The sequence below is a fragment of the Pongo abelii genome, chromosome 2, assembly GCF_028885655.2.
Source record: "Pongo abelii isolate AG06213 chromosome 2, NHGRI_mPonAbe1-v2.0_pri, whole genome shotgun sequence".
NCBI classification, from domain to species: Eukaryota; Metazoa; Chordata; class Mammalia; order Primates; family Hominidae; genus Pongo; species Pongo abelii.
This window is the reverse complement of record NC_085928.1, coordinates 64,966,890-65,111,068: the sequence shown is the minus strand read 5'-3', so window position 1 is coordinate 65,111,068 and position 144,179 is coordinate 64,966,890. Positions and strand designations below refer to the sequence as shown.

The 144,179-nt window shown below is 36.4% G+C and overlaps 1 long non-coding RNA gene across 1 annotated transcript; it reads right to left on the bottom strand.

Moving 5' to 3' along the window:
- Positions 1–30,044: 30,044 nt before the first annotated feature.
- Positions 30,045–90,715, bottom strand: LOC129058522 (uncharacterized). The gene is made up of 3 exons (XR_008523671.2): positions 90,372–90,715; positions 61,642–61,777; positions 30,045–30,160 (listed from the first exon to the last, which is right to left on the bottom strand). It is a non-coding gene; the product is annotated as an uncharacterized LOC129058522 (long non-coding RNA).
- Positions 90,716–144,179: the final 53,464 nt, after the last annotated feature.

Genomic DNA, 144,179 nt, shown 5'->3' with positions numbered 1-144,179 from the left:
TCAAGTGCTCCCTCCACCTCAGCCTCCCCAGTAGCTGGGACTACAGGAGTGTGCCAGCATGCCCAGCTAACTTTTGTATTTTTTTGTAGAGGTGGGGTTTTGCTATTTTGTGCAAGCTGGTCTCAAACTCTTGGGCTCAAGCAATCCACTCCCCTCGGCCTCCCAAAGTGCTGGGATTCCAGGCATGAGCCATCACAACCAACCTCGATTTAGATTAAACAGAATATCCAAAAGGCAGAAGGAAACTGAATAATTATCTCAATTAACTGAATAGGAGTAAATATTGTAAAACAAGGTAAAGAGAATGAGTCAGAGAGGACAATAGAGATGAAAATTTCCAGAAGGGGACAATCAACCGAAACAGACGTCAAGTTTGATCAAAACTGAAAACAGTCTTTCCAGTGAGTGGGAAGACCACAAGATTGGGAATTCTCTCCCAGAAAATTATGTTTACAGCTGCAAAATTTTTTAGAACCTATCATTTTACAGTTAGAGAAAGAGTCAAACATTAGTGACATTATTATGTTCACAGGGTCAAAGGCAACAATAGAGAAAGTATAAAAAAAAGTTATTAAAAAAATAGAAAAAATACATATGGGAAACCCTGCAGGAAATCTTTGATGCCTAAGTATTTGAAGGTGATTAGAAGAATGGAATAATCTCAGAATCTAAGAAAGCTTCTTGAAGGACAGTGATTTTTCAGGACAATTACTAAATTTTGGCTTTGAAAATTGTCACAGCAGATTGCACAAATTAATTTACTGTATTTTAACTGATATCCACTGAATTAATATGTCTTAAACATGCAAGTTTATGCAATCAATATAAAAATTAGCATGCCCAAATTAATTGAAAAATACTAATTATAAATTAGAAAGATTTAATCCAATTATTATAAAGCTGTCCAAAAAAAGCAAAAAAAGACTTACAAATATGATTTGCTGGTTAGGATAAACCAATGCTATTTAAAACATACTCTTACATTCAATTTTATAATTACTTCTGAAACATTTTTCCATTTTTAAAACAAATTTTACTACTATCACTACTTCCTACTCTTCTGTTTCTCTTGCCAAAAGACAGTCAAAACAAGCCAAGAGTTCATCTTAACATCTAAGGAAAACATCCCAAGGCTCTGAGCAAACTCTGAGCAAGAGCATATGGGGCTTGAGATGGTGGAGGAGTGAAGGGAACATTTTGGATGAGACAGGACTTATATCGTAGTCCTTTTAAAACCCATTTTTGAGAAATAATTATGAATATACATACATATGTACATTCATCATACACATACATATGGAATATTGTATCCATCAACAAGAAATACCATACACTATCCAATCGTATTTTCTTAGAGCAGGGCGTGTTAAAATGCAGAACTTTATTTAGGCAATCTTGAGCGGGACCTGAGATTCTGCATTTCCAACAAGCTCCGAGGTGATGATGTCTGCTGCAAGTGATGACACTTTGCAGCAAAGTTCTAAAATACATAGGTTGATTTGGAAAATTAGTGTAAATATGTACAATATATTCAAATACAGACATTATAATATTAAAAAGTCAGATATGGTAAAAAAAAAAAAATGAGAATACATGGCTCAGTCTATTCAAACTCATCTCCCAGTAAACTTCAAAACTAACCTACTGCTCCAGTCAACTATTTAGATAACACTACGTTGTTCTATATCCCTTTCTTCTTGAAGGATGTCATAACAGATGCTATCTTTATGGCTTTATGTAGTCAAGACTACACCATCTTTTCCTTTATCTAAATCACTCATAAGCATTTCATCATTTGCTGATCTGCATTGTAAGTTAACTGTTTCAAGTATATGAATTTTCTTCCCAATATTTTAAGTTCTTTAACCACAAAATAAATTACCTAACATAATCCAGAAAAGTGAAAACATTATTCAGCACAAGAACATAAAATAACTTATTTCATTTTGTTTCAGATACGTTAAATGGGTGATAATATAGTGGCATGATAATTTCTTGAGATATATATTAAAAGACCAAATTTCAACTATCCAAGAAGATATATAGGGCGTAACAAATATGAGAATACCACTGTTAAACCCATGATTTAATACAAAATGAATTTGTGTTTGCAAATATTAAGAAATTTATCTAAAGATGAAAAATTAATGTCCTTTTATTTATCAATTAATTTTAAATATAAAATGACATTTTCATTCCTTAATGTGTTGTTATATGGTTCAGTAGAACAAGTAATGGCATGGCCTACTGATTGAAGGGACTTTTTAAAGGAGGTCATAAAAGATGCTATCTTTACGGCTCAGATCAAAGCAAGAGGACATCCAAAATAGTTTTCTACATAAAGTGAAAGGTGATAAAGGATTATTAAATGCTCTGTAGAAGTATATTTTGAGAACACGTGACTTCAGTTTTGTTTCTGAACTATGTCACAAGCCTGAACATAAAATAGAATTACTCAATACAGAAAAATTAACTGATTATGTACTTGTCTAACCGTAGTCATCAATTCAGCTGGGAACTGGAAAAATAATCCCTATTAAGTCATTGAGGCCTTCTAGTCAACAGTGTCAAACATTTGTGATTTTTCACGGATGCTCTGGTTTCCACAAGTGTCCAAATAACCTCACCTGCTTTTCCAATTTGTCTCCTAGACTATGCTGTGGGTCAGTGATCCCTATTATATCACATCAATACAGTGGTTAAATAATGATAAATAATTTAAAGTATGGCAGGTAGTCCACATCTTAATGTCAATCATCTTTATCCATGCAATATTTCCCAAGTTAAATGGAAGCTATTTCCGTTTCTAACTCTGGGTTTTTTACTATTCAAATATGGTTTTTTTACACACAAAATTACAGGTTTTACAGAGATGATTGAAACTCAGAATTAACTCAGTTTGAAAAATAAATCAAAGTAAGGGAGATTGCACCTAAAATACTTAAAAATAATTACAAATATAGTGATACAGTTTTCTAGAAAAATGAGTATGCCCTCATTCAATTTTTAATCATGGCAATGAGGGGATTCAAACTTTTCGTTTTATATTCTTATTTAAGGTGCATTTATTTTGCAGTTCCTACGATTTAATTAATTTAAGCATCTCAAATATTCAGTAATTGTTTTTGAAACATATGCACAAGTAAAGCCTCAACTGAAAACTTGGACGTTTTTCAATCCACCTTAGAGTAAACAAGCTGGAATACATTTACAGGTCCACATGCAGGAAATCTGTCTGTTGGGTGGTATCATCACATCTAAACAAATGAAGGAATAGAGTCACATACCAGTCCTCACTTCCGTCGATTTCATGAAAGATTTTTTTATTGTCAAGTCGCCGGCATAGGGCACTGCTATAGGCCGTGCTCTCCACTAGAGGGCTCTAAAGAGGCAGCAGCCTCTGCAGCTGAAGATTAGGGTATTTAGATCTGTTCATTGAGGCAGATTTGACATAGAGGCCTTCACAGGAATAAGCACAAATTTTATTTTTAGGTTCAGTTTAATTAATTTCCTGATTGGTAGTAATTAAGAAGGGTATGAATTCATGTGTACATCTGTGAGTTTTAACTAATCACATAACCTCGTATTTACCTTATCTGGACTGTATGATTAGTTCATTATAGCCCTGAGGAATCAAGAAAAGGTGTCACATTGTCACATTTGATTTCCTGTTCAGATAAATCTACCCATTTCCACACTAAAGAGTGTTTAGATAAGTGGCACATTTTCTTTATTTTTAAATCTTTCTTCTTTATATGCAGTGTTTCCTCATTTAATTTCCCCATGAAAATGTTTATGAGAATGGCAGGAGTGTAAGATTTACATATATTCCAGATATTTCCTAAAAAAAAAAGAAAAAGTGTTTTTGTAAAATTTGCAGTAAAAGGTAAGGAAATATGATAAAATTGACATTTAAAAAACAGGATCACTACAATGAATAGTTGTCTTAAGAAGTCCCTTTAGTGTCTGGGACAGAGGGAAGACAGTGGCTTGCCTTCACAAAGGTATTGTGGAAAGCAACAACTATAGGAAAAACTGAATTATTTTTAGCACTTTTATTTAAAGGTATAAGCTTCAAGGAAGATCAAGAGAAAAATGGATAGACCAAATGTCCTAAACCTTTTTTGGCAGCAGCATACCTGACATTCCTGTGGAATGTGTCTTGCTCACTTCAGTAAAAGTGATGTACCCTAGTGTGATTTTCAGAAGAGGCATGACTCACAGTTTGAATAGTGCATAAAAATCTTTGTAAGATGAGAACACTTGGACACAGGAAGGGGAACATCACACACCGGGACCTATTGTAGGGTGGGGGAGAGGGGAGGGATAGCATTAGGAGATATACCTAATGTAAATGACGAGTTAATGGGTGCAGCACACCAACATGGCACATGTATACATATGTAACAAACCTGCACGTTGTGCACATGTACCCTAGAACTTAAAGTATAATAAAATATACATATATATATATATATATATATATATATATATATATAAAATCTTTGTGAGGGTGATCTTCTTTGGAGAAGAACATGCCTAACGTAGAAAAAAAAAATCTATGTTCTGTATCTACTATAAAAACTTGCAATCATCTATTTTTAATATTCCTCAGAAGCATAACTTCTACAGTATCTAACAATGTTATTGTTTAACAATATTCTAAGTCAGCATTATATGTCATGGGTTGCTGGTTATCCTTCATTTATGGAGTAATATGCCAAACTTAAGAAATACAATGTTGTATTATGATGAGAGCAGTGAAGCGCAGAATACTATTTTGTTAGAAATATAAGGATAACTCATGAATGCTAAGTAGCCTTACAGACCACCTGTGACCAAAGTCTGATCCTGCCAAAGAATGTCTTCATCCAAAACACTCTGGAATTAAGTGCCAGGGGAGCAGTGATTGTGATCTGCTTTGTTCACTGTTGTATTCCCAGCATCTAGAACGGTGCCTGGCACATAGTAGGTCTATAATCAATATTGGGTGAATGAGTGAAAATGTAATTATTATTTATGATAATTAAAGTTTTATTTTTTGTAGTTATGTTTTGTCTCCTTTTGGATTAATTTTAAGCCAGATTTCAACACCCTACCTATTCACTTACTTCTTTAATTTTCCATTTCAAACAGTTTAACATAGCCCAGAAAATTAAGCAAAATAAGTTAATCACATACTAATGTGTTAATAATAATTATTCAATTATATTTCAATAAATTAATACATTTCTTGCATTTTGATGAAAGATTAAACCAGAAATCGTATACTGTCCTTTAAAACATAGACAACTGGTTGACCAAACAATGTTAAGGGACTGTTTACATAAACTATTGACCCTGGAGAGAAATAGTCAAAAATTATCCTCAGGATAATCAATAAATAAATGACAAAATATTTCTGTTTGTTGTTTTAATTTATTTAACAAACTTTATGTTAACTTATTTATCATTCATAATAAATTGATTTTATATAAAGAAATTTAAAGAGTGAGGAAAGCGAAACAAAATTGCAATTGAACAAAATAATGTAAATTATTTTCTATGTGGAAGATTATTACATCTCTTTAGTTTTAGTTTTTGAAATTTAAAATCCTTAAAAAGCAATATTTTATTTTATGGATTTCTTTTCCCAAAACAAGAAGGAGGACATTCTTATACTACTAAGCTTCCAGCAAATCAAATCACACAGACAGAGAGCCTAGGCCTCATGCTTGCATAAATAATAAAGGAGTTAACTGTTTTATATGAACATTTTAAATGGCTCCAGAAATAATTATTATATGCAGACAAATTTCAATTTTTTGACTTCCTACACAAAAGCTATTTAATGGAGAAGGGTGAATAAAGGGACTACAGAGGTTTTTGAGGGCAGAGAAAATACTGCATGATATTATAATGATAGCTGTGTATCATTATAAATGAGTCCAAACCCATAGAATATACCCTAATGTAAACTATAGACTTTGGGTGAAGTGATGGGTCGATGTAGGTTCATCAGTTATAACAAGTGTACCACTCTGTTGGGAGGTGCTGATAATGCAGGAGGCTATGCGTGTGTGAGGGCAGGAGGTATATGGGAAATCTCTGTATTTTCCTCTTAGTTTTGTTGTAAACCTCAAACTGCTCAGAAAAATAAAGTCTTTACTAAATAAACTACTTAATCTCCACAAGTTTTCATTTGTATTTTTAATTAATTGTGCCACATGTAAGTGGTATTCATTTTAGGAGCATAAATATTCAACAGAGTAGCAATAGCTTTTTAAATAAAGAAAATAACTCACTGTGCAGGGAAACACATGTAATATCTGATTTATAGAGAGAGTCTTGTTTGTAGCTGTGAGATTTAAAGTCCTTATGTGTCCTCAGGACAAGCACATAACAGGGAAAGATACTGCCACACAGCTCCCTTTATGTGGCTCTACCCATTCATGGGTCAGCTCGTATCTATTATATAGTCTTTTATGAGTTTAATTTGTTTTGCTCATCAATTTAAAATTATCTGAATACCCTTTTACAGCCAATTGCATTTCGTCAGTCTTAAAGATTATAGGAAAGAATTTAGAAAAAAAATTAATGCATTATTTGTGAGGTAAAAAAGCAAACTAGCCCCTTCATCAACAATTTTATATTCAGTTATTCAGTAATTTAAGAATTAACAGGGCTTTGGTTGAAGAAAATATTTGTAGTAGGGCTAAAAACAGAATTTAGCCTGTTTAACAGACAGCTTCTGAACATTAGAGAGGTTTCCCAACTTAGAAAAATGAGTCTTTATTCCGTTGTATGCGTCTATGATTTAGGGAGCATTGCAGTCCAAAACAAAAAACAGTCAATGATGTTTCAGTAAGACCTACAACACTAGAGGAGTTCTTCAAAGAAATCTTAGGACTTGGAAAACTGGAAACATCTTGCACCAAGTTCTATTGCAATAAAATAAATAGAAAAAAATAAAATGGGAAAAGAAAAAGCTGAGGTAAATTATGGTTGTAGAAGATTAATAATATTCCCCAAATTATCCTAATATTGAAAATAAATTCTAATAGTTATTTTTGCTCAATCATGAAGTCTCTAGAAAGCAATAAACTCTTGGATAAATAGGGTAAATATAATTTTATGTGACAGACACGATGATTCAATCTATCTGATCAAGATATCACTTTCTATCACCTTACTCCATGTATGAACATTTAATAACTATTTAGAAATTCCTACATGATCTCATTATTAGTAATTTTTCAAGAGGTCTTCTTAAGAGCAAATTTTTTATCTGAACTTGCTACCTTATGGAGAATCACAACTTTCTATATTTTGGGAAGAAGTCTAAAAATGTAGATGTCTGTATTACTGCTTGCTAATGACTTCCAGAGAAAAGCTGGGCAGGGTAATTAAGCAACAATCAGCAGCAGCTAGAACAAGAAATAACGATGAGAGTAAATGTTCAAGCTCAGAACATACAGAAGGCATGGCCTCTTTAAAGCTATTTAGATAACAGGCCACATTTAGAGATCAATAGATGCATTTTATTAGTGATTTATGTGGAGTAATGTTTTCTCATCCTTAGCAATCTTGTATTTTTCTTCTATGCAAATAATGACAGCAAAGGAAAAGTGTGTGAAAGTAAAAACCAATGGGATAATACGGAATTTAACAAATACTGACACTCCACTCCTTGATAGTTATCACCTTAGCATCATTAACTTAAGCCATATTCCTAAGAATGGTAATTTGGTTTTGAAGAACTACATTTCGTTTAAGAGGTTTTAAAATTTCAGAAATCTAATATTTTAAAATTAAAATTTAAAAAGCATGAATTAAAGGTAGAGATTAAAAGAATACACTGATTCTTAAAATATATTTATTTGCTATTTGGAATTATATTATTATTTAATATCTCTTACTAGACATTTAAAAGCAGCTAACCTGGACCAAATGTATATAATATAAAAAACATTAATTTGGAAAGTTGAAAGAGGGTGTATCTATTATTAAGGGGGTTGAACCAGCATATCAGATACACGTCTTCAAAGACACTTCTGCCAGAGAATGGAATTCCAAGATATTTCCATGGGGAAAACAGTAATTTACATATTCCACTTACTTATTTTTGTGGAAAGACCAGTGAATGGTAATTTCAAGTGAGGCCTTGCTTCAATTAGAGGGAAAAAAATTACCTTGCTAGCAAGATATTAGAACATATATCATGGAATTAAATATCCAAGACCACCTACTATGTATATATAAAGATCCTATAATCCCTTACTAAAATTATGTGTCTTATCAAAATCAACATTTAATTTTAGACTTGTGGAAACAATAAAATATTAGCTATAGTTTCATAGATTTCATCAGCTATAACTTGTCTGCAAAGTTCCATTGTTTAAAAAGATATCTAAAATACTATGAAGACATTGGCGTTTTATTTAGTAGGAGATACATACAATTGTCGTCATTGATCAGAACCTACAAGCTCACTCCAATCAGAGTAATTTTATACAATGAATGAACTCCAAAGACATTTAAGAGCAACACGTTTGGTGAAGGGAATGATGATAATCACTTGAATGCGGTGATGGGAATGTCAATATCGACATTTTAAGCAACGTGAACACACACAAAAGCTCTTTAGATTTTTGTTCTATAGTGAAGATCAAAGACAAATTATTTTATTTGTCATATTATAACATTATACCACTAGAAAGAAAAGATGAGTAATGTAGAGTTTAATGTGAAAAAGGATTTTTTCTTTCTATTATATTTTACGGATCCAATTGATTGGAGTATATGGTTGCTGTGGTGAGAGTCAGGCCATATACTTTAGATATGATTTTACAGTGATTGCAGTTATCTAATCTAAATAGGAACTTTAAAAAGAGGGTTACATTTTAAATGTAACTATAAACCCTTAGTCATCAAATGATAATTTTATAATTTGATATTTCCTGTAATCCAGAAATTAAAAGATGTGCTCTTAAGATATGGATTAAAAATTTACGCTCACCCAGGCTTTTTGAGTGAAATAAAAACACAAAAGTTCATTTAAAATTAATTCAGTATGGTCCCAAAGACTAATAAGACCTATGCTTTCATAAAAGTAACCAAGTTCTGATAAGTATCTGTCTCATTTCTGTCCAAAGTAGGTGTATGATCTTGAACAAAAGCCCCTGAGGTCCTAGTGTCTTAATCTTAAAAGTAAGTTTTTATGGCCTATGACTTATACAGTCCTCTTTAACTCTAAAACATTTTTTATATAGAAAGGAAATCGAAAAACAAATATCTTTTAGGGTACTACACCATCATACTTATTTGAAGTGGAAAATTATATAATTGGTTTTAGTATCTCAACAGTAGTGTACTTACTTGCTCCTTCAATGTATACGGCCATTATTATGTATTTTGCCTGCTTTTCCTCTTTAAAACCACTTCGAATACTATCAACTTAGTAAGAAATGCCTAAGTTAACTGGTTGTCTACTACCCATCTGACTCCCAAGAAGCAATGCAGGCAGCTCATTAGAAGAGCCTCTTTAGAAGAAATAGGACACAGTTAAGTAATACTGAAATGGGACATAGAAATTCCCTGAGTATTCTCCAGTCCTACTACCTTTCTCACTCAACATTTCATAAAAATAGGGCCCTCAGAAATAATACCACACATCTACAACTATCCGATCTTTGACAAACCTCACAAAAACAAGAAATGGGGAAAGGATTCCCTGTTTAATAAATGGTGCTGGGAAAACTGGCTAGCCATATGTAGAAAGCTGAAACTGGATCCCTTCCTTACACCTTATGCAAAAATTAATTCAAGATGGATTAAAGACTTAAATGTTAGACCTAAAACCATAAAAACTCTAGAAGAAAACCTAGGCAATACCATTCAGGACATGGGCATGAGCAAGGACTTCATGTCTAAAACACCAAAAGCAATGGCAACAAAAGCCAAAATTGACAAATGGGATCTAATTAAACTAAAGAGCTTCTGCACAGCAAAAGAAACTACCATCAGAGAGAACAGACAACCTACAGAATGGGAGAAAACTTTTGCAATCTACTCATCTGACAAAGGGCTAATATCGAGAATCTACGATGAACTCAAACAAATTTACAAGAAAAAAGCAAACGATCCCATCCAAAAGGGGGCAAACGATATGAACAGACACTTCTCAAAAGATGATATTTATGCAGCCAACAGACACATGAAAAAATGCTCATCATCACTGGCTATCAGAGAAATGCAAATCAAAACCACAATGAGATACCATCTCACACCAGTTAGAATGGCGATCATTAAAAAGTCAGGAAACAACAGGTGCTGGAGAGGATGTGGAGAAATAGGAACACTTTTACACTGTTGGTGGGACTGTAAACTAGTTCAACCATTGTAGAAGTCAGTGTGGCGATTCCTCAAGGATCTAGAACTAGAAATACCATTTGACCCAGCCATCCCATTACTGGGTATATACCCAAAGAATTATAAATCATGCTGCTATAAAGACACATGTACATGTATGTTTATTGCGGCACTATTCACAATAGCAAAGACTTGGAACCAACCCAAATGTCCATCAATGATAGACTGAATTAAGAAAATGTGACACATATACACCATGGAATACTATGCAGCCATAAAAAATGATGAGTTCATGTCCTTTGTGGGGACATGGATGAAGCTGGAAACCATCATTCTCAGCAAACTATCACAAGGACAAAAAAAACAAATACCACATGTTCTCACTCATAGGTGGGAATTGAACAATGAGAACACTTGGACACAGGAAGGGGAACATCACACACCAGGGTCTGTTGTGGGGTGCGGGGAGGGGGGAGGGATAGCATTAGGAGATATACCTAATGCTAAATGACGAGTTAATGGGTGCAGCATACCAACATGGCACATGTATACATATGTAACAAACGTGCACATGTACCCTAGAACTTAGAATATAATTAAAAAAAAAATTAGCTAGGCATGGTGGCATGTGCCTGTAGTCCCAGCTACTCAGGAGGTTGAGGCAGGAGAATCACTTGAGGCCCGGGAGGCAGAGGTTGCAGTGAGCTGAGATTGTGCCACTGCACTCCAGCCTGGGTGACAGAATAAAACCCTGTCTAAAAGAAAAGTAAAATTAAATATTGATTACATTGATGTATATATCATTTTTGGCTCCTAAAATATTGTTTCTAATGATTGTATTCTTAATGTATAGTATGGGTATTGAATAAAGTTTTTGCTACTTAAAAAATAGTTTTAGAACAAAACACACATTTCTTTTATATATGCAGTGTTTAGGATTTTCCAAAATTAGAAAAAACTTCCTGAAAGAGATGTATTTTCTTTTTGTTTGTTGTTTTGCATGTATAGATTTACAGTTTTGGTCCACCTAGACAAACTAACATCCATTAGCTATTCATTTTATTACATTTAAATATATATTACCAACATTTTAAAATCATTTTTATGGTTATATGAACATTTAGTCCTATGGACATACTATACTTTGACAATTTATTTATTTCCATTTTAAAATTAGCCTTCATTTACTTATAATTTTCACATAACTGCATCCATTTAAACTGTAAGTGACTTGAATTTTGATAGATATGTACACTCATGAAACGCCCACTACAATCAGGATGCAGAAAGTTTCCATCATGACGGGAAGTTTTCTTATGTCTGTTTACAATCCCAAGCAACCACTGTTACTATCCATTAGCTTGGTTTTTCCAGACTTTTAATTGAACAAAATCTTATAGTACATATTATTGTGTATTTTTGCATGCAGAAACATGAATTTCAGATTCGTTCATGTTGTTAGTACATATCAGGAGTTTGTTTCTTTTTATTGCTGAGAAATGTTCCACTGTAGAAATATAGCATATTTTTCAACTCTGGATGACATTTCACATTTTTTCTAGTTTTTGGCTTTTGTGAATAAAATTGCTACAGAAATTCACATACAAGCATTTTTGTAAATATGTATTTTTGTAAATATTTATTTTCATTCTTATTGGGTAAATACCAAGAAATGAAATGGCTAGATTATACAGTAATTGTATTAATGCTTTAAATATATATTTTTTAATTTTGATTTTGTAACAGCAGTGTAGTATGCAAAAGCCAGTTGTTCCAACTCTTGTCTATATTTGACCTTTTAATTTTAGCCATTCTATTTGTGAATAGTGGTGTCTCGTTTTGGTTTTCATTTGCATTTTACCTTATTATTAATAGTGTCATACAATTTTTCATGTGCTGTTCATCATTTGTATAGCTTTCTTTGTGATAGCCTCTCAAATCTTTCACTTTATTTTTGAATTGGTTGTCTGCATATTATTGCATCAGAAAGACCAATTATATTTTCTGAATATAATTTTTTGTAAGATAAATGTATTAGGAACATTTTCTTTCATCCTTTGGTTTACCTCTTTGTTGTTCTAATGTTGTGTTTTAAGACATAAGTTTTTCATTTTGATAAAGTCCAGTTTACATATTTTTGCATATATTGTGCTTTTGTGTCCTATCTAAGCAATTTTTGTTTTAAAGTGTCAAAACGTTCTTCTTTTTTTTTTTCCTGGGTTTTTGAAATTCTAGTTTTTTTCTGTTTAAATATCTGATTAAAGCTAATTTTTACTTACGGTGTGAGGTAAAATGTTCACTTTTTTCCCAATATGGATATCCAGTTGTTTTAGCACTACTTGTTGAAAAGTCTTTCTTTTGTTGTCATCTTTGGTGTAGCATACATTATTTTTTCATTTCTTTTTATTGACTAATAATATTCTATTCTAGTATATATTGCATTTTATTTATCAATTCTTCTGTTGGCATAAACACTGGGGTTGGTTCCACTTTTTGGCTATTATGAATGATGCTGCTAGAAACATTTATGTCCAAGTTTTTCTGCAGATTTATGTTTTCATTCCCTTTGGATATGTACTTAGAAGTGAAGTTGCTGGGCCGTATAATAACCCAATGATTAACTTTTTGAGGAACTGAAAAACATTTTCCAAAGATGCTACACCGTTTTACATATTTTACCACCAATTGATGAGAGTTTGAGTTTCTCCACATCCTCCCCAGGATTTGTTATTGTTTGTCTTTTTTATTGCAGCCATCGTAGCATAGCCCTCAATGTGTAATCCCACCTCCATTACTTATTTTTGAGAAATCATGGGCTTCTAAGACTTTTATAGTTTTAGCTATTACATGTGGGTCTGTTATTATTTTAGGCGGGAGTTATGGTATAAGGAGGAGACCAACTTAATTATTTTGCATATGGATAACCAGTTGTCCTAATATCATTTATTGAAAAGACTATATTTTTTCTATTTATTGTTTTGGCATCCTCTCAAAATCATCTTATTTTAATTTTAAACTTTTAAATTTTAAATTTTTGATTTTTGATGGTTATATAATAGTTGTATATATTTATGGGATGCATGTGTTCTTTCGCTAAAAAAAAACAGTGTGTAATAACAAAATCTGGGTAAGTGAGATATTCTACCTTAAAAATGTATTATTTCTTTGTGTTGGGAACATTCCAAATCTGACCCTGTAGTCATTTTGAAATATACAACAGATTATTGTAAACCACAGTCAAGCTATTATCTATCAAACACTAGGTCTTATTTCTTTTATCAAACTGTGTTTGTGCTCACTAACCAACCCTTTATATACCCCATCCTCACTGCTCTTCTGAGCTTCTGGTAATCATCATTCTACTCGCTACCTCCATGAGATCAATTTTTTAGGCTATCGTGTATGAGTGAGAACATGCAATATTTGTCTTTCTGTGCCTGGCTTATTTCACTTAACATAATAGCCTCTAGTTCTACCCATGTCATTGTACATTACAGAATTTCATTATTTTTATGACTCAGTAATATTTTATTGTATATATATCACATTTTATTTACCCATTCATCTGTTGATGGACCCTTAAGTCGCTTCCATATCTTGGCTATTGTTAATAGATTAAAAAAATCATTTGATACCAATAGTCAAGGTGTTGGCTACCATGATATACCCTCTATTAGCATCCTCTTCCTTCAACTCAAAGCCAAAAATAACATCCACTTCAAGAAAAGCTGTCATATGAGATCCCAGAAAACACAGTGTCTTTCATCTTTATATATATCTCCTGTAATTAGAAATATCTTTAGAAGAAATAAAATGAACAAATGAAAAATAAGTGACCCCTATAGCTAATTCAAGTCTCTATTTTTACAAAGCTGAGGATGCTTAGAACATTTGACATTCCGACTAATTTTTGAGTTCCATTCAGTACAAACCAATTTTTAAAAGTGTTAGATTACATTTTTCTTGAATCATTACTCAAGCTACTTTATTTTCCTCACTTTTTCAACCCCAAATCTGCAAAAATAAAATTTGTTACTTGGTGAACAGCAGCTCAGTTCTGATGTGACAGGAATAGAAATTCTATGTCCCCTTTCCAGAGATGATCTTTTTTAAAAAAATTCTATCACCATAATTTTTATATATATATATATATAAATTTGCCTATTGGAGATTTTGGCTGGATACAGAGTGTTTCCCCAGGGAAAAATATGGGCTTTAGTAAGCTTTCTACAATGGCCTTCAGCTAAAACATAAAAGATCTAAGAGAAAGTACCACATTTTTTAAAAAAGTTTTCTTTTCTTCACAGTGCAATTTTCGAAGAAGAACATTTTAAATCCCAATAGGAAACAAACAAACAAATGAAACTAAACACTGTCTGTATGTCATTCTATGATTCGGCAGCAAAAGGGGTAAGAATGGTAGTAAGTCTTCCTTTCTTTTCTTGTTATTATATCAGAGAGAAAGTCCATTTTATCTTAAAGAGAACTGACTCTTAGAAATATAGTTGCCATCTTAGTTGAAATGGCCTGATCTCTAAAAGCCTGCCATTTATCACCTAAGGAATGTTTGAAGATTTACAGTAAAATATGCTTTTAAAGTATGAAAGATGTGCAATATTGATTGTGGTGGGAACAGCAAAAAGTTTGCATTTTAAGCAACTTGGTCTGCCTTGAACATCAGCAGATGTCATCGATGAATTCCAAATAGAAACAATGAGATTTATCCTCTTCTATGCCCTTCTCTCAACTAACATTACCCATTCACTCAGGAGCACTTATGTTCCTGGAACAATAACAACAAAAAGAAAGAGCTCTTGAAATGCAACGAGGAAGGATATTTCTGCCCAGGGAGGAAGAAATCCTTCACATAACTATTTTTTATGAAGTATATTCTTAAAGACTTTATAATGTCTGCTTTAATACTACCAGCGAATATTTTGAGGCAAAAAATCCACTGAGGTTTAAATAAAACAATTTTTAAGGTAACTCCCAGTATCCAAATATTGATCTTGATGACAATGTCATTTGCTATTTTCAACAAAATTAAAATAATGTACTTTCTCATGATGATTATAAAAAGTTTGATACAAATACTAAATTTAGTGCCAATTCTAATATAGTATATCCAAGAAGGCATATGGCACAACATTTTTTAATTTAAGTAAGCTTAACAAATGCACAATACAAACAGCCTTAGAGCACAAATTCATGAAAATTCACAACTGTGAATACTTAGGTAAGATAATGTAACAACCCAAAATTGAAACCTCTCAGACATTACAATTATGAAAATATAAATTCAGAATTATGTATTAGTATTTCATGTTGTGTCTGAAATATTGGTTTAAAACTGAAAATGTAGCAGCAGCTATAATTATAATTCTTCACAGAAACAATAACATTTTAAAGGATTTTAAGATACATGACCTGAAATAAAGAATTTATGTAGAATTTTTTTGTGGTAGTGTTAATAATGGAAAATAAAAATTGAAGAAATTCCAAATAGAACAATGGTTAAATAAATACCATATGACAGAGTATTATATAGCTATTAGAAATCTATAATTTTCTAAAGAGCATTCAATTAGTTGCCAAATTGCTAATGACAGAAAATATGGGGGGAGGAGCCAAGATGGCCGAATAGGAACAGCTCCAGTCTACAGCTCCCAGCGTGAGCGACACAGAAGACAGGTGATTTCTGCATTTCCATCTGAGGTACCGTGTTCATCTCACTAGGGAGTGCCAGACAGTGGGCGCAAGTCAGTGGGTGCGCACACCATGCATGAGCCAAAGAAGGGCGAGGCATTGCCTCACTCGGGAAGTGCAAGGGGTCAGGGAGTTCCCTTTCCTAGTCAAAGAAAGGGGTGACAGACGACACCTGGAAAATCAGGTCACTCCCACCCGAATACTGCGCTTTTCCGACGGGCTTAAAAAACGGCGCACCAGGAGATTGAATCCCACACCTGGCTCAGAGGGTCCTACGCCCACGGAGTCTCGCTGATTGCTAGCACAGCAGTCTGAGATCAAACAGCAAGTCGGCAGCGAGGCTGGGGGAGGGGCGCCCGCCATTGCCCAGGCTCGCTTAGGTAAACAAAGCAGCCTGGAAGCTTGAACTGGGTGGAGCCCACCACAGCTCAAGGAGGCCTGCCTGCCTCTGTAGGCTCCATCTCTGGGGGCAGGGCACAGACAAACAAAAAGACAGCAGTAACCTCTGCAGACTTAAATGTCCCTGTCTGACAGCTTTGAAGAGAGCAGTGGTTCTCCCAGCACGCAGCTGGAGATCTGAGAACAGGCTGACTGCCTCCTCAAGTGGGTCCCTGACCTCTGACCCTCGAGCAGCCTAACTGGGAGGCACCCCCCAGCAGGGGCAGACTGACACCTCACACAGCCAGCCGGGTACTCCAACAGACCTGCAGCTGAGGGTCCTGTCTGTTAGAAGGAAAACTAACAAACAGAAAGGACATCCACACCAAAAACCCATCTGTACATCACCATTATCAAAGACCAAAAGTAGATAAAACCACAAAGATGGGGAAAAAACAGAGCAGAAAAACTGGAAACTCTAAAAAGCAGAGTACCTCTCCTCCTTCAAAGGAATGCAGTTCCTCACCAGCAACGGATCAAAGCTGGATGGAGAATGACTTTGACGAGATGAGAGAAGAAGGCATCAGACGATCAAATTACTCTGAGCTACGGGAGGATATTCAAACCAAAGGCAAAGAAGTTGAAAACTTTGAAAAAAATTTAGAAGAATGTATAACTAGAATAACCAATACAGAGAAGTGCTTAAAGGAGCTGATGGAGCTGAAAACCAAGGTTCGAGAACTACGTGAAGAATGCAGAAGCCTCAGGAGCCAATGCGATCAAATGGAAGAAAGGGTGTCAGCGTTGGAAGATGAAATGAATGAAATGAAGTGAGAAGGGAAGTTTAGAGAAAAAAGAATAAAAGAAATGAGCAAAGCCTCCAAGAAATATGGGACTATGTGAAAAGACCAAATCTACGTCTCATTGGTGTACCTGAAAGTGACGGGGAGAATGGAAACAAGTTGGAAAACACTCTGCAGGATATTATCCAGGAGAACTTCCCCAATCTAGCAAGGCAGGCCAACATTCAGATTCAGGAAATACAGAGAACACCACAAAGATACTCCTCGAGAAGAGCAACTCCAAGACACATAATTGTCAGATTCACCAAAGTTGAAATGAAGGAAAAAATGTTAAGGGCAGCCAGAAAGGTCGGGTTACCCTCAAAGGGAAGCCCATCAGACTAACAGCGGATCTTTTGGCAGAAACCCTACAAGCCAGAAGACAGTGGGGGCCAATATTCAACATTCTTAAAGAAAAGAATTTTCAACCCAGAATTTCATATCCAGCCAAACTAAGCTTCGCAAGTGAAGGAGAAATAAAATATTTTACAGACAAGCAAATGCTGAGAGATTGTGTCACCACCAGGCCTGCCCTAAAAGAGCTCCTGAAGGAAGCGCTAAACATGGGAAGGCACAACCGGTACCAGCCGCTGCAAAATCATGCCAAAATGTAAAGACCATCGAGACTAGGAAGAGACAGCATCAACTAACGAGCAAAATAACCAGCTAACATCATAATGACGGGATCAAATTCACACATAACAATATTAACTTTAAATGTAAATGGACTAAATGCTCCAATTAAAAGACACAGACTGGCAAATTGGATAAAGAGTCAAGACCCATCAGTGTGCTGTGTTCAGGAAACCCATCTCATGTGCAGAGACACACATAGGATCAAAATAAAAGGATGGAGGAAGATCTACCAAGCAAATGGAAAACAAAAAAAGGCAGGGGTTGCAATCCTAGTCTCTGATTAAACAGACTTTAAACCAACAAAGATCAAAAGAGACAAAGAAGGCCATTACATAATGGTAAAGGGATCAACTCAACAAGAAGAGCTAACTATTCTAAATATATATGCACCCAACACAGGAGCACTCAGATTCATAAAGCAAGTCTTGAGTGACCTACAAAGAGACTTAGACTCCCACACATTAATAATGGGAGAGTTTAACACCCCACTGTCAACATTAGACAGATCAACGAGACAGAAAGTCAACAAGGATACACAGGAATTGAACTCAGCTCTGCACCAAGCGGACCTAATAGACATCTACAGAACTCTCCACCCCAAATCAACAGAATATACATTTTTTTCAGCACCACACCACACCTATTCCAAAATTGACCACATACATGGAAGTAAAGCTCTCCTCAGTAAATGTAAAAGAACAGAAATTATAACAAACTGTCTCTCAGATCACAGTCCAATCAAGCTAGAACTCAGGATTAAGAATTTCACTCAAAACCACTCAACTACATGGAAACTGAACAACCTGCTCCTGAATGACTACTGGGTACATAACGAAATGAAGGCAGAAATAAAGATGTTCTTTGAAACCAACGAGAACCAGGACACAACATACCAGAATCTCTGGGATGCATTCAAAGCAGTGTGTAGAGGGAAATTTATAGCACTAAATGCCCACAAGAGAAAGCAGGAAAGATCCAGAATTGACACCCTAACATCACGATTAAAAGAACTAGAAAAGCAAGAGCAAACACATTCAAAAGCTAGCAGAAGGCAAGAAATAACTAAAATCAGAGCAGAACTGAAGGAAATAGAGACACAAAAAACCCTTCAAAAAATGAATGAATCCAGGAGCTGGTTTTTTGAAAGGATCAACAAAATTGATAGACCGCTAGCAAGACTAATAAAGAAAAAAAGAGAGAAGAATCAAATAGATGCAATAAAAAATGATAAAGGGGATATCACCACCAATCCCACAGAAATACAGAAATACAAACTACCATCAGAGAATACTACAAACACCTCTACGCAAATAAACTAGAAAATCTAGAAGAAATGGATAAATTCCTCGACACATACACTCTCCCAAGACTAAACCAGGAAGAAGTTGAATCTCTGAATAGACCAATAACAGGAGCTGAAATTGTGGCAATAATCAATAGCTTACCAACCAAAAAGAGTCCAGGACCAGATGGATTCACAGCTGAATTCTACCAGAGGTACAATGAGGAACTGGTGCCATTCCTTCTGAAACTATTCCAATCAATAGAAAAAGAGGGAATCCTCCCTAACTCATTTTACGAGGCCAGCATCATCCTGATACCAAAGCCAGGCAGAGACACAACCAAAAAAGAGAATTTTAGACCAATATCCTTGATGAACATTGATGCAAAAATCCTCAATAAAATACTGGCAAACAGAATCCAGCAGCACATCAAAAAGCTTATCCACCATGATCAAGTGGGCTTCATCCCTGGGATGCAAGGCTGGTTCAATATACGCAAATCAATAAATGTAATCCAGCATATAAACCGAACCAAAGACAAAAACCACATGATTATCTCAATAGACGCAGAAAAGGCCTTTGACAAAATTCAACAACCCTTCATGCTAAAAACTCTCAATAAATTAGGTATTGATGGGACGTATCTCAAAATAATAAGAGCTATCTATGACAAACCCACAGCCAATATCATACTGAATGGGCAAAAACTGGAAGCTTTCTCTTTGAAAACTGGCACAAGACAGGGATGCCCTCTCTCACCACTCCTATTCAACATAGTGTTGGAAGTTCTGGCCAGGGAAATTAGGCAGGAGAAGGAAATAATGGGCATTCAATTAGGAAAAGAGGAAGTCAAATTGTCCCTGTTTGCAGATGACATGATTGTATATCTAGAAAACCCCATTGTCTCAGCCCAAAATCTCCTTAAGCTGATAAGCAACTTCAGCAAAGTCTCAGGATACAAAATCAATTTACAAAAATCACATGCATTCTTATACACCAACAACAGACAAACAGGGAACCAAATCATGAGTGAACTCCCATTCACAATTGCTTCAAAGAGAATAAAATACCTAGGAATCCAACTTACAAGGGACGTGAAGGACCTCTTCAAGGAGAACTACAAACCACTGCTCAGGGAAATAAAAGAGGATACAAACAAATGGAAGAACATTCCATGCTCATGGGTAGGAAGAATCAATATCGTGAAAATGGCCATACTGCCCAAGGTAATTTACAGATTCAATGCCATCCCCATCAAGCTACCAATGACTTTCTTCACAGAATTGGAAAAAACTACTTTAAAGTTCATATGGAACCAAAAAAGAGCCCGCATCGCCAAGTCAATCCTAAGCCAAAAGAACAAAGCTGGAGGCATCACACTACCTGACTTCAAACTATACTACAAGGCTACAGTAAGCAAAACAGCATGGTACTGGTACCAAAACAGAGATATAGATCAACGGAACAGAACAGAGCCCTCAGAGATAACGCCACATATCTACAACTATCTGATCTTTGACAAACCTGAGAAAAACAAGCAATGGGGAAAGGATTCCCTATTTAATAAATGGTGCTGGGAAAACTGGCTAGCCATATGTAGAAAGCTGAAACTGGATCCCTTCCTTACACCTTATACAAAAATCAATTCAAGATGGATTAAAGACTTAAACGTTAGACCTAAAACCATAAAAACCCTAGAAGGAAACCTAGGCATTACCATTTAGGACATAGGCATGGGCAAAGACTTCATGTCTAAAACACCAAAAGCAATGGCAACAAAAGCCAAAATTGACAAATGGGATCTAATTAAACTCAAGAGCTTCTGCACAGCAAAAGAAACTACCGTCAGAGTGAACAGGCAACCTACAAAATGGGAGAAAATTTTTGCAACCTACTCATCTGACAAAGGGCTAATATCCAGAATCTACAATGAACTCAAACAAATTTACAAGAAAAAAACAAACAACCCCATCAAAAAGTGGGCGAAGGACATGAACAGACACTTCTCAAAAGAAGACATTTATGCAGCCAAAAAACACATGAAAAAATGCTCACCATCACTGGCATCAGAGAAATGCAAATCAAAACCACAATGAGATACCATCTCACACCAGTTAGAATGGCAATCATTAAAAAGTCAGGAAACAACAGGTGCTGGAGAGGATGTGGAGAAATAGGAACACTTTTACACTGTTGGTGGGACTGTAAACTAGTTCAACCCTTGTGGAAGTCAGTGTGGCGATTCCTCAGGGATCTAGAACTAGAAATTCCATTTGACCCAGCCATCCCGTTACTGGGTATATACCCAAAGGACTATAAATCATGCTGCTATAAAGACACATGCACACGTATGTTTATTGCAGCATTATTCACAATAGCAAAGACTTGGAACCACCCCAAATGTCCAACAATGATAGACTGGATTAAGAAAATGTGGCACATATACACCATGGAATACTATGCAGCCATCAAAAATGATGAGTTCATGTCCTTTGTAGGGACATGGATGAAATTGGAACTCATCATTCTCAGTAAACTATCACAAGAACAAAAAACCAAACACCACATATTCTCACTCATAGGTGGGAATTGAACAATGAGAACACATGGACACAGGAAGGGGAACATCACACTCTGGGGACTGTTGTGGGGTAGGGGGAGGGAGGAGGGATAGTAATGGGAGATATACCTAATGCTAGATGACGAGTTAGTGGGTGCAGCCCACCAGCATGGCACATGTATACATACGTAACTAACCTGCACATTGTGCACATGTACCCTAAAACGTAAAGTATAATAATAATTAATTAATTAATTAATTAATTTAAAAAAAAGAAAATGTGAAAAAAAATCAAACTGTAGAATTAAACATAGTATTAGTTGTAATACTTGAAAATATATGGAGAGAAATAGGTTAAAAAAACTTTTAAAATTACCAAGTGATTATACTGGATTGTAAAATCACAGGTAGTTTTCATGTTCTTTGCTCTATGTTCTCCCTTTTAATATGCATGGATTTCTTTATAGATAGAGAAAAAGTGTTGTTATCACTGGTTTCTGATGTTTCTGATGCCAGAACAGTAAAAAGAAATGCCAACATCTATTAAAGCAGCTGGATTATCAGAGGAGATAAATATTTTGTAGTTTTTCCCATTAAAGGTTAAATAACAGTTACCATTCTGAGCACGTGATGATGGCTGGTCAGGAATGAAGTGGAAAATACAGTGTCAAGAGAGAAAGATACTAGATACTTGAAAGTTAACTAGACAATTCTAAGAAAACATAAGAAGCAGGTAATTAATTTGCTATATTAAAGATCTCTATACATATACATATGTATATTTAAATACTTATGTACATTTACACAAATATAAACATATATGTATGTACGTATATATGCAAGAATCAAGATATGTGTGTGTATATATATATGTTTGTATGTGTGCGTGTGTGTGTTAATTTCTGTGTAGGACATCCCATATTATCCTATTTATCTCAGAAAATTAGACTAAACCTGAAGATTTTAGTAGAATAAAGTATTCATTCTAAATGGTACAGGTAGTTTTGTTCTGGAAAGAGTATTACATTAGCGACAATTTGCAAAACTAGATGAAGATGGGGAGAACCCTGCCCTGGGCTCACTTTCAGGAAATGTAGAAGCCGTCTCTTTCCACCCTAGGAAATATGTCTAAAGTCCCCATTCCTGGACCTTCTCAAGCTTCTCCCTTACTTTTTCTGCTGGCCTGTCTCAGAATTCCTGAATTCTATTTCTCAGTTTAAGAATAAATGGTTTCAAATTCATTCCTCAGATGTTATTTTTATTTCAGTGCATTTATTCCTTTCTTTAGATTCAGATGGAGGTATTCTCCTACTTTTTTCTGAGATTTATCCCTGACCTGTTGACGTGATTCAATACTCTTCTCCTTTCAGAATATTGCTTCATAGCCTATTTACAACCAATCTCCTTTGAAGGAGTCACCAATCTGCTCCTCCATATCTGTCCTTTCTCCCCAGAGATAGTCTTAAGATTCACTTCAACGAAGAAAATTCTTTATATTATGAATTCTTCTCAGTACAGCTTCATATCATTATTCATGCATTTAACAATTAATTATTGAAAAACTAGTATCTGCCAGACACTATTCTAGGTCCTAGAAATATGGCATTGGTCAAAAGAAAGGAAATTCCTGCTCTACCACAGCTTATATTCTGGGGGTGGTGGAGGATAGGGAAGGATACAAAAACATGCATTTTAATATGTCAAGTTGTAATAAGTATTAAAAAAGGAAGAGCACGGAAGGATAATTAGTGATAAAAAGGACCAGGTTATTTCTAAATCACGTGAGCACGTATAGTTCATTTGTTAAGATGATGTTTATCAGAAAGAACCAACGGAATGCATGTGAATAACTGGGGGAATTAACAGAATTCCAAATGAAAAAGCCTGAGACAAGGGGAAGGCCTGCATTTTGTTCAAGAAACAGCCAGGATTCCCATGTGGCTACAGCAGTATTAGCTGTAGGGGATCTTGAGGGGAGTGCAGGATATGAGTTCAGAAACTTCCAGATGATGTTGAGGTTTGTAGTCCATGATAAAAACTTCATATTTCATGTGGAGTAAGATTGGAAATGACTGGAGGGCTTAGAGCAGTGGGGTAATGTGATAACTCTTCTCTTTCTGCCAAATTTCTTGAATTCATAATCCACTTCATCATCTCCAATTTACTGCTCTAGTCTTTTCACTGCTTGCTGGCTTCTGCCCTCACCATTCATCTAAGGATAAACTAAAAATTTGCCAATGATTTTTTAAATTGCCACGTTGCCCAGCATTTTACACAATCTGCCATACACTTCTACACACACACACACGTGCACGCACACACACACACACCCTCTCTCCTTGGCTCTTCTGTTCTTTCTGTGTTTCTGGTCTTCATAGTTTCTGTGTGCTAGGACCTCTGTCTAATTACTAAACAGCTCCACGTGAAACTCCTACAAACTCCTCTATCTCATATTTTGCAAGTCAAACCTGTTTCTTTGCTACAACACCTTTCTTTTTGTGGTCCTCAATTATTGTTACTAGCAGTAATTTCTTCTGTAGTAAAAGAATCCTAATGCCATGTTCATCTTGTTCTTTTCTTGACCATTACACTCTAGTGCTTCCTATTTTATTGGGTGTGATGGTTCCACTGTCTTTTAAATCTGTCTTTGATACCTCTCTTTTCTATTTCCAATGTATCTTCTCGTACTTCTGGAGGAAATTATTCCTTGTACCCTATATCCAGAATTTTCTTTCCACTTTCCTCCAGGAGGCAAAAAATTACAATCACACATCCTTCTTTCTAAAATAAAAGTCTAGTCACCTATGTCTCTGATCTTAAACTCAGTTGGTTCTCCAGTTCCCAAAGAATAAAGACTGACCCCCTTAGCATGGTAAGCACAGTCCTCAGTGAGGACTAGCCCCATTTTCCGAAGTTTACACACTCCAACCTGGGCTCAATTCTGGTTGTGAAGCACTACTTGGTCTTTGCCTTTATCTTTCCTCTGGATGAGACTTCCTCATCTCCCCCATCTTTCTCTAACGCATCACTGTTATCTAGTATATTTTACTTGGGATGTCATTTGTGTGTAGATCTTTCTCTTTTTTTTTCAGTTAGAATTTATTACTGCATTTTTTGACTCGAGGTTATTTATTTATGAAATCATCCTTTCAATTTACATTGTATTCCCAACATCAAATTTATACATGACAGTCTCTGTCGTTTTATTATAAGCATCTTGAGCATCAGAACTCTCTGATTTAGGTAAGCCTAGTGTCTTGAACATGAGAATGAGTTCAGAACTGATTTCTACATTGAACTGAATTGGGTATACATCTCTAACAATTCAGTTATATAGGATCTTTTTTAAATAATAGGCATGACGAAAATAAAAAATAGTAAATGTATGTCGACTACTGTAATAAATATTACAATTTACTAATAATTCTAATTTTCTTCTTCCAAGCACATGATAGGATTGAAACTTGATGACAGACAAGGCTATGTGACATTAATAGTCAGATACATGAATAGAAATGATATATGCCATTTCCAGGGAGCAAACACTTAAAAGTTGATCTTTAATGTTTTATCTTCTCTTCTTTCTCTCTTGGTGACCTGTAATATGCCAGTTGGTAGATCCTCCATCAGCCTGAGTCCTATGATAGAGTAAGAAATAAACTTTTTGTTTTAAGCAACTGAAGCATTGGTGTTTTAACATAGAATAACTAAGCTTATAAAGAGCAATGCAGCTATTTATTATACTTATTTCAACAAATACAATCACTCTCTGTGTACCACTTTATAAAAGTTATCTCATTTAGTCCTAAAAGGAGGATGTACCATTTTTCCACATATTAGCAATAAAGATAAAGAGGTACAGAAAAGTGAGACAATTTACTGAAATTCATACAGCTATTAAGTTGGAAAGTCAAAGCCTGTCTGAATTACATTTAATTTAACCACCTTGGAGTACTGAATCCTAAAAATTTATTTTATTAATTCATTCTACACTTAGAATGCACTATAACATAGTACTTAATGGGCCTGGAGTTAGACTGTCTGTATTGAAATCTCAGCTTGCCTCATGTGAAATGTGTGACATTAGGTGAATGACATCTTCTCTCTGGGCTTTTATTTTATCATCTGTAATATGAAGGACAAATAGAAATTACTTCACAGGGTTATTGTAAAAATGAAAACATTTAGTATGACACCTGATATTAATAAGCACTCAATAAAATCTTCCATTATCTTATCACTTATTTTATTCCAGATACTGTGATAAAAATGTCATTACATTAAGCAAGTCATTGTCGTAGTTCTCTAGGAGAGGGAGACAAGTAAGCCAATAATTGCAAACTAACATAACACTGTATGAGGAATGCACAAGGTCTTGCAGAATGATCAAGAAGAGACATTCTCATCTCAACCACAAGCGGCTTACAGCCTCTCATGCTTGGTCCGTTGAGCCAGTGCTGAGCTGTTTCCTTTTATGCCTCAGAGCAGGAGTGGAATGGAGGAGGTGACATGACAAAATGCCTCCAGCATCACCTGTAAGATTGAGCCAAACTAGCCTGGCCAGGGAGTGCCACGAGGTTGTGAATCAGCTCAACACATGAAATTTCTCATAAGAGTGTGGCTAATAAAGTAGAAAATCATCACAGACAAACCAAGGAGGCACTTAGATTAGATCAAACACAATCACCAAGGCATACACCTAGGACTTCTTAATGTTGGCATATTGGTATTGCTCCTGTAGCCTAATTTATTTGACGTTGGAACAGAAGGAAATTTCAGAAGCTATCTAAAGAAAGTTCAATATTTCACAGACTCAGTTGAGTGACTTGACCTCTTTGAGGGCAGAATCCAAGCAAGATATCAGCTTTCCTGATTCTCTGCTATGTGTTCATTGTTCACCTTTGTATACCACATATTGTAAAAATATAAACCATAAATACTTACAAAATAGTTTATAAAGTATTTCTGTAATTACTGTAGCAGTGGGAGATCTGCGAGACAGCTTGTGAAGCAGGCAGGTAAGAACGGGATATAGCACCATCTCTGGATAGCACTATTTCGTCTACAGGCAGCCTGAGATTTCCTCAGCAGTGAGCAGAGAAAGGTGAGAGTGAAGGTTACAAAAAATATCTTTGGGACATACACTATTGTGAAAATCTATTATTTGCTCCATGATGATAAATGTAAAAAGATAATTAAGTGTAAAGAACTCCTCGTTGAACAAATGTTTACCAAGCATCTACTCTGTGCACTCAGTCAGGTGCTGCAAAGTGATGATCAAAAGATTAGATTTGAACTCTCATGGAGCTCAGATTCTACTGGGGAAAAAAGACATCGCAAGTAAATAAATAAAACAGACCTGACAATGTTTTATAGTGTTAGAAGTGAGATAAAGACGAGACAGGGTATTGTGTAAAAAAGTGACTCGGGCCTATTTTGACTGACTGAATCTGGCCTATGAAGTTAATATTTGAGCAGAGACCTGGAGACCTAGGAGGATGCAAACACGAGACCTAAGGGAAGAGTCTTCCAGGAATAGGTTTAGGAATAATGTGAATACCATAAGAAGAGGACAAATTTAGACTATCTGAAGCCCTGAAAAAAAAGTCAACCCAGCTAAAATATAGTGGGCTTTGGGGAGAGTTGAAGGAGGCAAATTCAGTATGGTAGATAAGGTTGTGACCCCACAGGGATTTATTCTTAGGGTTACAGGCCTAGGATAAGAGTGTGAAATTTAGTCTGGGTGAATGTAAAGGCAAGGAAGGGTTTTAAGAAGGGGTTGATATTATTTGACTACAATGTTTTCTTTTTAACCAACTTTACTGACATGTAACTTACATACCGTATAGTTCCCCCATTGAAAGTGAATGCTTCAATGGTTTTTAGCATATTCACCAATTTATGAAACTATTATTTTAATCTAATTGTAGAACATTTTCACACACACACACACAAACACACACACACAAAATTTGCCTTAGGAAGCCATTGATCTATGTTCTATCTCTGTAGATCTGCCTATTCTGGAAATTTTATGGAAATAGTTTATACGATATGTTTTTTTGGTAACTGAATTCTTTCACTTAGCATAATGTTTTCAAGTTTAGTACATGTTGAACCATATATCAGTATTTCATCCCTCTTTATTGCTGAATAATATTTCATTGTATATGTATAGATATACCAAATGTTGTTTATGTATTCTTCAGTAGTTAGCATTTGAGTCTTTTCTACTTTTTGACTACTATGAATAATGCTACCATGAACATTCATGTACAAGTTTTTATATGGATATATATTTTCACTTATCTTGGGTAGCTATTTAAAAGTGGAAATATTGAATCCTGTGGTAGCTCTATAGCTTGTACTTTCTGTGGAAATCAGTTGGAGCAGCTGGGGCTGCAGGATGCACTTCCGAGATATCTCATTCATTTATCTGGTGTTGAGTACTTCCTGAGCCCTCTCTCCTCGTGGCTGGTTTCATTCTCGAGAATCCCTCCACTTGATTATCTCACAGCATGGCAGTTACTGGAAGTATATTTCATAAACGGCTCATGGCTTTGAAAGGTGGGAAACTGATACAGTGTTACATTTACTTTATCTTATTGGTCAAGGCAGTCACATTCAAATGAATAGAGAAATTGATTTTGCCTCCTGATTGGGATATGGAAATGCCATGTTGCAAAAAAATCATGACAGATAAGTGATATTGATGCAGCCATTTTTGAAAAATACAATCTATCACAACCAGACAGTTAGGAGGTATTGCAGGAATATAGGATAAAAACTGTGGTATGTCCAGACAATAGAATATTATTCAATGTTAAAAAGAAATGAACTATTAAGGCACTGAAAGGCATGGAGAAAACTACAGTGCATATTACTAGGTGAAAAAAAATACATGAAAGGCTAACTAGGATTTCAAAAATGTGATATTTTGGAAAGGGCAAAGCTATGGAGACGTGAGAAGGCTAATGGTTGCCAGGGATAAGACGGAAGAAGGCATGAATAGAGAGGGCACAGAAGGTCTCTAGGGCAATAAAACTAATCTGTAGGATAGTATAACAGTAAATGCGTGTTATTGTACGTTTGTGAAACCCATAAAATGAACACCAAACCTGAACCCTAATGTAATCCATCAACTCTGGGTGAAAATGATGTGTCAATGTAGGTTCATCAATTATAACAAACGTACTACTGTGTTGGGGATGCTGATAACTAAGGAGGCTATGCATGTGTTGGGACAAGGAGAAATGAGAAATCTTTGTACCTTCCTTGCAATTTTGCTGTGAACATAAAATTTCCCCCAAAAATAAATTCTTAAAAAAATCCAGGGTAAATATAATGGTGACTTAGACTAGAGTGTTTTTGTGAAAATTAAAAGAAGTAGAGTGACCCAGAATGTTTTAAAGATAGGACTTACATGTGCAATGAACTGTAAGGTACAGTTAAGAGTAGGAGGTACAGGTAAGAGAAGGATAAAAGATGAACCCCTAGCCATAATGCTTGAGCAACTGTGATAATTGATACAGTTTTTAATGTATCAGGGCACTGTCAGGAGGTCACATTTTAGTTAGTTTAGATTTTTTGGTGTATATGTTTAGTTAATGTGGCAGCAATCAAATTTAATGTTTTACATATGCAGTATAATGTGCCCTTTGTATATTCAAGGAGAATCTCCCATAGTCATTTGAACACACGTGCCTGAATTTCAGGAGAAAAATAATGTTAGGAGATAGAAGTTTTGTACTTGTGCCAATCTTATCCTGTTTATCCTCAGATACACTTGTCTGCCTTGCCTGTTCTGTTCTGCCTCACAAGTGGGCTAAGTACTGTTGGCCAAGTCTCAAATTGGGTTTGGCCAATGGGAAGCACTAGTGAGAAATTGAAAGGTGAAAGAATGGAGAAGCAAGGATATTTCCCTCAGTCACCCTCTGCCTTGTGTGTCATCAGTGGCTGAATATTCTCTGTGGCTCCCACCCCATAACCTGGCTGTAATTCCAGCTTTTATCTGTTGAGGCCCTGCATCTACTATTTGATAATTCTGTCTCTATTCCTTCAGCCTCTGGTCTAAGAGTATAGCTGTTTGTAACATAATGGTTACCACATTCTCTTTTTTTTTCCCAGCTCTTTAATCTCCTATGTATCAGTTGACTCTATTAAAGTTTTTTTGAATCCTCACAACGGTTTCTTTTTTCTAGATTAGACCTTGAATAATAGTAGTTATCAACATGTAGATAATAGTACTTATATATAACATATATAGTGCATACAGATATAGTACTTAAAGCCATGATAAAGAATAAAATTCATAATACCTGCGCTGTTCACCAGAAAAAGCTCAAAATAAAGCAAAGATTTGTCTTCCTTGTTCAATGATGTATCTCAAGGGCAAATAACACTACCTGAAATATAGGAAGACTCAATAAATGTTTGTTGAGAAAACAAACCTATTAATTAGTTAATTTAATTAAAAGAAACATTAACATTTTATTTATTTTAAATTATTATTTAATTATAATTTTCACTTGTGAAAGTAAAGATTGTTTAAAATATATTAAATTTTGAAGTACATTAAATTTATTGTTTTTCTTCTGTGTTCTACTCAATATCACTGTGTTTCTTATTAATCTCAAGAAAGTAGATTTGATGAAAGATGATTAAGATTGTTACAAAAAGAATGCAAAACAAAGAAGAAATAGTGTCCAGCAATTGACATTCTTTTTTTATTGTTTCTTGTATATATATTTTTTTCAAAAAATTTTTTATTATGCTTTAAGTTCTGGGGTACATGTGCAGAACGTGCAGTTTTGTTGCATAGGTATACACATGCCACGGCAGTTTGCTGCACCCATCAACCCGTCATCTACATTAGGTATTTCTCCTAGTGCTATCCCTCCCCTAGCCCCCCATCCTCTGAGAGGCCCCAGTATGTGATGTTCCCCTCTCCGTGTCCATGTGTTCTCCTTGTTCAACTCCCACTTATGAGTGAGAACATGCGGTGTTTGGTTTTCTTTTCTTGTGATAGTTTGCTAAGAATGATGGTTTCCAGCTTCATCCATGTCCCTGAAAAGAACATGACCTCCTCCCTTTTTTATGGCTGCATAGTATTCCATGGTGTGTATGTGCTACATTTTCTTTATCCAGTCTATCATTGATGGACGTTTGGGTTGATTCCAAGTCTTTGCTATTGTGAATAGTGCCACAATGAACATACGTGTGCATGTGTTTTTATAGTAGAATGATTTATAATCCTTTGGGTATATACCCAGTAATGGGATTGCTGAGTCAAATAGTATTTCTAGTTCTAGATCCCTGTGGAATCACCACACTGTCTTCCACAATGGTTGAACTAATTTACACTCCCACCAACAGTGTAAAAGCATTCCTATTTCTCCACATCCTGTCTAGCATCTGTTGTTTCCTGACTTTATAATGATGATCATTCCAACTGGCATGAGACAGTATCTCATTGTGGTTTTGATTTGCATTTCTCTAATGACCAGTGATGATGAGCATTTTTTCATAAGTTTGTTGGCTTCATAAATATCTTCTTTTGAGAAGTGTCTGTTCATATTGTTTGCCCACTTTTTGATGGGGTTGTTTGTTTTTTTCTTGTAAATTTGTTTAAGTTCTTTGTAGACTCTGGATATTAGCCCTCTGTCAGATGGATAGATCGCAAAAAATTTCTCCCATTCTGTAGGTTGCCTGTTCACTCTGATGATAGTTTCTTTTGCTGTGCAGAAGCTCTTTAGTTAATTAGATTCCATTTGTCTATTTCAGCTTTTGTTGCCATTGCTTTTGGCATTTTAGACCTGAAGTCTTTTCCCATGTCTATGCCCTGAATCATATTGCCCAGGTTTTCTTCTAGGATTTTTATGGTTTTAGGTCTTACGTTTAAGCCTTTAATCCATCTTGAGTTGGTTTTTGTATAAGGTGTAAGGAAGGGGTCCAGTTTCAGTTTTCTGCATATGGCTAGCCAGTTTTCCAAACACCATTTATGAAATAGGGAATCCTTTCCCCATTGCTTGTTTGTGTCAGGTCTGTCAAAGATCAGATGATTGTAGATGTGTGGTGTGATTTCTGAGGCCTCTATTCTGTTCCATTGGTATATATATCTTGTTTGGTAACAGTATCATGCTGTTTTGGTTACTGTAGCCTTGTAGTGTAGTTTGAAGTCAGGTAGCATGTTGCCTCCAGCTTTGTTCTTTTGGCTTAGGATTGACTTGGCAATGCGGGCTCTTTTTTGGTTCCATATGAACTTTAAAGTAGTTTTTTCCAATTCTGTGAAGAAAGTCATGCATTGAATCTATAAATTACCTTGGGCAGTATGGCCATTTTCACGATGTTGACTCTTCCTACCCATGAGCATGGAATGTTCTTCCATTTGTTTGTATCCTCTTTTATTTCCTTGAGCAGTGGTTTGTAGCTCTCCTTGAAGAGCTCCTTCACGTCCCTTGTAAGTTATATTCCTAGATACTTTATTCTCTTTGAAGCAATTGTGAATGGGAGTTCACTCATGATTTGGTTCTCTGTTATTGGTGTATAAGAATGCTTGTGAATTTTGCACATTGATTTTGTATCCTGAGACTTTGCTGAAGTTGCTTATCAGCTTAAGGAGATTTTGGGCTGAGATGATGGGGTTTTCTAAATATACAATCATGTCATCTGCAAACAGAGACAATTTGACTTCCTCTCCTCCTATTTGAATAGCCTTTATTTCTTTTTCTCACCTGATTGCCCTGGTCAGAACTTCCAATACTTTGTTGAATAGGAGTGGTGAGAGAGGGCATCCTTGTCTTGTGCATTTTCAAAGGGAATGCTTCCAGCTTTTGCCCATTCAGTATGATATTGGCTGTGGGTTTGTCATAAATATCTCTTATTATTTTGAGATATGTTCCACTGATACCTAGTTTACCGAGAGTATTTGGCATGAAAGGCTGGTGAATTTTGTCGAGGCCTTTTCTGTGTCTATTGAGATAATCATGTGGTTTTTGTCATTGGTTTTGTTTATGTGATGGATTACATTTTTTGATTTGCATAGGTTGAACCAGCCTTGCATCCTTGGTATGAAGCCGGCTTAATCATGGTGGGTAAGCTTTTTGACGTGCTGTTGGATTCGGTTTGTCGTTATTTTATTGAAGATTTTTGCACCGATGTTCATTAGGGATATTGGCCTGTAATTTTTCTTTTTTGTAGTGTCTCTGCCAGGTTTTGGTATCAGGATGATGCTTGCCTCATTAAAGGAGTTTGGGATGATCCCTTCTTTTTCTATTGTTTGGAATTGTTTAAGAAGGAGTGGTGCCAGCCCCTCTTTGCCCCTCTGGTAGAATTCAGCTGTAAATCCTTCTTGTCCTGGGCTTTTTTGGGTTGGTAGGCTAATAACAACTGCCTAAATTTCAGAACTTGTTATTGGTCTATTCATGGATTCAACTTCTTCCTGGTTTAGACTTGGGAGGGTGTATGTGTCCAGGAATTTATGCATTTCTTCCAAGTTTTCCAGTTTATTTGCGAAGTGTTGATAGTATTCTCTGATGGTAGTTTGTATTTCTGTGGGATCAGTGGTGATATCCCCTTTATCATTTTTTATTGAGTCTGTTTTATTCTTCTCTCTTTTCTTGTTTATTAGTCTGGCTAGTGGTCTATCTATTTTGTTGATCTTTTCAAAAAACCAGTTCTTGGATTCATTGATTTTTTTGAAGGTTTTTTTTGTGTCTCTACTCCTTCAGTTCTGCCCTAATCTTAGTTATTTCTTGTCTTTTGCTAGATTTTGAATTTGCTGTTGCTTCCCAAGTTCTTTTAATTTTGATGTTAGGGTGTCAATTTTAGATGTTTCCTACTTTCTCTTGTGACCACTTATAATTTTCCCTCTACACACTGCTTTAAATGTGTCCCACAGATTCTTGTATGTTGTGTCTTTGTTCTCACTGGTTTCAAAGAACATCTTTATTTCTGCCTTCATTTCATTATTTACCCAGTAGTCATTCAGGAGCAGGTTGTTCAGTTTCCATGTAGTTGTGTGGTTTTGAGTGAGTTTCTTAATCCTGAGTTCTAATTTGATTGCACTGTGGTCTGAGAGACTGTTATGACTTCCATTCTTTTGAATTTGCTGAAGAGTGTTTTACTTCCAATTATGTGATCAATTTTAGAATAAGTGCAATGAGGTGCTGAGAAGCATGTACTTCTGTTGATTTGGGGTGGATAATTCTGTAGATGTCTATTAGGTCCTCTTGGTCCAGAGCTGAATTTAACTCCTAAATATCCTTGTTAATTTTCTGTCTCGTTGATCTGTCTAATATCAACAGTGGGGTGTTGAAGTCTCCCACTATTATTGTGTGGGAGTCTATGTCTCTTTTAAGTCTCTAAGAAGTTGCTTTATGAGTCTGGATGCTCCTGTATTGGGTGCATATATATTTAGGATAGTTAGCTCTTCTTGCTGCATTGACCCCTTTACCATTATGTAATGGCTTTCTTTGTCTCTTTTGATCTTTGTTGGTTTAAAGTCTGTTTTATCAGAGTTTAGGATTGCAACTCCTGCCTTTTGTTTTTCTTTCCATTTGCTTGGTAAATATTCCTCCTTCCCTTTATTTTGAGCCTATGTGTCTCTTTGCACATGAGATGGATCTCCTGAACACAGGACACTGAAGAAGGGTCTTGACTCTATCCAATTTGACAGCCTGTGTCTTTTAACTGGGGGCATTTACCCCTTTTACATTTAAGGTTAATATTGTTATGTGTGAATTTGATCCTGTCATTACGATGCTAGCTTGTTGTTTTGCCTGTTAGTTGATGCAGTTTCTTCATAGTGTCGCTGTTCTTTACAATTTGGTGTGTTTTTGCAAGTAAAAGTATTTCTGAAAATCTGCATGCCAATGTGCCTTAAATTTAAAATCAATTTTAATAAAAGGGATGTTTGAATTAAAAGTGAATTCATTTAGACTACATGTATTCATTTGCACCAATCTTCTGAGAGATTATTAATGTTGAAAGGATATGAATTGTATGTTTGTAGAGTTTGTTTTCTATATTCTTAATCAAATAAAACAGGAGAAAGTAACAAATATTTTGTATGTGTATGCATATATATATATACACACATACATATATGTATACTAAGAAAACAAAATATTTGTAGATAATTTCAAGTCTCTTACCTGTGAATATGGCTTCACTACCAGAAAAGACTTAATTTTAATCATCATCATTTTATATGACAAAAAATATTTATGAAATATATTTTAGTTAATCAGAGAGTGAACTTTATGAAAACAATGGGCTACTATTGGAAGTGGGAAAAGTTAATATTCTAAAATAAATAAGCCTTCTCTAATTTGTAATAATAGACCTTTTTGAAGGTCTTTACCAGATCTTACAGTTTATATTTTAAGTACAATTTTTAGTATTGCTCAAGTAACACATGTTCAGAGTAGAAAATGTTTAAAATATTGAAAAGATGTATTTTTCCCCAAAAGAGTTTGAGATGCAGAAAATTTGTGAGGATAATCTGTAAAATAATTGGTCTTGGATTAATTCCAAATGGTAAAACACAGAACAGATTGACTCTTTATTCGTTATGAAAAACATGAAACATTTTTTAGGCCAAATCTATAGATGGTAGAGAACGTATGTACATATCATATGGTATGCTTAGATTTTTGCAGAGTGATATTTTGTTATTTTATGTCTGAAGATTAAAAAAAGAAACCTGGGAAACAAACTGTTTCTTTTATTTTTCAAAAACTTCTGCAAAGTCTGTATCTTTGATTCCTCATTCACACATTGTCGGGATAGTTGACCCCTGAGTTTGGTGGATTAATGGCACTGCATCAAGTGGATATCAAACAAATGTGGCACTTCTAAAGCTGCAGCACCAAACTGCAAATTGGAAATACACCCTTGGTTGTACTGTCAACAAAGGAGACCCTTGATGTGTGATTCCACTCATCATTCCTCTTAAGCCATTATCAGACAGCTGAGATCAGACAACAATGAAAGAACATGTGCTTGATTGTTAGCATGTCAGACGTACATTATTAAAAACAGTAGGGACAAGGGGAGAGATGAGAGGAAAGGCATTGGCTTCTTTGTTCCGTGTGTGAGGGTTTATTTGGGAAAAAAAAAAGAATTCTAAGAAGCACTGCCATGTAACTCCCTATGATGAAGGCCTAGCTTTGCCTCTGTTCATTTGATAATCAAGTTTATGTTCTTTCTTTTTGTTTCTTTCATAATGAAAATGATTAGGAACTTGTTTTAACTGCTTACTCATTCTTACTCATTTCAACTGAAAACTCATTTTCATCTGGCTAAATTTCTGATTGTTTTTCAAAGATCTGTACCCAAATTACCTGGTTTGATTCAGCAAGACTGTTTTTAATTCACCCCCTTCTAAGGGGAGATATATGAAGAGTTAGGAATGATCTGTTTCATTCAGACCTTTCAAATAAAAGTAAAAATCATTAATGATCAAGTTCATTGCACATAATATTATACATGTTTTAACTAAAGTAATGGGTCAAGTTCAGAGGAAATAATGAGAATTTATTAATAGCTTTTAGGTACACATGAGAAATTGCCCATAGATAATTTTTCAACCTGAATATATAAAAGGTACCACAATAGCGTCAAAGACAAGCAGAGTTAGTGACCACAAAATGTAATTTCTAAGATAAACTTTTAAAATATAACGCAATTTATAATAACTTTTCTCATGGACTTTCTGTAAATACAGGGAGAAATCAGAATTATATACAGAAATTTACAAATTCGCTTTTTCTCTATCTACTTCTCCAAATTGATTGTGTTGGGTAATACTTTTCTTAAGTATTCTTAATGCTTCTTTTTGAAGTAAATATTTTTATGTTCTCACAAAAAGAATATATTTTTTAATAATGTATATAATACTTATTTTTAAAATGTATACAACTACTTGTCTTATTTCCTATGAAAGAGACACATCTATAGTTTCAGTTTCTCTTTGAAGTAATCAAATTACTCAACATTTGTAAAACAATTACAACATGGTTTGTGAAAAACAATGAAGATTATTACCTTTAATTTATTTCTTTTGTTCCACTCGCCCAAAACATGAATAGTTGAGGTTTCAATATGGCAATAGTAGGATTAAAGTATATTATATGTCTTAAAACATGATTGAAATTCAATTTAGCATTATAAAATTTGAAAATAAATGTTCTGTCACAGAGAGATTCACAAAGTAACATAAAATAAAAATTATACTTTTTTATGATATCACTTAATTTAAAAGAGAAATAGAATTTATGTAAACGTTTTTAGCCAATTACAAAAGTAATTAACTACTGAAAACTCTTTAATTATTTTATTAGCCGCAGTCCAAAGTATTTATTTCAAAAGCCTTTGGAATTACGCTTGTACAAGGATGACTAAAGTCAGAATATGTTGAATAAAAATTTTTATAAGTCCTTAATATTTACGTGTGGATCTTCAAAGTCACAAATGTAATTAAGAGATTCCTGGCCAGAACTTCAAAAACTATGCTGAATAGGAGTGGTGAGAGAGGGCATCCCTGTCTTGTGCCAGTTTTCAAAGGGAATGCTTCCAGTTTTTGTCCATTCAGTATGATATTGGCTGTGGGTTTGTCATAGATAGCTCTTATTATTTTGAGACAGGTCCCATCAATACCTAATTTATTGAGAGTTTTTAGCATGAAGGGTTGTTGAATTTGTCAAAGGCCTTTTCTGCATCTATTGAGATAATCATGTGGTTTTTGTCTTTGGTTCTGTTTATATGCTGGATTAAGTTCATTGATTTGTGTATGTTGAACCAGCCTTGCATCCCAGGGATGAAGCCCACTTGATCATGGTGGATAAGCTTCTTGATGTGCTGCTGGATTTGGTTTGCCAGTATTTTATTGAGCATTTTTGCATCGATGTTCAACAGGGACATTGGTCTAAAATTCTCTTTTTTGTGTGTGTCTCTGCCAGCCTTTGGTATCAGGATGATGCTGGCCTCATAAAATGAGTTAGGGAGGATTCCCTCTTTTTCTATTGATTGGAATAGTTTCAGAAGGAATGGTACCAGCTCCTCCTTGTACCTCTGGTAGAATTTGGCTGTGAATCCATCTGGTCCTGGACTTTTTTGATTGGTAAGCTATTAATTATTGCCTCAATTTCAGAGCATGCTATTGGTCTATTCAGAGATTCAACTTCTTCCTGGTTTAGTCTTGGGAGGGTGTATGTGTCGAGGAATTTATCCATTTCTTGCAGATGACATGATTGTATATCTAGAAAACCCCATCATCTCAGCTCAAAATCTCCTTAAGCTGATAGGCAACTTCAGCAAAGTCTCAGGATACAAAATCAATGGGCAAAAATCACAAGCATTCTTATACACCAATAACAGACAAACAGAGAACCAAATCATGAGTGAACTCCCATTCACAATTGCTTCAAAGAGAATAAAATACCCAGGAATACAACTTACAAGAGATGTGAAGGAGCTCTTCAAGGAGAACTACAAACCACTGCTCAATGAAATAAAAGAGGACACAAACAAATGGAAGAACATTCCATGCTCATGGGTAGGAAGAATCAATATTGTGAAAATGGACATACTGCCCAAGGTAATTTATAGATTCAATGCCATCCCCATCAAGCTACCAATGACTTTCTTCACAGAATTGGAAAAAACTACTTTAAAGTTCATATGGAACCAAAAAAGAGCCTGCATTGCCAAGTCAGTCCTAAGCCAAAAGAACAAAGCTGGAGGCATCACACTACCTGACTTCAAACTACACTACAAGGCTACAGTAACCAAAACAGCATGGTACTGGTACCAAAACAGAGATATAGACCAATGGAACAGAACAGAGCCCTCAGACTCAGAAATAATGCCACATATCTGCAACTATCTGATCTTTGACAAACCTGAGAAAAACAAGCAAAGGGGAAAGATTCCCTATTTAATAAATGATGCTGGGAAAACTGGCTAGCCATATGTAAAAAGCTGAAACTGGATCCATTCCTTACACCTTATACAAAAATTAATTCAAGATGGATTAAAGACTTAAATGTTAGACCTAAAACCATAAAAACTCTAGAACAAAACCTAGGCAATACCATTCAGGATATAGGCATGGGCAGGGACTTCATGTCTAAAACACCAAAAGCAATGGCAACAAAAGACAAAATTGACAAATGGGATCTAATGAAACTAAGGAACTTCTACACAGCAAAAAATAAAACTACCATCAGAGTGAGCAGGCAACCTACAGAATGGGAGAAAATTTTTGCAATCTACTCATCTGACAAAGGGCTAATATCCAGAATCTACAATGAACTCAAACAAATTTACAAGAAAAAAACAAACAACCTCATCAAAAAGTGGGCGAAGGATATGAACAGACACTTCTCAAAAGAAGACATTTATGCAGCCAAAAAATACATGAAAAAATGCCCATCATCACTGGCTATCAGAGAAATGCAAATCAAAACCACCATGAGATACCATCTCACACCAGTTAGAATGGCAATCATTTAAAAGTCAGGAAACAACAGGTGCTGGACAGGATGTGGAGAAATAGGAACACTTTTACACTGTTGGTGGGACTGTAAACTAGTTCAACCCTTGTGGAAGTCAGTGTGGCGATTCCTCAGGGATCTAGAACTAGAAATTCCATTTGACCCAGTCATCCCATTACTGGGTATATACCCAAAGGACTATAAATCATGCTGCTATAAAGACACATGCGCACGTATGTTTATTGCAGCTCTATTCACAATAGCAAAGACTTGGGACCAACCCAAATGTCCAGCAATGATAGACTGGATTAAGAAAATGTGGCACATATACACCATGGAATACCATGCAGCCATAAAAAATGATGAGTTCATATTCTTTGTAGGGACATGGATGAAGCTGGAAACCATCATTCTCAGCAAACTATTGCAAGGGCAAAAAACCAAACATGGCATGTTCTCACTCATAGGTGGGAATTGAACAATGAGAACACATGGACACAGGAAGGGGAACATCACACACCGGGGCCTGTTGTGGGTTGGAGGGAGGGGGGAGGGATAGCATTAGGAGATATACTGGATGCTAAATGATGAGTTAATGGGTGCAGCACACCAACATGGCGCATGTATACATACGTAACAAACCTGCATGTTGGGCACATGTACCCTAAAACTTAAAGTATAATAAAAAAAAGAAATTCCTTTCGAAAATATAAAAATTGCTTAAGTATATTATACTTAAAATATTTTAAATACCACAATATAAGTTATATTGTGATCTGTATTAGGAATAAATATGAATATGTGCCAATATTTACATATTATATCGAAATACATTTGTTTTATGTGGTATGTATAATGGGGGAGAGAGAGAGAGACAGAACAAATAAAAATATTTCTACATTTTTTTCAATATTAAATGTAAGGATATCTTAAAACACTTTGAATATATTAAAACAGTTTGAGGATATTACTTACTTTTGCAACACAAATAATTTTTGTGTATTTGTCTGATTTAGAGATCTTTCTCTTCAGCCTGAATGAAATTTATAGTTGTTGAACAGGACATTAATTGTCTTAAAAAAATAATTACAAATATTATTTTTCATCCAGAAGTGTACTCTATTGAAGGATGTATTTTCAAGCATTTTTTACCGGTTGGTCATGGTCAAAACATGGTTGCTTCAACTCTATGTAACACATCTATGTTTAAAGCACCAAGAATGAGAAACAGTCAGTGCCAATTTGTAAAAATCCCTTAGCATATTTCTTTTGCATCTTGGCCAGAGTTATGTCATGTGGCCACACCCAGCTGGAAAGAAGCTGGAATGGCAAACATCTGGCAAAACCAAAAAACAGAAAATCACGAGTTTGGCCACACTGTTGCCTCAAACAAGGTCATTATTCAGATATAAAAACAATATGGTAAATAGAAATGGCTATTGACACCAAGCATCATTTTTATTTAATGCTTTTTTTATTCCATCATGGGTAATCTTCTCCATCCTCTTCAGTGACAGAGAAAAGGGCACCATTGAAATGTGTTTTGGGATAAAACTAAATTTTAAAAATATAAGTTATAAGGTATGATATGAATGTAAATGTAATTATTATTATTTGAATTCAATATAGGTTGTATTTCATAAAGTAAGATATCTCTAATATCTGCCTCATATCCAAGATGCGGTTTAAGACATGAGTTTTTACCTTCTTTTCTTTGTACTTTACACTGTATTGTGCCACTACAGAATTTTGCAATTACAAAATACAGTTTGGCATTCCCTTAAATCAATCGAGTTTAGTTGCATTTTTGAAATGAGTAATTCATAATTTCACATTGTAAAGTGGCATTTAAATTAATAAACTTTTTTGTATTTCTGATGCTATTGATATGTGTTTTTCTTTTTCAGAAAACTAATCTCAATAAGGTTTCTATTTTAGGATCATAGGAAATTGTAACATAAACTTTTCCAAATGCTGCTTTTTAACTCAGGCAGAAAGGACTGCATCTGAAACATTCTCTGTGTGCCCCACCCTCTTTAACTTCCACTAGCATGAGAAAGGAAATAATTGGGAATGAATGGGATGAAGGGTAAAGGAGAAGAGGATTGTGGGAAAGAATTTATGTTTAATTCAGGGAAAACTCCCTAAAGACATCTTGTCAGTTAGTTTCAAACTATCTGAAAAAAAAAAAAGTATTCACTCGGATTTTTAATTTACAGAATGATAGGTATAAAATGTATTCTAAGAGTTCACTTACACTATTTTCTCTCTCATGCAGCACCACACCTAAACCAACTGAGACCAAAGAGGCCCAATTTGAAAATTTTGTTGTATGGCTCCTTTACATCATAAAATACAGACACGTGGCCGGGCTCAGTGGCTCACGACTGTAATCCCAGCACTTTGGAGGCCAAGGCGGGCGGATCATGAGGTCGGGAGATCGAGACCATCCTGGCTAACACGGTGAAACCCCGTCTCTACTGAAAAATACAAAAAATTAGCTGGGTGCGGTGGCGGGTGCCTGTAGTCCCAGCTACTCGGGAGGCTGAGGCAGGAGAATAGCGTCAACCTGGGAGGCAGAGCTTGCAGTGAGCCGAGATCGCACCACAGCACTCCAGCCTGGGCGACAGAGCGAGACTCCGTCTCAAAAAAAAAAAAAAAAAAACAGAAACACACACAAACCACCACCACCACAATAACAATTACAATGTTTTTTTGGTCTTCAGGCTCAGAAATTTGTTTCTTATTTCAAAATAAATAATTCAGTTTCATCCATTTCCTCTCCTGCCCTCAATGGAGATGAACACCTGGACAAGGGCTCTACGTAATTGCCCTTGTTATTGCTGAAAGAGTTGTAGTATCTTTCATTCATGTCTTATGAAAGCGAAGGTTGCTTTTGTTCTATTACTATTCCACATATACGTTATTTCCTAAACCTTTACCCAAGTTTGCTATTTATTTTCAACTTTGGATTTGCCACAATCACATCCTATTGAGTTATGACTCTCAGAACCCAAGACAGTGTATCCAAGAAAACACTCAGAGGAAAATAAAAACCCATCAAATACTTCTGAGCCTTTTAAAACGTAGGAAGAGAAAAGGAAGTTCTTGACATATATAAGACAATTGAAAACCTTAATCAAAACCATTCTTTTCCTTTTCCTCCCTTCCCTTATATTTGTTATTTCAAAGAAAATGTACTTTTAGATGCTTTCTTAGAATTGACCATTCTCCAAAGCATCAACAGCATCTTTAAAATAAAAACACACACCAAACACCTAAGCAAATTAGTGTTTATCTCATGGAATTAAATGTGTGTGTGTTGTGCATGGGCAGACACACACACACACTTACATTCTTTCTCTCTTTCTCTTTCTCTCTCTCTCTCTCTCACACACGTACAGGCACACTCACACAAAAATTCTTGAACACCAAGTCTTCTTATTGGCATCCCCAAGTCAGAGGGTAGAATCTTCTAGAATCCTGAGCTTTATTCAATTCTGGCAGAATTTTTTAGGTTGTTGTAGGAGATGTATTTTTAGTGAAAGCCAAAGTATATATATTTACACTATTTTTCTGGTTTCTTTAGGTAGAAAACCCTAAAAGTAATCTCATTTATAAAGTTTGCAAGTAATTTTCTAAAATAAAATATTAATCTAGGTATTTTTAGGGTTGTCTATTAATCTTCATTTGTTTTCTTCAAAATGTATTATTAAGATCACGAGAATTAAAATGGAGGGATAGGTGGGTACTATCTAGTATGCAGATTTGGGACACATTCCAGACTTACCAAATCAGAATATTTGTGCTAGTGTCCAGGATGTCAATGTCCTCTAAGATCAACAGTTGACTTCAACTCACACTATTTTGAGAACCACTACTATCGAAGGCACAGAACCTAAGAAAAAAATGTTGCTTGGATTTCTCATTCTAACTCCAGACCTAATGCCTACATTTAAAGTAGATGCAATGGGTTTAAGGTGACTGTCAAGAACAAATTTAAATTAAAAATAAAAATTAATGGAAAACCTTAAAATGTAGAGACAGCTCTCTCTTGTACCTTTTTGAGAAGTTGTCAGTGGTTTGTAGCACAAGTAAGTGAGAGAGGGATCTTTTTTTATCCCAGTGACTGTTCCTAGAATCCTTGTTGTATTACCATTTGTCATGTAACAAATTGGTCCCCTTAAAACATGAGCCTCTCTGAGGAGAAGGCTCCAGTACACTACAGGCTCAGGGTGGACCTGGATAGGGCAAAACTGAGTATGTACAGGTCCAAAGTTCTTACAATCTTCATTTACTGGCTCATATTAATTATGTTACTTTGCTGGCCAATTGCTAAGATTACAATACTATTCACAATTGCAACATTATTCACAATAGTAAAGACATGGAATCAACCTAAAGGCCCATCAATGATAAACTAGATAAAGAAAACCTGGTACAGATACACAGTGCAATACTATACAGCATAAAAAGGAACGAGATTATGTCCTTTGCAATGACATGGATGGAGCTGGAGGTCATCATACTTAGCAAACTAACACAGGAACTGAAAATCAAATACTGGCCAGGCGCGGTGGCTCACACCTGTAATCCCAGCACTCTGGGAGGCCACGGCGGGCGGATCACGAGGTCAGGAGATCGAGACCATCCTGGCTTACACGGTGAAACCCTGTCTCTACTAAAAATACAAAAAATTAGCTGGGCGTGGTGGTGGGCGCCTGTAGTCCCAGCTACTCAGGAGGCTGAGGCAGGAGAATGGTGTGAACCTGGGAGACGGAGCTTGCAGTAAGCCGACATCCCGCCACTGCACTCCAGCCTGGGCGACAGAGAGAGACTCCATCTCAAAAAAAAAAAAAAAAAGAGAAAAAAAAAAAAGAAAGCTAAATACCTCATGTTCTCACTTATAAGTGGGACATAAGTGATGAGAACATATGGACACATAGAGGGGAAGCAAACACACAGGGGTCTTTTGGAGGAGAGAGGTTGAAAGGAAGGAGAGAATCAGTAAAAATAACTAATGGCTGCTAGGCTTAATGCCTAAGTGATGAAATAATCTGTACAACAAACCCCCATGACACAAGTTTACCTATGCAACAGAACTGCACATGTACCCCTGAACTTAAAATAAAAACTAAAAATAAAAAGATCCAGGAATGCTCTATGGATTTTGTTTGCCACGTTGTAGTTTACCTTCTTCCCCACATCAGCTTCTAGCTATAATGACACTGCTTTCTGTTTATGCAATGCTTGACACAGCTTTACAAAGTGCTATATTGAACATTGATCATATGTGAGATTCAGAGAAATAGTATGAGGAAGACTGGGTGTATATATAATTCACAATTAACTTGAGTCAAAACTGAAGCTAAAACTGCTAAATAACTTATAAAAGTGGCTTGAGAGTTTCAGACTCTAGATTAATATTAAGGGCTTTTGATTCTGTGATGTTTTCTCTATTAATCTAGGTAAGCAACACACTATTAGGTAACATAATATTTGCCTACAGCTTATGTATTTGTAAACAAGATATACCTAACTTTACTCATTTACCTCACTTCCTCCACTAAAATATGAGCTCCAAGTTAGCTGTTTTTTTTCTCTGCTTTGTTTATTCCTTCATGTTCAGTAAATATACTTGTGAATGGCAAGTAGTAGGTATTAAACAAAGTTTGAAAGCAAATGGCCCTTTAAATAATCACCTTTATCTTTAATTTGTCTTACTGAAAGAAACTTGAATTTTTTCTAAGAATACACCTACATTAATTTGATGATTACTGTCTCCTTAATGTAAGCTAAAAGTGTCATATATTTATATTTCTTTAAATAGTTTTATTGTTTTTCTCCTCAGGTTTAGCATCAGTCATCTATGGAAAACAAACTGGATGATATTCCAGGTATGTTCTAAGTTCTAACAATTTGTGACTTAAGGAGTAATTAATTTCAAACCAAATAATATATAAATGTTTAATCTTGATAATTACCAGCAGGATTCTTGAATACCATAGTTACAGAAGCTGAAGCAATACAAAAATGATTGAAAAATATGAAAAGAAGTCTATAAGGTTTCTACACAAATGTTTTAGTTTATTGAAAAATATTTTATTTTTCTTAAGCCAAAGTACTTTCCAGTAATGTTGCTTTCTATGTTTTGTTGTTGCTGTTGGTTTTGGTCTCTTGCATTTAAGATTATGTTTGCAAACAATTACATCAGTTCATGGGAGAAATAGTTTAGGGACCTAACAGCCTTCTGTGAGCCAAAACCATTTGCACACAGAACAAGTCAACAACAGTCAAATGTATATCAACATTTAAGAATATAGCATATGTAGCAGATAAATATAAAACTACTATTCCAAACTGCCACTCCAGTCAATATATATCAAACATATAAATCAAACATATTATCTATCATGTACTTGGATGGCTTTGGCATTTCTTATTTCCCTTTTTCTTGCAAAAAGTATACATTACTGTGACTAAAATCATTGCTTTGGAAATTCAATGGTTGCCATGTCACTGAAAATGTAAATTAGAGTTATTAGTCTAGGAATTAAAGGCAGAGTACTTTTAACCTGATTTGATCTTTATCACTTCTCTCTGGTGAAGTGGACATATTTCAAACAATATATCTAGAAAAAAAACAGGAAATAGTGAAAACATTATATTTGTGTAACACTGTGGCTTATTTAACAAAATCATATCTAATATATTAATTTGAAAGTGTTCACTTGTGTCTATATGTGTGTGATATGCATGTGCACGTGTGTATATTTGTGTGTGTGTGCTTAATGCAACTTACTTCCTTATGAATCTTTGGATCTTTTAAGGAATGAAGATTTGCTTTTTCTACCAATATGCCATTCTTCATTTACATAACACTAGCAAATAAACTTCAAGCTTAAATAAGTTGAGAGACATTGCCATTAAAGTGGGATAAAAGATTTCTAAAGATCAGCATATAGATTTCCGTTTGCAAGTTGTAATTGGACACCTTTCTTAATGGGGCTTTAACAAATTTATAAAGCTCAGTTTTTTGCCCAGTGTTCCCTATGCTTTGTTGATGCCACACTTCAGTAAGAGCTGTACGTGTGTATCTTAGAAAAGTCTTTGATTCACTCCAGGCATGTAGAGGCCTTTTGCTATGAAAAAAGATGTTTTAGTCACTTTGCATTTCTTAGGACAAAGTATAAGCATGCAAATGCCTACAGGTGCCAGGTAATTTTCATAAATTTTTGATCAAACAGGAGAAAACAATATGTGAAAGGGGTTCTGTTCGACTCTCTCTATATTTATGTATCAATATATCAATAGATCTGTGTTTTTTTTATGTCTACATTCACATTTATAACTGTATATCTATCTCTACTTCTATATCTATCAGTTTGTTCATCTATTTACCTCTATCTATCTATCTATGTATCTATCTATTTATCTAATCTTAGACTTGCAGACGTATGAATCAGACCCAGACCACCCAGGCCTAGATTCACAAGGTTACTTTGCCGCAGAGCTGCAGAGAACTGAGATCTCCTGGTTATTATAGAGTACTTTTTCCAGTGTGTCCCAAATCACTCAGGAAATATATAAATCAGGACCATAAAGCACTTTAACCATTCTCTGTTCTGATGCATAGAAGAACACTGAAGCGAAAATTTTGCTGGGTGTTCTGGTTGATAGTTCTGTTATTGGATTAATTAAATAATAGTTGCTCAATTTATTAAATTTTAGCAACAACGTGACAATCTACATTACATATTATGGTGAATAAAATTATGCTGACAATGCTGAAATAAAGCAACGCTTGGTTAAAAAACATAAAGGTAATTAACCATTTTAACTATTTTATGAATGTTTGTGTTAGATGGTTGTTCTTTTCAACAGAATCGCTTTGTTAAATGAAGAATTGGAGGCCATATTCTACAGAATGAAGGTGGTGTTAGGGAATTATGACATCTTTCCTAAAGAGGAACCAACTTATATTCTTGTCACTAGGCCCAGCCAGTGGTTTATGGAGGTACAGTAGCACATATATTTTAAACAAGTAAAACTTGACATTTTAAAGGGGGAAAGATACTTTTACAAAAATCTTTAACAAGAAAGAAAGAGTATTAGGAAGGACAAAGAGAGTGTTGATGGAGTATTTTGACCAACGTTCTTTTAAAGTATTAGAGGAAGTTGCTATATTCTAGATAAAGAAGGAAGGATTAAAGTGCAGCTGTGACACACTAGTAAATTTGGATGGAAGGTCTTCATTGTTTAAAATGGATGTGTGTCACTGAAGTAGTTAACGGATTCACTTGTGGTTTTCCTCAGTATGATTTTAAACCAAGGTTTCCAAATAAGAACCAGGAAATTGGTTTGAGGTAAAAATGAGACACACAACAGTCTATTTCTTTTCTTTTTCAAATCCTCTCTTTCAAGCAGGAACATTAAACAATATTTGTCCAATGGAGTTTGAGATACCTTGACAGATGTTTAAAAAATTATCAACTATTCACCTCATGCTTTATTTGTTTATTTAGGTAATAAAATACATAAAATTCAAAGTAACTTTGTACTCATAATTTGTAAAAACTAGTTCCAAAGACAATGATAGATTCTGGAATCTTTCAACAGTGTTACATGGACAGAGAATAATTAACTGTGAAATGGACACCATAAAGAGTGTTTAAATCTTAAATGCCTAAAGAAATGCTTTTGGCACACCTAGAGAATGACATACTTGGGACAGTATATTGGATATTTTCACCATCTGTGAGTATTTTTAAATACTTCGTCTTTTGGAAAGAGAAAATTATGGAATTTGGGATCTCAAGTATATCAACATTCCAGCTTTCACCAACATCCTTGGTATTTTCACAATTTTTTTTTCTTACTTTCTGTAGTCTAACCGAGCCAGCTAGAAATGATCCATATTTTATCCACTTATACAAGAAAATTGTACATTTTCCCATCCAGCATTATTTGTTTTTATTAGAAGAATGTGATATACCTTAAATGCTATAAAGTAACATACACACAAAAGGTGGAAATTTCAGGGAACCAAGGAAAGAAGAAATAAATTCCAGAATAATTCATATGAATGGTACATAATTTAAATTAATGACACAAAGAATTTAAATACATTTTAAAAACTTGCTTTCTGTGCATTTTTACTCAAAGACAACAATACGTTCTCTCTTCTGATCTGTTGGCTTATTAATGAAGAGGCATTTTTACCTCAGGGGACAATGTATAAATTTTATCCTCTGAATAAAACTATTAGGAATCAATATAACACAGAAGGGAGGACTAGCCATTGGTGGAAACCTTCCAGAAATTAGCCCACCATTTGAAGTGATTCGTAAATATTTTTGCAAAAATTTCATGAGAAACATTCTAATGTAAAAGTAACTAAAGTGAAGTCCTTTCATTATCTGTACAGTGAGAAGGTTGGATTAGAAGATCATCCCTCTCATCCTCAGGAATTATATCACATTCATGCCAAATGCACAGAGAAAGGGAGATGCAGTCTAAAGGTTCAGAAGCCAGTTTAGAAGAGTCAGAGTCACATAAGAGGTGAATAGTAAAGGGGAATCTGTTGCACTTTGCAGAGTCCAGGCCAATTTTTAGGGAGTGAGTTGTGTGGTAAGGAGCTCAGGCACCAGGGCTTAAAAGGAATGGGGAAATTGAACAGGGCAGTGTGGAACAAGATAAATGAGCAGTGACTGAATGGGCCCCAGAGAGGAAGAAGCAAGATTACTATGGCTACAAAGCAAGTTATGTAACTGTTGGCACAAGCACTATTTGTGACTTGTGTCATAGTGCATGCAAGTGGGGAAGCCCTAGGGTTTATCCAATAAGACGTACTTGTGGCTTTGGGGTTGGGGCTTGCCCAAGAGAAGTGTCACAGACGCCTGTGGTGCAGGCTTACACATACTTATCCTTCTTCATTTCCAATTATAGCAAAGCATATTGGAATAACATCAGGTAATGAACCATGTGTTCTATGTTTGGTATTTCTTAGCTATTAAATTCTTTGACTATTTGTCCTCAAACTTAAACTTTTATCAGCCACTTAGCAGTGTTTTGAAACATTAACTCTTCAGATCTCCCATGGTACGTGGAAATAATTTGTATAAAGATAATGTGTTATTTCTTGCTCGTCAATGTGTAGGGATTTTCTTAAAAATAAACGATAGATACGTCTTCTAAAACTTCTTTGAAAATTTGTTGGCACTATTTAGAAAGCCGCAGTCACATTTTGATATAGTGAGCTGATTTCAATTTTGATAAAAATATTATAACTTGTAAACATTAGGACTACCTCCCATTTGGAAAACTCTTTTGAAAACACTTTAGCAGTAGCCAAATAAGCCTGGTGGCTTGATTTTATGTGTGCTATTGTATCAAATACTTTCAACTTCCAACTGTGAAAATTGTATAAACCCGAGGATTATAACTATTTGTATGAGATGATTAATGTGTGCCAGATGCCCACCCATTAACTTTACATGGTTTGTCTCATTTAGTCATGAGAACATAATGCCTGATGAATGAAATTGTATTATTCCCATTTACAGATTTGGAATTGAATTCTAGAGATGCTATGTAACTTGTCCAAAGTCATATTGCTAAGAAGTTTCTTCTGTGGGATTGAAGACAGTTTGAATTCTGGGCCTGATGTATTATTAGCTCCTGCACATTCCATTCCCATTATTCTCATGCTCACTAAACTCTACTATTGACATAGAAAAAAAGTTTAAAGAGTGCTTTATTGTAAGACTGTGATGATGGAGGTGTTTATTTTAACAGAGACCTTTATCTTATGATAAAATCCCCTGGAGAGCAGGGAGTAGAGACAGCTAATTTTGCTTTGCCCCCTGACACTTGACTCTGGAAGTCCATATAAAGCACATGCTTCTGAGTTATCCTCTCTAAGAGATGGGAATGGTGGTTACTTACAAAGCAATTCCCACCAGTGACTGATTGGATGTACCCCTGGTGGATATTAAATCTTGGCATTTCAAGCATGTCTGGCATGTGAGTAGAGTGGTCTCTGAATTTAGAGAGCATCATCAGGTATAGTGAGGCAAATATTAGAGTTGGAATCAGCCTGTGTCCACAGTAATTATATAATAAATGGGATACAGTTGGGACAGCAACACATCACCTACAGTGCTAAAAATGGCCCTTGTAAGGCTGGGTGTGGTGGCCCATGCCTATAATCCCAGCACTTTGGGAGGCTGAGGCGGGTGCATTGCTTGAGTCCATGAGTTTGAGACCAGCCTGGATGACATAGTAAGATCCTGTCTCAACAAAAAGTTTAAAAGAAATAAGCCAGGCATAGTGGCATGCTCCTGTAGTTCCAGCTACTTGGAAGGCTAAAGCAGGAGGATAACTTGAGCCTGGGAGGTCGAGGCTGCAGTGAGCTGTGATGGCACCACAGCACTGTGAGACCCTGTATCAAAAAAAAAAAAAAAAAAAAAAAAAAAGAAAAGAAAAAAAGTCCCTTGCAAATTGAAGAAAACAGCAAGTTAGAGGAGTTCATAGTCCTGAGTTTGTTGCCTTTGCTGCCACAGAGCAAATGAATAAGACATTGCAGCACATGATCTACCTACCAACCAATAGCATATTCTGCTTTGCTACATGTACATATTTTGAATTCTTTTCCTTTTTATTTTTTTACTATGTCTTCAGGCCTACCGTGTCACCATGACCTACCATAATGTGCACAATTCATGTCTGTTGAAAGAAAAAGTACCATGATAAGAGTTCACATAATAAGTAAGCATCTTAAAATTTATAGCTAAAAAAGATAATTGATCCATAGACGTTAAATGGAAGGATTCAAATTTGCTTTTTTATGATGTAAAGGCACACAATAGAGGAAACTACTTTGAATGATTCAATTAAATACGTGATTAAATTAGCTGGTTTGACTCAGATCTTACCCTAGGATGAAGAATGCTGGCCAGCTGAAATGGGAACCAGGAAACTCCCAGGGTATCACTTTATTTCCAAGAAAGGAGAACGCCCTTGTGAATAATTTGGAATTGACTATCTAGGAAAACATTACTATTGCTAAGGTTTCCATTCAGAAGTTAAAAGAAGTTACTGAGTGACTGAAGGAGAAGTAACTAGCATTAATAATAGCTACCATATGCCAAGAACCACGCCACACAGTTCATATGCATTCACACATTGGCCCCATACACATCAGTTCTACGAAGTTTTTATTTTACATTGTGAAGAAAACCGAAAAATTTACGTATCTATTCCCAAGGGCATGGAATAAATACTTAGCAGGTTAGGTTGCTTGTTGAGAAAAAGCAAGTGAATTTCAGTCTGTTTGACTCTAAAATCCATGCTATTTCTACACCAATCTTGATTCCTTATAGATCATTATTTCATCCTGAGCTCAGGTGAAAATATGGTATAATATTCAAAACCAATTTTTTCCTTCTAACATACATATAACACACACAGTCACATGTACACACACACCCACATACATACTGTGTAATAAAGTAATATAATATCAGACTCCATTTTTGATGTTCGGCTGCTGAAAGCTTTTGAGTCCCATCATTTCCCTTTCGGCCCTGCTTACGTGAAAGCTGATAAGAAACCTTAGGTTCTCCCTCCTTTGGCTGTGGAAAGGTTAAACCATGTAAGTCCCAGCCTGAGTGGGGATCCTCCCTCCTGAACCTCATCCCCTAACTACTATAGAAACTTCAGAGCTAGTCTCCTATCCTCCCTCTCCTAAGCCATTTTTTGCACTGTCGAGAGTGCACCTTGCTCTCCCCAGAGAGCCCCATTGTGTAAGTAATAAACCTTTTCAAACCTTCTTCGTGGATTGTGTAACATCGTTTGTCTTGACGTCTGAACCAAATTTTGGGTGGAGGGTCCACTCCCCTGCTACGGGTGACCACAACATTTGGCATAGCAATCAGGATGTCTAGATAGTGGCCGTCACCACCGGGAATCGTTTTTCTCTGGCCTTGGCTTCTAAACTGGATTTCCTCATGCTCTCAAGCTTTTGCTTTGAGTTGTGCTGTTTTGTGCTTCATTTGCTGAGTGCTACTGAGCCTCTTTAAGCTTTCACTAACATGAATATTAGGTTTCAAGAAACAGCACTTAGGGACAGGAGTATGGGATTAGGGCCCTTTTAAAATGGCCCTGGGTCATGCGTATTGGCCCAGACTTCTCTGTGTGTTAGATTGATTCATGTGTTTCTGTGTCATCATATTTTGTTACTGTAGCCAGGCTCAAGGTAGCAACTCTTACCCTGTGTGTCTGTTTGTTTCAACTAGGCGTTGAAAGGAACCCATACTATAGAGTGATCAGGGGAAAGGCTGATACTCTGTGGGGTATATAAGTTCATTGGGTGGTTGCTTGTAGAGGAAAAGCATCTATCATGTGACATGTTGAGGCAACACTTTTAAAAGCAGATGGCTAACTAGGCACAAATTTCCTTTGTTGCTACTGCTTCCTAATCCTCTGACAAAGATCCTGATTTTTCAGAGTTGTAGGGAACACACTTATGACATGCCCATGGAACAACCAAGGAATTAGTTCTAACCTGACTTAAGTACACAGCCCTTAAACCCAGAAAGCATCTATTGCCATGGGAAGGGTTCCTAACTCTGAAGATGCGAATTTGGTTTCTCCCTGAAGTATATTCATAAATGATCAAACAAACTAGCAAAAAAAAAAAAAAAAAAAAAAAAAAAAGGAAAAAAAAGAAAAAAAACCCTCAGATACAGGGTGAAGAAATAAAATCTAAAACAAAGTTTCACAATCTGACTCAATTGAAAATTCAAAATTTACTAAGAAATTTTATGCAATAATATAATAAAATAAGAGCGATTGGCTTTTGTGCCTCTACAACATAGGTCCTGAATTAATTTTAATATCTGCCGAAATGCACCAGTTGGTGAACTTTCAAGATTAGAATAACTACTGAGGTGCAAATTCTAGCTAAATTTATGATCCCACTTTATTTAAACAACGGACCCCTTTATAATCTCTGAAGAATTCCTGGATATAAACTAGACAACAAGAAACATGCCTCACCTTAACCATTGAGCTATTGCCTTTTCAAAATTCCTCACAGTTATAAAGCCCATTGCACTAGAACCTACCATAGTGGACATAGAAGCTTCCACTCATTGAATGCAAAATTAAAATTAATTAAGTCTTTGCCATTTACAAATGGCTAGAAAAAATGGAATTCAACGGGCCTTCTCCTTCCAAGTTAAAAATAACCATTAAACACCATTATAAATTTAAAAAAGGCCTTCAAGAATTGAAACCCATATGTAAGACCTATTTAGAGAAGGGAGGTTTGTCCCACTGCTTCTCTCTTTAGCAGTTCAACCTAATATATTCTTTGACTTAGCAAGAATGAATTCCGCCTAATGGTGCATTACTCAATGCCCTGGTTTTATTCATTAGGGTTCCAATACCCAATAGTCTTGAAATTGCCAGTTTCATCCAATCAACAACTAGCGAATACTTTGTAGTCATAGATTTAACTGATATGTTCTGTTCCTATTTCAACAGTTTCTCAGCCAGTTTGCCTTCACCTCTGAAGAGCCTAATGCACCTTTATTCGCTACACATGGAGTACTGCAACAGCCCTGCCATCACACAAAACGTTTGCAGGCATGTTCTTAATCACATCCACCTTTCTCCAGGAACATTGGTATGATATTATAATAATGATCATCTTCCAAGGTGATTTGTTTGACATACTCATTCAAGACATACAAATACTCACAAAGGAGCATGCAGAAAGGGAACAGGCCAGTGCCACACAAATAGTACCAGAGTCCACAACCTCCAAGACTCCACAAATTTCCAAAAATTATTTGATAAACTAAGGTCCACTCTATCCCTAACACTGTCAACAAACGGCTACCCCCATCACTGTCAACACACAGCACCCACAATTTTTTTTAAAGAAAGCAAACATCTTTTAGGCCTTTTTGGGGTCTGGAGGCAACATACTCCTCAGTTACAAATTTTACTTAAGCCTTTTATACTGTTACTCACAAGTCAGTCAACCTTGATTGTAGCATCCTACACTGAAATGCTCCAAAATCCATCTAAATTGCAAGACAACAGGCATTTCCATTAGGGCCTGTTAGAGACTCTTTCACTCTAGAGGCAATATCTATTAACATCCAGTTTTCTGGGGTCTTTGGACCACCCAAAATAGCCACAAATTGTCCATGAACTTCTACCATAAGAAATTGACCTCTTTGTGTAAGAAATTGTCCTCTTTGGCTACACCATACATACCCTTACAGTGGCCATTGCTGACTGCATTCTGGGCTTTCCTGAAAACAGAGGCTGTCACAGGCCCTGAACCCGTGACTCTACATATTTAATTGTGCTTATATCTTCAATGTAAAAGCAGTACCCCACTTTTCCAGGCATGGTGGCTCAAGTTTGTGATCCTAGCATTTGGGAAGGCCAAGGTGGGAGGATTGCTTGATCCCAGGAGTTCAAGACCAGCCTGGACCACATTGTAAGACATACTCTCTACCCCCTAACCAAAAAAAAAAAAAAAAAAAAAAAAAATCCATGCACGGTGGTGAGCGCCTGTAGTCCTAGTTACTCAGGATGCCAAGTGGGGAGGATTGCATGAGCCCAGGAAGCTGAGGCTGCAGTGAGCAGCCTCATATGATCATACCTTCAGCCTGGGTGACAGAGCAAAGCCTTATTAAAAAAAAATAGTACCCCACAAGTTCCATACAACCACAGAGGCTTCCTCTTAGAAGACAGAATAAAATGTGAGTGCTCTGGCATATCTCATCTGGAGGAACAGGACCCCTTCCATCCCCATCCCCCAAATCTTTGTAGATGTTATGGTTCCACAGGAATATCCCTTGGCCATAACAGAGTGAACAGAAAAGGATTTCGGATAATTTATGGACATCAGCAACATCATCACATGTGATAAGGATTTCTGAAGGGTGATTACTCTTCATCCCTTCATCAGGATGTCCCTGACACCATAGGATCCAAAGGTCAGCACAACTATCTGCACTTTAGGGAAGTCATCTTAGCATTGGATAAACTGTCCAACAATTGGCCCCATCTGCACATTTTTAAATATTATTGGTCATTGCCAGTGGATTGGCTATTATTTTTAAATATTATTGTTCATTGCAGGTGGATTGGCTATCTCATCTAGCAATGGCAACAACAAACATTGCATATCCCAACCGCCTCTTTTCGTGTAAAGAGCTCTAATGATCTCCTGCTTCACAAATATACAAAAAATTAAAAATCAAACACGTCCTGCACATGCTAAAACCACAATACAAGGCCTCATGAAGATATCGCATACTCCCTTCAGTTTCAGACACTATTGATAGTGACCAAGACATTCATTTCACTTCCAAAGCTATACAATACTGGACTCTTGAATGATACATTCAATAAAACATTCACCTCTCATACCAGCCTCAGGCAAGAGGCCTATAGAACATGGTGATGGCTTATTTAAACAAGTTCACATTCAGATAACTGAAACATTGCACACTTTAGCTGCTAGTGAAATATCAGAGGTGAATTGCAACAGGGTCAGATTCCATTTTTAATGTTTGACTGCTGGCAGCTTTCAAGCCTGAGCACTTCCCTTTCCCCTCTGCTCTGCGTCTGGGCAAGCTGATAAGAAAGCCCGATGCTCTATCCTTGGTGCTGGTGGGAATTTTAAACCATGCAGGTCCCAGAACATGCAAAGGAACCCTCACCCACTCCTCATCTCCTATCAACTATAAAAGCCCTAAAGCCAGTCTTTGTTCTCTGTTTTATCAAGAAATTCAGGGACCTGCTTGAGAGCTCATTCTGTTTTCCTCAGAAATACTTATGTGAGTAATAAACCTTTCAATACCCTCTTGGTGAGTGTGACATCATCAATCTTGATATCCAGACAAAATTTTGAGTTGGGGGAGGGGGTTCATCTCACTTCTGTGGGGTGACCACAACAAAATGCACTTCAGTTATTTTGGCATACGATATCTGTAAGTAGGGTCTCCAGACATTATAATGCAGTTTGATTGTATTACCATTACCAAAAAGCCTTAAATCTTTTCTGAAAGCCTATCTTGTCATATACGGTCTCCAAACTGCAAAATTCTAACTAAAACCCCTCAGAGCAAACTTTTCTTGCAACTAACATATGGTCTTTCTGATATGCCTGGATAAGTGTTGCAAAATGAAAAAAAAAAATACATTGTCCCTTGTTTTGCAATTCTTTTCTGCATGTGTTATACAAAATTTAAATCCTCAAACATTTAAAAATGTCCATCTTAGTCAAAGCAGCAATGTCCTAATTGGTTTTGCATTTAGTTTTGAAAAAAAGAAATTTCAGTGGTTTATTTTCCAAGGTTCAATTGCCAATCCACATTACATTTAGTATGTATTCTATAGAAAATGTATTCTTCCAAAAGTATTTATACTTAACTAACCCAAATATACTTCTGAAAAATCATCTGGTAGTCATTTTTTTTTTAAAATTTGCTTTCCACTTTTTTTCTTGTAAACCTTTGTAATCTTTGTTGAGGAATAAATTCTATTTTTCTAGCATTTGTAAACAGTGGCACTTGTGAAGAGTGTCCAGACTTCACCCATGAAGCCAAGATGGGTAGTAGTTCACCTCTAAGAGTGATATCCTGGTTGTGAAAGTTTCAGAATCTGGGCAGTATATTAAATCATACTACCTTAAGGGAGATTAGCATTTGTATAAAAACCTTGCTGAGAGAAGGTAGGGTTATTTTTCAGAAATAAGTTTCAGACATCAACAAAGAAATTTAGGTTAAGGAGAAATAAAATGGGAGAAAGAGGATCAGGATTAGTAGCTGATATCATCAAATGGAGAAAAGAATTGAGCTCTATGTCCAGAAAACTGCCCCTGAGAAGTAGCATTGTGACAACTAAGTGTATGGTGAAGGTTCTCACTCATATGATGCCCAGGGGCTGTGCCTTCACAGTAGTGGCGACACTTGAGACATGCCTTGTTTTGACATTGAAGATGGGCAGAGTGAGCAGCAAACCTCCCAGCTAAGTCAATCTCCTTGGTTTCCTGACAACCACTTCTACATTTAAACTCCTTTTATTTTTGAAAAAAGAGAGACTTTATTTTATTTTTTACTGTAAAAGAGTTTGCTCTTTCTAAAATCATTTTTGATTTTCTCTTTAACCATATCCTGACTTTTCTCAACAGAGCTAGATGCTTTGTATGGCTTTCAATTCTGGAAACACATGCGCACACCTGGGCACACGCACACTTCATTAATATAATCCCCATAAAAGTCTATTACTCCCTTTGCCTCATAGCCTCTTTTGAGGTGAGAGATCAGATCATAGTCATCTTTAGAGTCTTTACTTATGACACAGTATTCAATACACAAATATATTTCTGTGTGGTGGTGTTATCTCATTCAAAAGGTAAGCAGACTTATATGAGATGGTAGAAAGGTTATAAACAAGACACTCACTCACTTATAACCCACACCAGAAATTTAGTCTTTATGGCACTATCTTATTGTAACTAAATACTTACAGCTTCTCATTTGTCACATTTTACCATGTATAATATGATATCATAATTAATCATTGAATAACAAGCTCCTCTTTTTGTGGGCAAGATTGCATCAGATTCATGTTTGTATTCCACCCAGTGTATTGTGCAGAGATGCATTCATTAAATGCTCAGTTTGATGTTTCTTCAAAACAAATTTTTGAATACTATTAATTTCCTAGTGACTATGCTTGATAAAATGACTATCTCTGTTTGCTTAAGGAATGCAACACAATTCCTTGCACATAATAACCAGTGATCAAGTGTTTGCTGAATGAAAGAATAAATACATTGGTTGACCTGGCAAAGCACGGAAATACAATTTAAAGGAGAGCAAGTATGACCATGAGAACAAAACATCATGACACTTTTCAATAGAATAAGTGAGAATTTTATATATGGCTGGAGAAAAACAAAAACGCTTGAATGAATAAGTAACATTTAACATTATCCACATATAGGTTTCAAGGGATAAACGTAGAAAAGGGTATTCAGGGAAAAGTCAGTGGTGGGGTTTTCCTAGAGTTATGATGTATGCATGAGAGTAATGGGGAAAGCTGCTATTAGAAAATCAGGATAGAAAAAAATTTAGGAAAAAAATAGTTAATACATATTGGACACCTTAATTTTTTTTTTTTTTTTGAGATGTAGTTTCACTCTTGTTGCCCAGGCTGGAGTGCAATGGTGCAATCTCGGCTCAGTGCAACCTCCACCTCCCGGGTTGAAGTGATTCTCCTGCCTCAGCCTCCTAAGTAGCTGGGATTACAGGCGCCCTCCACCATGCCAACTCCTTTTTGTAGTTTTAGAAGAGACGGGGTCTCACCATGTTGGCCAGGCTAGTCTTGAGCTCCTGACCTCAGGTGATGCATCCATCTCCACCTCCCAAAGTGCTGGGATTACAGGCGTGAGCCACCGCACCTGGCCTGAACACCTTATTTTTATTTTTTGATATTTGCTGTATGATGATACAGAGTAAATTTAACTGTTAATATTCCTTAAAATTATATTACTAGTCTGTAAAATTCGAAGAACAAATGCAACTACTTTCTGATTGTAGCTATTTTGTTGAAAAGGCTCTGGATTACATGTGGTATAAGCAAAAAATAAAATAAAATGTTACATTTCTCCACCACATTCCATTTGACTCCTTTTAAATAACTATTTGAATACCTTTGGTCCAGTCTAATGTAACTAGAACCTCAAAGATCCCCTCCCCTGGTCCAACCCACAGGCTTTATTCTTTAAAGCTTCCCTTCAGGAATCCAGGCAGTCTTCTGTAGGGAGGAGACCAGGCTGGTTCTTTCAAACAGGATTAGTTCATAGGTAAATTCGCAAACCCTTGTCCCACCAGCAGGGGAAGCTCAGCTTTACTCCAATGCAGGCTTAATCCTTGTGCAGCCAGAAAGTATCAGTTCCAGGCACAGCTCCCTGGCATCAAGACTCTTTTCTTGGCAAGAGTCACATGTTAGCGTCTGAAGCTCTAAAGAAAATATGTAAAGTTTTTTGAAGAGCGGCCTTAGCACCCCCTTTCCCTTTACCTGGAGGCGGAGGGAAAACACCTCCTCCCCTTCATGCCCTTGATGCTCCAGGAGAATCCTCAGCCTCCGCTTTGCTGTCCAATCTCATCCTGTAAGTGAAGCAGCTCTAATGCAGCCCATTAGAATGCCCTGCAAAGGTGACCTAGCACCTCATTCTGAACTATGTATCCTATTTTTTGGCATTTGGGGATGTCTATGAAACTGGAAACGTAAGGAAATGCAAGCCAGAACCAGTGCTATGAAACCCACTTGTGTAAGGCTTTATAGCATCAGTGGCTTTTCTCTTTGCCTGTTCCTGCCAGCCCATTGATAATCTCTTTGTTTTCTCTTCTGTAATATAATATAAATAACATAATATAGTATAATCTTTTTATTTTCACTATAAACACTGATGCGGGCCTTGCAATTAACTAAAGAAGGCTTGCCTTTTAGAGGTGCCAGGTAGCTTTAGGGCAGACAATCAATACCAGGTATGCATAACACTTACATAATTCTGAAGTCAGTCTGGCAAGTCTCTCCTTTCCACAAAAACCAAAGTGTTTCCTTATGGGGATTAATAATCTGTCTCATTGTAGATCTGAATATTAAGTTTTATGAGCAAAGCTCTGTTCTCCTCCCAGTTCGACAGATAGCCACATCTTCTCATACAATGCCAACTGCATCCCTGAGAAACAATGGTGACAGTGCAGGCCAGGGTAAATGAATTTGGTGGTGTTGATGTCCGGTCACCAGTGTTGCTTTTAACTCCAGTAAAGTGGATATTGTCACCATTAGTGGCACTTTCATTGACCTCAGTTACATGATCTCCATGTTCTTGTGTGATTTCACCCATGGCAAATTTCAAGGCATTGTCAAGGCTGAGAACAGGAAGCTGGTCATCAACAAGAATCCTACCTCCATCTTCCAGGAATGAGATCTCACCAAAATCAAATGGATGATGCTGGTGCTGAATATGTTGTTGAGTACACTGGTGTCTTTACTATCTTGGAGAAGGCTTGGGCTCACTTAGAAGGTAGAACTAGAAGGGTCATTATCTCTGACCCTTTTGCCGATTCTCCTACGTTTGTGATGTGTGAACCATAATTGGTATGAAAACAACCATATGATTTTCAGCTGTGCCTCTGGCTTCACCAACTGCGTAGTCCCCTTGCCAAGGTCATCTGTGACAACTCTGGCCTCATGGAGAGTTTCATAACCACATTGCATGCCATCACTGTTACCCAGAAAATGCTGGATGGCCCCTCTGGGAGACGGGGGTGATGACCATGGGGCTCTCTGGAACATTATCCCTGCACCTACTGGCACTGCCAAGGCTATGTACAAGGTCATCTCTGAGTTGAATGAGAAGCTCATTAACACGGCCTTTTGTATCCACTGCCAGTGTGTCAGTTGTGGAACTGGCATGCTATCTGAAGAGAGTTGCCAAATATGATAACATCAAAAAGGTGGTGAAGCAGGCATTGGGGCACTTCCTCGGGTGCATCCTGGCCTACACTGAACACCAGGCTTTCCCCTCCGATTTTAACAGTGACACCGACCTTTCCAGCTTTGATGTTAGAGCTGGCATTGCTCTCAAAGACCACTTTGTCAAGCTCATTACCTGGTATGGCAATGAAGTTGGCTATAGCAATGGGGTGTTGGACCTGACGGGCCACATGGCCACCAAGGAATAAAAGCTCCCTGGTCCACCAGCCTTTGAGAGAACATGAGAGGGAGAGGGGTACTCATTTGCTAGAGTCCCTGCCCCTACTCAGTCGCCTATCACATTGAGACTCTGTCCTTCGTGATGCATTTTTCAACCCAGAACCCCTGAAGAATGGGAGTCTTACATTTTACCAAGTACTGTCAATAAAGTTCCCTGCAATAAAGCTCCCTGCAAAAACGAACAAACAAAAAACAGCCAATATTTAATGAGTTAAAACTATGATGCAAGGGGCAAGCAGATGGGAACTCCTATTGCAATGCACTTGAGATCTTTTATATTTCATAAATGCAAATGAGTGTCAGCAAGCTCTTTCATTCAAGCTTAGGCCGGAGGTGTTCAGGTCACAATGAGTCAGCAAAAAAAGACATAAAAGGAAGCATAGAGTTACCTAAGATGGCTCCCAGAAATGTATGAATAGTCAAGAAAGAACAGAGTTAATGCAACGACAACAAAAAAACCTAGTCATTGTTAAGCTCCAGTGTAAGCCACAGTAATACTGCTATCCAGATATCAGCTAAGCAACGCTGCTATTTGATATTTAGATAAAATTAGCTTAAGCTCTTACCTCAAGTCCTGTGGGAAGTCCTGCCGCCAATTCTTGCAGGGATTAAAATTCTCATGGTCATTTTTGATGGACATTTCTACTTCTGTGAAACTCAGATAGCTTCTCCCATAAGGCTTTGTTTTTGAAGCAGTAGTCACTGAAAATTTAGGAAGATCAAGATAGTTTTTATCTCAACAAGGCATACCATTTAAAATTGATCTTAGATATTTCTGTTACAGCCTCTGGCTGCTACTCCATCTAGGATATTTCCAATGATTACTTTCTGTACTACCTTCAGCTTCCTGATAAAGGTTCTCTCTTATCCCCCTGTGAAGGCTTAAAAATCACAACCCCCACCCCCCCAAGAAGATATCTACATCTTAATTCCCAATTCCCAGAACCTGTAAATGTTACCTCATGATGACAAAAACAAAAACAAAAACAAAAAAATTATGATTAAATTAAGGCTCTTGAAGCAGGAAGATTATCCTGTCTGGATGGGCCTTAAATCCAATCATCTGCATTTTTATAACAGGGAGTCTAGGGGAGATCTTACAGGCAGTCACACAGGAAAGAAGAGGATGTGCAGACGGAGCAGAGAGAGGTTTGAAAGTGCTAGCCTTGAAGATTGGTGTGATGTCACCACAAGCAAAGCATGTTAGAAGCCATCAGAAACTGAAGGAGACAAGAAACAGATTCTTCTAGACCCTCAAAAGGAATGCAGCTCTGTCAACCATCTTGATTTTAGACTTCTAGTCTCAAGAATTCTGAAATAATTTATTTCCGTTGCTTTATGCCAAAAGCCTTGTGGGAATTTGTCACAACAGCCACAGAAACTAATACACTCTCACATCTCTCTTACCTCTTCCATACTTCTGTTCTCTCTATTCTCTTTCACCCCTAGTTTCTCTTTGTTTACTGTGTGAAGTTAACTGTCCCTTTGTGTATATCTTGGTTTTCAGAATGTTCACCTTTGCACTTCATCTGAAGTGCAGAATGATCTACCCAGTGAGAACTGTGTAAAAGGTGTTCAACCCTTCCAACAGCCATTTTCTGAAATTTAGATTAGATTGAATTTCTAGGTTATAGTTTCCCTACATAAGCAACCCCTGCCCCCACCTTGAGTTCTTGGTAAGATGGTAGTAGAGTGAGTCTGAGGGAATAAAAATTTTTACTCTTTTAGTTACAACACATATGAAGATCGGAAATCTGGATAAAACTTCCTTACAAATATAAAAAATTGACTTTTAAAAATACTTCGAAATAACAGGTAATACAATCATATATGGGATAATGAGAATAAAAGGTTAAAAAGCCCAGCAGACTACACATATTTACCATGTTTAATAGAGACACACCTAATTGTGCAAACTTTCAGAAACCCTTCATGAGAGGAGGGATTGAATCAAGTCTACGCTCATATCATACTGCAGCTTGAGATTAATTGTAATGGTCAGTAACTGACTGAAACGTTTATGTATTTTGGTAATACTTAACATATTGTGGGTTTATCAGAGTGTGATTTGCAAAAACACCAAAGACACTGGTTAAACATTCAGATTGATTCAACCTGGACCTGAGTCAGACACTCTGACACAGAGAACCAACAATTTATATTTCTAACAAACTAAATTTCAGAATCACTGGTCTTCAGAGTGTGACTCAAATATTCCATTTTGTTACACATCTCTGTTTAAGGCTCCTAACTTCCACCTTAGGCAACACCTTAATTGGAATGGACTGCTGTTTCTCTCTACATGAAATAGATACCCAGTTTGAGATGGGTTAACTCTTATTTGATCTACTTAAATTGCTACCCATGTGACAAAGAAAAAGAAGTCTGAGATGATTTTTAAACCACCATAAAAGACATCCACAAATCACTCATATAGAGCGGAATAGCATAAGCTGCTGAGCATACCAATAGAGTCACACCTAAAAGAAGCCTAAGGGAGGATATTCCAAACTGCCTCTGCTCTTGATTTTTTTTTTTTCCTTTCAAAAGGCTCAGACTGAAGACCACTGCTGTTAGCTCTCTGGATGATTTTTGAAAGTCCTGAGGTGCAGCATAAGAAAGGCAATAATCTCCCAGGCAACTAGATCTGCAACCTCACAGGGGGCCAAGAAACACAGCTTTTTACTTCTGAGTTGATGGGTTACTTTGGAGACCAAAATTATATAACACAACCTGATACTGCCAGCTAAGAGGGAAAATGGGTATTTTTTTATCATTCATTATAGTAACATTTTTATAAGATTTATGGAAGTTAAGAAATGTAAATTTTGGTTCATTTCATTTTCTGATATGGCATTTGCTTTAAATAGAATATGTTAAAGACTGGTGAAGAGGAAGTACACAGGATTGATTTTCAAGCTCATCATATTACAATAGATCCATTTTTATTTTTTAACTGATAACTTTATTACATGGTATATGTATCTGGAATTTTACTGTTCACTGGTTTTCACAGCTATCTGTAACAATGCACAAGGAAATAATATTTATCAATGGTAAGCTCTATTTCTTCAATAGTCAAGCAAGTTTTGCAAGCTACACTATGTGGACAGGAATGGACTTCCATATCACCAGAATCATCATAAATTCTGTTTATTTGTCACTGCTTATATGAAGTAAAAATTAGTGCAAATTAGGAGATTCACTAACTTTCAAAATATAAGCTAGTCCAGGTGCAGTGGCTCACGCCTGTAATCCCAGCACTTTGGGAGGCCGTGGTGGGCAGATCACCAGGTCAGGAGGTGGAGACCATCCTGGCCAACATGGTGAAACCCCACCTCTACTAAAAATACAAAAATTAGCTGGGCGTGGTGGCTTGCACCTGTAGTCCCAGCTACTCAGGAGGGTGAGGAAGGAGAAGATTGTGGCACTACATTTCAGCCTGGTGACAGAGCAAAACTCCATCAAAAATAAATAAATACTAGTTGCCTTTTTCTTTTCCTCTCGGTAGGAGGACACAAGTGGTTTATAAAAGCTTAAGAGTTTCTTTACCTGAGAACTAACCATCCTGTTTCACTGGCGTTTTTATGACATTGGGGAATAAATCATGCACCAACCGCATGTTTTTATGGCAACCTTCTTGTCAGAGAAGCCTTGTTTTGCTTATCGTGAGATGTTCAGGAAATTAACACTCTGCTGCTCTGAAAGAGCCCTCAGACAGCCCAGATTGAAGAACAGATTGCCTCGGCAATTCCTCTGTTCCTTTGTCACACCTTAATAATTATGCACATTAAGCACCAAAATGCCTCCTATTGTGCACTGCTCGGGATCACGGTACCACAGAGGAAGCCAACATGAACACAATGGATCAGGAGTATTAACCAGATCCCATCTTTTATCAGATCATGTGTAGCAGCCAATGAATTGAAATTAAAGAGCAGTACTTGAAAGGAGCACTTGAAAAAATGTTCCCAACTTCATTATTGCAAAGAAAAAAAAAGGAGATGAATTAAAACTGGAGACATTATATACATTTTTATTGTATAAGCCTAAACAAATGACCTATACTAGTTTCCAAGTTGAAAAAGAGCACAGAATTTTTTTTGCTTTAAAAATAATAATAATAAAGAATTTTAAAAATAACTTTCTTGGATCAAAATGGAAAAATAAAGAAATATTAAAAATCAAAGGTAGCAAGTTGATACTTCAATAAATTGTTCCTGTGAATTAAATTAGTGTACAGTTGTCAAGAAATTATAAAATAATTATTTGGTTTACGATATTAGATTCCTGTTTTTATATAATTTTTGATTAATTTTATAAAATAAAAGCAGACAATCTGATACGGTATTAGCCTTTTTTGATAATATTTACTGAAGCAGCATTTTTGCTTACCTTCTATAGCATTTGTGCACAAATTTGGGAGTCATTTCTTGCTAGTTATACTTTGGAGACCAGCAGTAATTATTGTTTAGAATAGTAGGTATATTATTGTATTTCTTGCTATCATAGTAATAGGTAACACAAAACTACACATTGCTGAGATAATTATTCAGAATAATTGGTATGCCAAGTTCCCCTTTAAAAAATTAAAATCATTTTTAGTTTGACAATGTATTCGTTTAGCACTTTTTTTTTTTTTTTTTTTTACTTTAAATGAATTCAGTGCCTCAGAAAAGTGCTGGATTGACAGACTTTTGGAGAGGAGGCTTTTGTTTATCCCTCAAATGAGGACAGCATGGGCAGCAGCAGGGGAAGCTTCCACTTTTAGGCAGGTGGAACTCTCAAAAAAGAAAATTCACACTCCTGTCAATACCATTTAAAGTTCTCACTTACACCAGTTTCACATGAAATAAAGCATTTTGTGGTTGTGACTCACATCTCACTCTTCTTCCCATGCTAAACTAAAGTTTTCCGGCCAATTCTGGAATTAATGTAAATCTGCCCGTGTCCCTGGCTCAGGATGAGAGCCTGCAAAACTAATACTACCATTTCTAAACTCCAATAATGTGTCATCTTTTATCTGTGAAATTCATCCTCAGTCTGACTGGAAACAGATTAAAATAAACTAGAGAGAGGAGGTGGTCAACGGGAATCTGGTTCGTTTCATGTGTATGGACATAACAGATATTTATTTAATCCAACAACAGTATTTATTTTTCTCTTCCTAGATGTGACTGCTTCAAAAAAATCTTCACGCTGATTATTTTCCAGTTTCTGAAAAGAAAATTGTTCTCAGGAGAAATTCTGTAAAAATGTCCACTACCTACTAACCCCCATTACTAAAATTTTCAGCTGTCTGCTCTCTGAATTTCTTATTTTACATATTTTTTCTGCTTCCAGGCTCCTGGAGATGAGCTGTACCCACATATCAATGAGATGATTTCTTTCTTTATTTCAATGATATCCATATACTGCTTGAATGTTCCCCAACTTAAACCCTGCTAAGTTTAGCTGTTTTCTTTGTATAGTTCTTAAGAGCTTAATTGAGATATAATTCACATATTATACAAATAATGCATTTAAATTGTACAGTTCAATGTGTTTTAGTGTACCTACAGAGTTGTTAATCATCATCACAATTTAACTGTAGAACATTTTCATTATTTTAAAAGGAAACCTAGTACACATTAACAGTCACTCACAATCCGTACTCCCTTCTCTACCCCCAGCCACAGGCACCTCTAAAACCATTTATCTATTCTTTGTCTCTAGAGGTTTATTTTCCTATTCTAGACATTCCATTTAAATAGCATTATATCATATAAGATTATTTGTGAGTGATGTATTCCAGTTAGCAAAATATTTTAAAAATTCATCAACATTGCAGCATATATCAGTATTCAATTTTTTTTATTGCCAAGTGACATTCTGTTATGGATACATTTTATTTATTCATTCAGCAGTTAATGGGCATTTGCATTTTAACCTTTTGGTTTTAAGTTTAATGAATAATGTTATGACCATTCCTGCACACATATTGTGTGAAGATGTTTTTCCATTTTTCTTGGGTGTATACCTAGAAGTGGAATTGTTGAGTCATATGATAACTCTATGCTTAATATTTTCAAGAATGGTCACTTTATTTTCCAATACAGTTGTACCACTTTGCACTCCTACTAGTAATGTATGAGAGTCCCAATTTCTCCATTTCCTCACTAACACTTGTAATTAATTGTTTATTGTAGTCATTGCAGTGGGTTTCAGGAGCAGTATCTCATTGTAGTTTTTATTTGCATTTCCCTAATGGCTAATGATGTTGAGCATCTTTTCACGTATTTCTTGGCTTCACCTATCCTCTTTTGAGAAATATCTATTCAGATGCTTTGTGCATTTTTTAAAAATTGGGTTATTTATGTTTTTGAGTTGTCAGAGTCCTTTATATTTTCTAAAAACTTAGGCTTTATCAGACATATTGTTTGCAAATATTTCCCCAGTTCTGTGGATTTGACATGAAAGTCTTTTAATTTTGGGGAAATCCAAACTATTTTTTCTTTTGCTGCTTGTGTTTTTATTGTTATATCTAAGAAGGCATTTCTTAACCCATAGTAACTCCATGTTTTACTCTAAGACTTCTGTAGGTTTAGCTTACAGTTAGGATTTGAATTAGCTATAGGTTACAGAATAATAACCAATAAGAATATAGAATAATATAAATATTGGAATAAAGAATAATGAATAAGATATAGAATTATTTTGCATGTGAACATCTAGTTGTCACTGCATCATTACTTGAAAAGACTATTTTTTCCCCTTTGAATTTTCTTGGCATGACTTTCAAAAATCAATTAACAATAAAGGTAGAAGGTTATCTTTGGAACTCAATCTAATTTCATTTTTCTATATGCCTATCATTATGGCAGACCAATCTATCTGTATCATAGACGCTTTGTATTAAGTTTAGAAATCAGAAAATACTCCAACTTTGTTCTATTTCAAGATTGTTTTGACTATTCTGGGTCTCTTGAATTTTCATATGTATTTCAGGATGAATTTACCAATTTCCTTTAAAAAGAAAGCAGTGGGAATTTTGATAGGGCTCGCATTAAATTTAGATCAATTTAGGAGTATTGGCATTCTAGATATTCCATTTAAATAGTATTATATCATATAAAGTTACATGATATACTAACTACATCAAGGCTTTTATAAATATAGATGTCTTTCTATGTATTAAGTCTCATTTAGTAACGTTCAAAATAGTGTAGTTTTCACAGTACAAGTACTGCACTTCTTTTGTTAAATTAATTCCTTATTATTTTATTTTTATTTGATGATTATTCATTACTGCTGTATGGAAATACAGCTGATCTTTGGATATTGATACTGAATCCTGCAAGCCTGCTGAAGTAGTTTATTAGCTCTTATATGAGCTCTTATATCATTGTTTAGTAGATTCCTTCTGATTTCTGCATACAAAATTATATCAGTTTCAAAAGAAGAAATTTTTAAATTCCTTCCTTCCAATCTTGTTTACATATATATGTACATATGTGTGTATATATGTATTGCCTTATTGCCCTGACAAAAATTAAATACAATATTGAATAGAATGTTAGAGTAGAATTATATGTCTTGTTCTCAGGATTAGAGGGAAAGGTTTTAGTCTTTCACCATTAACTATAGTGTTATCATGTATCATTTTATAGATTGTCTTCATCAGGTTGAACAATTTCCCCTTGATTTATAGTTTTTGAGTGATTTTATTAGGAGAGAGTGTTGAATTTTTTCAAAGAATTTTTGTTCCTATTGAGATAATTATGTGATTTTTATCTTTTATTCTATTAATATGATCAATTATATTGATCTTGTAGGTTAAACCTACCTTGCATTCCTGGGATAAATTCCTCTTGGCCATGGAATATAACACTCTGTAGATGTTACTGGATTTGTTTGCTATATTTAATTGAGAATTTTTTCATCTACACTTATAAGAGATATTGGTCTGAAGTTTTCTCTATTTTGTGATGTGTTTGTCTGACATTGGCCTCAGGGAAATACTGGCCTCATAGAACCAACTGGAAAAAAAAGGGAGAAGTAATATGCAATTATACTGCCTTTATGATTACCTACCTACTTGTTTTTACCAGTGCTCTTTTTGTTGAGTGTGTGTGGATTCAAATTACTGCCGGATGTTACTTGCTTTCTGCCTAAAATACTTATTTCATATTTCTTGTATGGTGTATCTACTAGCAAGAAACTAATTCACTTAAAATCTGGAAATAATTTGTTTTTACCTCAGTTTTTGAAAAATTTGCTATTTATAAGATTCTTGGCTGACAAGTCTTTTTAGTCACTTTGAATCATTGCATCATACCACTGTCATCTGAACTTCATTGTTTCTGATGAGAAAGCAGCTGCTGTTCTTATTCCAGTCTCCTTGCATTTTCCTGTGACAAGTTGAGTTTTATTTGCTGCTTGTAAGATTTTCTCCTTATTTTACACTTTTAACCTTTTTAAACATGATATTTTTCAGTGAGGATTTCTTTGTTTTTTGTTTTGTATTGTTTTGAGACAGAGTCTCGCTCTGTCACCCAGGCTGGAGTGCAATGGCATGATCTCGGCTCACTGCAACCTCCGTCTCCTGGGTTCAAGCAATTCTCCTGCCTCAGCCTTCTGAGTAGCTGGGAAGTACAGGTGCCCACCACCATGCCTTGCTAATTTTTATGTTTTTAATGGAGAGGGGTTTTCGGCATGTTGGCCAGGCAGGTTTCAAACTCCTGACCTCAGGTGATCTGCCCACCTCAGCCTCCCGAAGTGCTGGGATTACAGGTGTGAGCCACTGCGCCCAGCCGGATCTCTTTGTTTTTTCTCCTACTAGAGTTCTTCGAGAATCTTGGACATGTGAAATAATGTATTTTATCAGATTTGGTAAATTTTCAGACATTATGTCTTATAATATTTTTTTCTTCTCCACTTCTCACTTCCCCTCCACATAGTATCATTACTCATATATTGGTTCATTTAATGGTGTCCTATGTTTCTCTGAGGCTCTGTTTATTTTTCTTTCTTTGTTTCTCTATTCTTCACATTACACATTTTTATCAATCTGTCTTCAAGTTTACTGACTTTTTTTTCTTCTGACATCTCAAAACTACTATTGAGCCTCTCTGGTAAGTTCTTCATTTTGGTAACAGTGCTTTTCATCTACAGAATTTTTATTTAGTTCATTAAAAAATACTTTCTATCTCTTTATTGATATTCACTATTTGATGAGACATTGTTATCATATCTTCCTTTAATTCATTCAACATGGTTGTCTTTATTTCTTTCAAAATAGTTATAGCTGGTTTGAAGTTTTTATCTGCTAAGTGTTATCAACTGCATCCTCAAAGACAGTTTCTACTGTGTGCATTTTTTCTTGTGTATGGGTCCCATTTTTTTTGTTTCTTTGCGTTACTGATAATTTTTTGTTGTAAACTGTACATTTTAGATAGTAGTTATAATAACTCTGGATCCTGACACCTCTCCACTTCCCATCTTATTGTTTGGTTGTATACTTGTTTAGTGACTTGACTGGACCAATTCAGTGAAGTCTACTTACTGCACACTGTGCAGCTTCTCACATTGCTCTTCAGAGGGGACAGGCTTGGGTATGCGCAGAGTCTTCACCTAACCTTCACACAGATGACTGTGATTTTAGCTGGGGTTTTAGCTCTTTGTCTCTTTCACTGATCTTCCTATTAAACTTTGGATGATCTGTTGTGAATGGCATCAAATCTAGTTACCTTTCACTAATTACTAGCTGGTTGTTGTATTGTTTTTAACAATGCTCTGGGGCATAAAATTTTCCATAGTCACATCCAAATAGAGTGTGGTCCCTTTTGCAGGATTAAACTGAAAGATTTTCATCAGGCCGGACTTTGAGGCTTGGTTTGAATCCTTAAAAGTCAATGTCTTTTGAGAGAGTGATAGCAATTTCTATTCTTATAGCATGCATCTCCCCTTGGACAGAAAGTCTTCCACTGCTTCTGACCAGGAGGCAGGAATAGTGGCCCAGTTCTCTTAGAATGAAAATTCTCTCCTAGGTTTGGACATTGGAATGATGGTGGTCTATGGTAGTTTTGTCTTCTAATTTTCCTACTGTCATGGAACCTCCACCATATGAGTAAACTGAGGTGGGAGGCAACTGGGGCTTAGTTTTCTTGGTCTGCTGCACCTAGCTTGAGAGTTTCCATTTTGCAGGTAAGGGTTGGGTTGAAAAAGGAAACCCCAGTGCTTTCTGTCATGTTTGCATGGAATAAAGCTTTTTCTTTTTTTTTTAATATATATATATATATATTTTTATTATACTTTAAGTTCTAGGGTACATGTGCACAATGTGCAGGTTTGTTACATACATATACATGTGCCATGTTGGTGTGCTGCACCCATTAACTCCTCATTTACATTAGATATATCTCCTAATGCTATCCCTCCCCCTTCCCCCCACTCCACAATAGGCCCCAGTGTGTGATGTTCCCCTTCCTGTGTCCAAGTGTTCTCAGTGTTCAATTCCCACCTATGAGTGAGAACATGCAGTGTTTGATTTTTTGTCCTTGCAATAGTTTGCTGAGAATGATGGTTTCCAGCTTCATCCATGTCCCTACAAAGGACATGAACTCATCCTTTTTTATGGCTACATAGTATTCCATGGTGTATGTGCCACATTTTCTTAATCCAGTCTATCATTGTTGGACATTTGGGTTGGTTCCAAGTCTTTGCTATTGTGAATAGTGCCACAATAAACATACGTGTCCATGTGTCTTTATAGCAGCATGATTTATAATCCTTTGGGTGTATGCCCAGTAATGGGTTAGCTGGTTATTTTGCTCGTTAGTTGATGCAGTTTCTTCCTAGCATCGATGGTCTTTACAATTTGGCATGTTTTTGCAGTGGCTGGTACTGGTTGTTCCTTTCCATGTTTAGTGCTTCCTTCAGTAGCTCTTGTAGGGCAGGCCTGGTGGTGACAAAATCTCTCAGCATTTGCTTGTCTGTAAAGGATTTAATTTCTCCTTCACTTATGAAGTTTAATTTGGCTGGATATGAAATTCTGGGTTGAAAATTCTTTAAGAATGTTGAATATTGGCCCCCACTCTCTTCTGGCTTGTAGAGTTTCTGCCAAGAGATCAGCTGTTAGTCTGATGGGCTTCCCTTTGTGGGTAACCCGACCTTTCTCTCTGGCTGCCCTTAACATTTTTTCCTTTATTTCAACTTTGGTGAATCTGACAATTATGTTTCTTGGAGTTGCTCTTCTGGAGGAGTATCTTTGTGGCGTTCTCTGTACTTCCTGAATTTGAATGTTGGCCTGCCTTGCTAGATTGGGGAAGTTCTCCTGGATAATATCCTGCAGAATGTTTTCCAACTTGGTTCCATTCTCCCTGTCACTTTCAGGTACACCAATCAGACGTAGATTTGGTCGTTTCACATAGTCCCATATTTCTTGGAGGCTTTGTTCGTTTCTTTTTATTCTTTTTTCTCTAAACTTCTCTTCTCACTTCATTTCATTCATTTGATCTTCAATCACTGATACCCTTTCTTCCAGTTGATCGAATCAGCTACTGAAGCTTGTGCATTTGTCACGTAGTTCTCGTGTCATGGTTTTCAGCTCCATCAGGTCCTTTAAGGCCTTCTCTGCATTGGTTGTTCTAGTTAGCCATTCGTCCAATCTTTTTTCAAGGTTTTTAACTTCTTTGCGATGGGTTCTAACTTCCTCCTTTAGCTCAGAGAAGTTTGATCGTCTGAAGCCTTCTTCTCTCAACTCGTCAAAGTCATTCTCCATCCAACTTTGTTCCATTGCTGGTGAGGAGCTGTGTTCCTTTGGAGGAGGAGAGGCACTCTGATTTTTAGAATTTTCAGTTTTTCTGTTCTGTTTTTTCCCCATCTTTGTGGTTTTGTCTACCTTTGGTCTTTGATGATGGCTATGTACAGATGGGGTTTTGGTGTGGATGTCCTTTCTGTTTGTTAGTTTTCCTTTTAACAGTCAGGACCCTCAGCTACAGGTCTGTTGGAGTTTGCTGGAGGTCCACTCCAGACCTTGTTTGCCTGGGTATCAGCATCGGAGGCTGCAGAACAGCGAATATTGCTGAACAGCAATGTTCTGGAGGTTTCGACTCAGAGGGGTATCTGGCCATGTGAGGTGTGTCAGTCTGCCCCTACTGGGGGGTGCCTCCCAGATAGGCTAGTTGGGGGTCAGGGACCCACTCTGGGAGGCAGTCTGTCCGTTCTCAGATCTCAAACTCCATGCTGGGAGAACCACTACTCTCTTCAAAGCTGTCAGACAGGGACATTTAAGTCTGCAGAGGTTTCTGCTGCCTTTTGTTTGGTATGCCCTGCCCCCAGAGGTGGAGTTTACAGAGGCAGGCAGGCCTCCTTGAGCTGCGGTAGGCTCCACCCAGTTCGAGCTTCCAGGCCGCTTTGTTTACCTACTTAAGCCTCAGCAGTGGTGGGCATCCCTCCCTCAGCCTCGCTGCTGCCTTGCAGTTCGATCTCAGACTGCTGTGCTAGCAATGAGCCAGGTTCCGTGGGTGTGGGACCCTCTGTGCCAGGCGGCGGGATATAATCTCCTGGGTGCCATTTGCTAAGACCATTGGAAAAGTGCAGTATTAGGGTGGGAGTGAATTGATTTTCCAGGTGCCCTCTGTCACAGCTTTGCTTGGCTATGAAAGGGAATTCCCTGACCCATCGTGCTTCCCGGGTGAGGTGATGCCTCGCCCTGCTTTGGCTCATGCTTGGTGTGCTGCACCCACTGTCCTGCACCCACTGTCCGACAAGCCCCAGTGAGATGAACCCGGTACCTCAGTTGGAAATGCGGAAATCACCCATCTTCTGTGTTGCTTACACTGGGAGCTGTAGACTGGAGCTGTCCCTATTCGGCCATCTTGGAACTGCCCCTCGGAATAAAGCTTTTTCACTGGAGCTGGGAAGAATGGATGAGTAATGCTCATAGCTTTTACTTCTTAGGAAGAAGTCAAAATGTTAGACAGGGAGCTGGGAGAAGAGTAAATTCCATCTTCTTGGCTACACCTGCCTAGAGTAGAACTTTTATCACACTGAGCTGGGGGAGGAGGGTGAGTAGGTTATAGGTGAAATGGCAGAGATTCCAATTGCATGGACTCTCTTGAGTAAATGTTTCTCCGTTTGCTGTATGCCCTTAGGACAATTTCCAGAGATTTAAAGAGGTTTAATTTTAATTTTAATTTTTTTTTTGTAATTATCATGAGCTATAGTTGTTTTGTGGAAAGCTATGGTTGTTTTGTTTTAGAAGAGGGTCCAAAGCAATCCTCACACTACCATTCCACAAGTATTTCCTGCCCTTTGCACATTTTTGCAGTCTGGCAAGTTTGTCTTATGGTATTTATGTATTTTCCAGTTCCTCTACTCACATGTGTATTTTTAGAGGACAGATTCTATGCATCTGAGTTTTGTACACTTTTCTCAGTTGGTGTTTGCTAAAGAATACACCATACTTTCCACATATAATAGTCTGGCTAAACCTCATCCATTCAAAATATTATATTTTCCCCTAAAGGTCATCTTTATTGCCTTTTAAGGTATTTCTACTTTTCACATTTCTTTATTGTCTACTTTGACATGTCTCATAATTCATAAAGCTCCGTGAACCAAAGCAGTGATTCTTGGATGTACCCTAATCTCCTCAATTAATTTTGTTATGTTCTTTGTATTCCCTACAAGTTGTTTAATTATTTTAGAAGTACGGGACCAAAGTTCCCAAATTACAGATCTAAATTATGGCAGTGTATATGAACAGGAATAGATTTACCACATGTTTTCAGCAATATTCCCAATGATAAATATAACTATATGTTATTGAGCACTTTCTATGGGTCAAGACTTCTCCTAATTTTTTCACATGTATTTTTTAAATTTAATTCACTCTAGTCTCTGCTAGTCAAATATCGAAAGCATTGTTTTATACATAAGGACAATAAGAAAGAGAAGTTAAGTAACTTGCCTAATATGACACAGTGACACAGCTGAATTATATATTTTAACAGGAAATAGAAAATATTTTCTCTTATCACAAATCCCATGAGATCATGCTCCACATTTAGTTGACACTTATAGTGTCAGCAAGGCATTAGGATATTTTTAGGGACCAGATAATAACAAATCTAGGTACAATATTAATATAGACAACTCAAGCAAATATTCTGATCAGGTGATTTAGCTTATGTATATAATTTTTCATATCCTCAAAATAATAAATTTATAGGAATGGTCTTAGAAAAAAATAAAATTTGGGGACAATAGGTCTTTATTTTCATGCGATTCTGGATTGAATATGTCTAACCGTAAAATAATGTTACTTTTTCCAGTCTTTCCCCCCAAAATCTGCTATGTTTATGTGTTCAATTTAATATCTCCTTTTCCATTATGTACATTGGGACCATGCTACATGGCTTACAGTAAGGAATCATTGTGATCTGAAAAACCAAACCCAACATCATATTTCTTAGCTCTAATATCATTAGACAGTCATATTTTATAGCTGTGACAGCAAGGCTATGACAGATGACACTTTGAGAGTGTTGGGGGAGAAAGCTCATATAGCACTTAATCAAATGGTTGCAATGTCTAAAAGGATTAAAGTCAAGCAGACTATGACTCATAAAATTATGTTTCCTATTATTATCTTAAAACCGACAATGAAATACTGTCTTAAATGTGTATGTATGTGTGTGTATTTCCTATTCTTTCTGAAAAAAAATTTCCATAGCACAAAGTTAACATGATTTTTTTTTCCCAGCGAGCTTTGTATATTGATTTTTTTGAAAGTATGCATGTATGTATGTACTCTTTATGCTTCCCGAATACTTGAAATAGTGTCTGTGGTAAACTACACTTGATACACGTATCAAGACTACTTTCTAGCTAATGAGTATTAGACTATTGCATAACTACAAACATCACACACACACACACAGAGTTTCTTTTTCTCTCTCTCTAAAGAATGAATAAACAAAAGAAAAAGAGGAAAGAAAGCAGGAAAGAAGAAAGAAAGAGAAAGAAAGAAAAAGAAAAGAAAGAAAGAAAAAAGAAAAGAAAGGGAGAGGAAGGAAGGAGGGAAGGAAGGAAGGAAGGAAGGATTACTTTTAAGGTTCAGAGATATTTGTTAGCACGTTTTTCAGTGTTTTCATTAGCAAAGTATATGAACAATTCTAATCGTAATTTATTGCTTAAGGTTAGAATAGAACTTGCCCTTTGTTGCCATGGTCAAAAAAAAAAAAAAAAAAAAAAAACAAAGAAAGAATTTCCACTTACTACAGCTTAGAAAACCAAATATGAAAATTGGAAAATCTTCTAGCAAAGAAATTTAAAGTGTGTTGCCCTCCAAAATGAAATTTCCATATTCCTGAATGGCTACTTATAGATGTTTTCTCTCAAATGTTTTCTAAGAAAATTTATTGTCAAATTTTCCTTTTTATAATAACTCTGAATTTTCACATAGAAAATTATAGCTAATTTGTGTATGATGTTTCCAAAGTCTTCCTTTCATTATTGCATTACTCTTTATAATCATCATAGTCTGTTATAGTGAAGACCTACTTTGGATGTACAATAATGGCACTTTTGACAAATTTAACCACAAAACAATGTTATCTATTAGAAACAAGTTACTGAAATAAAAAAAATTAACAGTTAAAACAGATGTGACAAAACTTGCATAATGATTCATAAAATAAATGAGATATATTGAGTCCACAAGGCATGTTATGATTTCTTATAGTTACAATAGGATAAAATAAGTTCCAGGTTAGTGCATTCATTAAGGTTGTCTAATTTTCAGAAACTGTTTTCTGACATTTAGCAAGAAATGCCTGAAATCTGTATAAGCATAACTAAAATTAAAATCTACTCTCTTTGCTTCTGCTACTATATAAATTCCACTATTTTGTACAGTTGAATTCCCCCTCTACACTATCTCTGGGGCCTAATGTAAGAAGAAGCCATAAACGCATTGAGTTGGTCTAAAACTGTGTTTAAAACTCAAATGCTTATAGGTCTCAAATGAATGTAAATGAGTGTCAAACTAAAGCCTCTATGCATCTCCACATTATTTCTGGTTTTCAAAAAGAGAATAACATCTAGATTGTTATATGAAAATTTCCGATTTTTAGTATTGGTTCAAAAAGTTTTCATGAAAAAATTTCAAACTCTATAATCAGAAATCACACACAAACTTATCACTGAAACACACACACGCACACACACACACACACGCACACATGCACCCCACCTAGGTCCAAGTGAAGCCTTCTGACAAATCTATGATGCTTTAGAAACTGATTTAACACTTAAACATTTCCATCTATATACCTAAAATTTAATTTGCAAGAGTGAACATATGAAGTTTGACATCTATATTTCATAATACCCCCATTGATTATACTTTTTTTGTACTTGATACATTCTTATTCAATTCAAATAATGACAATTGTAATGTTTGGTTGAAGAGATAGTGGACACAGTTACTTTTGCTAAAGTGAGGGAATCATAGGGAATACGGTTGTAGTTTTCAAAAATAGTGAACATTATCAAAATGTTCATATTTTGTTTAATGAAACATGACCTTTTCCAAAACACACATATATTTTTGAAACACACATGAAACTTTGGCTTTAAGGATCACAGAAAATGATTGATTTATCTTGGTCATGATTTTAGCTGTCACAAACTCTCAAATGTTTTATTGTACTCTTACTGAAACACGCACATTGCTCAAGCGGTGGAAGCATCCTATATACTAGACAGAATATATCCAAGCATGTAGCTTGCAAATGACATTTGATAAGCAGCGTATGTCTAGATAAAATTGTCATATAAAGCTCTTATATTTCCTAAGCCTGTGGAAGCAAGTCATCAACGTTTATGTTGTCTTGAGAAAAAAATTTATCAAAGCATTATTTTAAAATCTCTGCAATTAAAAAAATACTAAAATGTAACATTTAAAGAGAATACTTAGGTCATAGCCAGTTAAGGCAGATTCACCACTATTTCTTTTTTTTTTTTTCTTTTATTATTATTATTATTATTATTATACTTTAGGTTTTATTCACCACTATTTCACTGATTTGAGAATAAGTTTGCACTTAAAAGATTTCTATTAATATGATGCGATACTTCCCTGGGTAATAGACCTCTAATGTGCAATTGAAACTTCATTTAAAAACTGTGATTTTAATAAAAAACATACAATGAGTATCTGTCAAATTTAAATATCTTTAATAATTGTGTTATGTAACATATATGAAGGGGTTTGAAGATCTTCAGAATTTCATGGAAGTTTAGGCCCAGCTCGGTGGCTCACGCCTTTAATCACAGCACTTTGGAAGGCCAATGTGGGTGGATCACCTGAGGTCAGAAGTACGAGATGAGACTGGGCAACATGGTGAAACCCCATCTCTACTAAAAATACAAAAATTAGTCGGGTGTGGTGGTGCGTGCCTGTGATCCCAGCTACTCGGGAGGCTGAGGCAGGAGTATCACTTGAACCCAGGAGGCGGAAGTTGCAGTGAGCCGAGATCATGCCTCTGCACTCCAGCCTGGTTGACAGAGTGAGATTTGTCTCAAAATAAATAAATAAAGTAATTAATTAATTAATTTAATTAAATAAAAATATTAAAAAAATTAAAAAAAATTTCATGAAGTTCAGTCTTGATGGTGTGAGTTTTTAATGTATTTATTTTGTTACAACTATTTTATTTTTATCTAAATGAACCAACCCCCAAATCCAAAGACTAGTGTTACTCTATACATTATAGAATAAGTTCAATTTCAACATTTGGAATTGTTGATATACATATATTTATGCACAACTAAATAGAAATGGTCTTAGATGATTAAGAATGGATGAGAAAAAATTGACTTTGTAATAGGGCAAAGATAATTTCAAGAAAATTGAGATGGAATATTAAGTGATTAAAAATAGATATCAATGATTGTAAATATTTCATTATTGCATTTTACTAAATAGTATATATGTTTATAAATTTATACATGATTAGAACTAAAGACTCACAGTAATCTAGAATTTAAAAAACCTTTAGGTATTAGCTGGTTCAGGGGTGTCCAATCTTTTGGCTGCCCTGGGCCACACTGGAAGTAAAGAATTGTCTGTGTTCACACATGAAATACACTAACACCAACGATAGCTGATGAACTGAAACAAAACCAAACAAAAACGCAAAAAAAAAAAAAACAAAACTCAAAACGTTTCAAGAAAGATTACAAATTTGTCTTTTAAATCCAATTCGAATCAAATCAAATTCAAAGGCATCCTGGGTCATATGCAGCCCATAGGTTGTGGGTTAGGTAAGCTTGATCTAGTTTATCTCATCTAAATTCTCAAAAATATGGACAAGTTTTGATATACAATCAGCAGAATAAACTAAAATTTAGACCCACATATTCTGGCTTTATGTCCAGGCTCTCCTATCAATAAATATGATTCACATGTAAAATTTAGAATTATTGATTTTCACATAAGGTAAACTAACAGAAGCAGAACTTTGGTTACCTTCTAGGAGTGTCACATCTTGATTTCTTATTAACAATATGCCAGATTTTTGTTCTAATTAATGTTCTATAAATGTCCATATCAATGCCCTCTTATATTTATTAAAATAATTTTATTTCTGTAAATAAAGTTTCCATTAATTTGAGAAAAGTCGGTTCAGCAGAGATAGATTGTAGAAATAGGCAGAGTTGAGTGTTTTATTAATATATTTTTGTATAAATGGTCAGACCACCCTTAAAATGAAGTAGCAACCCGCACTAGCTTGAACCCTTCCTGGGTACTGGTTTTAAAGAAAAAAAATCTTATAAAATCTCATTATGAAAATTAGTTATAGAAAGGTATTTAGAACCTGATGCCTCATTTCTGAATTTCCTGTTTACTTGTTTGGTGAAAATATCTTGTTTGGTGAAAATAATATTTTCTTGATAAAAGTTTATTAATTTCTGACAGAGTCCATTACATTCCTTGTCCAGAAATTTGGTTAATTTAAAACAATAAAAGAGATATCAAAAGTTTAAAAGGGAGCAGGAAAGGCTAAATAATTGAATGATATTTAAATAAACATGAGAATTCATGACATTAAGTATAAAATCTTCATGGTCATCACTTACATAAACAATAAATTTTTGCCATTTATCCTTCTAACTGCCACAACCGCTGAACTGGTTTTCCCACCTCTAATCTTGATCTTTTCCAAATAATTTTCTTCACTGTGCCCGGAACAATCTTCTTAAAAGGCAAATCTAAAGGTGTCACCTCTCTGCTTGAAACCCTTCAACGGTTCCTTTTTCCCTAGAGGATAAAGTCCAAACTTATGTTTGAGACATTAGATGTCCTTTAAAGTCTCATGGCCATTTGCCCTCTTTCTCACTCTTTTTTTTTTCTTTTTATTATTATTATTATTATTATTATACTTTAGGCTCTATGGTACATGTGCGCAATGTGCAGGTAAGTTACATATGTATACATGTGCCATGCTGGTGCGCTGCACCCACCAACTCGTCATCTAGCATTAGGTATATCTCCCAATGCTATCCGTCCCCCCTCCCCCCACCCCACAACAGTCCCCAAAGTGTGATGTTCCCCTTCCTGTGTCCATGTGTTTTCATTGTTCAATTCCCACCTATGAGTGAGAACATGTGGTGTTTGGTTTTTTGTTCTTGTGATAGTTTACTGAGAATGATGATTTCCAATTTCATCCATGTCCCTACAAAGGACATGAACTCATCCTTTTTTATGGCTGCATAGTATTCCATGGTGTATATGTGCCACATTTTCTTAATCCAGTCTATCATTGTTGGACATTTGGGTTGGTTCCAAGTCTTTGCTATTGTGAATAATGCCACAATAAACATATGTGTGCATGTGTCTTTATAGCAGCATGATTTATAGTCCTTTGGGTATATACCCAGTAACGGGATGGCTGGGTCAAATGGAATTTCTAGTTCTAGATCCCTGAGGAATCGCCACACTGACTTCTACAAGGGTTGAACTAGTTTACAGTCCCACCAACAGTGTAAAAGTGTTCCTATTTCTCCACATCCTCTCCAGCACCTGTTGTTTCCTGACTTTTTAATGATTGCCATTCTAACTGGTGTGAGATGGTATCTCATTGTGGTTTTGCTTTGCATTTCTCTGATGGCCAGTGATGGTAAGCATTTTTTCATGTGTTTTTTGGCTGCATAAATGTCTTCTTTTGAGAAGTGTCTGTTCATGTCCTTCGCCCACTTTTTGATGGGGTTGTTTGTTTGTTTCTTGTAAATTTGTTGGAGTTCATTGTAGATTCTGGATATCAGCCCTTTGTCAGATGAGTAGGTTGTGAAAATTTTCTCCCATTTTGTAGGTTGCCTGTTCACTCTGATGGTAGTTTCCTTTGCTGTGCAGAAGCTCTTTAGTTTAATTAGATCCCATTTGTCAATTTTGGCTTTTGTTGCCATTGCTTTTGGTGTTTTAGACATGAAGTCCTTGCCCATGCCTATGTCCTGAATGGTAATGCCTAGGTTTTCTTCTAGGGTTTTTATGGTTTTAGGTCTAACATTTAAGTCTTTAATTCATCTTGAATTGATTTTTGTATAAGGTGTAAGGAAGGGATCCAGTTTCAGCTTTCTACATATGGCTAGCCAGTTTTCCCAGCACCATTTATTGAATAGGGAATCCCTTCACATTAATAATGGGAGACTTTAACACCCCACTGTCAACATTAGACAGATCAACGAGACAGAAAGTCAACAAGGATACACAGGAATTGAACTCAGCTCTGCACCAAGCGGACCTAATAGACATCTACAGAACTCTCCACCCCAAATCAACAGAATATACATTTTTTTCAGCACCACACCACACCTATTCCAAAATTGACCATATACTTGGAAGTAAAGCTCTACTCAATAAATGTAAAAGAACAGAAATTATAACAAAGTATCTCTCAGATCACAGTGCAATCAAGCTAGAACTCAGGATTAAGAATCTCACTCAAAACCCCTCAACTACGTGGAAACTGAACAACCTGCTCCTGAATGACTACTGGGTACATAACGAAATGAAGGCAGAAATAAAGATGTTCTTTGAAACCAACCAGAACCAAGACACAACATACCAGAATCTCTGGGATGCATTCAAAGCAGTGTGTAGAGGGAAATTTATAGCACTAAATGCCCATAAGAGAAAGCAGGAAAGATCCAAAATTGACACCCTAACATCACAATTAAAAGAACTAGAAAAGCAAGAGCAAACACATTCAAAAGCTAGCAGAAGGCAAGAAATAACTAAAATCAGAGCAGAACTGAAGGAAATAGAGACACAAAAAACCCTTCAAAAAATAAATGAATCCAGGAGCTGGTTTTTTGAAAGGATCAACAAAATTGATAGACCGCTAGCAAGATTAATAAAGAAAAAAAGAGAGAAGAATCAAATAGATGCAATAAAAAATGATAAAGGGGATATCACCACCGATCCCACAGAAATACAAACTACCATCAGAGAATATTACAAACACCTCTATGCAAATAAACTAGAAAATCTAGAAGAAATGGATAAATTCCTCAACACATACACCCTCCCAAGACTAAACCAGGAAGAAGTTGAATCTCTGAATAGACCAATGACAGGAGCCGAAATTGTGGCAATAATCAATAGCTTACCAACCAAAAAAAGTCCAGGACCAGATGGGTTCACAGCCGAATTCTACCAGAGGTACAAGGAGGAGCTGGTACCATTCCTTCTGAAACTATTCCAATCAATAGAAAAAGAGGGAATCCTCCCTAACTCATTTTATGAGGCCAGCATCATCCTGATACCAAAGCCTGGCAGAGACACAACCAAAAAAGAGAATTTTAGACCAATATCCTTGATGAACATTGATGCAAAAATCCTCAATAAAATACTGGCAAACAGAATCCAGCAGCACATCAAAAAGCTTATCCACCATGATCAAGTGGGCTTCATCCCTGGGATGCAAGGCTGGTTCAATATACGCAAATCAATAAATGTAACCCAGCATATCAACAGAACCAAAGACAAAAACCACATGATTATCTCAATACATGCAGAAAAGGCCTTTGACAAAATTCAACAACGCTTCATGCTAAAAACTCTCAATAAATTAGGTATTGATGGGACGTATCTCAAAATAATAAGAGCTATTTATGACAAACCCACAGCCAATATCATACTGAATGGGCAAAAACTGGAAGCATTCTCTTTCTCACTCTGTGTATGATTCTAAAGTATTGAAGAGCTCAATCATCACCTCCGGACCTTGCTCATGCTCTACCTGGAAACTTCTAATATTTTTTCATCTTAATCTTTTTTTTATTATTATTATTACTGTTGAGGAGTCTCCTCTTTCAGTAAACTCATTGAGCTTCTTAGTTTATATTACACGTATCTTCTATATTCTCACCAAGCCCTTTGTACTGTTTGGGTACTTATTTCTCCCTTTACGTAGATTCTTACATCTTTGTAAACATCAAGATTCTCATCTTAGGTGATAGGTGATAATCACTTAATAATAACTTTTTGGGCAGATGCATAAAGGAATGAATATTGAACTGAAAATCATCTCACATAAAATAATTCCTGTGAGAATCCACGTACATACTTTGACAGTGTTTCCACTGGAGACCAAAGAAGACCTGGGATGGCAGTCAGTAGAAGCCCAGGCTGGCACACCCTTGGTGTTCTTCCCACCATCCACTCCTGATTTCGGGTTCTTCACCAAACCCCAGCCCACATGGCAACCTGCTTCCTTTCCATGACCATCCCTTGCCAGCATTCCAACCCATTTCCCAACTAGTTAATCTTTTGAAAATTCTTTGAGCTACAAAATCAATACGCTCCACGCTGCCAGTATTTTTATCCAATGCAGATTTTATTTTTTAATCCTAGTTCTCTCTGACAGCCCACTTATGTTACTCTCTAACTTGATTAATGGATAGTTAATGGTACATTCCACGCTGTCCTTCAGTGACTCAGAATACTACAAACTTGTGTAAATCAAGTTAGATGATGATGATATTAACCCTGAGGCCAGATGTTGCTTTCCCCTGACATAGGTCAAGCAAGTGGCTGCCTTCATCATTTGTGTGAAAGGAAAAATTTGTCTCAAAATATTATCCAACAACAGTGAGGACCTGAAAGTTCTTATGTGTTTAAGAAACCTTTCTCTCTGGTATAAGTCACAATGCCTTCCCTGTTTTCCTAAAGAGTCAGTGTATTAACCGACAGGTATTCACCAATGCATTATTGGATAAATTCATTGGAGAAAATAGCTATAGCAAAACACCGAGAAAAAGCCCTGTGAGGGAATGGTAATATTTAAGGGGGAAGAAACATTTTTTAAATGTCTCATGGGAAAAGCTAAGGATGGTGCAATCAGAGGGAGGTGGATGGGGAATGATCATAGGCAATTTGAAAAAAACAAGTTTTCCAAAGTCAGACTGTACTTGGACATGTTTGTTTTATTTCTTCCACTATTCTGCCAGGAATTTAGTGGTTGTCCTTAAATTCAAAGTTCATAAAATAGTGTACTAGTTGTAGGAGTAACTCAAGTGACCATATTTAATTACTATCAACCAGAAACTATTTATAACCCTCCCTCAAAGGAAAAATAAATGTCTAGTCAAAAACTAGTATCACAAAAATTAGTTGCAACAGAAACACTAATTGCAACTCCAATTTCTTTGGAGTTCTCTGGATATTTATAGTTTCACACATTTGAGTGTGGTCAAGTCTAAACATGCTAGTTATTGTAATGAAAACTTTACAGCAAAATATCAAAGAAGAAATGTTCCTGTTAACTTACAAACAATAAGATCATATAACACTCATTCTTTACATAAATGTATTTCTTCAACATATCAATAGCAATTGCAGTCACAGAAATACTGAATGTTATCACAATTTTGTGACATTGTGAGATTATTTTCTATATTTTGTGCTTTTGTCTGATTTCATAGGTGCTTCAGCTAGACTCTATGAATGTGTTTTTGATCAATAATATGATCAAAAGGCAAAGAGCAATTTGAAACTTTTTATTAACTCAATTGACCTTTGATAGTTTCCTCTTCAAGATTTTTTTCTTCATATCTCACTTCAAAATTTTTTTTAAAAAAAACATACTTACAATTTAAAAAATTTCTTTAAGAAATACTTTTCCAGCAACTTAATAGCTGTTTTATTACATCTTTTAATCTAGATACGTATCTGGTCATCACTTGAAATTGAATTTTACGTAATAAGTTAAAACAGTCCTAGAGCATTCTTAACTAACTCTAAAAGTTACTTATATTTTAAAAAACTGAAACATATTAAAATCTATTTAATGATTTTATATTTATTGTATTTATTATTGGATAATACTTTATATTAAAATAGAAAAATATTTAAATATTCTGTTTTCAAAAACTACACTTTATGTTTTAGAACAGTTTTTCTAGGCTTTAACAAGAAAATAATCCCTAAATTATACCTTCCCACCAATATTCTGGAATCTCTATTAACAGTTCAGAAACGGTAAAAAAAATCTTTAAAAAATACATAGAAAAAAAATACTATATGACATGAATTCTTTTCAGTTTATGAAAGAGAGTTTGCTTTGGATTCTTGTTGTGACATCAAAAAAGCAGGCAGAACTCTTCAATTCAATGATTTAGGAAAGTCTTATTGAAATGAATACTCTTTGGTTGTGCTGTTCATTCCCTCAACGCTGGATCCTGAAGCCAGTGGTTTAATTGTGTCGATGACTAACTTCCATTGTGCAAAGAACTTAATTACATAGTGTGGTTCAGTTTCTATTTTGCCAGGCAGTCATTCATCCATAAAAGAATGCTGTAGAAAGTAAGTGGTAAAATGCAAAAGAAATTGAAAGCACATGATCGTAGTCAGGAAGCAAATAAGTAGCTTTCAAAAAAAAGCCAGGATGCTTTAACTGGGAGCTGCATCCAGTCCTAAAACAAAGAAAAAGTTGGCAGCCAAGAAGAAATATTTTTGAATTTTCCTTACTGTTCAACATCATAAAATTATTTGGACCCACTTTTGATCTTTTGGTTACTGATCAATTAGGGAAATTCATCAAGTGAAACTAAAATATCTTTAAAGCCATATAAATTTTTAAAAAGAACAATATTGCTCTTTAGAGGAATACTCTCCATCTCCTCTGTTGTGAAATAATTATTCTAATTTTTAATTTATAATAGTGGCTCCATAGGAACTGAGAGGACAGCTTTGCAATGACCCTGGGTAATCAAGGCAGGCAGGGTTGAAAGATTCATGTAGTATCTAAAACTTCATATTGCTTTACAGATGCTTTGAGTCTAGTATATAATATCAAGACACAATCCTGAAAATATTAGATGTCCTGTCTGTGACAATGTTGGCTTCAAATCACATATATTTATAAGTGAAAATGGAGAAGAGTTTAATCTGAGCATGAACTACACTTCCTAGTTGAAATAGGTCTCCTGAGAGTAGGAGATAGTGTACTCTGCAATCAATAATTACTTTATGTCACTTTTTTGTTGTTGTTGTTGTTTTATTGAAAAAGCTAAAATTTAACACAATTACATTTTAGTTGCTTTATCTCAACAGCTGATATTTAACATTTGAATTTGTGTTGATTTAAATTTTGAATTTGACTGGGTGCAGTGGCTCACGACTGTAATCTCAGCACTTTGGGAGGCTGAGGCAAGCAGATCACTTGAGGTCAGGAGTTTGAGAGCAGCCTGGCCAATATGGTGAAATCCCATCTCAGCAAAAATACAAAAATTAGCCGGTCATGGTGGGGCTTCTCTGTAATCCCAGCTATTTGGGAAGCTGAGGCAGGAGAATTGCTTGAACCCAGGAGGCAGAGGTTGCAGTGGGCCAATATAGCGCTACTATACTCCAGCCTGGGTTGAGACTACATCTCAAAAAATAATAATAACATAAATTAAGAAGAAACAATAAACTTGGGGGAATTTAAAACAATTATTTTCGTTCATTTTTGTAAAACATGGGGAAATTCAACAAGTAGAGACGCTAAATAATAAATTCCCAGGAATACCACTTGATCTGAATGGGGAAGACCACGATGAGAGCGACAAAAGTGATGTGGCACATAAAGCAGTCATAAAGCACAGACAGTAGAGCCTACACAGTAGAAACACTGACTTTGCAGTCAGATGAGTCTGGGGTTTGATTTCCAATTCTGTCACTTACTGGTTGTGTGACCTTGGATAATGTCATGCCTGTAAATATTTATTTCCTCACGTGAACTTATGATAATTATGACATGGATTTTACAGGGCTGATATGAGCATTACACGAGGTAATGTGTAGACAGTACTTGACTCACAGTAAATGTTCCCTGAGTTTGGGCTGAACTGAGTGTGCAGTGAAGAGGGATAAATTCTGGTGGCCATTGTATGTGCTTCAGTGTAATCAATGTCTCTCCTCATGAAGTATCTTGCAAAGTAAGGTCTATGGAAACAGTAAGCTTGCCTTCAGAGGCTTTCCAAAATCAAATTCCTTCCTGAACCTGAAATCCCTTCTTCTGTTATTTCTGAATCCACACATTTACCTGTTGAATGAGAAATTTTTGTGAGAGTTTATTCTTGATATATAAGCTCAAGGATCAATTTTATTATATATTTTCTCTATTAAGTTATAAAAACTCTCCAAGGGGGTGGGCAAGATATTGCCTGTTCATTTTGCTAGATTTTTCCGGGATATGAGGTGTGAGATAAAGATGATGCTTAAAAACCAGTGAGCTAAAGGTCCTGTAGAAGAGGCTACCATGCATAAATTGGAGTATTAGAGCACAGGTGCTGAGAACTGTGAACTTGTCTCTTTTATCCTAGTGATCACACAGGACTGAAGATCACAAATTAAGAAAAAAATCAGAAAAACTGAAAATGGCACAAACAAAGCATTTTGCTAAGAGTCTAAACATTGGAAAAATTGAGAAATTATTATTTTTTTCTTGGGGTTAAGAAAAGGGATGTGATCTAGTATATTGTTCAGGAATTCTAAAATTTATTTATTACTTAGTATTTTTTAAAATGGTACAAAATAGCGATGTAAACTTGAGTAATTCAGATTATTAATGAGGAATGTATTTTCTAAAAACAAGGATCTATAATAAAAAAAGTTCCTTAAAATTGGTAAAGAATCATCCTTAATGATTTTAAAATAACACAATATGAAATGTAAGAGTTTGGAGACATGAGAAATAATTTCAACCAAACCTTTGATTTTACCTGTTTATTTTATTTTACCTATTTATGCATCTATATATTATGCTTAAATTATAATCTAGCTTGGAGACAAACAGATAAAATTTATATTTACTAGATGAGAAAAGGGATTGGATTTTATGATAAGCTTAAAAACATTGAAATGAATACATTGATTTGTTTAAATATCCATTTTAGACATACAGCAAGGTAAACATAGAAAATTGCTCATAACATATTGATACTATCCTCTATATGATATCATTGAAGAATGTGAAACCTACTCCTGAAACAAAGAACAATAGAAATGGATCAGATGTGTTTGCTCTAATACAGATCCAAATTGCTGTGAAAGACACAGATCAGAAGGAAACTCTCCAGGGAAAATTTGCCAAAGTCATCATCTAATCATATAATCAGTATAAGTAGGTCATGAAAATACTCAAGATACTTGCCCCTAGAAAGTCTGACCTGGAAGAATTCTTTTTTCTTTTGAGATGATAATGAATTAGAGCTGGAAACACACCATCACTGAATATGTCAAATGGAAATTGAGAGTGAATTAACAAATAAACATTATGGACCTAATATCACCAGATGAAAAGCTTTCAAAATAAATGAGTTTGACATATTTTAATTCACCATGATAAATTCCAGTTGAGATTTTAACTTGGCTATGAAAGACTTTGTGGCACTGACAAGAAATGAATATAAAATGAGCCTGATAATAATAAAAAGTTTTAGGTACTTTTTTCTACTTTCCTTCAAAAATCCTCTTTATTTCCCTGTTCAATCAATCTTCAATTGCTAAAGAAAACCAATAAGTCATCAGACAAGTGCTTTAAGTGCTCACAGCATAGGAAAAAATTGGTCTTCTTTCCTCCCAAAGAATGCATTATTAAAAATCTGTAAGATGTGTTTTAAATGTACACCCATGCATCCAGACAACCACTGCCACCACAAAGAAGGAAAATAGTCCAAAAGTGACTCAAAAGGACATCTTTGTACATCCTGCAGAAAGCTGGGGCCTTTCAACATATTTGTGGCTTCATTGCAGGAAACAGACTCTTACTTGTTGATGAAGCTATTATGTAGTTATGAAGCAATGTTTTTTTAACTGAGGCTGTGCAATTTTTTTTAAACTATTGGTTAAAATACAGTAAATTTAAATTCTTCAGCAAAAAAAAAAAAAAATAGAAAACCAAAGAATGAGATTAATCTCCCACCCAGTTTTGTAGGAAAAGTTGCCACCTCAAAGATCAGGGGACACAATATGTTTCCAGTTATAATTTCCTCACGCTTAAAACTTGGCTGTGAAAAGCCAAGTCCCTTCAAGTGGATGAAATTTGGCATAGAAACCAGTGAATTGCCTGTTCTTAAAACTAGTTTAGCCCGGTCATGGTGACTCATGCCTGTAATCCCAGCACTCAGGAGGTCAGGAGATCGAGACCATCCTGGCTAACACGTCGAAACCCCGTCTCTACTAAAAATACAAAAAAATTAGCCGGGTGTGTTGGCATGCGCCTGTAGTCCTAGCTGCTCTGGAGGCTGAGACAGGAGCATCGCCTGAACCCAGGAGACAGAGGTTGCAGTGAGCCTAGATCACGCCACTGCACTCCAGCCTGGGCAACAGAGAAAGACTCAGCCTGGATAATAATAATACTAAAATTAAATTAAATTAAATTAAACAAATAAATTTAAATACCTCAGTTGCTTCTGTGGAACAGGAGTGCCAAATTTCAGGTTTCTCTGTAATCATATTTCCTCCCTTCCAACTTAAATACCTAATGTGATAACGATGCTGAAAACTATTAGTTTTCAACTGCTTTTACATTATGTGTAATAGTTATCCATATAAAGTAATATTCTTTACTCCTTCGCGTTAGATAATATGATATGTTATATCAAAGGATGATTTTCAAATAAAAAGGAATATATGCTAGCAGAACTTTAACGTATAAGCTCTATTGTGAAATGCAGTATATTAACTAAAATATTTTTTGTAATAATATAAACATATATGTCGTTCTGCGTCCGGAATTGGTGGGTTCTTGGTCTCACTTACTTCAAGAATGAAACCGCCGACCCTCGCGGTGAGTGTTACAGCTCTTAAGGTGGTGCGTCTGGAGTTTGTTCCTTCTGATGTTTGGATGTGTTTGGAGTTTCTTCCTTCTGGTGGGTTCGTAGTCTCGCTGTCTCAGGAGTGAAGCTGCAGACCTTTGCGGTGAGTGTTACAGCTCTTAAGGCGGCGCATCTGGAGTCGTCCCTTCCTCCCGGTGGGCTCGTGGTCTCGCTGGTTTCCAGGGGTGAAGCTGCAGACCTTCGCGGTGAGTGTTGCAGCTCATAAAAGCAGTGTGGACCCAAAGAGTGAGCAGTAGCAAGATTTATTGCAAAGAGTGAAAGAACAAACCTTCCACAGTGTGGAAGCGGACCCCAAGCGGGTTGCTACTGCTGGCTCGGGCAGCCTGCTTTTATTCTCTTATCTGGCCCCACCCACATCCTGCTGATTGGTAGAGTCCAGTGGCCTGTTTTGACAGGGCGCTGATTGGTGCCTTTACAATCCTTGAGCTAGATACAAAGGTTCTCCACGTCCCCATCAGATTAGTTAGATACACAGTATGGACACATAGGTTCTCCAAGGCCCCACCAGAGCAGCTAGATAAAGAGTGTGGATTGGTGCACTCACAAACCCTGAGCTAGACACAGGGTGCTGATTGGTGTGTTCACAAACCTTGAGCTAGGTACAGAGTGCTGATTGGTGTATTTACAATCCCTGAGCTAGACATAAAGGTTCTCCAAGGCCCCACCAGAGCAGCTAGATACAGAGTGTGGATTGGTGCACTCACAAACCCTGAGCTAGACACAGGGTGCTGACTGGTGTGTTTACAAACCTTGAGCTTGATACAGAGTGCGGATTGGTGTATTTATAATCCCTGAGCTAGACATAAAGGTTCTCCAAGGCCCCACGAGACTCAGGAGCCCAGCTGGCTTCACTCAGTGGATCCCGCACGGAGGCTGCAGCTGGAGCTGCCTGCAGGTCCTGCACCATGCGCTGGCATTCCTCAGCCCTTGGGCGGTCGATGGGACTGGGCGCCGTGGAGCAGGGGGCTGCGCTCCTCGGGGAGGCTCCAGCTGCACAGGAACCCACGGAGGCGGGGGAAGGCTCAGGCATGGCGGGCTGCAGTCCAGAGGCCTGCCCCACGGGAAGGCAGCTAAGGCCAGGCGAGAAATCGAGTGCAGCGCCAGTGGGCTGGCACTGCTGGGGGACCCAGTACACCCTCCGCAGCCGCTGGCCCGGGTGCTAAGTCCCTCATTGCCCAGGGCCAGCAGGGCCGGCCGCCTGCTCCTAGTGCGGGGCCGCCAAGCTCACCCCCACCCAGAACTCCAGCTGGCCCGCAAGCACCCCACGCAGCCCCGGTTCCCGCTGGCGCCACTCCCTCCACACCTCCCTGCAAGCTGAGGGAGTGGGCTCTGGCCTTGGCCAGCCCAGAAAGGGGCTCCCACAGTGCAGCGGTGGGCTGAAGAGCTCCTCAAGTGCTGCCAAAGTGGGAGCCCAGGCAGAGGAGGCGACGAGAGTGAGCGAGGGCTGTGAGGACTGCCAGCACGCTGTCACCTCTCAGTTCTATGATCAGCACTGATATGCAAGTATGTTACTGTGTTTGAACAACTACAATGTAATATTTAGAACTGGATAAATTGTATTAAATATTAAAATTTGTTTAAATTATGTAGTAGATATTAGATTTGCTTACCAATATTTTTTGTACATGTGACTATTGCAATTCCCCACTGCCCTACAGTAAGTCATGGCCTTGGACTTTGCTTTGCCAACAAAATATGACTTTAAGAGAGTATTAGTCCATTCTCACATTGCTATAAAAGATACGGGACTTGAGATGGGGTGATTTATAAAGAAAAGTGGTTGAAACGCCTATAATCCCAGCACTTTGGGAGGCCGATGTCAGGAGATCAAGACCATCCTGGCTAACACGGTGAAACTCCGTCTCTACTAAAAATACCAAAAAAAAAAAAAAAAAAAAAAAAAAACCCAAAAACCAAAAATAATTAGCCGGACATGGTTGCCGGCGCCTGTAGTCCCAGCTACTCAGGAGGCTGAGGCAGGAGAATGGCGTGAAACCTGGGAGGTGGAGCTTGCAGTCAGCCAAGGTTGCACCACTGTACTACTGCACTCCAGCCTGGGCGACAGAGCGAGACTCCTTCTCAAAAAAAAAAAAAAAAAAGAGGTTTAATTGTCTCATGGTTCCACAGGCTGTAGAGGAAGCATGGTGCTGGCAACTGCTCAGCTTCTGAGGAGGCCTCAGGAACTTATAATCATGGTAGAAGGCAAAGCGAAGTGAGAGTAGGCTTATCACATGGCCAGAGCACGAGCAAGAGAGTGAGGGGAAGGAGTTTCAGACTTTTAAACAACCAGATCTCAGGAGAACTGACTACCATGGGGACGGTCCCATGGGAGATGGTACTAAACCATTAATGAGAAATCCACACAATGATCCAATCACTTCCCACCAGGCCCCACCTCTGACATTGGGGATTATTTTTCAAAATGTGATTTGGACGGGCACACACGACCAAACTCTATCAAAGAGCTTATGCACAACTCTCCCCTCTTTCTTTCCCTGTTGCCGAGACCCCTGTTGTCCTGAGGCCATGTGTTTATAATGAAGCAGTTACTGAATGCTTGACCCTCCCCACCAAGTTGCTGTATGAAGGACAGCTGCCTTGGAGAGATGCCCAGATCTATAACAGACATTGTGTAAGATAAAAACAACACTTTTGTACTACTGAGGATCTGATATTTGTATTTTATTTATTATGGATTCATAATCCAGATTGGCAGTAATCTAGAAACAGTAATTTTCAAACTTTTGAAATTTTTGAGTATTTTATATACATATGGGAATATGTATACATATTTATAAAAGTTATAGCTTGTTGTTTTGCAGTTTTTTAAAATTAACTTCTGGGATACAATGTGTAGAACGTGCAGGCTTGTTACATAGGTACACACGTGCTATGGTGGTTTGCTGGACCCAACAACCCGTCATCTACATTAGGTATTTCTCCTAATGCTGTTGCTTCCCTAACCCCTCACCCCTCAACAGGCCCGGACAGGTGTGTGATGTTCCCCTCCCTGTGTCCATGTGCTCTCATTGTTCAGCTCCCTCTTATGAGTGAGAAAATATGGTGCTTGGCTTTATGTTCCTGTGTTAGTTTGCTTAGAATGATGGTTTCCAGTTTCATCTATGTTCCTACAAAGGACATGAACTCATCGTTTTCTAGGGCTGCATAGTACTCTATGGTGTATATGTGCCACATTTCCTTTTTCCGGTCAATCACTGATGGGCATTTGGGTTGGTTCCAAGTCTTTGCTATTGTGAATGGTGCTGCAATAAACATATGTGTGCATGTGTTTTATAGTAGTAATGATTTATAATCCTTTGGGTATGTACCCAGTAATGGGATTGCTGAGTCAAATAGTATTTCTGGTTCTAGATCCTTGAGGAATCACCATACTGTCTTACACAATGGTGGAACTAATTTACACTCCCACAACAGTGTAAAAGCATCCCTATTTCTCCACATCCTCTCCAGTATCTGTTGTTTCCTGACTTTTTAATGATCACCATTCTATCTGGCATGAGATGGTATCTCATTGTGGTTTTGATTTGCATTTATCTAATGACCAGTGATGATGAGCTTTTTTTCATGTTTCTTGGCTGCATAAATGTCTTCTTTTGACAAGTGTCTGTTCATACCCTTTGCCCACATTTTGATGGGGTTGTTTTTTTCTTGTAAATTTGTTTAAGTTCCTTGTAGATTCTGGATATTAGCCCTTTGTCAGATGGATAGATTGCAAAAATTTTCTCCCATTATGTAGGTTGCCTGTTCATTTTGATGATAGTTTCTTTTGCTGTGCGGAAGCTCTTTAGTTTAATTATATCCCATTTGTCAATTTGGCTTTTGTTGCCATTGCTTTTGGTGTTTCAGTATTTTACTTATATATTTTTATAGTATAAAATATAGTCAAAAGGTAAAAAATTAAAAATTAAAAAAGGATGAATTTTTAAAAATAAATTGGGCTCTAATACTTTTACTACATTTCAATCTAGTATCTTTGCTCCTCAAATACCTGCATTTTACTTTGGAGATCACTGATCCAGAAGTTAATGAGACCATGAAATTGATGTAGAGATAATTAAGAAAAAAAATCACTATCAAATATAAAGAGACACTATAATTTTAGATTCTAATCATTAGGTCTCCTCTCTATAGGCAACGTGTCTGAGTGTGGCTGAGTATCATTAGAGCCTTCCTCCACACTAAATAAATCACAATCTCTGCAGAGGCTAGAAATCTTTGTATTTCAAAGGCCCCCACATGATTCTTACATGTCTTAACGTGGTAAAAACATATGTCTTAAAGTGTTCTGGAATAAGGTAGCCAGATGTACCTTTTCATGGCAAAATACCTGAAGGTGATAATATGTAGGCCATTGAGATTTCTGTGCACTGATTTCTATACTTGTTGGTAATGACTAATTTGAAGATGAAGTTCAAAGACAGAATTCTGTGGAACTCAATTTCCTCCTGGAAACTATCTCAACTAAAATATCATTTACAGAGGAAGCCAAAATATGTCCAAAATGCAAGCTAATAGAAGTATTTTATGAAGTGACAGCATAATATAGCACTCTAGAAAGCTTGAATTATATAAATATTTACCCTATATTATGCTATTTGTATGTGTGTGCACGTGCATGCATGTGTGTGTGTATAAAACCTAGAGTCACTATCAGGATGAATATATATATATATATATATATATATATATATATATATGTATTTAAATGGTAATTGTCATTTAAAAAAGACTCAATGCTGACTACCATTAACTGATTTCATATTTCAGTGTCTTGAAGAAATGACATCACAAATGTTTTGACTATCATATTTTTTGTTTCCACACAGGGTTTAAATGGAATGAAACATCCACTGTTTTGTAACATGATTGTTCATCAGTTGGATGTTTCAGAGATGACACAAGGAAAAGTTGCCAAATTCGATGCAATGAAAATTTTCATCTCATATCATTTCAACTGCTCCCTGTCCTAATTAGATCATCCACATAGGTCGAGTCAGTGGTTTTCAAACACTAAGACCTCCTTTAGCAAACTACACAATGCAGATTAATAGATGGCTTCAAAAATCTATACTATTAATTATTATTTTTATAATTGTGATGTTAAGCTCAGGAGGTACTTTTATATATATATAAAATAAAATATTGACAATAATAAGAATAATAATTGCTGCTATTTTCAGAGTTCACTATCTCAATTGGCAAACAGGATATGTTACATTACAGGAACTCAACAAATAAGCATAATGAATAACTCCTTCTAATGATGAGATGAGGCTGGAATAATAACAAACCAACAGCTCACTGAGTTAACATGTAGAAGTTCATCTGTGTAGGAGTCAATTAAGAGGTTTGCTGTTAGGAATGATGACAAAATATAGAGAACCTTATATTCATGGATGCTATATTATCCAGTTCCTCGTCGTTCAGATTATTTTCATCTCTTAAATCTTTGACAAGCAATTCATCCGTCAAGTAGGGATCAACTCTAAACAAACTTGCTGTGGGTAGTTTGTAATTAGGGAGAAAGTGACTTCAAGGGCCTGAGATACATGCTGTTTGGTTGTTTGTTGTTTCTTTCCTTTTTAAATTCTGAAAACATCAAATCTTTTTCCTTTCACTTATTCAAAAATTCTGAAACAAAAATCTTGCCTTTATTATCAACAGACGAGGGACATATCCCTGAGGAAAACCACAGCCTAAGAAAGGTTCATTTATTGTTCAGCTTGTTTCTGTGTGTAATTGTGTGCCCTTCATGCCATTCTTTGACAGTTTTCTCCATTGTCAGTGACTAGTGTAATATCGAGCACATATTATACTGGTGTAGACATGCACCAAAATAGTTCCTTTTGAAAGAATAAACGAATACTTACTTAAAAACATATTCTGGGTCGATTTAAATGCAAGTTCAGGCATTAATTATTACTTACTTTTCTATGTTCTCCTAATAATGTGTGCTTTCTATTCTTCTAGAATGTGCTGTAATAACAGGTACTCTTTTATTTTATGTGTCCATCTCACAAACTTTGACCGCCTTGAGTGTCCCGGTCATTACTTAAGTGAGCATTATGTTCTCACACCTAGAACCATGTCTAGAATACAATAGGCACTCAACAAACATTTGTGGACCCGAATTATGTAGAAGTCATAGGAATCTCCATCCCTCAGCTGACATAGCTTAAGACTAACCTAGAAGAGCAGCAGGTGACCGAATCACTCAGAAGCAAAAAAGAATATGAATCAGAATGGCCCATTGACATTATGGAGCAGTGCACGGCTACCAATGAAGGACTGCCTGACTCATGACACAAAATTGGTGAAGGTAATGGAAAACTTCCTTTGGTTCTAGTAGTGATGACAATATAGGATAGAGAACCCTTGCAATCACATCTGCCACACTTAGGTGCTACAGAGCAAGGGGACATAACACAGATAGATGACAGCCAACAGAAAGTCAAAAGCTTATTCACAGGTCTATACAGAACTCAAAGCCTAAGTGTCAGAGCTGTAGGTAGCCTAGAGGGCTAAACTTGTTCGGTGTCTAATGTGAGTGTTACCTAAATCAGCGTGCCATCTCTATGATCATAGCCCAATCTCACCTGATCCCATGGAGGAAATACTGGAGCCATGAAACAACCTCATAAGTCCTTGGGCATATGTTGAACCCATAACTGTGGGAAAGGGTTGAAGAGGACTCAGAGAAACTAGACCAAAGCCCATGTGGGTACTGGTATGTGCCACACAGCCAGAACAGCTGATTCTAAGTACCTGATAGAAGCTTAGAAAGTTTTGAGAAAAGCATTCCAAAACATGAGGAGCCTCTGATGTGAGGACCTACAGCAGGGACCCCACTTGCCTAGACCTAAGAGTGGTATTGATCTAAATCAAAATTTCCTGAGGTGCTCATTGAATATGCATAGTTCTTACTTCACTCTAAACATACTGAAACAAGACCTCTGTGGATCAATCATAAATTTATGTTTAACAAACCTGTCAGTTAATCTTAAGGACACTAACATTTTAGAGCCACTGATCTAATCTATAAGACCTCTGACCCACTTGAGTAGATACAGATTGATACCCAGGCTCATTTGCCACCCAGAATCTCTGAGTATCAATGGTTGACCAATAGACCAGATGGAACCATTTTCTATCCCCCAAAACTTCTGTGCACTTTTATATATTTACATCTTTGTTCACTATATTCTTTCTGCATGGATCATTTATTTTATTTTATATGAGCATTGAAGTCTACCTCATTCTTAACGGCACATCCTCCGCAATGCATGCTTATGTTTGTGTGTGTCTTTTGTATATTGTTTTCAGTTACTGCCTGCATATCTATATTTCCTTTCACATTTGACCTCTTGAATGCAAGGAAGGCATGATTTATTTTGGAGCTCATTTTTTCACATTTGTAGGTGCTCAACTAATAGATTAAATATAATGACAAAGTTAAAGCTTACCTTTGTATTCTCCTTTCAGATAAATGTCTTGCCGAAAGAGTTCAGACATACTTTAGTAGAGTCATTTATTTCCAAAACCAAGCCATTCCTAGAATAGAGCTTAGACAGACAGGGTTTCTGCAGCCTACCCATTGAAATTAACATAATGAGTCCCGTTTTAGATCAGGGACCATCAACACTGCAGAATTATTTAGCTTAAGAAAAAGGCACATCTAGATGTCCAATTAATGCTAATAAATAAGATGTGTTCTGATAGCAGGGATTGATCTAAAGCAGGAGAAAGTGGCTAATGTATGGATAATCCAAGTCTGGAGTAAGAAAATAGGCTTCTTTTTAGTTCTGAATGCTTTTGCCAGATGCATTTATTATACCATATAAATAAAGAGCAAGGCACAGAACTGACACCGTAATTTCTACTCACACAGCTTGTGAATATGAAAAGTCAGCTTTTACAGGAGAAACTTAGAGCTAAAGCTCTGATCAAACCTCACTTACAGAATTCTATATGTCACACAAAGAGAACTGAGCTGTTTTGAGCATTATAATTGGTCATAGAAAATTATTTTGGAAATCCTAAATACCTAAGGAATCTGGGATGTGATGAAAAGCTACACTAAAGGAACACTAATGTGGTTGGCACACACTTGAGGAGTAGTGAGAAGACTAACCTTGATTGAGTTATGAGGTCTGTAAATCATGTAGTTTACAGTCAGGCATGAATTCAGTCAAATGGGTGAGTAGTGATTGAAATGTGTTCTTGTGATTAAAATCATATTTTTAAATTGAAAAAAAAAATCCTTCAGGATTACCTCAACTGTATTCATCTATCAGAAGCAGAATATAAAGGCTTCACTAAAATAAGATTTCTATTTCTCTCACCCCTGAAGGTTATTCGAACTCAAGACAAATTCAAAAGTTAAATGAAAAAAAAATCTATGTGAGTTTAATAAAAGCTTAGCCGAGTAATTCTGATTTAAAGGCTCACATGTATTTTTGTCATAAGTTCATTATCCTTTTCAGTAAAAAATGTTACCCATAGTTTCTGAAAATTGAGCAGCTGGTTTCAGTTGATTGATGGGTATGTTTAATGAAAACAACGAACTGCAAATGAGCTAGCTTCTTGCAGTTGGTGCTATTTCATTCACTGTCTTATGCAAAGGTTCCATCTGTAACTATGTCAGTCACTGAAACTGTTACCCCTGCCAATTCAGCTCTGGAAGATATTAGACATTTCTGAAAGAATATCCTTTCATTTGAACTCTTTTCTACTAATATGTATTGACTATGTCTTATGTACAAAAAACCCTGTTAGTAAGTAAATGCCCTTTTCTCCAAAATGTTAACAGCTGGCAGAGATAGCCCCCTGCCATTTTAGTGCATTATGTGACTCATCCATTTGTCCAGTAAATTTGTATTGAACCCCTTTTCTCTCTGCAGGAGACAAGAGGTACATGGAACCATGTTTCTGCCCTCAGTGAGTTATGGCAAAATTGGGAGACAGATAATAAAGAAGTAAGCAGATTAATATGTTTTAATATGAATATTTTACTTAAAAGAATAAAAGTCAAGGAGACTTTGGGGTCTGATAGGAGAAGATAATCCTTCTTCATAAGTTGTTCAGGAAAGAACTCACTAAAGAGACATTTAAGCAGAATTTAATAAAGAAAGGGAGTGACCCTGTCCATATCTCAAGAAGGGAGGCAGGACATATTTTTTACACAAACAGAATAATGGTAACTCAAGCGTGATGAAACACCAATATAAATATTTAAATTACATTAACATAAACATTTTTATCACATCTATGAGCATGATAACTAAAAGGGATGTTTGTATAACTCTGGTACTCTTTTTTCCCCCAGATTTTGATCAGTGTTGTAAAATACACATAAAATAACATTTACCATCTTAACTGTTTTTAAGTCTATATTTCAGTAGTATTAAGTACTTTCATGTTATTGTATTAGCATCACCACAACCCATCTCCACTGCTCATTTATCTTCACAAATTGAAACTCTATACCCACTAAACTACTCTCCATTCTCCTCTCCCTGAGCCCCCACCAACCTCCATTCTACTTTCTGTCTCAGTGAATTTGGCTACTCTAAATACCTTATATAAATAAAATTAAAGAGTATTTTTGTGTGCGTGATTGGCTATTTCACTTAGCATAATGTCCTCAAGGTTTATCCATGTTGCCGCATAAGTCAGAATTTTCTTCCTTTTTAAGGCTTATCAATGTTCCACTATATAGAGATAAATAATGGAGATCATATATATATATATATATATATGCTGCATACACACACACACACACACACGTATATATACACACTACATTTTAAAAATTCAGGCCAGGTGCTGTGGCTCAAGCCTGTAATCCCAGCACTTTGGGAGGCCAAGGTAGGTGTATCACGAGGTCAGGAGTTCGAGACCAGCCTGACCAACGTGGTGAAACCCTGTCTCTACTAAAACTACAAAAATTAGCCTGGCGTGGTGGTGCATGTCTGTAATCCCAGCTACTCTGGAGGATGAGGCAGGAGAATCTCTTGAACCCGAGAGGAAGAGGTTGCAGTAAGCCAAGATCATGCCACTGCACTCCAGCCTTGGCGACAGAAGGAGACTCCGTCTCAAAAAAAGAAAAAAAAATGCATTTGTCTGTCAAAGGCCACTTGGGTTCTTCCATGTTTTGCCTATTGTAGATAAATGCTGCTGTAAACATGGGTGTGCAAACATATCTTCAAGGCCCTGCTTTTAATACTTTGGGCATATACCCAGAAGCAGAATTGCTGAATCGTATGTTAATTCTATATTTAATTTTTTATGAACTGCCATACAGCTTTCCATGACAGTTGCACCATTTTGCATTCTCTGCAACAGTGTACAATGGTTCCAATTTCTCCATATCCTCCAAACAATAGTTATTTTCTGGTTTTTTTTGTTGTTGTTGTTATTGTTGTTGTTGTTTTGTTGGTTTTTTTGAGACTAACCATTTTATTGGACATGAGGTGGTATCTCATGGTAATTTTGATTTGCATTTCCCTAATGATTGGTGATGTTGAACATCTTATGTCCCTATTTGTAATTTGTATGTTGTCTTTTGATAAGTTACAAATCAAGTTCTTTGTTGGTTTTTACTTTTTTTCTTTTGTCTATGAATTTTAGAAATATATTATATTTAGAAATATAGTCTGGATATTAATTCCTTACCAGACATATGATTTGCAAATATTTTGTCCCATTCTGTAGGTTGCATTTTTACTTTGTTGATGGTGCCTTTTAATGCACAAAAATTTTTAAGTTTTCATGAAGTCTGATTTGTGTATATTTTTGTTGTTTTTGCCTGTGTCTTTGGTGTCATATCCAAACCATTGCCAAATCCAATGTCATAAAGCTTTTTCCTTACGTTTTCTTATAGGAGTTTTATAGTTTTAGATCTTACATTTAGGTCTTCGACTCATTTTAGTTAATTCTTGTATACAGTAGGAGGTAAGGGTCCAATTTCATTCTTTTGCATGTGAATATTTAGTTTTCCCAGAATCTCTTGTTGAGAAGAAGGCCCTTTTCCTGTTGAATAATTTTGGCCCCATTGTAAAAAATCATTTGACCATATATGCATGGGTTTATATTTAGGCTTTTTATTTCATTCCATTGGTCAATAAACCTATCTTTGTGACAGAACTACATTGTTTTGACTACTGTAGCTTTGTAGTAAGTTTTGAAATCAGAGTATGAATTCTCCAGGTTTGTCCTTCTTTTTCAAGATTGTTTTGGCTATTGAAGGTCCCTTGAAATTTCATGTAAAAATTTTCAGAATTGTTTTTATATCTACAAATACATCAGTGGGATTTTGAAAATATTGTACTGAATCTTTAGATCACTTTGGATAGTATTGACATTTTAAAGATATTAAGTCTTCCAATACATGAAGATGAGATATTCTATTTATTTATGTCTTTTAAAATTTCTTTCAGCAATGTTTTGTTGTTTTCATTGTACAAGTCTTTAGTTTTTTGGTTAATTACTAAGTATTTTATTTGTTTGATGTGATCATAAATAGAATTGTTTTCTTGATTCCTTTCAAATTGTTCATTGTTAGTGTGTAGAAATGGAACTGATTTTTGAGTGTTGGCTTCATATCCTGTCACTTTTCCAGATTTATTAGTTTTACCATTTTTTTGGGGGGAGTGAAATTTTCAGGATTTTCTATGTATAAGATCATAACATCTGCAAACAGAGATAATTTTACCTTTGCTTTTCAATTTGGATGACTTTTATTTCCTTTTCTTTAAATAATCTGGCTGGAATTCCAAGCAATATGTTAAATAGAAGTTGTTAAAGTGGGCATCCTTGCTGTTTTCCTAATCCTAAAGAAAAAGCTTAAGTCTTTCACCATTTAGTTTGATGCCTGCTGCCTGCTGTGAGTTTTTATATATGGCACCATATATATATATATATATATATGCATTTTTCTTTGATTTCTAGTTTGTTTAATATGTTATTTTAACCATAAAAGTGTGTTGAATTTTGTCAAATGTGATTTCGGCATCAATGGAGATGGTTATGTGTTTTTTTTTATTTCCTTCATTCTGCTAATGTGGTATGTTATATTGATCAATTTTCAAATACTGAAACATCCTTGCATCCCAAGAATAAATTCCACTTGGTCATCGTGTATAATCCTTTGAATATGCTGCTGAATTTAGTTTGACAGCATTTTGTTGAGGACATTTTAATCAATGTTCATAAGAGGTACTGGTCTGTAGTTTTTTCTTGTAGTGCATTTGTCTCGTTTTGGAATCACAGCACTGCCGGCCTTATAGAGTAATTTACAAATTGTTCCCTACTTTTGAATTTCGTTGAAAATTTTGAGAATGATTGATTTTAGTTCTTCTTTAAATGTTTGGTAGAATTCACAAATGAAGCCATCAGATCCATTACTTTCCTTTTCCAGATATTTTTGATTACTGGAGTAATCTCCATGTTCTTTTTTTTTTTTTAATTATACTTTCAGTTCTGGGACACGTGCAGAAAGTGCAGGTTGGCTACATAGGTATACATGTGCCATGGTGGTCTGCTGCACCCATCAACCCATCATTTACATTTGGTAGTACACAGAAAAATACAAAATATTATAACAATGTAACTGTGAAGTGTATACTACTCTTAAGTAGAAAGACTATGATGACCAATCAAAAATAATTACAACAACTTTTTAACATGCAGACAATACAATAAAATATAAATAAAAACAACAAAATGTAACAAAAACTGGGGATGACATTGAGGTATAGGGTTTTTATTAGTTGACTTTGCTTCTTTGTTTATGCAAGCAGTGTTAAGCTGTTATTGAGAGGTGACAGCGTGCTGGCAGTCCTTACAGCCCTTGCTCGCTCTCGGTGACTCCTCTGCCTGGGCTACTATTTTGGCGGCACTTGAGGAGCCCTTCAGCCCACCGCTGCACTGTGGGAGCCCCTTTCTGGGCTGGCCAAGGCCGGAGCCGGCTCCCTCAGCTTGCAGGGAGATGTGGAGGGAGAGGCGCGAGCGGGAACCGGGGCTGCGTGCGGCGCTTGCGGGCCAGCTGGAGTTCTGGGTGGGCGTGAGCTTGGCGGCCCCGCACTTGGATCAACAGGCCGGCCCTGCTGGCCTGGCAATGAGGGACTTAGCATCCAGGCCAGCGGCTGCGGAGGGTGTACCGGGTCCCCCAGCAGTGCCAGCCCACTGGCGCTGTGCTTGATTTCTCGCCGGGCCTTGGCTGCCTTCCCGCTGGGCAGGCCTCGGGACCTGCAACCCACCATGCCTGAGCCTTCCCCCACCTCCATGAGTTCCAGTGCAGCTGGAGCCTCCCCGAGGAGCGCCGCCCCCTGCTCCATGGCGCCCAGTCCCATCCACCACCCAAGGGCTGAGGAGTGCGAGCGCCATTGGCAGGCAGCTCCACCTGCAGCCTCAGTGCGGGATCCACTAGGTGAAGCCAGCTGGGCTCCTGAGTCTGGTGAGGACGTGGAGAGTCTTTATATCTAGTTCAGGGATTGTAAACACACCAATCGGCACTCTGTATTTAGCTCAAGGTCTGTGAGTGCACCAATCGACGCTCTGTATCTAGCTGCTCTGGTGGGGACTTGGAGAACCTTTATGTCTAGCTCAGGGATTGTAAACACACCAATCGGCACTCTGTAGCTAGCTCAAGGTTTGTAAACACGCCAATCAGCACCCTGTGTTTAGCTCAAGGTTTGTGAGTGCACCAATCGACACTCTGTATCTAGCTGCTCTGGTGGGGCCTTGGAGAACCTTTATGTCTAGCTCAGGGATTGTAAACACACCAATTGGCACTCTGTGTTTAGCTCAAGGTTTGTGAGTGCACCAAACGATACTTTGTATCTAGCTGCTCTGGTGGGGCCTTAGAGAACCTGTGTGTCGAAACTCTGTATCTAACTAATCTGATGGGGACATGGAGAACCTTTGTATCTAGTTCAGGGATTGTAAACGCACCAATCAGCACCCTGTCAAAACAGGCCACTTGGCTCTACCAATCAGCAGGATGTGGGTGGGGCCAGATAAGAGAATAAAAGCAGGCTGCCCGAGCCAGCATTGGCAACCCGCTCGGGTCCCCTTCCACATTGTGGAAGCTTTGTCCTTTCCCTACGCACAATAAATCTTGCTACTGCTCACTCTTTGGGTCCACACTGCTTTTATGAGATGTAACACTCACCGCGAAGATCTGCAGCTTCACTCCTAAACCCAGCGAGACCATGAGCCCACCGGGAGGAATGAACAACTCCAGACGCACTGCCTTAAGAGCTGTAACACTCACCGTGAAGGTCTGCAGCTTCACTCCTGAGCCAGCGAGACTACGAACCCACCAGAAGGAAGAAACTCTGAACACATCTGAACATCAGAAGGAACAAACTCCAGACGCGCCACCTTAAGAGCTGTAACACTCACCGCGAGGGTCCACGGCTTCATTCTTGAAGTCAGTGAGACCAAGAACCCACCAATTCCGGACACATTATCAGCTCAAAATAATGGGTTATAAGATAGCATTTGTAAGAATCATGTTAACATCAAATCAGAAAATCATGCAGTAGATACATAAGAAATAAAAAGCAAGAAATTAAGTTATACCACCCCAGAAAGGCCACTGTTCACTAATAGGAAGACAGGAAGGAAAGAAAGGAGAGGGGACCACAAACTAACCAGAAAATAAATAACAAAATGACAGAAGTGAGTCCTGACTCATCAATAGTAACACTGAATGTAAATGGACTAAACTCTCTGATTAAAAGACATAGAGGAGCTGAATGGTTAAAACCACAGGAACCAATGATCTGTTATCTACAAGAAACACACTTCATCTATACAGACACACATAGACTTAAAATAAAGGGATGGAAGAAGATATTCCATACCAGTGGAAACCACAAAAAAGCTGGAGCAGCTGTCCTTATGTTAGACAAAATAGGTTTCAAGACAAAAAGTATAAGAAAAAGAGAAATAAGGTGATTATATAATGATAAAGGTATCAAATTATCAAGAGAATATAACAGCTGTAATATATATGCACCCAACACTGAAGCACTGAGATATGTAAGGCAAATACTATTGGAGCTAAGAGATAGACCCCAATGCAATAATAGCTGGAGACTTCATCATCTACTTTCAACATTGAACAAAGTGTCCATATAGAAAATCAATAATGATCCAGTCTATCATTGTTGGACATTTGGGTTGGTTCCAAGTCTTTGCTATTGTGAATAGTGCCACAATAAACATACGTGTGCATGTGTCTTTATAGCAGCATGATTTATAGTCCTTTGGGTATATACCCAGTAATGGGATGGCTGGGTCAAATGGTATTTTTAGTTGTAGATACCCGGTAATGGGATGGCTGGGTTAAATGGTATTTCTAGTTCTAGATCCCTGAGGAATCCCCACACTGACTTCCACAATGGTTGAACTAGTTTACAGTCCCACCAGCAGTGTAAAAGTGTTCCTATTTCTCCACATCCTCTCCAGCACCTGTTGTTTCCTGACTTTTTAATGATCAGCATTCTAACTGGTGTGAGATGATATCTCATTGTGGTTTTGATTTGCATTTCTCTGATAGCCAGTGATGGTGAGCATTTTTTCATGTGATTTTTGGCTGCATAAATGTCTTCTTTTGAGAAGTGTCTGTTGATGTCCTTCACCCACTTTTTGATGGGGTTGTTTTTTTTTTCTTGTAAATTTGTTTGAGTTCATACACCATGGGATATTATGCAGCCATAAAAAATGATGAGTTCACGTCCTCTGTAGGGACATGGATGAAATTGGAAATCATCATTCTCAGTAAACTATCGCAAGGACAAAAAACCAAACGCCGCATATTCTCACTCATAGGTGGGAATTGAACAATGAGAACACATGGACACAGGAAGGGGAACATCACACTCTGGGGACTGTTGTGGGGTGGGGGGAGGGGGGAGGGATAGCATTAGGAGATATACCTAATGCTAAATGACGAGTTAATGGGTGCAGCACACCAGCATGGCACATGTACACATATGTAACTAACCTGCACACTGTGCACATGTACCCTAAAACTTAAAGTATAATAATAATAAAATAAAAAAAAAGAAAATCAATAATGAAACATTGTACTTAATCTGCATTAGAGACCAAATGTATTAAGCAGACGTTTACAACACACTTCATCCAATGGCTGCTGAAGACAATTTTTTTTCCTCAGGACGCAGGTCATTCTCAAGAATAGACCACATGTTAGGTCGCAAGCAAATCTTAACACATTAAAAAATTGAAATATTATCAAGTATTTTCCCTGATCACAATGAAGTAAAACTAGAAATCAAGAACAAGAGGGACAAGAGGAATTTTGGAAATTATACAAATACGTGGAAATTTTAAAATGTGCTCATGAATGACCAGGAAGTCAATGAAAAAATTAAAAAGAAAATCGAACAATTTCTTGAAACAAATGATGATGGAAACACAACATACCAAAACCTATGATGTACAGGAAGAGAAGTATTAAGAGAGAAGATTATAGCTATAAGTGCCTATATGAGAAAGAAGAAAAACGTCAAATAAACAACCTAACAATGCATCTGAAAGAAACAGAAAAGCAAGAGCAAATTTAACCCAAAGTTAGAAATAATAAAAATCAGAACAGAAATAAAATTAAAACAAAGAAAACAGTACAAAACTCAATAAAAAAGTTGATTGTTAGAAAAATTAAACAACATTGACAAACCTTTAGCCAGACCGAGAAAAAATAGGTAAGACCCAAATAATTAAAATCGGAGATGAAAAAGTAGATATTACAACTGATACTGCAGAAATTCAGAGGATCATTAGTTGCCACTGTGAACCATTATATGCAATACATTGGAAAATCTACAAGAAATGGATAAATTCCTAAACACAGACAACCTACCAACATTGAAACATGAAGAAATTCCAGATGTAAACAGAACAATAACAAGTAACAAGATCAATGTCATAATAAAAATTCTCTCAGCAAGAACAGCCTGGGACCCCTTGGCTTCACTGCTGAATTTTACCAACATTTAAGGAAGAATTAATACCAATATTACTCAAACTACTCTAAAAAACAGAGGATGAGGGAATACTTCCAAACTAATTCTACATGGTCTGTATTACTCTGATACCAAAATGAGACAAAGACACATTGAGAAAAGAAAACTATAGGTCATTATCTCTGATAAATATTGACTCAAAAATTCTCAAGAAAATACTGGAAAATTGAATCCAACAATGCAAAAAAGATTACACATCATGACCACGTGGGATTTACCCCAGGGATGCAAGTGGTTCAACATAGGCAAATCTGTCATTGTGACACATCATATCAAAGGAATGAAGGGCAAAAACCACATGATCATTTCAATTGAAGCTGAAAAAACATTTTATAAAATTCAACATTTTTTCATGAGAAAAATTCTCAAAAAAATATGTATATGAGGAACATATCTCAACCTAATAAAAGCCATATATGACAGACCCATAGCTAGTATTATACTGAATGGGGAAAAATGGAAAGTCTTTTTTCCAAGATCTAGAACACAATAAGGATGTCCACTTTCAATACTGTTATTCAACATAGCACTGGAAGTCCTAGCTGGAGCAATAAGACAGGAGGAAAAAAAATAAAGGGATCCAAATTGGAATGGAAGAAGTCAAATTATCGTTGTTTGCAGATAATATAATCTTGTATGTGGAAACAATCTAAAGGATCTGCCAAGAAGCTATTAGAACTGATAACAAATCCCATAATGTTGCAATATACAAAGTCAACATACAAAATTCACTAGCACTTCTATATGCCAACAGTGAACAATCCAAAAAAGAAACCAAGAATGTAATCCCATTTAAAATAATGACAAATAAAATATCCAGGGGTAAACTTAACCAAAGAAGTGAAAGATCTCTACAATAAAAACTAAAAAATCATTGATGCAAGAAATTGAAGAGGACACAAAAAAATGGAAAGATGTTTTATGTTCATGGATTGGAAGAATCAAAATTGTTAAGATGTCCATACTACACAAAGCAATCTACATATTTAATGCAATCCTTATCAAAATAACAATGGTATTCTTCACAGAAAAGAAAAAAAAATCCTAAAATTAATATGTACAACAAAAGGCCCAGAATAGCCAAACCTATCCTAAGCACAAAGAACAAAACTGGAAGAATCATGTTACCTGACTTTATACTATAAGGCTACAGTAAACAAAATATTATGTTACTGGAATAAAACCAGATACCCATGTCCATGAAACATAATGGAGAACCCAGAGATAATCTATACATCTACAGTGAACTAATTCTCAACAAAGGCGCCAATAACACACACTGGTGAAAGGAGAATCTCTTTAATAAATGGTGATGGGAAAACTGGATATCTATATGCAAAACAATGATATTTGATCCCTATCTCTCACCACATATAAAAATCAAATCAAAAGTAGATTAAAGACCAAATCTAAGATCTGAACCTAAGAAACTACTGACAGAAAACACTGGGGAAACTCCAGGATATTGAAGTAGTCAATGATTTCTTGAGAAGTACCCCATAAGCACAGGCAACCAAAGCAAAAATAGACAAATGGGATCACATCAAGTTAAGTAGCCTGGAACACAGGCATATGTAAAGGTCTTCAATATCATATATCACCAGAGAAATGGAAATCAAAACTAAAAATCAGATATCATCTCACCCCAGTTAAAATGTTTTTTATCCAAAATTCAAGCAATAGCTAATGTGGGCAAGCATGTGGAGAACAAGGAACCCTCATGCACTGTTGATTAAAATGTAAATCAGTACAACCCCTATGGGAACAGTTTAGAGCTTCCTCAAAAATTAAAAATTGAGTTACCACACAGTCCAGCAATCCCACTCTTAGGTATATGTCCAAAAGAAAGAAAATCAGTAGATTTTCTTTATCTGAAGAGATAACTGCACTGCTATGTTTATTGCAGCACTATTCACAATAGCCAAGAATGGAAGCAACCTAAGTGTCCATCTTCATATGAATGAATAAAGAAAATGTGGTACATATAGACAATATATGGCACTATTCAGTTATAAAAAAATGAGATCCTGTCTTTTACAACAACATAGATGTAACTGGAGGTCATTATGTTAAGTGAAATAAGCCAGGCATGGAAAGACAAACTTTGCATGTTTTCACTTATTAATTGAACTCATGGAGATAGAGAGTAGAAGGATGTTTACCAGATGCTAGGAAGAGTAATAGTGTGGTCGGCGAGGGGTGGTGGTGGGGAGGAAATGGGGATAGTTAATATGTACAAAAAAAAAATTAGAAAGAATGAATAAGACCTAGTATTTGCTAGCACCGCAGGGTAACTATAGTCAAAAGTAATTTAATTGTACATTTTAAAATAACTAAGAGTATAATTGGATTTTTCAAAACACAAAGGATAAATACTTGAGATGGTGGATACCCCATTTACTCTGATGGGTTTATTACACATTGCATGCCTGTATCAAAATATCTCATGTAACCCATAAATATATATACCTACTATGTATGTACAAAAATTAAAAATTAAAAAAATAAAATGTCAACATTAGCAGGAGTGTAGAAGAATTTAATCATAACCCTCTTGTTGACTTTTAGGCATTCAAGACCTCAGTGGAGGAAGCAGCTGCACATGTGGAATAGCAAGAGAACTGGAATTAGAAATGGAACCTGAGGATGTGGCTGATTTGTCACAATCTTGTGATAAAACTTTAAAGAATGAATAGTTTCTTATAGATGAGCAAAGAAATTAGTTTGTTGAGATGAAATTTACTCCTGTTGAAGATATTCAGAACATTATTGAAATGACAATCAAGGATTTAAAATATCACATAAACTTAATTGGTGAAACAACAAGGTTTGAGAGAATTGACTCCTACTTTGAAAGAATTTTTACTCAGGGCAGAATGCAATCAAATAGTGTTTCCTGCTATGGAGAAATATTTTGTGAAAGGGAGCTTTAATTGATGTGGAAAAGTTTATTTAAATTTAATAAATGTAATTTATTTATTCATTTAAAAGAAAAATATAAATTTTAAGAAATTACTACAGCCACCCCAGCCTTAGGCAACCATGACTCTAATCAGTCATCAGTTATCAATAAGAAGGTAAGACCCCTCGCCAACAGGAAATATTCAATCTTGCTTTAAGATCTGATGATTATTAGCATTTTGAGCAATAAAGTATTTTTTAATTAAGGTATGTAGTTTTTATTAGAGATATACTATTGCACACTTGATAGGCTATAGTAATATAAACTTTTATATGCTCTGGAAAATGAAAGAATTCATGTGACTTGTTTTATTGCAATATTGACTGTATCATGGTGGTTTAGAACTGAACCCGCAATATCTTAGGTATGCCTGAATATCAACCCATTGCCTTCTGGCCTCCAAAGTTTCTTATGTGTACTGGCAATCTTACTACCAATTCCTTGTATGTGATAACACTCATCTCTTGTTACTTTCAAGATTCTTATTTTGGGCTTTTGACATTTTGATTGTAATGTGTCTCAGTGTGGGTGTCATTGACTTCATTTTACTTTGAGTTCATTGAGATTCTGTCATGTTTATATTTAAGTATTTTATCACATTTGGAATTTTTCAGCCTTATTTCTTCAAATACCGTCTCTGCCCCTTTCTCTCTTTTCTCCTTCTGGGACTGCTGCTGTGCATAAGTTGGTTTGCTTGATGATGTCTCATGGATCTCTTAGGCTTTTTCCACTATTCTTCAGTCTTTTTTCTTTCTCTTCCTGAGACTCAATAATTTCAATGATCTTATCTTCAAGTTCACCAATTCTTCCGTCTGTTTAAATCTGCCTTTGTATCCATGTAGTGAATTTTTTATTTCAGTTACTGTGCTTTTAAGCTTTAGAATATTTTTTGTTTCATATTGACTTTTCTATCTTTTTAATGTATTTTCCATTTTGTTCATACATCATTTTCTTCACTTTCTCTGTATCTTTCCTCAGTTCTGTTAACAATTTTAAAAACACTTGTTTTAAACTTTTTAGGTTTTCCTCAGTGACAGTCTCCGTTCGTTTGTTTTTTTCCTTTGACTATGTTATACTTTTCTGCTTTTTTGTATGCCTTATGATTTTTTTCTTTGTTGAAAACTGGATATTTGAGTCTAATAATGTGTAAATTCCCGGAAATCAGATTTTTCCCCTTTCTCAGCATTTGATGTTGTTGTTTAGTTTTTCTTTTTAAATTGATGTCAGCTGTCTTTGTGCTGAGAATGAGCCTAAGGTATAATCTTAAGGTCTTTGTAGGTCTTTTCTGATCCTGCACATTTCCATGGGCATGCATAGTGATTTTCCAATTTTTCCTGTGTATGTGATTGCTTTGGAATGTTCTTGTATTTAATGTCTAGCCCCTAAAAAGAGGACAAGATAAGAACAAAGGGGGTTAAGAATTACTAGTCCTTTATATCCCTTAGAAACCACTTCAGCTAGAGATTTGGGGGGTTTGCAACAATGGGGGGATGCAAAAACGATAGCTATCTGCCTCTGTATCTGTACCTCTGTAATCAAGCACAGCAATCAATAATCAGATCACAGTTCCCCAATATTTGGGGGACAGATCCTTATTGCCTACTCTTGCTTTTGCATGCTGCATGCAAGCTGTTCTAGGAACACGAGCATGGCTGCCTGCCAGGAGGCTAGGGTTCAGGGATGGGTAGCTGCTGTCAAAATAAGACCTGAAATTGACTGATATTATCTGTAATTTGTTAACCAGGACTTCCCCTGTAAATTATAAGCCTTCAGTGGAGTCTACAGTTTCAAAATAGTTACAACAAACAGATTCGGCTAGAGTAATTGTTATATGTGTGTGGTATGTGGTGATTTCTACTCCACCATCTTCCTATAATACTGTTTCTCTAGTGCTTTTAAGTTTGAATTTCTTCCCTCACTCACTAAAAGCTATGTAGATTATATAGGGAGTCATTATCTCTCCTTCCATTTTCAGAGTAGGAATGATAATTTAACAGTAAGAAGCATTCTCAATTGTTGTGTCCTGCTTACCATGATCCGAAAAATTGCAAAACCCTTCAATTTATAGACCATGCAGTTTGCGGACAGTTTGAATCCTGCAAGCAGCTCAAGGCCTATTTGCTTCCTATAGAAATTGTGTTAAAAAGACAAAGAAAAGTAAAATCCAGTGCTTCATTATAGTCTCTATATGATTTAATGATTGAATAAGTAAAAATAAATCAGAATCATATGCAGTGCATTCCACTGGAATTTCCTTGGGATTAAAATTTAAGAGAGAGAAGTGTTTGGCAAAATTCACTTGCATTTTTTTCTGAATATAATTATTGTTAAAATGTGAGGGTTACAAAACAAAACATAGCCTCACACGTTCCTAATAATTATTTGGACATATTTTTAAGAACATCCTCATGAAGATGTGGGCCAGATACATCCTTCTCCCTGTATGGTATTAATTTCTGTAAAGGTCTTTGCTTAAGCCATTATTGTTGCTGAATCATCCATCTGATTATGAAAAGTTTTTCATCCCTCTGTATTTCAATGGATAAACTCTTGAAGGTAGCAGTTATAAGTTCTGTTCTGCAAACTTTTAAAGTTTAGTATGTGATGCCAAAGTCCCAGGATAGCTACTTACCATGAATCAATGGTGATGATAAATTACTTTTATTAAATTTATCCTGGGAATCAGCTGTTTTAAAATGAAGCAAATAATCACTTCCAAAATATTTTATAGACTGTGTCCACATACCAAAGGAAATAGAGATTTGGGGCAATTTTCTGATAGTTTGGTTTTAAAATTTCACTTGCTTAGATCACGATGGATAAGTGAGCCAAAGTGTACTTCAGGCTTCACTTATTGTAGGAACATAATAATGAGTAAGCCTTTAATGACTACACTGTTAGAAAGTAGTTTTGATATAGCCCCTGGAAGAAAGTAGAAATTAGAAAGAAATAAAATGAAAGAAAGAAACAAAGAAAGAGAGAAAGAAAGTTCACATAATACTTTGTTTTCAAATGAAACAATTCTGATAAATCTAACATGAGCCATTGCCAAGTCCTATGTCTTAAACGTTCTATATTCTCAATGCAGAAACAATGCTAATAGTAAAGGCCCTAAGTATTATAAGACTTTTGTTAACAACAAAATTTTCATTGTTATTTTTGCTTAGTAAAGCAGGAAATTTCTCCAAAGCTTTTTGGGAAATACATTTAACAAGAAAAAAATAAGAAAAAGAGAAAGATAATTTCCTAATTTTTTAAATGAGTAAGTTTTTCCCAATTGTTTTTGTAAATGTGTCATTTTTATACTTAATATAAAATATATCTCATGCATATTTTTGAAAATGTGGCCATCATTGATGCTAATGTTATAAGAATGCAGGGTCTGAATGAAGAATGTGTAAAGAATATTGTGACTAAGGTCTTGGGATCTGGGTAAGCATAAAGCATAAAATAAGAGTATGTAACCTGCAAAACACCTGCCAAGCAGTGTAGGTTAACATAAGAGAAGAAAAAGAAATAGAGTCAAAGAAAACATGGTGTAAAAAATGAGAGTAGTAAATAAAAATAAGTAAGTCTGTGCATGTATGAATGTTTAAAAAGAAGTTCCAAAGATCTTGACTCTTATCCACCACGTGAAGCAGTCAATTGGGAGGAGTTACCTCCAGCTTTAACCCAGAAGTTGTATTTGGAGCCCTGCCAAATATAATAGCTTAGAAATATTGCCAAACCTACTGTGGGTAGGACAGAAACAGAAAAGAGCTGTAAAGCCAGCTTGTATTAAACCAAAATTATCAACACCAATGAAAGTAAATTCACTTCTTAGTGTTCCTGAAGAGTTTTTGGTCCATGATTCTTCATAATTTAGATAACTACTTCATGCCAAATGAATGGTTCACTGCTTGTATAATATTCCAATAATGATTGGGAAAGAAGGGCCGCAGAGGAGATAGGACTGGCTCTAGTCCCGAGAACTCACCAAGTCAACAGCCTAAGTATTATGAAATCACAAGGGATGGTGATAAACCACCTATCTCTAGTTCATCACAACCAGAAAATTGTAAGATACAAACCATAGCCAGATCTTTCTCTTCCTTCAGTTACTTATTTGCTCATATTCATTTCTTCATTCATGCAGTCATTCTATAAATATGTATTGAGTATCTATTATATGCCAGACTTTGTGCCAGATGCTGAGAATAGAATGGCAAACAAAGAATTATGTATGTTTTACACATATAATTTCAAAAAGAGAGAGTGATAAAGAACAAATAAATGGATTAATTATAATTTTGATGAATGCTTTGGTGTTGGTAGTGGGGATGGGGCTGAGAGATAGAATAAATAAAAAGAATCTATTTTACACAGGTTGGTAATGGGATGGCATGTTCAATTTGGGATCTCTGAGACTATCAATTTAAATAAGTAACAATGAGAAGAAGAAACTGGAAATATACAGTTTGGGTCACAAATAATGTTATATACTTTATATTGTATTTCTTTGAAAATATTTCAGCATTGGTTATGGAATGTAATTCTAATTCCACTTAAGTGCATTTGTTTTGCTTATTCCACATCTGCATTCATGCAGTTGAATATGTCTGGAAAAAAATGCATCACCAAAGTGAACAACCTTGAAATCATGACTAATAACAACAAATGGGCACCTAATACTGCAAATAAATAAAACTTCATTCCCCAATCCATCCATGTTCCCACTATCTTATATGTTGATTTCATACCCTTCCTTTTTTCTTCACCTCCAACCCTTCTTCTCCATCTCTACTTTCAATTGACTACATCCTTACATCACTGAGAAAATTAAAGAAATTATAATAGAGTTTTCATAAGGTCCAAGAGAAGCAGGACATTTTTCCTGACCCTTTTGCAGGCGGCTACTGGGAGTGCGCGGGTGCTAGAACTAGCCATCCACTTCTGTGTTCGCAGGGGAAGACTCCTCTTGTTGGGTCCTGCTGTGTTCCACCCCTTGCAGGAGCGGCAGCACAGGTGAGAGGGTGCAGGAGCTGGGGCGAGTGCCTTTAAGTGCCTGTAGGAGCAAAATTCCTTGTGGGTCTCCTGCAGCATCTAACAGGGAGTACCCGTGACCCACAAAGCCCCAGAGGGTGTGTGTTACAGTGCTTTTATAGCTTTGCCAGCCACAGACAGCTTAAGTGTTAAACAACTCAGTGGGCCCTCTGCTTTTTTGCATGAGGTGGTTGCTCTTTGTCAGTGAGGATAGAGGGTCAGTGTGACAGCCTTTAGCATCTGCGCCCATGGCACCTGAGCTCTTGTTCAGCATTGAGGAAAAATCAGGTCACACAAACGAATTGAAGGGTGGTGAATACAGAGGATTTCATTGCCAATGAAAGTGGCTCTCAGCTGGAAGGGGAGCTGGAAAGGGGATCTTCCCCCAGAGTCTGACTGTCCCCAGCTGGACACCTCTACAAAGCAATGCCATCAAGCCACCCCTCTGAAGTTAAGCTGCTTCTCTCCAACATCAAACCATAATCTCTGGCCTCCAGCTGCTTCTCCTCTTCTCCTCTCTCTCTGCCAGTGAAGCCTGAGGGTTTTAACGGTAGAGGATGGGGGGCAGGCGGGCCATGGGTGCTTTTGGAAAAGGCAACATTCCAGCAGGAAAAGAGGAATGCATGTTCTCACTTTGGGCCGTGGTTCCACGCTTGAGGGTGAAGCCCTCAACAGACTCGCCCTCTTCTGCCCAGAATTTTCCTGCCTCCTTTTCCTATCACAAGTATATCAGTCCAGCTTCTCTGCCTCCAAAGGATGTTGGAAGTAATTGTTCACTGGTAAAATGATGGTGTTCGAGACAGGTGTTTAGAGAGGTGACACGGGCCTTCTTTTTCATGTAGGAGTCAAATGCTAGAGCCCACTTGTTCCTGCAAAGCTTTGATTCTTGGCAGATTAATTCCCCTAAACCAACCACAAGGCTGGTTGCTCCAGATCCTCAGAATTGAGAGTCTTCTATCTCAGCATGATGGGGGACCAAGAGAGGAGTTTCTCCATACTACAAGTAGAAGCTGAATCACTTTATATATCTGAGTGCTTATAGGTTGCCTTAGTCCATTCAAACTGCTATTACAAAATACCATAAACTGGGTGGCATATAAATAGAAATTTACTTTCAGTCTCGTGGCTGGTAATTTCAAGATCAAGTTCTCTACTGATTCTGTCTCTGGTGATGACACACTTTCTGGTTTATAGAGGGTGGCTTCTCGTTGTGTTCTTATGTGGTGGAATGGAAATAGGTTTCTCTTGGGCCTCTTTTCTAAGGGTACTTATTTCATTAATAGGGGCAAAGCACTCATGAACAAATCAACTCCAAAGGACCCCAACTCCTAATACCATCACCTTGGGGATTAAGATTTAAGCATATGAATTTTAGGGGGACACAAACATTCAGACCACAGCATAGATTCTGGACAGCACATAGTTTAACACTTGGTTTCATTATAAAATCTCACCTAGGGTCCAGATTATGGATGAAAAACCATGAAGACCCCACTTATTCTAATATCCAGAGGCTCTTTGCCTAAAGTACCGATTAGGTTGTTAATAGTCTACAAGTAGTAATATTTGCTTTTTTAAAATCATAATTGTTGCTCACATAGAACAGAAGTGTAGGAAAAAAGAAGGTCTTGTGGAAAAAGCAAAATGATTCAATATAATAAAAATGTTGGAGGAAATGGGTCTCAAAAACAGAAGACCCTACTGAGCTTCAAGTGTGTAGCTCATGGAAAGGAGCCCTAACTGCTAGCTACTAGGATGCTATCCAGAGACCAATCAACTTGGAGAAAATACAGGACACATTTCCTCTGTGTAGCAGGTAGGTCACAAAATACTCTGCTTTTAGTCTCATAAAGAATTTCCAGTGAAACTACCTCTATTTTATTATTACATTTTCTGATTTCCCTTGTCCCCCAACATAACACACACACACACACACACACACACACACAAGCCCTTCAGAACAAACAGGAATTGTGTTATATGCCTATCTGGGTTTCACCCCATTAATATGCACAGATAGTCCTTACTTAACAGACCATTCCACATGAGACTGGTGCTCAGATCTATGTGAGAACCTTTCTCAACCAGCCTAGAGATTTATGTCCCTGAAACCATATAGCTGGCCTCCTAGTTATATTTTGTTCTTTTCAGCTTCTGATTCTTCAAGAAGTTAGATCCACCTTGAGCTCAAGACTCCAGCTCTACCAACATGCCTTGACAAGTCTGAACTGGCTGGAGGTATAGGTTAGACAGGCTTTCTGGGGACTAATTATATGAAAGAACAGAGTAAGGAAGAGCTGGAGTGCCGGACAATCCAGCTGTGATCTAGGGGTGTTTCTGTGTTGAGAGTGTTTCCCTGTGAACAGACATCACATCCCTTTTAAAAGAAAAGAAAACAAAACAAAACAGCTTCAATTTCCATAATAGAGTTCTTCCAGGTAATTTGGACAAAATAAATATTTTTCTACAACTGTCAACTCAGTCTTTATTGTCTTTTCTGTGGAAAAGCACATTCTGTATAACACATCCCTTGTGCTATTTGTAGGTCATGTTGCTTTTCATATTTGCCCAGCAAATCCACCTGCATTTAACTGGCAGTTCTGATGTTTGTTTAATCATGATGTCCCAATAAGGAAAACTAAAAACTCATAAAGAAAATAGCAAAGTGACAGAAAATGAGGATAAAGGGATTCTTAGACTGACCTGTAATAACCCATGAAGGAGCATTTAACATGGCGCCATCACTGATTTCCTAAGAATGCCTGGGACTCTTTCTTTCTCGACACTGACAAACTGGGGAGCTCTGGGTTCGTGGGAGAGAGTTACTACTTGCATACTAAGTTTATTGCCTGTCTCTGGTGCCGTTTTTATCAGAGATGTTAGACAGAAAGAGTACTCTGTCTCTCTCTCCCTCTCATTGTGTTTACCTCTATTGTATTCCCACATGTGCTGTTGGTAGAGAAAATATAATTATTTATCACTGTAATTTCACTTCCGGCAAGTTCTAATTATAGCACTTTGGCAGAGTGAATACTGACAGAATTTTGTTGTTGTGCATTCCATAGAAAGGGCTGTGTTCCTCTTGTTGCCTTAGCTATTGTGTAAAAGTTAAGAGGTGGAAGGATTGAAATCTCTCCCAATAAGGACAATGAGTGATTAGTTAAAACAAGGTCATACATTTCACTTTTTCTTGTTGCTCTATTTAACATAGCATCACATTGCATTCATTCCAGGTTTATGTATGATTATGCATTTTAAATAATAAATACATTTGGAACATAATTCTTTAGTTATCTGTTGAAGTTAAAGGTTAAATCAATTTAGTTTAGAACATAGAAATTTTTATGTCATGGATTGAATTAGTTGGGAAGAAAATCAACTTAACATTTTCCTGATGATGTTTAATTGCCTGCTTCCCATTACCACCTTTATTTTATAAAATCATTGTGTGTGCTACAGTAATTTCTGTTAAAGGCTAGATATCATGGTTGAGGATTTCATTATTTGTTGAGATGATTATACCAAATCACATACCATACACAAGATTGGCTGATAAGAAAGCATCTCAAATACAAAATAATAATTAAAAGTGGATTGAGCTTGTATATGGAATATTCAATTTAAAACATGACCTATCTGAGCAAATTAGAATTTTTAAAGAGAAACATTACCTAAAATAACTACTGTTATTTTTCGGGGTTCCATATGTATTCTTATATGTTTCTTTCTAATTGCTTCTTGAAATTTAATTTTGTCTTTTATTGCAATCTTAGAGATAAACTGGACTGCTTTGGGAGGCAAGCAAAGAGTGATACTTTTTTTGTGTTTCAAATGATTATATTTTTTTTTTGGTGTCAAATGAATGAATTCAAATAAATGAATAAAGTAGCCAAGCCTGGGCTTGATGGAGAAATCATAGCCCAGGGGTGAGAGAATTAAGATTTTAACGAGCAAGAAATCTAGTGATGGCCTTTTGGTAGAGAATTCAAGATACACAGCCATCAGAAGTTTTAGTCTCCTACTCTCACTAAGAGTTTTTTGGTGGGGAACCAGCATTAATTAGACATTGGAACTCCTGAGAGATTTGGTGCTTCTTGATGCAAAAGCAGTCAATATTTCTTTTTATTATAAAATTGTTAGATTATGATGTCACTTTTTTTCATGCTAGTTGTTTTCCTGATGTTTGTCAACTTTCTTTTCCTTCCTTTCTTCCTTTCTTTTTCTTTCTTTCTTTCTTTCTTTCTTTCTTTCTTTCTTTCTTTCTTTCTTTCTTTCTTTCTCTTTCTTTCTTTCTTTTCTTTCTTTCTTTCTTTCTCTTTCTTTCTTTTTCTTTCTTTCCTTCCTTCCTTCCTCCCTTCCTTCCTTCTCTCTCTCTCTCTCCTTCTCTCTTTCTTTCTTTCTTTCTTTTTCTCCTTCCTTCCTTCCTCTCTCTCTTAAAGACCGGGCCTTGCTCTGTCACACTGGCTGCAGTGCAATGGTACAATCACAGCTCACAGCATCAGGTTCCTGGCTCAAGTGATCCTCTCACTTCAGCCTCCCAAGTAGCAGGGAATACAGGTGCGAACCACCATGCCCAGCCTTTTTATTTTATTTTATTTTTATTTTTATTTTTTTATTTTTGGTAGAGATGGGATCTTCCTATGTTTTTCAGACTGCCCTCAAATACCTGCGCTCAAGTGATCCTATGCCCCGAACACCCAAAGTGCTGAGATTACAGGTGTAAGCCACCATGCCCGACAACCTTTTCTATCTCTGTGAAACTAACCAATTGATGTTTTGTTGCAAACTCCAGTTTAACATATTCCATATTAATCTCTCAATAGAATGAAATTTTCTATTTCACATAAAAATCAAATATTTTACTTTCTTAATTTTATTCTGACTTTATTTATGAAAACAGTTCCTATCATTTACATGTGGATTCGTAGGATATTTCTTGGCTCATTCAATGTGCAATTTTTAAAAATGTGTACTCCATTTTTAGGTATTTATAGACTAATAAAGGATATTAAAAAGTATGCACACATTATAACAGAATACCATGATTTCTACAAATTATTTAAATTATTTTGCTTGTACAAAGAAGAAATCATATCTTATTTGTGACATACTTCTAGGAATCTCGGAAGTCCTCAAATAAAAACAGATATTTTAATTATGTCTTGAAGCATGAGTAGCATTTCAATACATAAATAGAGATGGAGATTGTGGGGAGTGAAGACAAGTTAGATGGAAGTGTATTTCAGTCAGATCAAAGAATATGAGAAACTGTATGACAGTGGAAAACTAGGTCATGTGTGAAATATTGGAGCAGCCTAGTTTGGCTAGAGTTTTCAGTATCTGCATCAGACTAGGCAAAGGCAACTTTGAAAGGTGCCAGATCATAGATCAGGCACTACACAGAGTTTCAGTTGACTAAAGAGGTCATGAGAGGAATCTGAATGTTTCTGAGGGGATCAGTGTCAGAATTATGTGAGCAAAGGTGTGCTATTAGGGCACAGTCTGCAACATTTATGGAGTTTAAAGGTCAAATTTTGCATTTGAAAACAGTCTTCTTTTTTCTCCGGTGGCTGAGTTGCTCTACATCACCATTTTCTATAGGAACAGAGTTACCATTAGCCAAGAACATGAAATAGTATCTCTCACCTGTATATACACTTCCATTCATTGTGCTCTAATTGTTTTTGCTCAGAACCTGCTCACTTACTATCCCCACCCCAGCACCAGCTCATCAAGTTCCTGACAGGACATCTATTCTACCAGGTTATTTCTTCCTTCTACTTCTCAATTCCTTTTCATTTAAAAATACTCATTGTTGTGACATAGTACTCTAATCTAGAAGAAGGATTAAGGGATTCATTTAATTTCATTATACTAGGTATTCCCAGTATCAAAAAGATGATTGTAAATAAAGCTCCAAAGGCATATGTGGAGGTAAACTAAAAACTAGGAATATGGTAATAGCCATAAGATAGATGAATCTCTCTCTCTCTCTTTCTCTCTCTCTCTCTCTCTCAGAGAAATTTCCATTTTTTTTACCACATATATATGATAAACACACACACACACACAGAGAGAGAGAGAGAGAGAATGTAGAGAACATTGAATTATTTTCTCAGTATCACGAGGGATACGTTTGTATAGGACATCACATTTGACCTGGATTACGAGAGATGCATACAATTCTATCAAATGAATGAAAGGCAGAAGGTTGTTTCAGGTGGGACGTTATCCCATACAGAAAGGTTGGTTTGAGTAAGAGAACATAAGGGCACGTAAGACATGTTTAGAGATGAGAAAGAGCTTAATTTGGCTGAAGTGTAAGGTACATGTATAGGAATAACTAGAAATAATGGTTATAAATTTTGAAGCCAAAGGCCAAAATGGAAAAAAATCAGATATTTTCAATGGGATATGAATAACCTTTGAAGATATTTGTATAGACAATTTTAAGATCATCACTTATCTTTATAATATTAATAATAGAGATATAAAAAGTAATTAAAAATAACAAGGCTACAACACTATTCAGATAAAAAGTTTTGAAAATCTGAAATTGTAGGCAATAGGAATACAAAAGAACTAAGAAGTATAAAATTCCTCACAACATACTACGAGTTCATTTTTATCTGCTGTTATATGAGAAATATATTTAAGAGAGATCTAGTGCATTTTGTGTATTCCAAAAGGACGCTGGTAATTAGTACTTAAGAAACTAAGGTTACTGGCACAGCTATTTGCAAACCAAATGTACTTGATATTTTTAATGCCCAGTTAGTTTTTGTGTTATACCTTGAATGAACATTTGCTTTTTAATTGAGAAAGGACTAACATTTATGAGACACTTCTAGACATTTTGTCTTCTCATATATTATTTCATTTGATATTTAAAATACCATTAAAAAACATGCTATTGACTTATTTTCTAGATAAAGAAACAGGAACTCCAGGATGTAAAATGTATAGCCAAGCTAAAACAGCTGCCAATTAGCCTAGATTAGATTTCAAACCATAAAAAATGCTGCTACCAGGAGGTTGATGACAGTATTGCTTGAGGCAAAGAAATAAATATCTCAACATGCACATTTATGTCTTCAGGAAAAATAAAATATTGTAAAAATAAAGTGTGAAGCCTCCTGGGATTAATTTCTGTGCCTATATTATGCACTAATATTCAAGTGTAAATATCAAAAATTGAATAAACTCAAATTAAGCATAAAGTTGCTATGACATACTATCAAGGATTCAAATTCTCTCCCCAATTTTTCATATATATATAATTTTAACCCATTGTATAACTCTGTCTTCTCTCTCTGATTCTTCCAGAATTTTTTAGTACCTCTTGGCCTCTTTCCTGAGTAACTGGACAAAAATATTTGTCCTGTTTTGATAACATGAATGCCAAAAAAAGCTATCTGTTGTCAGATAGATACTACAAAACCCTTTTGTGACACACCCATTGAAAATTTCTGCATTAATTTCAAAACTTTCAAAGTAAAATGTTGACTCCACACCTCTTCATAGCGAACATAAAAATGTATTATAATGAAATGAGTAAAAAAGAGAAAAATCTCTGGTGTCAGCATTGTTGCTATGTACAAGAAAAGAAAGAACATACTTGGTACTATGGATTGAAATACCTAAAGGCAGCACATTAATGCAAACCCAATTTCTGAGATAAGGAATGAACTCTTTGATTCTTTCCAAGAATGTGTCAGACTTTCAGCTTTCTTCATCTCAATATAATAAGAGTAAAGTGTCTACATTATTTGGCTGCTTCTGGAAGATGGTACAAAAAAAGAGAATCCATAGTCTGGCCTTTTAAAAGGATGCTGTCTAGCTAATCATTTCAGTGTGCTCTTTGCAGAGAGCTAATATTGTTAACACCAAACTAAAAAGGAACTTGACGATTTACAGCTCACAATTAAAAGATTTATTAAATTATCAGGCTTTCAAGCAGAATTTTAGTTCAGAGAATGTTAGTGCCCCAAAGGAATGCAGAACAATTGCTTCAGGCAGGACACTCACAGCATGTACTGCTCTGCAGAGTGAATCATAGCAGTATTCTGTGCACCTAAGGTTTACACAAAGCGTTTTCTAATAAGGAGACTGAGCAGGAGGGAAGGAACTTGTGGTTGAGAAAGTAATACCTCCCTGTAGACAAACTCCAAATTATTATGCATTTTTGAATAAGTGTGAAAAATTGATTTTTATTTTTTAAAGAGATTTGCTTCAGGGATTTGTTACTCAACCTAACTGTACCTTCCAAGGTATGAGGATAGTGGTAATTTGGAAAAGGCAAGAATGTGTGTGATGGGAAAAAGCAGCTTTTTCTGCAATTGAATAAACCTACCAATCAAACGAAATTCAAAATTTATCCAGAACCTTCACAAAAGAGATGCAGTCAAGAGCGGAGGTTGGCATATAAAACCTTAATCAGTGTTATTTAAGGAAATTTTGGAGAGTTTTATGCCAACCTACATCTGCTGCCAAAACCTACATCAGGAATGTCTGTATCTCACTGGTATCCCTCTGTGGAAAAGTGGCAGCTCATCCATCTTACTTCTAGTCCTATACTATGGGGAAAATAAAAGATAAATGACTGGGATGACTAGACAGAGATTCATTCCTATGCTCAAAACATGTAATACTATAGCTATATAAAGTATAATTGGGGACTAGCATATAAAATTTTATGGATTAATACATAATCCATTTTCTACTTGAAATTGAAAACTTTTTCCTCTCAAAACCACATAATTTGATTTCCTTGAAAATAATTTTAAGGATACATTCTAGATTATACAGCCAGTCACCTATCTACTCACCAAATAAAAAGGTAACAACAATATATGATGACTTAAGAGAACCAGCTGACATCTGCAGGATAAGCACAACTTCATTGCCCCTTTTGAATCACACTGAGTGTCATGAATTTTACTGATTTATTTAGACGGTGCCTCGCTCTGTCACCCAGGCTGGAGTGCAGTGGTACAATCACGGCTCACTGCAGCCTAGACCTCCCAGGCCTAAGCGGTCCTCCCACCTCAGCCCCACTCGAATAGCTGGGACCAGAAGTCCCAGCTAGGCATCACCAGGCCTGGCTAATTTTTCTAATTTTTTGTAGGGACAAGGTCTCACTTATGTTGAGGAGGCTGGTTTCGAACTCCTGGGCTGAAGTTATTCTCCCACTTTGGCCTCCCATACTACTGGTATTATAGGCGTGAGCCACCACGCCCAGTTTTTTTTTTTTTTTCCTTTGAGACAGGGTCTCTATTCTAACGGCAGCTTCTGCCTCCTTGTCTCAAAGGATCTTCCTACCTCAATCTTCTGAGCATCTTGTATCACAGGTGAGCACCACCATGCCCAGCTAATTTATTTATTTTTCCTTTTTGTAGAGATAAGGTCTCTCCATGTTGCCCAGACTGTGATAATTTTTTGGTTTGCTTCTTGAATTTTCAAAACTCCCACTTGACCCACTGCAATTATTAATTTGTATTATCACTAAGATATTATTCTCAAGATGATTTACTTAGGTGGAGTTGAAAGTTTCTCTGAGTATTTGTATTGAAAGTGGTAATTTTCCAAATAAAACTTAGTTTTCCACAAAATTATTATCTCTTGTGCTAAAGACAACATGAGGTATACATATTATGGCTAACTAATTATGTTAACTAGACTATAGTATTAATCAAGGTTAATCATCCAGACCCAAGTCAATACACATGCAGCATATTTTACAACTTCAATTTGTATTTTCGTTATATTGGCTGTTCTGCAAAACCTATTGCAAATGTTAATTGGTCTAAACTAAACAAGAGCTACAATAAGTGACCTTTATAGCAAAGAGAAAAGTAAACCAAAAATTTTCTGCTGATCTTAGATATCACAGTATTCACTCCTTATTCTTGAGTGCATTCTAAGACTGTCAGTGGATAAAGATTCCTAGTGAAACTGCAGATAGTACCAAACCCTATATATACTGAGGTTTTTCCTATGCATACGTAGCTATGATAAAGTTTAATGTATAAATTAGGTGCAGTAAGAGATTAATAATAAGCCAGAGACTGAATTCAAGAACCTTAGATATCAGCCTGGTGGTCTATTGTGACTGAACTGGCACTCAAACCATGAGATGCAGTCCTTCCCACTCTTTCCTCCCTTTTCCACATGCAGAGGAGTCTCCGCCTGTGGCTAACACCATCAAAGGCCCTTAGAGAGTACTGCCAGGCTACCAACGTCCCTTTACGATCCGAGGGCTCTTCAGTCAGCTTGTCATGAATGCTGCCTGGCCTGAGACTCCCCCTTCAGGGAAGTGGCCTCCCATCTGGCCTAGGGAAAGTCCAGAAATGCCATCCTGGACCCAATGCCTGGAATCAAGGACTCCAAGAGCCCACTTGGTGCTTTTCCCTCCTGTAGACAAGCTGGTATCTCAGATGCAAGACAAAGTCCCCTTTACTTTTTCCTCTGCTTCTGTCAAGCAGGCAGAGTTTCCCATCATAGCCACCATGAATATGCTGGGTGTCACCTGAAGCCAGCACATCTCAGAGCCTCACCTAATCCCATTGGCTTACTACCTAGGTATCACTGTTTGTTATTCAGGGCCCAAGAGGTCTTTCAGCAGGTGATGGATCCTGACAGGATTGAGTCATTTCCTTCAAGGCAACAGGTTCCCTTCTGGCCCCAGACATGCATAGATATGTCATCTGGTAGTTAGGGCCTCATGACTCTGACTGGGCCTTATCCTACCGTGGCTTAGCTGATATCCAAGATGCAAGATAAAGTGCTCTTTACTCTTCCCTGTCCTCTCCTCAAGTGGAAGGAAGGGGTCTCTTTTGGAGCTGCAGTTTGTGCTGCCTGTGCAGCATTGCACAACCACTGCCTTAGCCATTCTGGGTGGTGTCTCAGTAGTTTGCATGCCCCTCGAATCCGCTAGCTCCACACTGGGCTCAACAATATGATTTGTCTAGGAGTTGCAGTCCTCATGGCCTAGACTGCCTCTCAACTTTATTTAGGGCCTCAAAGTACTTTAGAGTACAGTGACAAGGCTTGCTGGAACTCAACTTCCAGCCACTGGGATGGGCAATTCCCCTCTGGCTAGGGCTATTCTAAATGTGCCCTCCGTGGATTGATGTGAGCTTAGTTCCAACCTAGTTCTGCTTTCTACTATGACAAGACAGCAATAAGATCAATGCAAAGACTCACAGTCACTGTGTTCTCCCTCTCCTGAGTGCACAGATTCTCTCTGTGGCAAGGCACTTCTGTGGGTGAATGGGGAAGGGGTGGCATCAGTAATTCAAGACTGTCTTTCCTACCTTCTTCAGTGCCTCTTTCAGATATGAAGTTAAAACCAGGTACTGTGAGTGCTCATTTGATTTTTGGTCCTCATGAAGGTGTTTTTGTGTATGTAGATAGTTGTTAAATTAGGTGCTCCTGTGGGGCAGATGACTACTGGAGCCTTTTATTTGGCCATCTTGCTTTGCCTCTCCAATTTTTTTTTTGGGGGAAAAGTTTTTTTATTAACTCAGATGTGTTATTTTCATTTACATTAAGTGTATTGAGCTATATTGCTTATTTATTTCATTTTGGCTTTATTTCAGTCAACGTTATGTTTTTAAAGATGTTTCCATGTTTCCGTGAGTATATTTATTTCATTGATTCTAATAGCTTTATGAGATTCAATATAAATCCACCCTGTTTTACTTGCTGAATTCCACAGTGATTGTCATATAAGATGCCTTCATAGCTTCACTGCCACAAAAAATACTGCAAAGAATATTTTCTTAGAGGTTCACCTAGGGAGCTTTTCAAAAATATTTCTGGAATGTATAATCACAAATATTGGGTCAGAAAGCAAATCCTACTTATTTCTTTGCTTCACCAGAGTCCTCTCAATATTTATATTACCTATATATAAGTGCATTAAGGTTTTTGCTTTCTTAGATCCTTACCAACCCTATTCAAATTTCATGCCTTTTACCAATCTGATGTGTGAGAAGTAGTATACTATTATTGTTTTAAGATTTTTGCACCTAACTAATGTTGCAGTTAAATATAATCACAAGCTCTTGACCACTTCTGGCACTAAAAGACTGCGACTATTTCCTCTTTCTGTTTTTGTTTGTTTGTTTGTTTGAGATGGAGTCTGGCTCTGTCCCCAGGCTGGAGTGCAGTGGTACGGTCTCGGCTCACTGCAACCTCTGCCTCCCGGGTTCAAGTGATTCTTCTGCCTCAGCCTCCGTAATAGCTGGGATTACAGGCGCCCACCACCACACCTGGCTAATTTTTGTATATTTAGCAGAAAAAGGTTTCATCATGTTGGCCAGGCTGCTCTTGAACTCCTGACATCAGGTGATCCGCCTGCCTCCCAAAGTGCTGGGATTACAGGTGTTAGCCACCGCGCCTGGACGATTTCCCCTTTCTTTATCTGGCTATGTGACTTACTATAACCAATAGATTGTGGCAGAAATGATACTATGCCAGTTTGTGCTTCTGCTTTTGCTCTCTGAGACCCCTGAACTGTATAACGAGGTGATCTACATTGATAGAAAACATACCCAGATAAAGTGAGATGTGTGGTCCCATCTGTTCAAACCATCCCAGCTGAGGTTCCACATATGTAAGAGAAGCAAGCCTTGATGTTCCAGTTCTAGAAAAGCTCAAAGATAAATGCAGCTGAATGAGTAATAAGCCAGTCATTATCCCATGAGGCAAAGAAGAAATCACTTTTTTGTTTCAGGCCTCTCCATTTTGGGTTTTGTGTTATGTAGCATTACATAAGTGAAACATCTTATTAAAAGTGAGTTTAGTCATATCTTTGTCTACTTCTTAGGCATTCTAATTTTCTTTCCTGTGACGGATCTGTTCATAACCTGTAGACTGTTATCCATAGCATTTTCTAATTTTTTTCATTTTGGTTTTCAAGAGTTCCTTTTATGTTTTTACTGTTAATCTTCAGATGCTTTAGATATTTTAAATATTGCTTCCTGATCTATGAAGTAGCTGTTGATTTTGTCTATAGTGTCCTTCATTGAGCAGAAATACTTACTTTCATGGAGTAAAACCCATTTTTTTCTTATGATTTGTGAAATAAGAGGGTTAGTAGGAAGAGATGAGAGTGAGAGGCTATTGCAATTCCTTATAACCTTTTGTAAACTGTACAATTTGTTAATATCTGTAACATTACTTAGATGAATATTTAAAACAAATAACAAAATTTAAATAGTAATCTTTGTTTGAAATGGTGAAATTGCACATTTAGATAGTACTGACTTCCTGTTTCAACCAAAAACTTTCCATTAGCTGAGACTGTTAGGTTGATGAGATACTTTCTAAGTTATAAAACATTCATAGTACATTGTTTGCTAACTAATTGGCTGATTCATATTTTTATTATTTATTCAGATAAGATTTGATTAAAATGAAATTAGGAAGAGAGACATTTGCCTTCCTTTATTTTAAAGGAAGTTAATTTTTTCAAATATTTATATGTGAAACAAGTGATCGAATAACTAAGATTTGGATAATACTTTATACAAGTGCTTATTTGTTATGACAGGGTTTGACTTGTAATAGTAATCACACATATATAAACTTCACATAACATATTTTCATGAACTAATACTTTTATCATTCATGCTATGAAAAATGTTTTTAACAAAGTATTACTATAGACTCAGAACATATTAGTAAAATATGAGCCTATAGCTTATTCTTAAATATTTTCTTAGTATTTTTTATTGTTTTCCAGGACACTCATAGGAACATTCTTGGGTGAAGAAGCCAACCCTACTTAATTCCAAACCAGGAAAGCTGACATTTTGGTGGTTATAAGATGTTTTACTGAGGTTCCAATCTTCCTTCTTCACCTCCTCCCTAATTTGGATGGCAGTAGGGTTACAAGAATGTTGTCTGGAAATGATGAGCTGATTTAATCTGGAAGATTTCTCTTTCCACCCAATCTGTTTGTGTAGGACATAGTACAAAACTTGTTGATGTAAGCTATTGGTTCAATGTGGGTTTCAGCCATGTTTATGTTCCAGAGACCTCACAGCAGCAACTAATGTCTCCTGACCACCAGATTTGATTATTGTAATTCCTAGACTTTATATCCTCCCATGTAAATCTTCTTTTTCTTTGAAAATGGCTTCCAGGTTTATTGCATGCTGATTGCCCAATAATGAGCTTTAGGGATTTAGTGAATTTTTTAAAATATGAGATCTGAATTATATAACATTTTTAAGTATCAATTATAAGTAATAATGTGCTATAAAGAATAGGCAATTCCTTTGGAAAAATTCTGTTTAAAGTTATGAATTTATGGGTCAGAAAGGATGCCAAAAAGTCATTTGGACAAACACCCTGGCTTCAGCTGAACCATTCCAGACACACGTGATTAACTGCATTGAAAGATAGCTTTGCTTGTATAACTGGTAGGCCAAATGACTTATTATTCTAAGGATCCAAAATTTGAAGAAATTTATTTTCAATTCTGAATTATAATAACTCAACTATCAGAAGCTTGACTAAAGGAAATGTTCACTGTCTAGGGTACCCCAAAGGAATGACTCATGTTTTTAGCAGATCAATTTATTTATGTATCATCTATGTACCAAGTTCTTCCTTGTTAGACAGCTCCCCTTAGCAGATGGCTCCTGACCTTGAAGCTTCCTGAAGGAGCTCTCATGAGTTAATGCTCTCATTCCCTTGATGGGTTTGCCAGATCTATATTAAGAATATGGTCTTCTGATGCACTCGGAACTGTCAGGTCCTGAGAAGCTAAAGCAGTGTTGGTTCTCATGGGACATTAACACTAGTCATTAAAAATAACTCAAGAAAACCATCGGTATTAGTTGTCTATTGCTATGTAACATGCCACTCCAAATATTAATGGCTAAAAATGACAATTATTTTTAATATTCATATGTCTATAGGTCAGCTGCACAATAGTTTTGTTCTCAACTGTGCTCCCTTATATGTCATGTCTAGAGACAGTTAAGAGAGATATAGATGGATTTTCTAGTCCATCACATATGTTTGAGATCATCTTGCCATAGAATAGTCCAGGATGGCTTTGACTGAGATAACTGGGCTGTGCTCCATATGGTTTCTTGTATTCTAGCAGCTAGTCCAGTCTTGTTCTTGTGGAGGTAGCAAGGTCCAAAGAGGAAACAAGAAAGATAGAGAAGGAATGCAAGACCTTTTAAGATTTAGGGCTATAATTAGTGCACCATGACCCCTGTAGCTTTCTCTTGGCTAAGGCAAGTCACAAGGCCAGTTCAGAGTCAGCTTAGGAGGGGACTATAAAGTTACAGGGCTGATAGCTGGGCTAAATAGAGGCCATTAATTTATGAATTGGGGCCAAGAACGCAATCAGTTAATCTATCACATTATCATATCAGCCTGAGCTTATCACATTATCGTATCAGCCTGGGCTTTCATTCTTCAGCACACTAGTCATCTGAAGCCTCAGAGAGAGAATAAAATACTACTTTTGTTTTATTTTATTATGTATAATGTGTTATTACGAATAACCATGTTATTGGCATCCAATATTTTTACACAAATCCTGACACCATAGACAAAACAAGTTTGTAAGGGAAGTATATATATTTATATATAGTGTTTGTAAAGCAAATAAATCAATGAATTACATTTGGGATCAGAGCAGTGCTTTGGTGTCCTTCACTCTAGGAGAAAGGATGTGAACTCTAGAGTTAAATGAAATTGTGTTTGAATATTGGCTTCATCCCTTACTAATATGTTGAATTTGTATGAATTATTTAACATCTCTGAGCTTCAGTGTTTTCAGTGGCAAAAATGAGAATTGCTCTGTTAATGTGAAAAGTATAAAAAGGTTACCTACATTTGTATTTGAAGCAGATCAGACACTTTGCCCATGCTTGTTTGTCTTCTTTCCTACTTCCCCTAACCTAGCCACCATACCTGCTTGCTTTCCCCACCACATATTCAATAGTGTTAACTGGAGGCTCTTCTTTTCTCCTCCCTTCACTGCTCCTACCAGCTTACATGTTTCAGCATTTCTTTACAAGAGCACTATGAGCATTTTGGGTGGGAGGTTTTTATAATACACAAATTCCCTTACTCTTGAAGAATATTCAACATGCTCATCTCCATCCACAAGTATGAGACCTCACCCAAAGTATGTGTTGCATCTCCATCCACCAGTATGAGATCTCACCCAAAGTATGTGTTGCTTCTAAAATACCCCCGATTTTCCAAACATTTCTAGCAGTGGTGGGGAGGGGGGGTGGTAATAATTCTAGGTGGGAGTAATATGCCTTATAATCTAAGTTCCACACTATCAATTCATTAAAACTTTTATGTCCTGCCTATAGGAGTTTTTAAAATCTCTATTACATCATACCACAATTCAAATTTCTAGAAATGAGAGATAGAAAACAAACTGAAGAGGAAATATTTTCTACAGAGTAAAATCTAGGGAGTGCTGCCTTCATGTTCTGGCCAGAACTATGATTTGAAGCACACCTGTTTTATAAGATGCTTCCTGTATGTCTGTTACTATCCACTACATCCATATGGATTAAGATGTACAAGACTCTTGAAAAAATCTGAGTATATAACCTAGAACAAATGATAATATCCTTTTCCATATTCACTTTTGTGCAAAATAATCTATCAAGTTAGTACTGTAACCTGGCATGGACCTATGAAGTCTGTGTACAAGGATGACAAGAAGAGATTCAAAACCTTCAAAGCCTAGGACAGTTTGGGAAAGGAGAACGAGATAACAAGTGCATTAGGTATCCAGAGAATGTAGAAGAAGAAGGCATCAAAAGACATCAAAAATAAACATTGATTGATTTAAAATTATGCCCAAGAGTACTGCTTTCTCTATTTCACAGAAAATAAATCAATAGCTTTTCTAGAGAGCCACCTAGATACTAAGGCGATCTTTTACACCTTTGATCACTAAGATTGATTATTGGCTATTTTGGAAGTGGGTGAAGCTTTCCCCTTTCAATTCCTCATAAACTTGTGTCCCTCTTCTTCTCAAGTCTTCCTTCTATTTAGTGAACGATAGCCTTCCCAGAAAGAAAATAAGGAGGCTCTATTTTAGCCAGTTAGAAAGCCAAGTGTTCAGCCAAGTGAGTGGCAGAACTTAAAGGAATGCATAGTAGCTTGAATAAACCTAGAACTGGTTATAACTTAAGGAAGAAATCAATTTTCATGGTAATTTTTAGTACATATCAGAAACCAAAAGCTACCTCTAGAGATACTTAAAGAGAAAGTAGAATAAAAGGTTTTTATAACATAGTTTAACAAAATATATTTGATTTTATAGAATAGTTAATAAGTACATTTTCATATTTTGTGAGGGATGTTTATTATCTCAAAGACTTCACACTCGCATTACAACTTAACACTAAGATCGAACTGATTTGAACAGTAGAAAGTCTTTGCTCAAATATCATTGCAACACAGTGTGATGTAAATACATGATTTTAAAGTGTACCCCACCTGCTTTATTACCCTGCCTTACATTTCTCTCCCATGTCGTTCATGGCCACAGTCCAGTCAGCTAGAAAAATATTTGTTAAATTTATGGCAGAATGAAGAGAGGGAAATATAGAAGGAAAAACTCTTTGCCTGGAATCTGTAAAATCTGAGCAAAGATGGTTTGAATTCTTCGTCCTAGTCTAAATTAAGAACAAAATGAAAAGATAAATTTGTCACCTCAAACATTGTGTTTTCAGTACCTTCCCTTCTCTTTCATCTCCTTAACTACTGAGTCTCCCTAACCCCCTTTGCCAGTTCCCATTAACATAAACGTGTCAGATGAGTATGAAATCTTCACTACATGAATGTTTTTTTCTGGTCTAATCCCTTATTATTTGCCTCAGTCATGTGGGCCTTATCCTATCAATGTTATAAATTCCACTAAAGATTATTAACTTGCCTTGAGTTTCACTTTCATAAGAAACAAAATATGTATTGGTAAATTCAGCAAAAGAATTTCCCAGATATGATTGGTTGCTTCCTTAATCCCCTTTATTGATAGCAAAATCCCCATTGTCACTCAGGGAAGGATGTCACTTTTCTTAGGTCCAAGGGTAATTTCTGATTTGCCTAAGCCAGTCATGGTGGCCTTACTCCCCTTACTTGCCATTGGTTTAACCTTAGAGATGTGACATAATACTGGCCAAGGAATGTAGGAAGATGTTTTCTCAACTATCCTGGAAAATGTTTCTTTTTTTCTTTTTTTTCCTTTTACTGGATAGGAAAATGACTGCATATAATGTCTGAAATTGTAGCAATGATCTTCCCATTATGTCAAAAGCTAAGCTGATATACTGAGGATTAAAGGTCCTTCATGATGTCTTTAGAATACTCCATTAGGCCCTACCTGAGGACTTTTTAAGAGATAAGTATTTTTTATTGCTGAGTCAAACTTTTCTGTCACTTCTAGTTTAATGCTTCCTAACAAATAACCACCAGTATTTTGTAATAGTAGAGTTTTTAAAACAACTTCTAATGACATACATTTTAACAGTGACATTCTAGCAAACTTTTTTTCTTTTTAGTCTATGTTTCAGACTCATTAGCAGAAAAAAAGATTATGCAGTACTTTTCCTTTTCAACTATTTTCAACACACACAATCCGGAAGACTGTCCACAGTTTTGTGGGACTAGTCTGATTCTGGGTTACAAAATTAAATAGTCTCTGTTCTATATTCTTGCTTGGATGTAGACAAGTTTTAAGAAAGAATAATTTTCTGGTTGGGTGCTGTGACTCATGCCTGTAATCCCAGCACTTTGGGAAGCCAAGGGGGTGTGGATCACTTGAGCTCAGGAGCTCGAGATCAGCCTGGCCAATATGGTGAAACCCTGTCTCTACTAAAAAATACAAAAATTAGTGAGGCGTGGTGGAGGGAGCTCGAATTCCCAGCAACTCAGGAGGCTGAGGCAGGAGACTCACTTGAACCCAGGAGGCGGAGGCTGCAGTGAGCCAAGGTTGTGCCACTGCACTCCAGCCTGGGCAACAGAGGGAGACTCCATGTCAAAATAATAACAACAATAATAATAATCAAAATAATTTTCTGGTTACTGGCAGCAACAAGAATACTGGACAAAAAAATAGCAATAAAATGCTTTTAAGATGCTAAACAATAGTTTAAAATGAACATTGTTAGGGTGTCACCTAAGGTTCTTATGTTACCTAGTAAATAGCTATCTTTCCATATTATTTAATTAAAAGCACAGTCATGAACTATATATTCTCCCTTTTAGAAGGTCACAATTCAGAATAAATAGGGATATATGTCTGAATTTATATATGAAGCCAGGATGAAATAGTCCTCAAACATTTGAATCCAGGAAGGTAGGCCTTTGACAGAAAGGAGGATGTGACAGGCACAGGGAGAATGTGGCAAAGAGACTAAACCAGGGCTGCCATAAAGGGAAGAAAGGGAACTAGCCTTCACTTGGAATTTTCAAACTGAGGAGATTCTCTTAACATGTGAATTATTTGTGCTAAAAAATGAAAGGAAGGTATGAAAGATGGAATAGCATTTAGAGCGCTTTAAATTCTGCAACACTGACTCTTCTGTGTAAAAATATGAGACCAAACACAATCGAGTAGATCATATATTGTCTCTAATACTGCTGTGCTAGTGAATTCATTCCTGATCTGAATGGTAAGAGCAAATTCATGGGGAATGAATAATAGTGTGACATAGCTAATTAATGCCAGTTCAGTCCAAGCCTCTTAGGCAATCATGCCAAATTGTACAGTGCGATGGGGTGTTTTTTATGTGACAGTGGTGTATGGGGGATTGATCTTTGAATGTAAAGATGGCATCAAACTACAGGGCCAGAACTAACTGCTCAGCATTATGGTCGACACTGAATTACGGCTTTTTGATCTGGCAAAACTGCCACAAGACTTAACATTTCTGAAATACTATCACAAAATGGAATTCTGAAATAACTAGCTCATCAATCACTGACATTGCATGCTGCTTCTCAGAACATGAAGCACATATGCAAGTATTTTGAATGTTCTTAGTGGAAAGAATCCTTTTTAAATGCCTCATTTTATACAATCACATAAACCAGGTATAAATGGCCAGGTAAAAATATTCTATTTTATATCAAAAATTGAAAGAAATATTTGAATATAAAGTGGATTAATAAGGGGATCCCTTTCGAGTAGTTGCTTAGGTAACACAGAGGAAAGACATCAAGATTACACATTTATTAACTAATTTTGAGTAGTAGATTATTTTTCTACCTTGCCAATTTCAAGCTAAATTCATGTTTTATGGATCCTTGAGAAGATATGTTCTCTGTTTCTTGCATATAGAGTTTCTTATATTTCTTTTAAATCAACCATATTAATTATGTTATTCAGAGCATTATTTATTTTTGTATATTTGTTCTAAGAATTGATAGAAATGTTTTCTTATATACAGTCATTGCTCAGTAACCACGGAAGATTGGTTTCAGGATCCCTCACAAATACCAAACCTAAGACCATACCCAAGACCCTTCTGTAAAATAGTGTGGTATTTGCATAGATTCTAGGTACATCCTGTCGTATTCTTTAAATCATCTCTAGATTACTTATAATACACAAGTGAATACTTACTTATAATGTCATTAGTATAGATTCGAAGTGGTACTCAATGCAAGACAGACATGGTGGCTCATGCCTGTAATCCCAAAGCTTTGGGAGGCTGAGGCAGGAGGATTGCTTGAGGCTAGGAGTTTGAGACTAGTCTGGGCAACATAGTAAGACCCTGCCTCTACAAAAAAAAATTTTTTTAACTAACCAGTGGTGGTGTTGCATGCCTGAGTCCTAGCTACTCTGGAGGCTGAGGGGGAGGATTGCTTGAGTCCAGGAGGTTGAGGCTGCAGTGAGCTATGATCATGCCACTGCACTCCAGCCTGGGTGACAGAGCAAAACTATGTCTCAAAAAAAAAAAAAAAAAAAAAAAAGGTAAAGAAAAAGAAAAGAAAAGAAAATTAAAAAAATTAACAAACAAACAAAACTCTAGTACTCAGTGCCTCAGTGCATGACAAATTCAAATTTTGGTATTGGAAATTATTTGGAATATTTTTCCAAATATTTTTCACCTGGGGTTGGTTGAATTCACAAATTCAGAACTCATACATACAGTGGGCCCACTATATAAAAAATATATATCCACTTTTGTATACAGTCATTCCCCATTACTCATGGGGGAACTGTTCCAAGACCATCAGTGTACCGTACCAAACCCTATATATACCTTTTTTTTTTATACATACCTACTTATGATAGAATTTAACTTATAAATTAGACACATTAAGATATTAACAATAACTCATAAATAAAATAAAATTGTAACAGTATACTGTAATAAAAGTTATGTCAATGTATTTTCTCTCTGCCAAAATATCTTATCATACTGTATTCACTTCGTTTTGGATCACAGTTGACTATGGGTAACTGAAACCAAAGAAAGCGAAACTGCAGAAAAGGGAGGACTATTGTATCTGACTATTTTCTTTGAATTTCCAAGACCTTAAGAAATATTTAATATTGTGTAATTTGGGACATATTAATGATACTCACATGTCTTTCCTAAACATTATCTCTCATCAAAGTACTTTTCTTTGCCTCAATTAAGAAAACTTTTTTTTTGTTGAATGCCGCTTTGCTTTGTCAGATTTTAACATTATCTCTTGTTTTATGTTTGCATAAATCTACAGATGTTAATGTTACTTGTGATCTTAATATTTTCTCCTGGTTTATATATGTATGCATTACATGTCTGCTATACATGTGCTTATTTCATTTAACATAATGACGTCCACTTCCATCCACGCTGCTACAAGTATAAGGATTTCATTCTTCCATGGCTGAATAGTATTCCATTGTGTATATAAACCACATTTTCTTTATCCATTCATCTATTGATGGATACATAGGCTGATTCCATATTTTTGTTCTTCTGAAAAAGTACTTCAATCAACATGGCAATGCATGTGTCCCTTTGATATATTGTGTTTTTTTCACTTTGGGTAAATACTGAATACTGGGATTGCTGGATATGGTATTTCTAGTTTTAGTTTCTTGAGAAATCTTTGTATTGTTTTCCATATTGGTTACACTAATTTACATTTCTACCAACAGTGTACAACAGTTTCCTTTTCTCTACATCCTTGCCAACGTCTGTTTTTTTTGTTGTTGTTGTTTTTTTTTTGTCTTTTTAGTAATAGCCAGCTTAACTGGGGTAAAATTATATTTCATTGTGATTTTGATTTCTGATGTTGGACATTTTTTTCATATATCTCTGCAGGTATATGACTTGCACTGAACATATAGATTGCTTTGGTTAATACGGTTATTTTAACAATATGAATTCTTATTGTCTATGATCAAGGGATATCCTTCCATTTGTTTGTTTCCTCCTCAATTTCTTTCATCAGTATTTTGTAGTTTTTCTTGTAGAGATTTTTTACTTTCTTACAGTTTTTAAAGGAACAACTTTTAAATTTTTCCCATTCAATATAATGATAGCTGTCAGTCCTTAAATATGGCCTTTATTATTTTGAGTTATATTACTTCCATGCCTAGTTTGTTGAGCATTTTTATCATCATGGAATGTTGAATTTTATCAAATGCTTTTTCCGTGTCTATTGAGATGACTATGATTTTTGTTCTTTGTTCTTTTCATGTGATATATCATATTTATTATCTGCATATGCTGAGTCATCTTTTTCTTGTGTTGTTGGATTCAGTTTGCTAGTGTTTCGTTGAGGATTTTTATATCAGTGTTCATGAGGGATATTGGTCTGTGTTTTTCTTTTTCTTGTTGTGTACTTGTCTAGCTTTGGTGTCAGGGTAATGCTGGCCTGCCTTGTAGAATGAGTTAGGGAGAATTTTCTTCTCTTCAATTATTTGGAATGGTTTGAGGAAGATTGGTATTAGTTTTTACATATATGTTTGGTGGAATTCAGCTGAGAATTTATTCAGTCTTGGGTTTTTCTTTACTGGGGGATTTTTTATTACTGATTCAATCTCCCTACCCATTATTGGTCTATTCAGGTTTTCTACATGATTTACTCTTTGTAGGTTTTATCTTTCCAGGACATTATCCATTTCCTCTAGGTTTTCCAATTTCTTAGTGTATAATCGTTCATAACAGTATCTGATGATTTTTGTATTTCTGTGATATCAGTTGTAATGTCTCCTTTTTTATTTCTGCTTTTGTTTATTTGCATCTTCTCTCTTCTGGGTTAGTTTAGTGAGCAGTTTATCCATTTTGTTTATCTTTTTAAATAACTAACTTTTAATTTCATTGATCTTTTATTTGGTTTTTTTTTTTTAGTCTCCATTTTGTTTAATTTTGGTCTGAGGGTTATTGTTTATTTTCTTCTGTAAATTTTGGTTTTTACTTGTTTTTTTTTTCTAGATCCTTGAGGTGTATTATTAGATTATTTATTTGAAATCTTTCTGTTTTTATAATGTAGGTGTTTATTGCTATAAAATTCCCTCTTGGTACTGCTTTTGCTGTGTTACACAGGTTTTGGTTTGTTGTGTTTCCAATTTCTTTTGGTTCAGAGCTTTTTAAAATTTCCATCTTAATTTCTTCATTGACCCAATGGTTGTTCAGATTCATGTTGTTTAATTTCCATCCATTTGCATAGTTTCTAGAGTTCTCATTGGTAGTGATTTCTAATTTTATTCCAGGTGATGTGAGAAGATGCTTGATACAATTTCAATTTTTTGAAATTTGCTGAGGCTTGTTTTGTGGCTTAACATACGATTTTTCTAGAGAATGTTCCATGTGCCAATGAGAAGAATGTGTATTCTACAGTTATTGAATAAAATGTTCTGTAAATATCTGTTAGGTTCATTGATCTAAAGTTCAGTTTAAATCCAATGCTTCTTGATTTTTCTGTCTGGATTATCTGTTTAATGCTGAGAGTGAGGTGAGTCTCCTACTTTTATTGTATCAGAGCCTATTTCTCTCTTTAGATTTAATAATATTTGCTTTATGAATGTGGGTACTCCAGTATTGGAAGCATATATATTTAGGATTGTTAATCCTCTTGCTGGTTTGGTCCCTTTATCATTATTTAATAACTCTTTTGGATTTTTTTGGTTATTTTTTAACTTAAAGTCTGTTTTATCTGATATAAATGTAGCTAATTCTGTTCACTTTTCATTTTCATTTGTGTTGATTTTTTTCCATCCATTTACTTTCAGTTTATATGTATCTTTACAAGTAAAATGCATTTCTTATTGACAGGATATATTTAGATCTTGTTCTTCGATCGATTTAACCAGCCTATGTCTTTAAATTTAGAATTTAATCTATTTATTTGATTTTATCTTTCTGAGACAAAGTCTTGCTTTGTCACCCAGGCTGGAGTGCAGTGATGCAATCTCGGCTCACTGCAACCTTCACCTCCTGGATTCAAACAATTCTCATGCCTCAGCCTCCCCAGTAGCTGGGACTACAAGCATGCTCCACCAAGCCCAGCCAATTATTGTATTTTCAGTAGAGATGGGGTTTCACCATGTTGGAAGGCTGGTCTCAAACTCCTGACCTCAGGTGATCCACCCGCCTCAGCCTTCCAAAATGCTAGGATTAGAGGCATGAGCCACTGTGCCCTGCTTAATTTTATCTATTTTCATTCAAGGTTATGGATATCTGAGGTTTTGTCTCTGTCATATTTTTAATTGTTTTCTGGTTGTTTTGCATGTACTTTTTTCCTTTCTTTTCCTCTTAATTATTATTGTAGTTTGGTAGTTTTCTTTAGTGGTGCCATTTGAGTCCTTTCTCTTTCTTATTTGGATGTTTGCTTCACCCATGTGTTTTGTACTTTTGTGTGTTTTCATGAAGGTAAATATCACTCTTTCACTTCCAGGGTTAGGACTCCCTTCAGCATTAATTATACGTCCAGTTTAGTGGTGATGAATTCCTTGAGCATTTGCTTGTCTTAGAAAGACTTTATTTCTCCTTCATTTTTGCTGGACATAGTATCCTTGGATGGTAGTTTTTTCTTTTTATTTATTTCTTTATTATTTTTTTCTGTTTGAGACGGAGTCTTGCTCTGTTGCCCAGGTTGGAGTGCTGTGGAGCGATCTCCGCTCACTGAAAGCTCCGCCTTCCAGGTTCACGCCATTCTCCTGCCTCAGCCTCCCGAGTAGCCGGGACTACAGGAGCCCACCACCAAGCCCGGCTAATTTTTTGCATTTTTAGTAGAGATGGGGTTTCACCGTGATAGCCAGGATAGTGTCGATCTCCCGACCTCATGATCCGCCCGCCTCGGCCTCCCAAAGTGCTGGGATTACAGGCGTGAGCCACCGCGCCCAGCTGGCAGTTTTTTCTTACAGCACTTTGAATATATTATAATGTTTTCTCCTGTTCTGTAAGGTATTTACTGAGAAATTTGCTTTTAGCATGACGGAAATTTCTTTATAGATGACTAAACACTTGTCTCTTGCTGTTTTTTGACTTCAGTCAAAAAAGTCTTCGACTTTAGAGAGTTGACGGTAATGTGCCGTGAAAACGTTTGTGTGTTATATTTATTTGGAGATCTCGAGGCTATCTGTATCTGGACGTTTAATTCTCTTCCTGTACTTGGGAAGTGCTCGTGTGCCATCCCTGGTGGACCGGGCTGGGTGGTTCCCAAGCCCCTGGGTGGTATAACTAGGTACTGGGAAGCATGGAGCCTGGGGGGGCTGTTCCCTCAGCCCCCACCCCTCATCCCACTCCCGCAGTGGGAAAAATACACTGGCTGTGGTATGCAGCAGTGAGGTGAGTTGCAAACCACTAGCAGAATGCTGAGGTGGAAGCAGCAATGGCTATGTTGTGACCTTGCTACTGGGGAAGGCAGAGTTGCTTTCCTTTGGAGCAATTGTAGACAGCCAGCTGGGGATTAGAAGCTTTGTCTGTATCTTGGTCCACAGCAGTCTACAGCCAAAGCAATTATGGGCAGTGGAATTTGTCCTCTGGGTATATGAGACTGTGTGGCCACCCCTTGGCAAGAAGATGTATAAGGATAGTAAGAAGGTAAGAAGGATTGTTATCTTTGGCTGCTACCTTGCCCTGGTTGCAGGACAGACGAGTCCAATGGGGTGTGGGCAGTGCTTTATAAAGGCATTGTTTTGCCACTGCCAAAGATTCCAGGGATTGTGGGACTCAGCATGAGCACCATCTATGGAGCAATGCGACTTCCAAAGAAGTCCTTAAATAAATCTCAGGGCCCATGAGGGTTTAGACACTCTCCTGTGGCTAGGACTCTAAGAGTCAGTGGTGAGAATGTGGACTTCTGGGGCCTCTCTCTTACCCTTTCCCTGTATTGGGGAATCTCTGTCAGCCAGTATCAGATAAGCATGCTAGCTGCCTTCTTCCCTTTACTTGCTTTAGGTGTTTCCTATCATTTCTCTGTTGAATTCCACTGTTTTCTCTTGGACAATGTATTTGAAGTGCAATTATCTACTCACAATTTTGGTTCTTCATAGTGGAAGAGGTAAAAGATGTCTCTAATGAGCCATCTTGAAGCCCCTCTGGTAATAACATTTTTAATCAAATTACTTTACTTTAAACATGCCACTTGTATACAACTTTTTTTTAAAGACATACTTCTCCTTGTAACTGGTGAGTTTATTCTATTTCTATAGTTCTATTTAGTTTAGTTTCAGTAGTTGTCATATCAGGGTTTCATTGTTTCAGTTAGTATCTTAGTTGTATAAATTATACAAAGATTTGCTTACAGGTAAGCAAGTCTCTCAAATTGCAGACAATCTGATAATGTCTTTTTGTTTCTTTTACATATTAAGGGTGACTTGGCTAGGAATGGAATTTGAATGTATTCTTCTTTTCCCTAGAAAGATGGCAGACTTGACTCCAATCCACAATGACTGCCTTAAAGAAGTCTGAGGCCCTCTTGATTTTTTTCTTTATAGGTGACTTGCTTCTTTTGTTTGCATGCCTTTGTCATTATTGTGGTTTTTTTATCCCTATAATTCAATAATTCAACAGAATAAGTTCTAGTTTTGAATGTCCTCTATTAAATTTTCTGGGAACAAAATGAAGTTTGTCAATGTGTAGATTCAGGTATTTTCTCATTTCAGGAATGTATATTTAATTTCTTTTTTTTTTTTTCCATTTGTTCTGCTTTCTGCATCAAGGAGGCTCCAATTTTCCGTATGTTTCTGTTCCCAAAATCTAGCATTTATTTCACTACCCCTTTTTTCTCCAGCTTTGTCTTTTCTCTCTTCAATCTCTGATAATCTCAAGACAGATGTCTTATCATTAGAAATGATTTTCCAATTCCTCCTTCCTGTTTCTAATATACCTACTATCGCTGATGGCACCATTCTCCTCACTTTGTTTTCTGACTACTACTAGCTCTCCTACAACCTCATCAATTTTCTGATTATCTCATCATCGATCTCTTTTTCATAGATTGTATGGTCTACTTGGTTGAGTACTTGATGCACTTGTCTACTAAATTTATTTTAGCACTTGGTGAATTTCTTCTTTAAGCTTTCTTCTTGTTTCTATTTACTTGGATTGTGTTCCCCGTGTATCTCTTGATTACTGCATTCATTCTTTGATATGTTACTCCCTAAAATAGCTGTATAGAACCCATGTGAATTCTCTTTTCTCTTCCCCCTCTGACTGGAGACAATTTTACTTAAAGCTGGTTTTCAGAAACAGAGTGAATAGATTCTTTGTGTGTCTCTCTATTTACCTGGATAACCAAATGTGGGGAGTTTGTATTATTATTATTATCATTTTACATTTCAGATACCTGAATGGTGTGGAGTAGGAGTTTCAATTATTTCAAAGAAACTTTTCTTTGTTTCTTTTTCAGTCTTTTTGTTATCAGGGCATACTCTTCATTCAGTTCTATCCTATCCCATAAAGGGGCCCTCAGATTTCAATGTGTGCATTTAATGCAGGAACAGCTTGACTAGGTTTTGGTAAAAGGCCTTTGGCCTTCAGTTTTTGCTTTCTTTTCCATTTTTCCTTTATTAATATAGACTGGAATTGTTCTTTCTTTAATTATTCTCCTCCTTCTCTTTTTCTGTTTCTTTCTCTTCTAATCAAGTAAATATTTCTGCCAAAGAAAATTGACCTGAGAAGATTATCCCTGAGATCCTTGAAACCCAGGCATTAATTTGACTATGTCTTCCTTCCCCGCTTGCTTCTGGTGCTTGATTTTTGTTTTTGTTTCCTTTTTCCAAAAAAAAGGTGAGGCTATTGTAGCCGAAGGCTACAACTTGGCTGTTGAATGCTGAAACTTAACTTTCACTATCTATTTTATAGATAACATTCATAGGTCATCCTGGTAATGGTCATTTCAGTTGCTTTTCAGGAACACGGGTCAACTCCTGTCCAGTTCAAACCAGTTGAGATCACTGATCCTTCACTGGGACTGTGCAAGTGCCCTAGAGGTAGTTTTTGATATTAGAGGGCCAAAAACTCCACCCTCAGGTCATGCTAACGCCACCTTTTTCTGCATATATAAGTCCTATGAAATGCCATGAACCCCAACTACAGTTGCTCAAAATAAGTCTGTTACTTCATTTTTCCCCACTGCCAGTTACCTCTCCCTATGCCTTAGACCAACCCATTTCCCTAACCCATAAATATCTCTAAGCCTTATCTTCAGGGAG